Source organism: Nothobranchius furzeri, chromosome 6 (genome assembly GCF_043380555.1).
Source record: "Nothobranchius furzeri strain GRZ-AD chromosome 6, NfurGRZ-RIMD1, whole genome shotgun sequence".
NCBI classification, from domain to species: domain Eukaryota; kingdom Metazoa; phylum Chordata; class Actinopteri; order Cyprinodontiformes; family Nothobranchiidae; genus Nothobranchius; species Nothobranchius furzeri.
The window spans coordinates 5,309,333-5,453,511 of NC_091746.1; the positions used below are offsets into that span (position 1 = coordinate 5,309,333).

Sequence of the window (144,179 nt, forward strand, 5' to 3'; positions counted from 1 at the left end):
TGTTGGAGTTAAAGTGTCACTCTCAGCAGAAATGTCATTTACTGTTTTATGTCTTTATCGCCCACCTTCAGCGAAAGTGGATTTTTATGACCAATTCAAGGCACTTCTAAATTCTTGTGACATCAGTAATGAACTTATCCTAATGGGAGACTTAAATGTAAATTGGGATGACATAAGCGACAGAAAGAAATTAAAAGAAATCACAGATAATTTTGGTTTACAACAAATGATCAATGATTCCACTAGAATAACAAATCGCTCTAGAACTCTAATAGACCTGGTGTTCTCTAATAAACCGGATAGAATGATAAAAACATATAACTTTTTGACTGGCTTGTCGGACCACAATGCCATATTCTTCTCTAGAAAGCTAACTAAAAAACGACTGAGATGTTTCAGTAAAAGGACGAATATAAAACAAGCATTCATTCCCAAAAATCAAGAGCCACATTTAACAGCTGCTCTAAATAATTTGGACTGGAATAGCATACTAACATATGATGACACTAATAAATGTTGTGATCTAGTATACTCTGCTATTAAAGGGGTCTTGTCACAGTTTCAGAAAGAGTGCCTTTTAAAGAAACGAGTTTATTCATTGCCTTGGATTAATACTGAGTGTAAACAGCTTATGAGACTTAGAGATCGGTTACTCAAAAAATCGTTACAATCTGGATTACATACTGATCGATTACATTTTATATCTGCAAGGAATAAAGTCACACAAACCTTGAGAATGGCAAAAGCTAATTTTTTCATGACTGTAATTAATAATGCCAAAGGAAACTGTAAGCTAATCTGGGAAAATATTAACAAACTTCTTGGTAACAGTAAGCATAATGCAGAGAAGGACCTTGAACTTAAATTTGCCAGTGAACTAGTGTCAGAACCACTTAGCCTAGCTACTAAATTAAATGATTTCTTCCAAAGTACCATTAATGAAATTGCACAGTTGTTTTCTAATTCTGATGACCATCGACAAAATATTGGGAATATCGGCACCGAAGAGGAAGATTCTTTACCAGACTCAAAGTTCAATATTCAGAAAATTACGGAAAGTGAAGCAGAAAATATAATATCTAAATTAAGAAGTTCTAAAGCAAAGGATGACTTTGGATTTGACACAAATTTCTTAAAGCATTATAAATCTAGTCTTTTGGTGCCTGTGACCCATCTTATTAATTTATCAATCTCGCAGGCAGTCGTTCCTTTGAGTTGGAAGGTGGCGAAAGTAACACCAATTTATAAATCGGGTGATAAAATAGACCCTATTAATTATCGACCTATTAGTATACTGCCCATCTTTTCAAAGGTAGCAGAAAAGTGGGTTGCTAAATCTATCATTGAACATCTTAATGATTCCGATCCGGGTTTGCATCCTATGCAATTTGGATTTCGCACTCTTCATTCAACTGAAACGGCTGTCTGTGTTTTTGTTGAGAGAGTGAAATCTTATTTAGACAAGAGTCGTTGTGTTGCGGCAGTTTTTCTCGATTTCAAACGTGCATTTGACACTGTCAATCATCATACACTCTGGTCTAGACTGTCGACATTTAACTTTAGTAATCATACTGTTAAATGGATACAGTCTTATTTATCAGATAGAAAACAATGTGTGCAAATAAAGAATAGCAAGTCACCCTATCTTAACTGCATGCAAGGTGTTCCCCAGGGTTCAATTTTGGGTCCCCTGTTATTTTCACTTTATGTAAATGACTTGCCTAATGTATGTACAAATGTGGACACAATTATGTATGCTGATGATACAGTAATTTTTACGCAAGCCGAAACTCCGGATGATGCAGCCCATCAGCTTTCACTGGCATTACGTGATTTACAAAAATGGCTGAATGACTCATGCCTGTGCCTTAATTTTAACAAGACCGTATCAATGTTTTTCAGTAAACCTAAGACAACCGTAGCTGCAGGAAAAGTTTGCTTGGGTGCACATGAATTAATTAATGTTGAGGAGTTTAAGTATTTGGGAGTGCGATTAGACTCTAAATTAACTTTTAAAAAACATATTAGTAAAGTAGTGAAAACTGTTAATGTTAATATACGGAACTTTAGATATATCCGATCGTCATTAACACACACGGCAGCGATTACATTCCTGCATTCTATGATACTGGCTCATATTGAATATTGTATTACCAGTTGGTCCTATACGAGCTCGGCTGCTATTGGGCCAATTGAAGTATGCTACAAAAGAGCATTGAAAATATTAGATAAAAAACCTCTCTCATATCACCACTGTCAAATTTTAGATAAATACAAGTTTTTAAATTTTACTAATTTTAAATTATTTAAATCGGCCTGTTTAATATATAAAGTTATACATGGCCTGGCGCCACCACCAATGAGTGATTTTATTAAACAAAAGTCTAGCAGTGTTGTCGGGTCTCGACTGACTCGAGCCACTGCTAGAGGTGACTGTGAACTGACATTCAGGCGGACTACCTTTTCACAGACTGCTCTGTCATACCAGGGAGTGACATTCTGGAATAGTCTTCCACTATCTGTAAGGGAAAGTACCAGTCTAAACATCTTTAAGAGTCGCTTAAAACAGCGGCTGAGGGACACACAAATATGTGATCATGTCTAATATTTATATTTCATATTTGTCCGGGAAAAGAGTTGGTACAGTATTAAAAGGGAAACAACTGCTAGTTTAATGGGTGAATGTAATCTCACGACAGTCAGGGCATATGCACTATCGGGGTTTGTGCAATACAATTGATGTGTTTCCGTTATTGCTGTCTATGTTGTTCTCTGTGTCCACTTTCTTTGACATTTGTTTGTGTTTGTATAATGGGATGACAGTTTTTGTCTCTGTCACATGACTTGTAAATACTATCTCTGTATGTTTACACTACTTTGTGTCTAACATCAACCTGCCGGAGGGTCTGCAGATGGAAATTAGCCCAAGGCTATAATCTGGCATATTTACATTTATTGAAATGTTCATTAATATGTATTGACCCACTTCCTAAATAAATAAATAAATAAATAAATAAAAAATGGTTTTTAAATGGCACCCAGAATTATGTTGCACGAAGCACAATTTCACATCATTCTGGGTCCATTTGTGTGAAAACAAGGTCCAATCAGGCTGAAACGTTACAGGAAGGTAGAATCTATTGAGTTGTAAGTGATCTGAAGGTTTCATGATGATAGCACTTTCCTAAGGGGGTCAAACCATGTCCCAAAGGTCACCGGATCTGGTGTCAATTTAAAGAAGTAGTCCAGTTACACATTTGTGGGCTTATAACTTGGCTTCTGAATGTCCTAGCGAGATCAGGTTTGTTTTAGTGTACTCCAATCAACAGCCCCTACAACCACAAAAAGGAATGGAGCCATTAGCACTTATGGTTTGTAAATGGCACCCAGAATTATGTTGCACGAAGCACAATTTCACATCATTCTGGGTCCATTTGTGTGAAAACAAGGTCCAATCAGGCTGAAACGTTACAAGAAGGTAGAATATATTGAGTTGTAAGTGATCTGAACGTTACATGATGATCGCACATTCCTATAGGGGGTAAAACCATGTCCCAAAGGTCACCAGGCCTGGTGTCACTTTAAAGAAGTAGTCCAGTTACACATTTGTGGGCTTATAACTTGGCTTCTGCATGTCCTAGAGAGATCAGGTTTGTTTTAGTGTACTCTAATCAACAGCCCCTACAACCACAAAAAGGAATGGAGTCATTAGCACTTATGGTTTTTAAATGCCACCCAGATTTATGTTGCTTAAAGCACAATTTCACATCATTCTGGGTTCATTTGTGTGAAAACAAGGTCCAATCAGGCAGAAACGTTACAGGAAGGTAGAATCTATTGAGTTGTAAGTGATGTGAACGTTTCATGATGATAGCACTTTCCTAAGGGGGTCAAACCATGTCCCAAAGGTCACCGGATCTGGTGTCAATTTAAAGAAGCAGTCCAGTTACACCTTTGTAGGCTTATAACTTGGCTTCTGAATGTCCTAGAGAGATCAGGTTTGTTTTAGTGTACTCCAATCAACAGCCCCTACAACCACAAAAAGGAATGGAGTCATTAGCACTTATGGTTTTTAAATGGCACCCAGAATTATGTTGCACGAAACACAATTTTACATCATTCTGGGTTCATTTGTGTAAAAACAAGGTCCAATCAGGCTGAAACGTTACAAGAAGGTAGAATCTATTGAGTTGTAAGTGATCTGAACGTTTCATGATGATCGCACATTCCTATAGGGGGTCAAACCATGTCCCAAAGGTCACCAGGCCTGGTGTCACTTTAACGAAGTAGTCCAGGTATTCATTTGTGGGCTTATAACTTGGCTTCTGAATGTCCTAGAGAGATCAGGTTTGTTTTAGTGTACTCCAATCAACAGCCCCTACAACCACAAAAAGGAATGGAGTCATTAGCACTTATGGTTTGTAAATGGCACCCAGAATTATGTTGCACGAAGCACAATTTCACATCATTCTGGGTTCATTTGTGTGAAAACAAGGTCCAATCAGGCTGAAACGTTACAGGAAGGTAGAATCTATTGAGTTGTAAGTGATCTGAACGTTTCATGATGATAGTTCCTAAGGGGGTCAAACCATGTCCCAAACGTCACCGGATCTGGTGTCAATTTAAAGAAGTAGTCCAGTTACACATTTGTGGGCTTATAACTTGGCTTCTGAATGTCCTAGAGAGATCAGGTTTGTTTTAGTGTACTCCAATCAACAGCCCCTACAACCACAAAAAGGAATGGAGTCATTAGCACTTATGGTTTGTAAATGGCACCCAGAATTATGTTGCACGAAGCACAATTTCACATCATTCTGGGTCCATTTGTGTGAAAACAAGGTCCAATCAGGCTGAAACGTTACAAGAAGGTAGAATCTATTGAGTTGTAAGTGATCTGAACGTTTCATGATGATCACACATTCCTATAGGGGGTCAAACCATGTCCCAAAGGTCACCGGGCTTGGTGTCACTTTAAAGAAGTAGTCCAGTTACACCTTTGTGGGCTTATTACTTGGCTTCTGAATATCCTAGAGAGGTCGGGTTTGTTTTAGAGTACTCCAATTAACAGCCCCTACAACCACAAAAAGGAATGGAGCCATTAGCACTTATGGTTTTTAAATGGCACCCAGAATTATTTTGCACGAAGCACAATTTCACATCATTCTGGGTCCATTTGTGTGAAAACAAGGTCCAATCAGGCTGAAACGTTACAAGAAGGTAGAATATATTGAGTTGTAAGTGATCTGAACGTTACATGATGATCGCACATTCCTATAGGGGGTAAAACCATGTCCCAAAGGTCACCAGGCCTGGTGTCACTTTAAAGAAGTAGTCCAGTTACACATTTGTGGGCTTATAACTTGGCTTCTGCATGTCCTAGAGAGATCAGGTTTGTTTTAGTGTACCCTAATCAACAGCCCCTACAACCACAAAAAGGAATGGAGTCATTAGCACTTATGGTTTTTAAATGCCACCCAGAATTATGTTGCACAAAGCACAATTTCACATCATTCTGGGTTCATTTGTGTGAAAACAAGGTCCAATCAGGCAGAAACGTTACAGGAAGGTAGAATCTATTGAGTTGTAAGTGATCTGAACGTTTCATGATGATAGTTCCTAAGGGGGTCAAACCATGTCCCAAACGTCACCGGATCTGGTGTCAATTTAAAGAAGTAGTCCAGTTACACATTTGTGGGCTTATAACTTGGCTTCTGAATGTCCTAGAGAGATCAGGTTTGTTTTAGTGTACTCCAATCAACAGCCCCTACAACCACAAAAAGGAATGGAGTCATTAGCACTTATGGTTTGTAAATGGCACCCAGAATTATGTTGCACGAAGCACAATTTCACATCATTCTGGGTCCATTTGTGTGAAAACAAGGTCCAATCAGGCTGAAACGTTACAAGAAGGTAGAATCCATTGAGTTGTAAGTGATCTGAACGTTTCATGATGATCACACATTCCTATAGGGGGTCAAACCATGTCCCAAAGGTCACCGGGCTTGGTGTCACTTTAAAGAAGTAGTCCAGTTACACCTTTGTGGGCTTATTACTTGGCTTCTGAATATCCTAGAGAGGTCAGGTTTGTTTTAGAGTACTCCAATTAACAGCCCCTACAACCACAAAAAGGAATGGAGCCATTAGCACTTATGGTTTTTAAATGGCACCCAGAATTATGTTGCACGAAGCACAATTTCACATCATTCTGGGTCCATTTGTGTGAAAACAAGGTCCAATCAGGCTGAAACGTTACAAGAAGGAAGAATATATTGAGTTGTAAGTGATCTGAACGTTACATGATGATCGCACATTCCTATAGGGGGTAAAACCATGTCCCAAAGGTCACCAGGCCTGGTGTCACTTTAAAGAAGTAGTCCAGTTACACATTTTTGGGCTTATAACTTGGCTTCTGCATGTCCTAGAGAGATCAGGTTTGTTTTAGTGTACTCTAATCAACACCCCCTACAACCACAAAAAGGAATGGAGTCATTAGCACTTATGGTTTTTAAATGCCACCCAGAATTATGTTGCACAAAGCACAATTTCACATCATTCTGGGTTCATTTGTGTGAAAACAAGGTCCAATCAGGCAGAAACGTTACAGGAAGGTAGAATCTATTGAGTTGTAAGTGATCTGAACGTTTCATGATGATAGCACTTTCCTAAGGGGGTCAAACCATGTCCCAAAGGTCACCGGATCTGGTGTCAATTTAAAGAAGCAGTCCAGTTACACCTTTGTGGGCTTATAACTTGGCTTCTGAATGTCCTAGAGAGATCAGGTTTGTTTTAGTGTACTCCAATCAACAGCCCCTACAACCACAAAAAGGAATGGAGTCATTAGCGCTTATGGTTTGTAAATGGCACCCAGAATTATGTTGCACGAAGCACAATTTCACATCATTCTGGGTCCATTTGTGTGAAAACTAGGTCTAATCAGGCTGAAACGTTACAGGAAGGTAGAATCTATTGAGTTGTAAGTGATCTGAACGTTTCATGATGATCACACATTCCTATAGGGGGTCAAACCATGTCCCAAAGGTCACCGGGCTTGGTGTCACTTTAAAGAAGTAGTCCAGTTACACCTTTGTGGGCTTATAACTTGGCTTCAGAATATCCTAGAGAGGTCAGGTTTGTTTTAGAGTACTCCAATTAACAGCCCCTACAACCACAAAAAGGAATGGAGCCATTAGCACTTATGGTTTTTAAATGGCACCCAGAATTATGTTGCACGAAGCACAATTTCACATCATTCTGGGTCCATTTGTGTGAAAACAAGGTCCAATCAGGCTGAAACGTTACAGGAAGGTAGAATCTATTGAGTTGTAAGTGATCTGAAGGTTTCATGATGATAGCACTTTCCTAAGGGGGTCAAACCATGTCCCAAAGGTCACCGGATCTGGTGTCAATTTAAAGAAGTAGTCCAGTTACACATTTGTGGGCTTATAACTTGGCTTCTGAATGTCCTAGCAAGATCAGGTTTGTTTTAGTGTACTCCAATCAACAGCCCCTACAACCACAAAAAGGAATGGAGCCATTAGCACTTATGGTTTTTAAATGGCACCCAGAATTATGTTGCACGAAGCACAATTTCACATCATTCTGGGTCCATTTGTGTGAAAACAAGGTCCAATCAGGCTGAAACGTTACAACAAGGTAGAATCTATTGAGTTATAAGTGATCTGAACGTTTCATGATGATCGCACATTCCTATAGGGTGTAAAACCATGTCCCAAAGGTCAAAAGGCCTGGTGTCACTTTAAAGAAGTAGTCCAGTTACACATTTGTGGGCTTATAACTTGGCTTCTGAATGTCCTAGAGAGATCAGGTTTGTTTTAGTGTACTCCAATCAACAGCCCCTACAACCACAAAAAGGAATGGAGTCATTAGCACTTATGGTTTGTAAATTGCACCCAGAATTATGTTGCACTGAGCACAATTTCACATCATTCTGGGTCCATTTGTGTGAAAACAAGGTCCAATCAGGCTGAAACGTTACAAGAAGGTAGAATCTATTGAGTTGTAAGTGATCTGAATGTTTCATGATGATCGCACATTCCGATAAGGGGTCAAACCATGTCCCAAAGGTCACCGGATCTGGTGTCAATTTAAAGTAGTCCAGTTACACATTTGTGGGCTTATAACTTGGCTTCTGCATGTCCTAGAGAGATCAGGTTTGTTTTAGTGTACTCCAATCAACAGCCCCTACAACCACAAAAAGGAATGGAGTCATTAGCACTTATGGTTTGTAAATTGCACCCAGAATGATGTTGCACTAAGCACAATTTCACATCATTCTGGGTCCATTTGTGTGAAAACAAGGTCCAATCAGGCTGAAACGTTACAGGAAGGTAGAATCTATTGAGTTGTAAGTGATCTGAACGTTTCATGATGATCGCACATTCCTATAGGGGGTAAAACCATGTCCCAAAGGTCACCAGGCCTGGTGTCACTTAACAGAAGTAGTCCAGTTACACATTTGTGGGCTTATAACTTGGCTTCTGAATGTCCTAGAGAGATCAGGTTTGTTTTAGTGTACTCCAGTCAACAGCCCCTACAACCACAAAAAGGAATGGAGTCATTAGCACTTATGGTTTGTAAATTGCACCCAGAATGATGTTGCACTAAGCACAATTTCACATCATTCTGGGTCCATTTGTGTGAAAACAAGGTCCAATCAGGCTGAAACGTTACAAGAAGGTAGAATCTATTGAGTTGTAAGTGATCTGAATGTTTCATGATGATCGCACATTCCGATAAGGGGTCAAACCATGTCCCAAAGGTCACCGGATCTGGTGTCAATTTAAAGTAGTCCAGTTACACATTTGTGGGCTTATAACTTGGCTTCTGCATGTCCTAGAGAGATCAGGTTTGTTTTAGTGTACTCCAATCAACAGCCCCTACAACCACAAAAAGGAATGGAGTCATTAGCACTTATGGTTTTTAAATGGCACCCAGAATTGTGTTGCACGAAGCACAATTTCACATCATTCTGGGTTCATTTGTGTGAAAACAAGGTCCAATCAGGCAGAAACGTTACAGGAAGGTAGAATCTATTGGGTTGTAAGTGATCTGAACGTTTCATGATGATAGCACTTTCCTAAGGGGGTCAAACCATGTCCCAAAGGTCACCGGATCTGGTGTCAATTTAAAGAAGCAGTCCAGTTACACCTTTGTGGGCTTATAACTTGGCTTCTGAATGTCCTAGAGAGATCAGGTTTGTTTCAGTGTACTCCAATCAACAGCCCCTACAACCACAAAAAGGAATGGAGTCATTAGCACTTATGGTTTTTAAATGGCACCCAGAATTAAGTTGCACGAAGCACAATTTTACATCATTCTGGGTTCATTTGTGTAAAAACAAGGTCCAATCAGGCTGAAACGTTACAAGAAGGTAGAATCTATTGAGTAGTAAGTGATTATAACGTTTCATGATGATCGCACATTCCTATAGGGGGTCAAACCATGTCCCAAAGGTCACCAGGCCTGGTGTCACTTTAACGAAGTAGTCCAGGTATACATTTGTGGGCTTATAACTTGGCTTCTGAATGTCCTAGAGGGATCAGGTTTGTTTTAGTGTACTCCAATCAACAGCCCCTACAACCACAAAAAGGAATGGAGCCATTAGCACTTATGGTTTTTAAATGGCACCCAGAATTATGTTGCACGAAGCACAATTTCACATCATTCTGGGTCCATTTGTGTGAAAACAAGGTCCAATCAGGCTGAAACGTTACAAGAAGGTAGAATCTATTGAGTTGTAAGTGATCTGAACGTTTCATGATGATCGCACATTCCTATAGGGGGTCAAACCATGTCCCAAAGGTCACCAGGCCTGGTGTCACTTTAAAGAAGTAGTCCAGTTACACATTTGTGGGCTTATAACTTGGCTTCTGAATGTCCTAGAGAGATCAGGTTTGTTTTAGTGTACCCCAATCAACAGCCCCTACAACCACAAAAAGGAATGGAGTCATTAGCACTTATGGTTTGTAAATGGCACCCAGAATGATGTTGCACTAAGCACAATTTCACATCATTCTGGGTCCATTTGTGTGAAAACAAGGTCCAATCAGGCTGAAACGTTACAAGAAGGTAGAATCTATTGAGTTGTAAGTGATCTGACTGTTTCATGATGATCACACATTCCTATAAGGGGTCAAACCATGTCCCAAAGGTCACCGGATCTGGTGTCAATTTAAAGTAGTCCAGTTACACATTTGTGGGCTTATAACTTGGCTTCTGCATGTCCTAGAGAGATCAGGTTTGTTTTAGTGTACTCCAATCAACAGCCCCTACAACCACAAAAAGGAATGGAGTCATTAGCACTTATGGTTTTTAAATGCCACCCAGAATTATGTTGCACGAAGCACAATTTCACATCATTCTGGGTTAATTTGTGTGAAAACAAGGTCCAATAAGGCAGAAACGTTACAGGAAGGTAGAATCTATTGAGTTGTAAGTGATCTGAACGTTTCGTGATGATAGCACTTTCCTAAGGGGGTCAAACCATGTCCCAAAGGTCACCGGATCTGGTGTCAATTTAAAGAAGCAGTCCAGTTACACCTTTGTGGGCTTATAACTTGGCTTCTGAATGTCCTAGAGAGATCAGGTTTGTTTTAGTGTACTCCAATCAACAGCCCCTACAACCACAAAAAGGAATGGAGTCATTAGCACTTATGATTTGTAAATGGCACCCAGAATTATGTTGCACGAAGCACAATTTCACATCCTTCTGGGTCCATTTGTGTGAAAACAAGGTCCAATCAGGCTGAAACGTTACAGGAAGGTAGAATCTATTGAGTTGTAAGTGATCTGAACGTTTCATGATGATAGCACTTTCCTAAGGGGGTCAAACCATGTCCCAAACGTCACCGGATCTGGTGTCAATTTAAAGAAGTAGTCCAGTTACACATTTGTGGGCTTATAACTTGGCTTCTGAATGTCCTAGAGAGATCAGGTTTTTTTTAGTGTACTCCAATCAACAGCCCCTACAACCACAAAAAGGAATGGAGTCATTAGCACTTATGGTTTGTAAATGGCACCCAGAATTATGTTGCACGAAGCACAATTTCACATCATTCTGGGTCCATTTGTGTGAAAACAAGGTCCAATCAGGCTGAAACGTTACAAGAAGGTAGAATCTATTGAGTTGTAAGTGATCTGAACGTTTCATGATGATTACACATTCCTAAAGGGGGTCAAACCATGTCCCAAAGGTCACCGGGCTTGGTGTCACTTTAAAGAAGTAGTCCAGTTACACCTTTGTGGGCTTATTACTTGGCTTCTGAATATCCTAGAGAGGTCAGGTTTGTTTTAGAGTACTCCAATTAACAGCCCCTACAACCACAAAAAGGAATGGAGCCATTAGCACTTGTGGTTTTTAAATGGCACCCAGAATTATGTTGCACGAAGCACAATTTCACATCATTCTGGGTCCATTTGTGTGAAAACAAGGTCCAATCAGGCTGAAACGTTACAAGAAGGTAGAATCTATTGAGTTGTAAGTGATCTGAACGTTTCATGATGATCGCACATTCCTATAGGGGGTAAAACCATGTCCCAAAAGTCACCAGGCCTGGTGTCACTTTAAAGAAGTAGTCCAGTTACACATTTGTGGGCTTATAACTTGGCTTCTGAATGTCCTAGAGAGATCAGGTTTGTTTAAGTGTACTCCAATCAACAGCCCCTACAAACACAAAAAGGAATGGAGTCATTAGCACTTATGGTTTGTAAATGGCACCCAGAATTATGTTGCACGAAGCACAATTTCACATCATTCTGGGTCCATTTGTGTGAAAACAAGGTCCAATCAGGCTGAAACGTTACAGGAAGGTAGAATCTATTGAGTTGTAAGTGATCTGAACGTTTCATGATGATAGCACTGTCCTAAGGGGGTCAAACCATGTCCCAAACGTCACCGGATCCGGTGTCAATTTAAAGAAGTAGTCCAGTTACCGTAAATCCTCTAATACAGGCCCGGGCCTCTATTTGACTCAAGCTCATCAAGCTCCAGGCCTTTATTGGAAGGAGGGCCAGTATTAGAGGCAGGCCTCTATTTCCATTTGAGCAAAATGAACTAATGTTCATTGGAGTTTTTGACAATTAAAATTGCGCCCACATTTTCAAAGTTAAACACATTTCTTTTAACAACGGTAGTTTCTGCTTCAGCCATCTCCCCCCTCCCCCTGCGCAGCGGCCGCAAACTCACTGATGCGCCTGCAGCCTCTCGGAGTTCCTGCTGCTCTAAACATTAAAATAATTATTTCATTTTCTGTTCCTCACTTCTGATGACCTTCAATGGTGTCTGTTTGTTGCAACAGCAGGTACAAAAACTAACTTGTTTTTATTTTGACTATTTTTCTGTCCTGCCTGTTTATTATCTTCCTGCATCTCCTCTCAATCCTAAAGAAAAACTGCTACCTGGGTTCATATATATTCACCTCATGAGTTACCTTTGAACTGCAGTTCTAAAAGATCTACCGACCGCAAAAACAGCGGAGTGCTCGCTGTTTGTCGGCCGTATCAGTGATCAGTGCGTCGGAGGACAAGGTGATGCGCGCAGCGCCCCGCTCCACAGCATGCAGCAAACGCATCAGGCGCAAATAAAAGACAGAAAACATTAAAGGAAATGAACTGACATGAACGATCGCGTGTTAAATTAGTTTTTGAGGTGGCGACACCTGATTGTTACTGTGGCCGTGCTCAGGAGGCAGATCTACCGACCGCGAAAACAGCGGAGCGCTCCCTGCTTGCCGGCCGCATCAGGGACAAGTTGATGCGCCCCGCTCCACAGCAGCGATACACATCAGGCGCAAATAAAAGACAGAAAACATTAAAGGAAATGAACCGACATGAACGATCGCGTGTCAGTGCCTACGGTCTGGCACAGCGCGTTGCCCCCACCCCCACCCCCACCCCCTGAGCGCAGGAGCTTGTCACCTGCTGACAGCAGGCTGCTGTCTTTTCCGAGGGCTGCATCTTGCCGGTCATTATCACGTGACAGCGACTAGTCGACGACAGGCATAAAAAGTCACTATAGTGAAGTTGACTAGTTCATACACCCCCTACTGCTGCTCTCCAGAGTGTTCTGCAGCATAATCAGCACGTTCTCTTTGAACTTGATAGTGTAATGACCTGGCTGGGGTTGTAAGCCAGGTGCATTCTGGGTATTGTGTTATATGTGTTTCCTATCATTCTGCTAGTTCCTATGTGCTGATTTGCGTGTTGTGTGAGTGTTATGTAAGCCACAGGGAAGGTGATGTGTGTTCTGTGGAGCGGGTTGAATTAGCATGGTTAACTGACACCGTGACTCTGTGTGGTAGGAGCGTGATAGAGGATCGTGTCTGTAGCGTTACAAAGCGTTGAAGAAAAAGCTTAATAAAGGTCTGCGTGAACGTCTACTGCCTCCTGCTGGTTGATTTGGGGACTATAACCCTGCCACCGGGACGCTCATACTTGCTTGTTACTACATTCCACCCGGCCACAATAAGAGACCGGCCATTATTTACCTAAACTAACTCTGACACCGGCCACAATTGGAGACCCGGCCTTTAATTGAATACCGGCCTGTATTAGAGGATTTACGGTACACATTTGTGGGCTTATAACTTGGCTTCTGAATGTTCTAGAGAGATCAGGTTTGTTTTAGTGTACTCCAATCAACAGCCCCTACAACCACAAAAAGGAATGGAGTCATTAGCACTTATGGTTTGTAAATGGCACCCAGAATTATGTTGCACAAAGCACAATTTCACATCATTCTGGGTCCATTTGTGTGAAAACAAGGTCTAATCAGGCTGAAACGTTACAAGAAGGTAGAATCTATTGAGTTGTAAGTGATCTGAACGTTTCATGATGATCACACATTCCTATAGGGGGTCAAACCATGTCCCAAAGGTCACCGGGCTTGGTGTCACTTTAAAGAAGTAGTCCAGTTACTCCTTTGTGGGCTTATAACTTGGCTTCTGAATATCCTAGAGAGGTCAGGTTTGTTTTAGAGTACTCCAATTAACAGCCCCTACAACCACAAAAAGGAATGGAGCCATTAGCACTTATGGTTTTTAAATGGCACCCAGAATTATGTTGCACGAAGCACAATTTCACATCATTCTGGGTCCATTTGTGTGAAAACAAGGTCCAATCAGGCTGAAACGTTACAGGAAGGTAGAATCTATTGAGTTGTAAGTGATCTGAAGGTTTCATGATGATAGCACTTTCCTAAGGGGGTCAAACCATGTCCCAAAGGTCACCGGATCTGGTGTCAATTTAAAGAAGTAGTCCAGTTACACATTTGTGGGCTTATAACTTGGCTTCTGAATGTCCTAGAGAGATCAGGTTTGTTTTAGTGTACTCCAATCAACAGCCCCTACAACCACAAAAAGGAATGGAGCCATTAGCACTTATGGTTTGTAAATGGCACCCAGAATTATGTTGCACGAAGCACAATTTCACATCATTCTGGGTTCATTTGTGTGAAAACAAGGTCCAATCAGGCTGAAACGTTACAAGAAGGTAGAATCTATTGAGTTGTAAGTGATCTGAACGTTTCATGATGATCACACATTCCTATAGGGGGTCAAACCATGTCCCAAAGGTCACCGGGCTTGGTGTCACTTTAAAGAAGTAGTCCAGTTACACCTTTGTGGACTTATAACTTGGCTTCTGAATATCCTAGAGAGGTCAGGTTTGTTTTAGAGTACTCAAATTAACAGCCCCTACAACCACAAAAAGGAATGGAGCCATTAGAACTTATGGTTTTTAAATGGCACCCAGAATTATGTTGCACGAAGCACAATTTCACATCATTCTGGGTCCATTTGTGTGAAAACAAGGTCCAATCAGGCTGAAACGTTACAAGAAGGTAGAATATATTGAGTTCTAAGTGATCTGAACGTTTCATGATGATCGCACATTCCTATAGGGGGTAAAACCATGTCCCAAAGGTCACCAGGCCTGGTGTCACTTTAAAGAAGTAGTCCAGTTACACATTTGTGGGCTTATAACTTGGCTTCTGAATGTCCTAGAGAGATCAGGTTTGTTTTAGTGTACTCCAATCAACAGCCCCTACAACCACTAAAAGGAATGGAGTCATTAGCACTTATGGTTTGTAAATGGCACCCAGAATGATGTTGCACTAAGCACAATTTCACATCATTCTGGGTCCATTTGTGTGAAAACAAGGTCCAATCAGGCTGAAACGTTACAAGAAGGTAGAATCTATTGAGTTGTAAGTGATCTGAATGTTTCATGATGATCGCACATTCCTATAAGGGGTCAAACCATGTCCCAAAGGTCACCGGATCTGGTGTCAATTTAATGAAGTAGTCCAGTTACACCTTTGTGGGCTTATAACTTGGCTTCTGCATGTCCTAGAGTGATCAGGTTTGTTTTAGTGTACTCCAATCAACAGCCCCTACAACCCCAAAAAGGAATGGAGTCATTAGCACTTATGGTTTTTAAATGGCACCCAGAATTATGTTGCACGAAGCACAATTTCACATCATTCTGCGTTCATTTGTGTGAAAACAAGGTCCAATCAGGCAGAAACGTTACAGGAAGGTAGAATCTATTGAGTTGTAAGGGATCTGAACGTTTCATGATGATAGCACTTTCCTAAGGGGGTCAAACCATGTCCCAAAGGTCACCGGATCTGGTGTCAATTTAAAGAAGTAGTCCAGTTACACCTTTGTGGGCTTATAACTTTGCTTCTGAATGTCCTAGAGAGATCAGGTTTGTTTTAGTGTACTCCAATCAACAGCCCATACAACCACAAAAAGGAATGGTGTCATTAGCACTTATGGTTTTTAAATGGCACCCAGAATTATGTTGCACGATGCACAATTTCACATCATTCTGTTTTCATTTGTGTGAAAACAAGGTCCAATCAGGCAGAAACGTTACAGGAAGGTAGAATCTATTGAGTTGTAAGTGATCTGAACGTTTCATGATGATAGCACTTTCCTAAGGGGGTCAAACCATGTCCCAAAGGTCACCGGATCTGGTGTCAATTTAAAGAAGTAGTCCAGTTACACATTTGTGGGCTTATAACTTGGCTACTGAATATCCTAGAGAGGTCAGGTTTGTTTTAGAGTACTCCAAGTAACAGCCCCCATTACCACAAAAAGGAATGGAGTCATTAGCACTTATGGTTTTTAAATGGCACCCAGAATTATGTTGCACGAAGCACAATTTCACATCATTCTGGGTTCATTTGTGTGAAAACAAGGTCCAATCAGGCTGAAACGTTACAAGAAGGTAGAATCTATTGAGTTGTAAGTGATCTGAACGTTTCATGATGATCGCACATTCCTATAGGGGGTCAAACCATGTCCCAAAGGTCACCAGGCCTGGTGTCACTTTAAAGAAGTAGTCCAGTTACACATTTGTGGGCTTATAACTTGGCTTCTGAATGTCCTAGAGAGATCAGGTTTATTTTAGTGTACTCCAATTAACAGCCCCTACAACCACAAAAAGGGATGGAGCCATTAGCACTTATGGTTTTTAAATGGCACCCAGAATTATGTTGCACGAAGCACAATTTCACATCATTCTGGGTTCATTTGTGTGAAAACAAGGTCCAATCAGGCTGAAACGTTACAGGAAGGTAGAATCTACTGAGTTGTAAGTGATCTGAACGTTTCATGATGATCACACATTCCTAAGGGGGTCAAACCATGTCCCAAACGTCACCGGATCCGGTGTCAATTTAAAGAAGTAGTCCAGTTACACATTTGTGGGCTTATAACTTGGATTCTGAATGTCCTAGAGAGATCAGGTTTGTTTTAGTGTACTCCAATCAACAGCCCCTACAACCACAAAAAAGGAATGGAGTCATTAGCACTTATGGTTTGTAAATGGCACCCAGAATTATGTTGCACGAAGCACAATTTGACATCATTCTGGGTTCATTTGTGTGAAAACAAGGTCCAATCAGGCAGAAACGTTACAGGAAGGTAGAATCTATTGAGTTGTAAGTGATCTGAACGTTTCATGATGATAGCACTTTCCTAAGGGGGTCAAACCATGTCCCAAAGGTCACCGGATCTGGTGTCAATTTAAAGAAGCAGTCCAGTTACACCTTTGTGGGCTTATAACTTGGCTTCTGAATATCCTAGAGAGGTCAGGTTTGTTTTAGAGTACTCCAATTAACAGCCCCTACAACCACAAAAAGGAATGGAGCCATTAGCACTTATGGTTTTTAAATGGCACTCAGAATTATGTTGCACGAAGCACAATTTCACATCATTCTGGGTCCATTTGTGTGAAAACAAGGTCCAATCAGGCTGAAACGTTACAAGAAGGTAGAATCTATTGAGTTGTAAGTGATCTGAACGTTTCATGATGATCGCACATTCCTATAGGGGGTAAAACCATGTCCCAAAGGTCACCAGGCCTGGTGTCACTTTAAAGAAGTAGTCCAGTTACACATTTGTGGGCTTATAACTTGGCTTCTGAATGTCCTAGAGAGATCAGGTTTGTTTAAGTGTACTCCAATCAACAGCCCCTACAACCACAAAAAGGAATGGAGTCATTAGCACTTATGGTTTGTAAATGGCACCCAGAATTATGTTGCACGAAGCACAATTTCACATCATTCTGGGTTCATTTGTGTGAAAACAAGGTCCAATCAGGCTGAAACGTTACAAGAAGGTAGAATCTATTGAGTTGTAAGTGATCTGAACGTTTCATGATGATAGCACTTTCCTAAGGGGGTCAAACCATGTCCCAAAGGTCACCGGATCTGGTGTCAATTTAAAGAAGTAGTCCAGTTACACCTTTGTGGGCTTATAACTTTGCTTCTGAATGTCCTAGAGAGATCAGGTTTTTTTTAGTGTACTCCAATCAACAGCCCCTACAACCACAAAAAGGAATGGTGTCATTAGCACTTATGGTTTTTGAATGGCACCCAGAATTATGTTGCACGAAGCACAATTTCACATCATTCTGGGTTCATTTGTGTGAAAACAAGGTCCAATCAGGCAGAAACGTTACAGGAAGGTAGAATCTATTGAGTTGTACATGATCTGAACGTTTCATGATGATAGCACTTTCCTAAGGGGGTCAAACCATGTCCCAAAGGTCACCGGATCTGGTATCAATTTAAAAAAGTAGTCCAGTTACACCTTTGTGGACTTATAACTTGGCTTCTGAATATCCTAGAGAGGTTAGGTTTATTTTAGAGTACTCCAATTAACAGCCCCCATTACCACAAAAAGGAATGGAGTCATTAGCACTTATGGTTTTTAAAGGGCACCCAGAATTATGTTGCACGAAGCACAATTTCACATCATTCTGGGTTCATTTGTGTGAAAACAAGGTCCAATCAGGCTGAAACGTTACAAGAAGGTAGAATCTATTGAGTTGTAAGTGATCGGAACGTTTCATGATGATGGCACATTCCTATAGGGGGTCAAACCATGTCCCAAAGGTCACCGGGCTTGGTGTCACTTTAAATAAGTAGTCCAGTTACACCTTTGTGGGCTTATAACTTGGCTTCTGAATGTCCTAGAGAGATCAGGTTTATTTTAGTGTACTCCAATTAACAGCCCCTACAACCACAAAAAGGAATGGAGCCATTAGCACTTATGGATTTTAAATGGCACCCAGAATTATGTTGCACGAAGCACAATTTCACATCATTCTGGGTTCATTTGTGTGAAAACAAGGTCCAATCAGGCTGAAACGTTACAGGAAGGTAGAATCTATTGAGTTGTAAGTGATCTGAACGTTTCATGATGATCGCACATTCCTATAAGGGGTCAAACCATGTCCCAAAGGTCACCGGATCTGGTGTCAATTTAAAGAAGTAGTCCAGTTACACATTTGTGGGCTTATAACTTGGCTTCTGCATGTCCTAGAGAGATCAGGTTTGTTTTAGTGTACTCCAATCAACAGCCCCTACAACCACAAAAAGGAATGGAGTAATTAGCACTTATGGTTTTTAAATGGCACCCAGAATTATGTTGCACGAAGCACAATTTCACATCATTCTGGGTTCATTTGTGTGAAAACAAGGTCCAATCATGCTGAAACGTTACAAGAAGGTAGAATCCATTGAGTTGTAAGTGATCTGAACGTTTCATGATTATTGCACATTCCTATAGGGACTCAAACCATGTCCCATAGGTCGCCGGGCCTGGTGTCACTTTAAAGAAGTAGTCCAGTTACACCTTTGTTGGCTTATAACTTGGCTTCTGAATGTCCTAGAGAGATCAGGTTTGTTTTAGTGTACTCCAATCAACAGCCCCTACAACCACAAAAAGGAATGGAGTCATTAGCACTTATGGTTTGTAAATGGCACCCAGAATTATGTTGCACGAAGCACAATTTCACATCATTCTGGGTCCATTTGTGTGAAAACAAGGTCCAATCAGGCTGAAACGTTACAGGAAGGTAGAATCTATTGAGTTGTAAGTGATCTGAACGTTTCATGATGATAGCACTGTCCTAAGGGGGTCAAACCATGTCCCAAACGTCACCGGATCTGGTGTCAATTTAAAGAAGTAGTCCAGTTACACATTTGTGGGCTTATAACTTGGCTTCTGAATGTCCTAGAGAGATCAGGTTTGTTTTAGTGTACTCCAATCAACAGCCCCTACAACCACAAAAAGGAATGGAGTCATTAGCACTTATGGTTTGTAAATGGCACCCAGAATTATGTTGCACGAAGCACAATTTCACATCATTCTGGGTCCATTTGTGTGAAAACAAGGTCCAATCAGGCTGAAACGTTACAAGAAGGTAGAATCTATTGAGTTGTAAGTGATCTGAACGTTTCATGATGATTACACATTCCTATAGGGGGTCAAACCATGTCCCAAAGGTCACCGGGCTTCGTGTCACTTTAAAGAAGTAGTCCAGTTACACCTTTGTGGGCTTATAACTTGGCTTCTGAATATCCTAGAGAGGTCAGGTTTGTTTTAGTGTACTCCAATTAACAGCCCCTACAACCACAAAAAGGAATGGAGCCATTAGCACTTATGGATTTTAAATGGCACCCAGAATTATGTTGCACGAAGCACAATTTCACATCATTCTGGGTTCATTTGTGTGAAAACAAGGTCCAATCAGGCTGAAACGTTACAGGAAGGTAGAATCTATTGAGTTGTAAGTGATCTGAACGTTTCATGATGATCGCACATTCCTATAAGGGGTCAAACCATGTCCCAAAGGTCACCGGATCTGGTGTCAATTTAAAGAAGTAGTCCAGTTACACATTTGTGGGCTTATAACTTGGCTTCTGCATGTCCTAGAGAGATCAGGTTTGTTTTAGTGTACTCCAATCAACAGCCCCTACAACCACAAAAAGGAATGGAGTAATTAGCACTTATGGTTTTTAAATGGCACCCAGAATTATGTTGCACGAAGCACAATTTCACATCATTCTGGGTTCATTTGTGTGAAAACAAGGTCCAATCATGCTGAAACGTTACAAGAAGGTAGAATCTATTGAGTTGTAAGTAATCTGAACGTTTCATGATGATAGCACTTTCCTAAGGGGGTCAAACCATGTCCCAAAGGTCACCGGATCTGGTGTCAATTTAAAGAAGCAGTCCAGTTACAACTTTGTGGGCTTATAACTTGGCTTCTGAATGTACTAGAGAGATCAGGTTTGTTTTAGTGTACTCCAATCAACAGCCCCTACAACCACAAAAAGGAATGGAGTCATTAGCACTTATGGTTTGTAAATGGCACCCAGAATTATGTTGCACGAAGCACAATTTCACATCATTCTGGGTCCATTTGTGTGAAAACAAGGTCCAATCAGGCTGAAACGTTACAGGAAGGTAGAATCTATTGAGTTGTAAGTGATCTGAACGTTTCATGATGATAGCACTGTCCTAAGGGGGTCAAACCATGTCCCAAACGTCACCGGATCTGGTGTCAATTTAAAGAAGTAGTCCAGTTACACATTTGTGGGCTTATAACTTGGCTTCTGAATGTCCTAGAGAGATCATGTTTGTTTTAGTGTACTCCAATCAACAGCCCCTACAACCACAAACAGGAATGGAGTCATTAGCACTTATGGCTTGTAAATTGCACCCAGAATTATGTTGCACGAAGCACAATTTCACATCATTCTGGGTCCATTTGTGTGAAAACAAGGTCCAATCAGGCTGAAACGTTACAAGAAGGTAGAATCTATTGAGTTGTAAGTGATCTGAACGTTTCATGATGATCGCACATTCCTATAGGGGGTAAAACCATGTCCCAAAGGTCACCAGGCCTGGTGTCACTTTAAAGAAGTAGTCCAGTTACACATTTGTGGGCTTATAACTTTGCTTCTGAATGTCCTAGAGAGATCAGGTTTGTTTTAGTGTACTCCAATCAACAGCCCATACGACCACAAAAAGGAATGGTGTCATTAGCACTTATGGTTTTTAAATGGCACCCAGAATTATGTTGCACGAAGCACAATTTCACATCATTCTGGGTTCATTTGTGTGAAAACAAGGTCCAATCAGGCAGAAACGTTACAGGAAGGTAGAATCTATTGAGTTGTAAGTGATCTGAACGTTTCATGATGATAGCACTTTCCTAAGGGGGTCAAACCATGTCCCAAAGGTCACCGGATCTGGTGTCAATTTAAAGAAGTAGTCCAGTTACACCTTTGTGGGCTTATAACTTGGCTACTGAATATCCTAGAGAGATCAGGTTTGTTTTAGTGTACTCCAATCAACAGCCCATACGACCACAAAAAGGAATGGTGTCATTAGCACTTATGGTTTTTAAATGGCACCCAGAATTATGTTGCACGAAGCACAATTTCACATCATTCTGGGTTCATTTGTGTGAAAACAAGGTCCAATCAGGCTGAAACGTTACAAGAAGGTAGAATCTATTGAGTTGTAAGTGATCTGAACGTTTCATGATGATCGCACATTCCTATAGGGGGTCAAACCATGTCCCAAAGGTCACCAGGCCTGGTGTCACTTTAAAGAAGTAGTCCAGTTACACATTTGTGGGCTTATAACTTGGCTTCTGAATGTCCTAGAGAGATCAGGTTTATTTTAGTGTACTCCAATTAACAGCCCCTACAACCACAAAAAGGAATGGATCCATTAGCACTTATGGTTTTTAAATGGCACCCAGAATTATGTTGCACGAAGCACAATTTCACATCATTCTGGGTTCATTTGTGTGAAAACAAGGTCCAATCAGGCTGAAACGTTACAGGAAGGTAGAATCTACTGAGTTGTAAGTGATCTGAACGTTTCATGATGATCGCACATTCCTAAGGGGGTCAAACCATGTCCCAAACGTCACCGGATCTGGTGTCAATTTAAAGAAGTAGTCCAGTTACACATTTGTGGGCTTATAACTTGGCGTCTGAATGTCCTAGAGAGATCAGGTTTGTTTTAGTGTACTCCAATCAACAGCCCCTACAACCACAAAAAGGAATGGAGTCATTAGCACTTATGGTTTGTAAATGGCACCCAGAATTATGTTGCACGAAGCACAATTTGACATCATTCTGGGTTCATTTGTGTGAAAACAAGGTCCAATCAGGCAGAAACGTTACAGGAAGGTAGAATCTATTGAGTTGTAAGTGATCTGAACGTTTCATGATGATAGCACTTTCCTAAGGGGGTCAAACCATGTCCCAAAGGTCACCGGATCTGGTGTCAATTTAAAGAAGCAGTCCAGTTACACCTTTGTGGGCTTATAACTTGGCTTCTGAATGTACTAGAGAGATCAGGTTTGTTTTAGTGTACTCCAATCAACAGCCCCTACAACCACAAAAAGGAATGGAGTCATTAGCACTTATGGTTTGTAAATGGCACCCAGAATTATGTTGCACAAAGCACAATTTCACATCATTCTGGGTCCATTTGTGTGAAAACAAGGTCCAATCAGGCTGAAAAATTACAGGAAGGTAGAATCTATTTAGTTGTAAGTGATCTGAACGTTTTATGATGATAGCACTGTCCTAAGGGGGTCAAACCATGTCCCAAACGTCACCGGATCTGGTGTCAATTTAAAGAAGTAGTCCAGTTACACATTTGTGGGCTTATAACTTGGCTTCTGAATGTCCTAGAGAGATCAGGTTTGTTTTAGTGTACTCCAATCAACAGCCCCTACAACCACAAAAAGGAATGGAGTCATTAGCACTTATGGTTTGTAAATGGCACCCAGAATTATGTTGCACGAAGCACAATTTCACATCATTCTGGGTCCATTTGTGTGAAAACAAGGTCCAATCAGGCTGAAACGTTACAAGAAGGTAGAATCTATTGAGTTGTAAGTGATCTGAACAATTCATGATGATTACACATTCTTATAGGGGGTCAAACCATGTCCCAAAGGTCACCGGGCTTCGTGTCACTTTAAAGAAGTAGTCCAGTTACACCTTTGTGGGCTTATAACTTGGCTTCTGAATATCCTAGAGAGGTCAGGTTTGTTTTAGAGTACTCCAATTAACAGCCCCTACAACCACAAAAAGGAATGGAGCCATTAGCACTTATGGTTTTTAAATGGCACGCAGAATTATGTTGCACGAAGCACAATTTCACATCATTCTGGGTCCATTTGTGTGAAAACAAGGTCCAATCAGGCTGAAACGTTACAGGAAGGTAGAATCTATTGAGTTGTAAGTGATCTGAACGTTTCATGATGATAGCACTGTCCTAAGGGGGTCAAACCATGTCCCAAACGTCACCGGATCTGGTGTCAATTTAAAGAAGTAGTCCAGTTACACCTTTGTGGGCTTATAACTTGGCTTCTGAATATCCTAGAGAGGTCAGGTTTGTTTTAGAGTGCTCCAATTAACAGCCCCTACAACCACAAAAAGGAATGGAGCCATTAGCACTTATGGTTTTTAAATGGCACGCAGAATTATGTTGCACGAAGCACAATTTCACATCATTCTGGGTCCATTTGTGTGAAAACAAGGTCCAATCAGGCTGAAACGTTACAAGAAGGTAGAATCTATTGAGTTGTAAGTGATCTGAACGTTTCATGATGATCGCACATTCCTATAGGGGGTAAAACCATGTCCCAAAGGTCACCAGGCCTGGTGTCACTTTAAAGAAGTAGTCCAGTTACACATTTGTGGGCTTATAACTTTGCTTCTGAATGTCCTAGAGAGATCAGGTTTGTTTTAGTGTACTCCAATCAACAGCCCATACGACCACAAAAAGGAATGGTGTCATTAGCACTTATGGTTTTTAAATGGCACCCAGAATTATGTTGCACGAAGCACAATTTCACATCATTCTGGGTTCATTTGTGTGAAAACAAGGTCCAATCAGGCAGAAACGTTACAGGAAGGTAGAATCTATTGAGTTGTAAGTGATCTGAACGTTTCATGATGATAGCACTTTCCTAAGGGGGTCAAACCATGTCCCAAAGGTCACCGGATCTGGTGTGAATTTAAAGAAGTAGTCCAGTTACACCTTTGTGGGCTTATAACTTGGCTACTGAATATCCTAGAGAGGTAAGGTTTGTTTTAGAGTACTCCAAGTAACAGCCCCCATTACCCCAAAAAGGAATGGAGTCATTAGCACTTATGGTTTTTAAATGGCACCCAGAATTATGTTGCACGAAGCACAATTTCACATCATTCTGGGTTCATTTGTGTGAAAACAAGGTCCAATCAGGCTGAAACGTTACAAGAAGGTAGAATCTATTGAGTTGTAAGTGATCTGAACGTTTCATGATGATCGCACATTCCTATAGGGGGTCAAACCATGTCCCAAAGGTCACCAGGCCTGGTGTCACTTTAAAGAAGTAGTCCAGTTACACATTTGTGGGCTTATAACTTGGCTTCTGAATGTCCTAGAGAGATCAGGTTTATTTTAGTGTACTCCAATTAACAGCCCCTACAACCACAAAAAGGAATGGAGCCATTAGCACTTATGGTTTTTAAATGGCACCCAGAATTATGTTGCACGAAGCACAATTTCACATCATTCTGGGTTCATTTGTGTGAAAACAAGGTCCAATCAGGCTGAAATGTTACAGGAAGGTAGAATCTACTGAGTTGTAAGTGATCTGAACGTTTCATGATGATCGCACATTCCTAAGGGGGTCAAACCATGTCCCAAACGTCACCGGATCTGGTGTCAATTTAAAGAAGTAGTCCAGTTACACATTTGTGGGCTTATAACTTGGCGTCTGAATGTCCTAGAGAGATCAGGTTTGTTTTAGTGTACTCCAATCAACAGCCCCTACAACCACAAAAAGGAATGGAGTCATTAGCACTTATGGTTTGTAAATGGCACCCAGAATTATGTTGCACGAAGCACAATTTGACATCATTCTGGGTTCATTTGTGTGAAAACAAGGTCCAATCAGGCAGAAACGTTACAGGAAGGTAGAATCTATTGAGTTGTAAGTGATCTGAACGTTTCATGATGATAGCACTTTCCTAAGGGGGTCAAACCATGTCCCAAAGGTCACCGGATCTGGTGTCAATTTAAAGAAGCAGTCCAGTTACACCTTTGTGGGCTTATAACTTGGCTTCTGAATGTACTAGAGAGATCAGGTTTGTTTTAGTGTACTCCAATCAACAGCCCCTACAACCACAAAAAGGAATGGAGTCATTAGCACTTATGGTTTGTAAATGGCACCCAGAATTATGTTGCACAAAGCACAATTTCACATCATTCTGGGTCCATTTGTGTGAAAACAAGGTCCAATCAGGCTGAAACGTTACAGGAAGGTAGAATCTATTTAGTTGTAAGTGATCTGAACGTTTTATGATGATAGCACTGTCCTAAGGGGGTAAAACCATGTCCCAAACGTCACCGGATCTGGTGTCAATTTAAAGAAGTAGTCCAGTTACACATTTGTGGGCTTATAACTTGGCTTCTGAATGTCCTAGAGAGATCAGGTTTGTTTTAGTGTACTCCAATCAACAGCCCCTACAACCACAAAAAGGAATGGAGTCATTAGCACTTATGGTTTGTAAATGGCACCCAGAATTATGTTGCACGAAGCACAATTTCACATCATTCTGGGTCCATTTGTGTGAAAACAAGGTCCAATCAGGCTGAAACGTTACAAGAAGGTAGAATCTATTGAGTTGTAAGTGATCTGAACAATTCATGATGATTACACATTCCTATAGGGGGTCAAACCATGTCCCAAAGGTCACCGGGCTTCGTGTCACTTTAAAGAAGTAGTCCAGTTACACCTTTGTGGGCTTATAACTTGGCTTCTGAATATCCTAGAGAGGTCAGGTTTGTTTTAGAGTACTCCAATTAACAGCCCCTACAACCACAAAAAGGAATGGAGCCATTAGTACTTATGGTTTTTAAATGGCACGCAGAATTATGTTGCACGAAGCACAATTTCACATCATTCTGGGTCCATTTGTGTGAAAACAAGGTCCAATCAGGCTGAAACGTTACAAGAAGGTAGAATCTATTGAGTTGTAAGTGATCTGAACGTTTCATGATGATCGCACATTCCTATATGGGGTAAAACCATGTCCCAAAGGTCACCAGGCCTGGTGTCACTTTAAAGAAGTAGTCCAGTTACACATTTGTGGGCTTATAACTTGGCTTCTGAATGTCCTAGAGAGATCAGGTTTGTTTTAGTGTACTCCAATCAACAGCCCCTACAACCACAAAAAGGAATGGAGTCATTAGCACTTATGGTTTGTAAATGGCACCCAGAATTATGTTGCACAAAGCACAATTTCACATCATTCTGGGTCCATTTGTGTGAAAACAAGGTCCAATCAGGCTGAAACGTTACAGGAAGGTAGAATCTACTGAGTTGTAAGTGATCTGAACGTTTCATGATGATCGCACATTCCTAAGGGGGTCAAACCATGTCCCAAACGTCACCGGATCTGGTGTCAATTTAAAGAAGTAGTCCAGTTACACATTTGTGGGCTTATAACTTGGCGTCTGAATGTCCTAGAGAGATCAGGTTTGTTTTAGTGTACTCCAATCAACAGCCCCTACAACCACAAAAAGGAATGGAGTCATTAGCACTTATGGTTTGTAAATGGCACCCAGAATTATGTTGCACGAAGCACAATTTGACATCATTCTGGGTTCATTTGTTTGAAAACAAGGTCCAATCAGGCAGAACTGTTACAGGAAGGTAGAATCTATTGAGTTGTAAGTGATCTGAACGTTTCATGATGATAGCACTTTCCTAAGGGGGTCAAACCATGTCCCAAAGGTCACCGGATCTGGTGTCAATTACAAGAAGCAGTCCAGTTACACCTTTGTGGGCTTATAACTTGGCTTCTGAATGTACTAGAGAGATCAGGTTTGTTTTAGTGTACTCCAATCAACAGCCCCTACAACCACAAAAAGGAATGGAGTCATTAGCACTTATGGTTTGTAAATGGCACCCAGAATTATGTTGCACAAAGCACAATTTCACATCATTCTGGGTCCATTTGTGTGAAAACAAGGTCCAATCAGGCTGAAACGTTACAGGAAGGTAGAATCTATTTAGTTGTAAGTGATCTGAACGTTTCATGATGATAGCACTGTCCTAAGGGGGTCAAACCATGTCCCAAACGTCACCGGATCTGGTGTCAATTTAAAGAAGTAGTCCAGTTACACATTTGTGGGCTTATAACTTGGCTTCTGAATGTCCTAGAGAGATCAGGTTTGTTTTAGTGTACTCCAATCAACAGCCCCTACAACCACAAAAAGGAATGGAGTCATTAGCACTTATGGTTTGTAAATGGCACCCAGAATTATGTTGCACGAAGCACAATTTCACATCATTCTGGGTCCATTTGTGTGAAAACAAGGTCCAATCAGGCTGAAACGTTACAAGAAGGTAGAATCTATTGAGTTGTAAGTGATCTGAACGTTTCATGATGATTACACATTCCTATAGGGGGTCAAACCATGTCCCAAAGGTCACCGGGCTTCGTGTCACTTTAAAGAAGTAGTCCAGTTACACCTTTGTGGGCTTATAACTTGGCTTCTGAATATCCTAGAGAGGTCAGGTTTGTTTTAGAGTACTCCAATTAACAGCCCCTACAACCACAAAAAGGAATGGAGCCATTAGCACTTATGGTTTTTAAATGGCACGCAGAATTATGTTGCACGAAGCACAATTTCACATCATTCTGGGTCCATTTGTGTGAAAACAAGGTCCAATCAGGCTGAAACGTTACAAGAAGGTAGAATCTATTGAGTTGTAAGTGATCTGAACGTTTCATGATGATAGCACTTTCCTAAGGGGGTCAAACCATGTCCCAAAGGTCACCGGATCTGGTGTCAATTTAAAGAAGTAGTCCAGTTACACCTTTGTGGGCTTATAACTTTGCTTCTGAATGTCCTAGAGAGATCAGGTATTTTTTTGTGTACTCCAATCAACAGCCCCTACAACCACAAAAAGGAATGGTGTCATTAGCACTTATGGTTTTTGAATGGCATCCAGAATTATGTTGCACGAAGCACAATTTCACATCATTCTGGGTTCATTTGTGTGAAAACAAGGTCCAATCAGGCAGAAACGTTACAGGAAGGTAGAATCTATTGAGTTGTACGTGATCTGAACGTTTCATGATGATAGCACTTTTCTAAGGGGGTCAAACCATGTCCCAAAGGTCACCGGATCTGGTATCAATTTAAAGAAGTAGTCCAGTTACACCTTTGTGGACTTATAACTTGGCTTCTGAATATCCTAGAGAGGTCAGGTTTATTTTAGAGTACTCCAATTAACAGCCCCCATTACCACAAAAAGGAATGGAGTCATTAGCACTTATGGTTTTTAAATGGCACCCAGAATTATGTTGCACGAAGCACAATTTCACATCATTCTGGGTTCATTTGTGTGAAAACAAGGTCCAATCAGGCTGAAACGTTACAAGAAGGTAGAATCTATTGAGTTGTAAGTGATCTGAACGTTTCATGATGATCGCACATTCCTATATGGGGTAAAACCATGTCCCAAAGGTCACCAGGCCTGGTGTCACTTTAAAGAAGTAGTCCAGTTACACATTTGTGGGCTTATAACTTGGCTTCTGAATGTCCTAGAGAGATCAGGTTTGTTTTAGTGTACTCCAATCAACAGCCCCTACAACCACAAAAAGGAATGGAGTCATTAGCACTTATGGTTTGTAAATGGCACCCAGAATTATGTTGCACAAAGCACAATTTCACATCATTCTGGGTCCATTTGTGTGAAAACAAGTTCCAATCAGGCTGAAACGTTACAGGAAGGTAGAATCTACTGAGTTGTAAGTGATCTGAACGTTTCATGATGATCGCACATTCCTAAGGGGGTCAAACCATTTCCCAAACGTCACCGGATCTGGTGTCAATTTAAAGAAGTAGTCCAGTTACACATTTGTGGGCTTATAACTTGGCGTCTGAATGTCCTAGAGAGATCAGGTTTGTTTTAGTGTACTCCAATCAACAGCCCCTACAACCACAAAAAGGAATGGAGTCATTAGCACTTATGGTTTGTAAATGGCACCCAGAATTATGTTGCACGAAGCACAATTTGACATCATTCTGGGTTCATTTGTGTGAAAACAAGGTCCAATCAGGCAGAACTGTTACAGGAAGGTAGAATCTATTGAGTTGTAAGTGATCTGAACGTTTCATGATGATAGCACTTTCCTAAGGGGGTCAAACCATGTCCCAAAGGTCACCGGATCTGGTGTCAATTTAAAGAAGCAGTCCAGTTACACCTTTGTGGGCTTATAACTTGGCTTCTGAATGTACTAGAGAGATCAGGTTTGTTTTAGTGTACTCCAATCAACAGCCCCTACAACCACAAAAAGGAATGGAGTCATTAGCACTTATGGTTTGTAAATGGCACCCAGAATTATGTTGCACGAAGCACAATTTGACATCATTCTGGGTTCATTTGTGTGAAAACAAGGTCCAATCAGGCAGAACTGTTACAGGAAGGTAGAATCTATTGAGTTGTAAGTGATCTGAACGTTTCATGATGATAGCACTTTCCTAAGGGGGTCAAACCATGTCCCAAAGGTCACCGGATCTGGTGTCAATTTAAAGAAGCAGTCCAGTTACACCTTTGTGGGCTTATAACTTGGCTTCTGAATGTACTAGAGAGATCAGGTTTGTTTTAGTGTACTCCAATCAACAGCCCCTACAACCACAAAAAGGAATGGAGTCATTAGCACTTATGGTTTGTAAATGGCACCCAGAATTATGTTGCACGAAGCACAATTTGACATCATTCTGGGTTCATTTGTGTGAAAACAAGGTCCAATCAGGCAGAACTGTTACAGGAAGGTAGAATCTATTGAGTTGTAAGTGATCTGAACGTTTCATGATGATAGCACTTTCCTAAGGGGGTCAAACCATGTCCCAAAGGTCACCGGATCTGGTGTCAATTTAAAGAAGCAGTCCAGTTACACCTTTGTGGGCTTATAACTTGGCTTCTGAATGTACTAGAGAGATCAGGTTTGTTTTAGTGTACTCCAATCAACAGCCCCTACAACCACAAAAAGGAATGGAGTCATTAGCACTTATGGTTTTTAAATGGCACCCAGAATTATGTTGCACGAAGCACAATTTCACATCATTCTGGGTTCATTTGTGTGAAAACAAGGTCCAATCAGGCTGAAACGTTACAAGAAGGTAGAATCTATTGAGTTGTAAGTGATCTGAACGTTTCATGATGATCGCACATTCCTATATGGGGTAAAACCATGTCCCAAAGGTCACCAGGCCTGGTGTCACTTTAAAGAAGTAGTCCAGTTACACATTTGTGGGCTTATAACTTGGCTTCTGAATGTCCTAGAGAGATCAGGTTTGTTTTAGTGTACTCCAATCAACAGCCCCTACAACCACAAAAAGGAATGGAGTCATTAGCACTTATGGTTTGTAAATGGCACCCAGAATTATGTTGCACAAAGCACAATTTCACATCATTCTGGGTCCATTTGTGTGAAAACAAGGTCCAATCAGGCTGAAACGTTACAGGAAGGTAGAATCTACTGAGTTGTAAGTGATCTGAACGTTTCATGATGATCGCACATTCCTAAGGGGGTCAAACCATGTCCCAAACGTCACCGGATCTGGTGTCAATTTAAAGAAGTAGTCCAGTTACACATTTGTGGGCTTATAACTTGGCGTCTGAATGTCCTAGAGAGATCAGGTTTGTTTTAGTGTACTCCAATCAACAGCCCCTACAACCACAAAAAGGAATGGAGTCATTAGCACTTATGGTTTGTAAATGGCACCCAGAATTATGTTGCACGAAGCACAATTTGACATCATTCTGGGTTCATTTGTGTGAAAACAAGGTCCAATCAGGCAGAACTGTTACAGGAAGGTAGAATCTATTGAGTTGTAAGTGATCTGAACGTTTCATGATGATAGCACTTTCCTAAGGGGGTCAAACCATGTCCCAAAGGTCACCGGATCTGGTGTCAATTTAAAGAAGCAGTCCAGTTACACCTTTGTGGGCTTATAACTTGGCTTCTGAATGTACTAGAGAGATCAGGTTTGTTTTAGTGTACTCCAATCAACATCCCCTACAACCACAAAAAGGAATGGAGTCATTAGCACTTATGGTTTGTAAATGGCACCCAGAATTATGTTGCACGAAGCACAATTTCACATCATTCTGGGTCCATTTGTGTGAAAACAAGGTCCAATCAGGCTGAAACGTTACAGGAAGGTAGAATCTATTTAGTTGTAAGTGATCTGAACGTTTCATGATGATAGCACTGTCCTAAGGGGGTCAAACCATGTCCCAAACGTCACCGGATCTGGTGTCAATTTAAAGAAGTAGTCCAGTTACACATTTGTGGGCTTATAACTTGGCTTCTGAATGTCCTAGAGAGATCAGGTTTGTTTTAGTGTACTCCAATCAACAGCCCCTACAACCACAAAAAGGAATGGAGTCATTAGCACTTATGGTTTGTAAATGGCACCCAGAATTATGTTGCACGAAGCACAATTTCACATCATTCTGGGTCCATTTGTGTGAAAACAAGGTCCAATCAGGCTGAAACGTTACAAGAAGGTAGAATCTATTGAGTTGTAAGTGATCTGAACGTTTCATGATGATTACAAATTCCTATAGGGGGTCAAACCATGTCCCAAAGGTCACCGGGCTTCGTGTCACTTTAAAGAAGTAGTCCAGTTACACCTTTGTGGGCTTATAACTTGGCTTCTGAATATCCTAGAGAGGTCAGGTTTGTTTTAGAGTACTCCAATTAACAGCCCCTACAACCACAAAAAGGAATGGAGCCATTAGCACTTATGGTTTTTAAATGGCACGCAGAATTATGTTGCACGAAGCACAATTTCACATCATTCTGGGTCCATTTGTGTGAAAACAAGGTCCAATCAGGCTGAAACGTTACAAGAAGGTAGAATCTATTGAGTTGTAAGTGATCTGAACGTTTCATGATGATAGCACTTTCCTAAGGGGGTCAAACCATGTCCCAAAGGTCACCGGATCTGGTGTCAATTTAAAGAAGTAGTCCAGTTACACCTTTGTGGGCTTATAACTTTGCTTCTGAATGTCCTAGAGAGATCAGGTATTTTTTTGTGTACTCCAATCAACAGCCCCTACAACCACAAAAAGGAATGGTGTCATTAGCACTTATGGTTTTTGAATGGCATCCAGAATTATGTTGCACGAAGCACAATTTCACATCATTCTGGGTTCATTTGTGTGAAAACAAGGTCCAATCAGGCAGAAACGTTACAGGAAGGTAGAATCTATTGAGTTGTACGTGATCTGAACGTTTCATGATGATAGCACTTTCCTAAGGGGGTCAAACCATGTCCCAAAGGTCACCGGATCTGGTATCAATTTAAAGAAGTAGTCCAGTTACACCTTTGTGGACTTATAACTTGGCTTCTGAATATCCTAGAGAGGTCAGGTTTATTTTAGAGTACTCCAATTAACAGCCCCCATTACCACAAAAAGGAATGGAGTCATTAGCACTTATGGTTTTTAAATGGCACCCAGAATTATGTTGCACGAAGCACAATTTCACATCATTCTGGGTTCATTTGTGTGAAAACAAGGTCCAATCAGGCTGAAATGTTACAAGAAGGTAGAATCTATTGAGTTGTAAGTGATCTGAACGTTTCATGATGATCGCACATTCCTATAGGTGGTCAAACCATGTCCCAAAGGTCACCGGGCTTGGTGTCACTTTAAATAAGTAGTCCAGTTACACCTTTGTGGGCTTATAACTTGGCTTCTGAATGTCCTAGAGAGATCAGGTTTATTTTAGTGTACTCCAATTAACAGCCCCTACAACCACAAAAAGGAATGGAGCCATTAGCACTTATGGTTTTTAAATGGCACCCAGAATTATGTTGCACGAAGCACAATTTCACATCATTCTGGGTTCATTTGTGTGAAAACAAGGTCCAATCAGGCTGAAACGTTACAGGAAGGTAGAATCTATTGAGTTGTAAGTGATCTGAACGTTTCATGATGATCGCACATTCCTATAAGGGGTCAAACCATGTCCCAAAGGTCACCGGATCTGGTGTCAATTTAAAGAAGTAGTCCAGTTACACATTTGTGGGCTTATAACTTGGCTTCTGCATGTCCTAGAGAGATCAGGTTTGTTTTAGTGTACTCCAATCAACAGCCCCTACAACCACAAAAAGGAATGGAGTAATTAGCACTTATGGTTTTTAAATGGCACCCAGAATTATGTTGCACGAAGCACAATTTCACATCATTCTGGGTTCATTTGTGTGAAAACAAGGTCCAATCATGCTGAAACGTTACAAGAAGGTAGAATCCATTGAGTTGTAAGTGATCTGAACATTTCATGATTATCGCACATTCCTATAGGGGCTCAAACCATGTCCCATAGGTCGCCGGGCCTGGTGTCACTTTAAAGAAGTAGTCCAGTTACACCTTTGTTGGCTTATAACTTGGCTTCTGAATGTCCTAGAGAGATCAGGTTTGTTTTAATGTACTCCAATCAACAGCCCCTACAACCACAGAAAGGAATGGAGTCATTAGCACTTATGGTTTGTAAATGGCACCCAGAATTATGTTGCACGAAGCACAATTTCACATCATTCTGGGTCCATTTGTGTGAAAACAAGGTCCAATCAGGCTGAAACGTTACAAGAAGGTAGAATCTACTGAGTTGTAAGTGATCTGAACGTTTCATGATGATCGCACATTCCTATAGGGGGTCAAACCATGTCCCAAAGGTAACCAGGCCTGGTGTCAACTTTAAAGAAGTAGACCAGTTACACATTTGTGGGCTTATAACTTGGCTTCTGAATGTCCTAGAGAGATCAGGTTTGTTTTAGTGTACTCCAATCAACAGCCCCTACAACCACAAAAAGGAATGGAGTCATTAGCACTTATGGTTTTTGAATGGCACCCAGAATTATGTTGCACAAAGCACAATTTCACATCATTCTGGGTTCATTTGTGTGAAAACAAGGTCCAATCAGGCAGAAACGTTACAGGAAGGTAGAATCTATTGAGTTGTACGTGATCTGAACGTTTCATGATGATAGCACTTTCCTAAGGGGGTCAAACCATGTCCCAAAGGTCACCGGATCTGGTATCAATTTAAAGAAGTAGTCCAGTTACACCTTTGTGGATTTATAACTTGGCTTCTGAATATCCTAGAGAGGTCAGGTTTATTTTAGAGTACTCCAATTAACAGCCCCCATTACCACAAAAAGGAATGGAGTCATTAGCACTTATGGTTTTTAAATGGCACCCAGAATTATGTTGCACGAAGCACAATTTCACATCATTCTGGGTTCATTTGTGTGAAAACAAGGTCCAATCAGGCTGAAACGTTACAAGAAGGTAGAATCTATTGAGTTGTAAGTGATCTGAACGTTTCATGATGATCGCACATTCCTATAGGGGGTCAAACCATGTCCCAAAGGTCACCGGTCTTGGTGTCACTTTAAATAAGTAGTCCAGTTACACATTTGTGGGCTTATAACTTGGCTTCTGCATGTCCTAGAGAGATCAGGTTTGTTTTAGTGTACTCCAATCAACAGCCCCTACAACCACAAAAAGGAATGGAGTAATTAGCACTTATGGTTTTTAAATGGCACCCAGAATTATGTTGCACGAAGCACAATTTCACATCATTCTGGGTCCATTTGTTTGAAAACAAGGTCCAATCAGGCTGAAACATTACAAGAAGGTAGAATCTCTTGAGTTGTAAGTGATCTGAACGTTTCATGATGATCGCACATTCCTATAGGGGGTCAAACCATGTCCCAAAGGTCACCAGGCCTGGTGTCACTTTAAAGAAGTAGTCCAGTTACACCTTTGTTGGCTTATAACTTGGCTTCTGAATGTCCTAGAGAGATCAGGTTTGTTTTAATGTACTCCAATCAACAGCCCCTACAACCACAAAAAGGAATGGAGTCATTAGCACTTATGGTTTTTAAATGGCACCCAGAATTATGTTGCACGAAGCACAATTTCACATCATTCTGGGTTCATTTGTGTAAAAACAAGGTCCAATCAGGCTGAAACGTTACAAGAAGGTAGAATCTATTGAGTTGTAAGTGATCTGAACGTTTCATGATGATCGCACATTCCTATAGGGGGTCAAACCATGTCCCAAAGGTCAACAGGCCTGGTGTCACTTTAAAGAAGTAGTCCAGGTATACATTTGTGGGCTTATAACTTGGCTTCTGAATGTCCTAGAGAGATCAGGTTTGTTTTAGAGTACTCCAATCCACAGCCCGTACAACCACAAAAAGCAATGGAGTCATTAGCACTTATGGTTTGTAAATGGCACCCAGAATTATGTTGCACGAAGCACAATTTCACATCATTCTGGGTCCATTTGTGTGAAAACAAGGTCCAATCAGGCTGAAACGTTACAAGAAGGTAGAATCTATTGAGTTGTAAGTGATCTGAACGTTTCATGATGATCGCACATTCCTATAGGGGGTCAAACCATGTCCCAAAGGTCACCGGGCTTGGTGTCACTTTAAATAAGTAGTCCAGTTACACATTTGTGGGCTTATAACTTGGCTTCTGAATGTCCTAGAGAGATCAGGTTTATTTTAGTGTACTCCAATTAACAGCCCCTACAACCACAAAAAGGAATGGAGCCATTAGCACTTATGGTTTTTAAATGGCACCCAGAATTATGTTGCACGAAGCACAATTTCACATCATTCTGGGTTCATTTGTGTGAAAACAAGGTCCAATCAGGCTGAAACATTACAGGAAGGTAGAATCTATTGAGTTGTAAGTGATCTGAACGTTTCATGATGATCGCACATTCCTATAAGGGGTCAAACCATGTCCCAAAGGTCACCGGATCTGGTGTCAATTTAAAGAAGTAGTCCAGTTACACCTTTGTTGGCTTATAACTTGGCTTCTGAATGTCCTAGAGAGATCAGGTTTGTTTTAATGTACTCCAATCAACAGCCCCTACAACCACAAAAAGGAATGGAGTCATTAGCACTTATGGTTTGTAAATGGCACCCAGAATTATGTTGCACGAAGCACAATTTCACATCATTCTTGGTCCATTTGTGTGAAAACAAGGTCCAATCAGGCAGAAACGTTACAGGAAGGTAGAATCTATTGAGTTGTACGTGATCTGAATGTTTCATGATGATAGCACTTTCCTAAGGGGGTCAAACCATGTCCCAAAGGTCACCGGGCTTGGTGTCAATTTAAAGAAGTAGTCCAGTTACACCTTTGTGGACTTATAACTTGGCTTCTGAATATCCTAGAGAGGTCAGGTTTATTTTCGAGTACTCCAATTAACAGCCCCCATTACCACAAAAAGGAATGGAGTCATTAGCACTTATGGTTTTTAAATGGCACCCAGAATTATGTTGCACGAAGCACAATTTCACATCATTCTGTGTTCATTTGTGTGAAAACAAGGTCCAATCAGGCTGAAACGTTACAAGAAGGTAGAATCTATTGAGTTGTAAGTGATCTGAACGTTTCATGATGATCGCACATTCCTATAGGGGGTCAAACCATGTCCCAAAGGTCACCGGGCTTGGTGTCAATTTAAAGAAGCAGTCCAGTTACACCTTTGTGGGCTTATAACTTGGCTTCTGAATGTCCTAGAGAGATCAGGTTTGTTTCAGTGTACTCCAATCAACAGCCCCTACAACCACAAAAAGGAATGGAGTCATTAGCACTTATGGTTTTTAAATGGCACCCAGAATTAAGTTGCACGAAGCACAATTTTACATCATTCTGGGTTCATTTGTGTAAAAACAAGGTCCAATCAGGCTGAAACGTTACAAGAAGGTAGAATCTATTGAGTAGTAAGTGATTCTAACGTTTCATGATGATCGCACATTCCTATAGGGGGTCAAACCATGTCCCAAAGGTCACCAGGCCTGGTGTCACTTTAACGAAGTAGTCCAGGTATACATTTGTGGGCTTATAACTTGGCTTCTGAATGTCCTAGAGGGATCAGGTTTGTTTTAGTGTACTCCAATCAACAGCCCCTACAACCACAAAAAGGAATGGAGCCATTAGCACTTATGGTTTTTAAATGGCACCCAGAATTATGTTGCACGAAGCACAATTTCACATCATTCTGGGTCCATTTGTGTGAAAACAAGGTCCAATCAGGCTGAAACGTTACAAGAAGGTAGAATCTATTGAGTTGTAAGTGATCTGAACGTTTCATGATGATCGCACATTCCTATAGGGGGTAAAACCATGTCCCAAAGGTCACCAGGCCTGGTGTCACTTTAAAGAAGTAGTCCATTTACACATTTGTGGGCTTATAACTTGGCTTCTGAATGTCCTAAAGAGATCAGGTTTGTTTTAGTGTACCCCAATCAACCGCCCCTACAACCACAAAAAGGAATGGAGTCATTAGCACTTATGGTTTGTAAATGGCACCCAGAATGATGTTGCACTAAGCACAATTTCACATCATTCTGGGTCCATTTGTGTGAAAACAAGGTCCAATCAGGCTGAAACGTTACAAGAAGGTAGAATCTATTGAGTTGTAAGTGATCTGACTGTTTCATGATGATCACACATTCCTATAAGGGGTCAAACCATGTCCCAAAGGTCACCGGATCTGGTGTCAATTTAAAGTAGTCCAGTTACACCTTTGTGGGCTTATAACTTGGCTTCTGCATGTCCTAGAGAGATCAGGTTTGTTTTAGTGTACTCCAATCAACAGCCCCTACAACCACAAAAAGGAATGGAGTCATTAGCACTTATGGTTTTTAAATTCCACCCAGAATTATGTTGCACGAAGCACAATTTCACATCATTCTGGGTTAATTTGTGTGAAAACAAGGTCCAATCAGGCAGAAACGTTACAGTAAGGTAGAATCTATTGAGTTGTAAGTGATCTGAACGTTTTGTGATGATAGCACTTTCCTAAGGGGGTCAAACCATGTCCCAAAGGTCACCGGATCTGGTGTCAATTTAAAGAAGCAGTCCAGTTACACCTTTGTGGGCTTATAACTTGGCTTCTGAATGTCCTAGAGAGATCAGGTTTGTTTTAGTGTACTCCAATCAACAGCCCCTACAACCACAAAAAGGAATGGAGTCATTAGCACTTATGGTTTGTAAATGGCACCCAGAATTATGTTGCACGAAGCACAATTTCACATCATTCTGGGTCCATTTGTGTGAAAACAAGGTCCAATCAGGCTGAAACGTTACAGGAAGGTAGAATCTATTGAGTTGTAAGTGATCTGAACGTTTCATGATGATAGCACTTTCCTAAGGGGGTCAAACCATGTCCCAAACGTCACCGGATCTGGTGTCAATTTAAAGAAGTAGTCCAGTTACACATTTGTGGGCTTATAACTTGGCTTCTGAATGTCCTAGAGAGATCAGGTTTGTTTTAGTGTACTCCAATCAACAGCCCCTACAACCACAAAAAGGAATGGAGTCATTAGCACTTATGGTTTTTAAATGGCACCCAGAATTATGTTGCACGAAGCACAATTTCACATCATTCTGGGTCCATTTGTGTGAAAACAAGGTCCAATCAGGCTGAAACGTTACAAGAAGGTAGAATCTACTGAGTTGTAAGTGATCTGAACGTTTCATGATGATCGCACATTCCTATAGGGGGTCAAACCATGTCCCAAAGGTAACCAGGCCTGGTGTCAACTTTAAAGAAGTAGACCAGTTACACATTTGTGGGCTTATAACTTGGCTTCTGAATGTCCTAGAGAGATCAGGTTTGTTTTAGTGTACTCCAATCAACAGCCCCTACAACCACTAAAAGGAATGGAGTCATTAGCACTTATGGTTTTTAAATTGCACCCAGATTTATGTTGCACGAAGCACAATTTCACATCATTCTGGGTTCATTTGTGTGAAAACAAGGTCCAATCAGGCTGAAACGTTACAGGAAGGTAAAATTTATTGAGTTGTAAGTGACCTGAACGTTTCTTGATGATAGCACATTCCTTTAGGGGGTCAAACCATGTCCCAAAGGTCACCGGATCTGGTGTCAATTTAAAGAAGTAGTCCAGTTACACCTTTGTGGGCTTATAACTTGGCTTCTGAATATCCTAGAGAGGTCAGGTTTGTTTTATAGTACTCCATTTAACAGCCTCCATTACCACAAAAAGGATTGGAGTCATTAGCACTTATGGTTTTTAAATGGCACCCAGAATTATGTTGCACGAAGCACAATTTCACATCATTCTAGGTTCATTTGTGTGAAAACAAGGTCCAATCAGGCTGAAACGTTACAAGAAGGTAGAATCTATTGAGTTGTAAGTGATCTGAACGTTTCATGATGATCGCACATTCCTATAGGGGGTCAAACCATGTCCCAAAGGTCACCAGGCCTGGTGTCGTTTTAAAGAAGTAGTCCAGTTACACCTTTGTGGGCTTATAACTTGGCTTTTGAATGTCCTAGAGAGATCAAGTTTGTTTTAATGTACTCCAATCAACAGCCCCTACAACCACAAAAAGGAATGGAGTCATTAGCACTTATGGTTTGTAAATGGCACCCAGAATTATGTTGCACGAAGCACAATTTCACATCATTCTGGGTCCATTTGTTTGAAAACAAGGTCCAATCAGGCTGAAACATTACAAGAAGGTAGAATCTCTTGAGTTGTAAGTGATCTGAACGTTTCATGATGATCGCACATTCCTATAGGGGGTCAAACCATGTCCCAAAGGTCACCAGGCCTGGTGTCACTTTAAAGAAGTAGTCCAGTTACACCTTTGTTGGCTTATAACTTGGCTTCTGAATGTCCTAGAGAGATCAGGTTTGTTTTAATGTACTCCAATCAACAGCCCCTACAACCACAAAAAGGAATGGAGTCATTAGCACTTATGGTTTTTAAATGGCACCCAGAATTATGTTGCACGAAGCACAATTTCACATCATTCTGGGTTCATTTGTGTAAAAACAAGGTCCAATCAGGCTGAAACGTTACAAGAAGGTAGAATCTATTGAGTTGTAAGTGATCTGAACGTTTCATGATGATCGCACATTCCTATAGGGGGTCAAACCATGTCCCAAAGGTCAACAGGCCTGGTGTCACTTTAAAGAAGTAGTCCAGGTATACATTTGTGGGCTTATAACTTGGCTTCTGAATGTCCTAGAGAGATCAGGTTTGTTTTAGAGTACTCCAATCCACAGCCCGTACAACCACAAAAAGCAATGGAGTCATTAGCACTTATGGTTTGTAAATGGCACCCAGAATTATGTTGCACGAAGCACAATTTCACATCATTCTGGGTCCATTTGTGTGAAAACAAGGTCCAATCAGGCTGAAACGTTACAAGAAGGTAGAATCTATTGAGTTGTAAGTGATCTGAACGTTTCATGATGATCGCACATTCCTATAGGGGGTCAAACCATGTCCCAAAGGTCACCGGGCTTGGTGTCACTTTAAATAAGTAGTCCAGTTACACATTTGTGGGCTTATAACTTGGCTTCTGAATGTCCTAGAGAGATCAGGTTTATTTTAGTGTACTCCAATTAACAGCCCCTACAACCACAAAAAGGAATGGAGCCATTAGCACTTATGGTTTTTAAATGGCACCCAGAATTATGTTGCACGAAGCACAATTTCACATCATTCTGGGTTCATTTGTGTGAAAACAAGGTCCAATCAGGCTGAAACATTACAGGAAGGTAGAATCTATTGAGTTGTAAGTGATCTGAACGTTTCATGATGATCGCACATTCCTATAAGGGGTCAAACCATGTCCCAAAGGTCACCGGATCTGGTGTCAATTTAAAGAAGTAGTCCAGTTACACCTTTGTTGGCTTATAACTTGGCTTCTGAATGTCCTAGAGAGATCAGGTTTGTTTTAATGTACTCCAATCAACAGCCCCTACAACCACAAAAAGGAATGGAGTCATTAGCACTTATGGTTTGTAAATGGCACCCAGAATTATGTTGCACGAAGCACAATTTCACATCATTCTTGGTCCATTTGTGTGAAAACAAGGTCCAATCAGGCAGAAACGTTACAGGAAGGTAGAATCTATTGAGTTGTACGTGATCTGAATGTTTCATGATGATAGCACTTTCCTAAGGGGGTCAAACCATGTCCCAAAGGTCACCGGGCTTGGTGTCAATTTAAAGAAGTAGTCCAGTTACACCTTTGTGGACTTATAACTTGGCTTCTGAATATCCTAGAGAGGTCAGGTTTATTTTCGAGTACTCCAATTAACAGCCCCCATTACCACAAAAAGGAATGGAGTCATTAGCACTTATGGTTTTTAAATGGCACCCAGAATTATGTTGCACGAAGCACAATTTCACATCATTCTGTGTTCATTTGTGTGAAAACAAGGTCCAATCAGGCTGAAACGTTACAAGAAGGTAGAATCTATTGAGTTGTAAGTGATCTGAACGTTTCATGATGATCGCACATTCCTATAGGGGGTCAAACCATGTCCCAAAGGTCACCGGGCTTGGTGTCAATTTAAAGAAGCAGTCCAGTTACACCTTTGTGGGCTTATAACTTGGCTTCTGAATGTCCTAGAGAGATCAGGTTTGTTTCAGTGTACTCCAATCAACAGCCCCTACAACCACAAAAAGGAATGGAGTCATTAGCACTTATGGTTTTTAAATGGCACCCAGAATTAAGTTGCACGAAGCACAATTTTACATCATTCTGGGTTCATTTGTGTAAAAACAAGGTCCAATCAGGCTGAAACGTTACAAGAAGGTAGAATCTATTGAGTAGTAAGTGATTCTAACGTTTCATGATGATCGCACATTCCTATAGGGGGTCAAACCATGTCCCAAAGGTCACCAGGCCTGGTGTCACTTTAACGAAGTAGTCCAGGTATACATTTGTGGGCTTATAACTTGGCTTCTGAATGTCCTAGAGGGATCAGGTTTGTTTTAGTGTACTCCAATCAACAGCCCCTACAACCACAAAAAGGAATGGAGCCATTAGCACTTATGGTTTTTAAATGGCACCCAGAATTATGTTGCACGAAGCACAATTTCACATCATTCTGGGTCCATTTGTGTGAAAACAAGGTCCAATCAGGCTGAAACGTTACAAGAAGGTAGAATCTATTGAGTTGTAAGTGATCTGAACGTTTCATGATGATCGCACATTCCTATAGGGGGTAAAACCATGTCCCAAAGGTCACCAGGCCTGGTGTCACTTTAAAGAAGTAGTCCATTTACACATTTGTGGGCTTATAACTTGGCTTCTGAATGTCCTAAAGAGATCAGGTTTGTTTTAGTGTACCCCAATCAACCGCCCCTACAACCACAAAAAGGAATGGAGTCATTAGCACTTATGGTTTGTAAATGGCACCCAGAATGATGTTGCACTAAGCACAATTTCACATCATTCTGGGTCCATTTGTGTGAAAACAAGGTCCAATCAGGCTGAAACGTTACAAGAAGGTAGAATCTATTGAGTTGTAAGTGATCTGACTGTTTCATGATGATCACACATTCCTATAAGGGGTCAAACCATGTCCCAAAGGTCACCGGATCTGGTGTCAATTTAAAGTAGTCCAGTTACACCTTTGTGGGCTTATAACTTGGCTTCTGCATGTCCTAGAGAGATCAGGTTTGTTTTAGTGTACTCCAATCAACAGCCCCTACAACCACAAAAAGGAATGGAGTCATTAGCACTTATGGTTTTTAAATTCCACCCAGAATTATGTTGCACGAAGCACAATTTCACATCATTCTGGGTTAATTTGTGTGAAAACAAGGTCCAATCAGGCAGAAACGTTACAGTAAGGTAGAATCTATTGAGTTGTAAGTGATCTGAACGTTTTGTGATGATAGCACTTTCCTAAGGGGGTCAAACCATGTCCCAAAGGTCACCGGATCTGGTGTCAATTTAAAGAAGCAGTCCAGTTACACCTTTGTGGGCTTATAACTTGGCTTCTGAATGTCCTAGAGAGATCAGGTTTGTTTTAGTGTACTCCAATCAACAGCCCCTACAACCACAAAAAGGAATGGAGTCATTAGCACTTATGGTTTGTAAATGGCACCCAGAATTATGTTGCACGAAGCACAATTTCACATCATTCTGGGTCCATTTGTGTGAAAACAAGGTCCAATCAGGCTGAAACGTTACAGGAAGGTAGAATCTATTGAGTTGTAAGTGATCTGAACGTTTCATGATGATAGCACTTTCCTAAGGGGGTCAAACCATGTCCCAAACGTCACCGGATCTGGTGTCAATTTAAAGAAGTAGTCCAGTTACACATTTGTGGGCTTATAACTTGGCTTCTGAATGTCCTAGAGAGATCAGGTTTGTTTTAGTGTACTCCAATCAACAGCCCCTACAACCACAAAAAGGAATGGAGTCATTAGCACTTATGGTTTGTAAATGGCACCCAGAATTATGTTGCACGAAGCACAATTTCACATCATTCTGGGTCCATTTGTGTGAAAACAAGGTCCAATCAGGCTGAAACGTTACAAGAAGGTAGAATCTATTGAGTTGTAAGTGATCTGAACGTTTCATGATGATCACACATTCCTAAAGGGGGTCAAACCATGTCCCAAAGGTCACCGGGCTTGGTGTCACTTTAAAGAAGTAGTCCAGTTACACCTTTGTGGGCTTATTACTTGGCTTCTGAATATCCTAGAGAGGTCAGGTTTGTTTTAGAGTACTCCAATCAACAGCCCCTACAACCACAAAAAGGAATGGACTCATTAGCACTTATGGTTTGTAAATGGCACACAGAATTATGTTGCACGAAGCACAATTTCACATCATTCTGGGTCCATTTGTGTGAAAACAAGGTCCAATCAGGCTGAAACGTTACAAGAAGGTAGAATCTATTGAGTTGTAAGTGATCTGAATGTTTCATGATGATCGCACATTCCTATAAGGGGTCAAACCACGTCCCAAAGGTCACCGGATCTGGTGTCAATTTAAAGAAGTAGTCCAGTTACACATTTGTGGGCTTATAACTTGGCTTCTGAATGTCCTAGAGAGATCAGGTTTATTTTACTGTACTCCAATTAACAGCCCCTACAACCACAAAAAGGAATGGAGCCATTAGCACTTATGGTTTTTAAATGGCACCCAGAATTATGTTGCACGAAGCACAATTTCACATCATTCTGGGTTCATTTGTGTGAAAACAAGGTCCAATCAGGCTGAAACGTTACAGGAAGGTAGAATCTATTGAGTTGTAAGTGATCTGAACGTTTCATGATGATAGCACTTTCCTAAGGGGGTCAAACCATGTCCCAAACGTCACCGGATCCGGTGTCAATTTAAAGAAGTAGTCCAGTTACACATTTGTGGGCTTATAACTTGGCTTCTGAATGTTCTAGAGAGATCAGGTTTGTTTTAGTGTACTCCAATCAACAGCCCCTACAACCACAAAAAGGAATGGAGTCATTAGCACTTATGGTTTGTAAATGGCACCCAGAATTATGTTGCACAAAGCACAATTTCACATCATTCTGGGTCCATTTGTGTGAAAACAAGGTCCAATCAGGCTGAAACGTTACAAGAAGGTAGAATCTATTGAGTTGTAAGTGATCTGAACGTTTCATGATGATCACACATTCCTATAGGGGGTCAAACCATGTCCCAAAGGTCACCGGGCTTGGTGTCACTTTAAAGAAGTAGTCCAGTTACACCTTTGTGGGCTTATAACTTGGCTTCTGAATATCCTAGAGAGGTCAGGTTTGTTTTAGAGTACTCCAACTAACAGCCCCTACAACCACAAAAAGGAATGGAGCCATTAGCACTTATGGTTTTTAAATGGCACCCAGAATTATGTTGCACGAAGCACAATTTCACATCATTCTGGGTCCATTTGTGTGAAAACAAGGTCCAATAAGGCTGAAACGTTACAGGAAGGTAGAATCTATTGAGTTGTAAGTGATCTGAAGGTTTCATGATGATAGCACTTTCCTAAGGGGGTCAAACCATGTCCCAAAGGTCACCGGATCTGGTGTCAATTTAAAGAAGTAGTCCAGTTACACATTTGTGGGCTTATAACTTGGCTTCTGAATGTCCTAGAGAGATCAGGTTTGTTTTAGTGTACTCCAATCAACAGCCCCTACAACCACAAAAAGGAATGGAGCCATTAGCACTTATGGTTTGTAAATGGCACCCACAATTATGTTGCACGAAGCACAATTTCACATCATTCTGGGTTCATTTGTGTGAAAACAAGGTCCAATCAGGCTGAAACGTTACAAGAAGGTAGAATCTATTGAGTTGTAAGTGATCTGAACGTTTCATGATGATCACTAATTCCTATAGGGGGTCAAACCATGTCCCAAAGGTCACCGGGCTTGGTGTCACTTTAAAGAAGTAGTCCAGTTACACCTTTGTGGGCTTATAACTTGGCTTCTGAATATCCTAGAGAGGTCAGGTTTGTTTTAGAGTACTCCAATTAACAGCCCCTACAACCACAAAAAGGAATGGAGCCATTAGCACTTATGGTTTTTAAATGGCACCCAGAATTATGTTGCACGAAGCACAATTTCACATCATTCTGGGTCCATTTGTGTGAAAACAAGGTCCAATCAGGCTGAAACGTTACAAGAAGGTAGAATATATTGAGTTGTAAGTGATCTGAACGTTTCATGATGATCGCACATTCCTATAGGGGGTAAAACCATGTCCCAAAGGTCACCAGGCCTGGTGTCACTTTAAAGAAGTAGTCCAGTTACACATTTGTGGGCTTATAACTTGGCTTCTGAATGTCCTAGAGAGATCAGGTTTGTTTTAGTGTACTCCAATCAACAGCCCCTACAACCACAAAAAGGAATGGAGTCATTAGCACTTATGGTTTGTAAATGGCACCCAGAATGATGTTGCACGAAGCACAATTTCACATCATTCTGGGTCCATTTGTGTGAAAACAAGGTCCAATCAGGCTGAAACGTTACAAGAAGGTAGAATCTATTGAGTTGTAAGTGATCTGAATGTTTCATGATGATCGCACATTCCTATAAGGGGTCAAACCATGTCCCAAAGGTCACCGGATCTGGTGTCAATTTAAAGAAGTAGTCCAGTTACACCTTTGTGGGCTTATAACTTGGCTTCTGCATGTCCTAGAGTGATCAGGTTTGTTTTAGTGTACTCCAATCAACAGCCCCTACAACCACAAAAAGGAATGGAGTCATTAGCACTTATGGTTTTTAAATGGCACCCAGAATTATGTTGCACGAAGCACAATTTCACATCATTCTGCGTTCATTTGTGTGAAAACAAGGTCCAATCAGGCAGAAACGTTACAGGAAGGTAGAATCTATTGAGTTGTAAGGGATCTGAACGTTTCATGATGATAGCACTTTCCTAAGGGGGTCAAACCATGTCCCAAAGGTCACCGGATCTGGTGTCAATTTAAAGAAGTAGTCTAGTTACACCTTTGTGGGCTTATAACTTTGCTTCTGAATGTCCTAGAGAGATCAGGTTTGTTTTAGTGTACTCCAATCAACAGCCCATACAACCACAAAAAGGAATGGTGTCATTAGCACTTATGGTTTTTAAATGGCACCCAGAATTATGTTGCACGAAGCACAATTTCACATCATTCTGTGTTCATTTGTGTGAAAACAAGGTCCAATCAGGCAGAAACGTTACAGGAAGGTAGAATCTATTGAGTTGTAAGTGATCTGAACGTTTCATGATGATAGCACTTTCCTAAGGGGGTCAAACCATGTCCCAAAGGTCACCGGATCTGGTGTCAATTTAAAGAAGTAGTCCAGTTACACCTTTGTGGGCTTATAACTTGGCTACTGAATATCCTAGAGAGGTCAGGTTTGTTTTAGAGTACTCCAATCAACAGCCCCTACAACCACAAAAAGGAATGGAGTCATTAGCACTTATGGTTTTTAAATGCCACCCAGAATTATGTTGCACGAAGCACAATTTCACATCATTCTGGGTTCATTTGTGTGAAAACAAGGTCCAATCAGGCAGAAACGTTACAGGAAGGTAGAATCTATTGAGTTGTAAGTGATCTGAACGTTTCATGATGATAGCACTTTCCTAAGGGGGTCAAACCATGTCCCAAATGTCACCGGATCTGGTGTCAATTTAAAGAAGTAGTCCAGTTACACCTTTGTGGGCTTATAACTTGGCTACTGAATATCCTAGAGAGGTCAGGTTTGTTTTAGAGTACTCCAAGTAACAGCCCCCATTACCACAAAAAGGAATGGAGTCATTAGCACTTATGGTTTTTAAATGGCACCCAGAATTATGTTGCACGAAGCACAATTTCACATCATTCTGGGTTCATTTGTGTGAAAACAAGGTCCAATCAGGCTGAAACGTTACAAGAAGGTAGAATCTATTGAGTTGTAAGTGATCTGAACGTTTCATGATGATCGCACATTCCTATAGGGGGTCAAACCATGTCCCAAAGGTCACCAGGCCTGGTGTCACTTTAAAGAAGTAGTCCAGTTACACATTTGTGGGCTTATAACTTGGCTTCTGAATGTCCTAGAGAGATCAGGTTTATTTTAGTGTACTCCAATTAACAGCCCCTACAACCACAAAAAGGGATGGAGCCTTTAGCACTTATGGTTTTTAAATGGCACCCAGAATTATGTTGCACGAAGCACAATTTCACATCATTCTGGGTCCATTTGTGTGAAAACAAGGTCCAATCAGGCTGAAACGTTACAAGAAGGTAGAATCTATTGAGTTGTAAGTGATCTGAACGTTTCGTGATGATAGCACTTTCCTAAGGGGGTCAAACCATGTCCCAAAGGTCACCGGATCTGGTGTCAATTTAAAGAAGCAGTCCAGTTACACCTTTGTGGGCTTATAACTTGGCTTCTGAATGTCCTAGAGAGATCAGGTTTGTTCTAGTGTACTCCAATCAACAGCCCCTACAACCACAAAAAGGAATGGAGTCATTAGCACTTATGGTTTGTAAATGGCACCCAGAATTATGTTGCACGAAGCACAATTTCACATCATTCTGGGTCCATTTGTGTGAAAACAAGGTCCAATCAGGCTGAAACGTTACAGGAAGGTAGAATCTATTGAGTTGTAAGTGATCTGAACGTTTCATGATGATAGCACTTTCCTAAGGGGGTCAAACCATGTCCCAAACGTCACCGGATCTGGTGTCAATTTAAAGAAGTAGTCCAGTTACACATTTGTGGGCTTATAACTTGGCTTCTGAATGTCCTAGAGAGATCAGGTTTGTTTTAGTGTACTCCAATCAACAGCCCCTACAACCACAAAAAGGAATGGAGTCATTAGCACTTATGGTTTGTAAATGGCACCCAGAATTATGTTGCACGAAGCACAATTTCACATCATTCTGGGTCCATTTGTGTGAAAACAAGGTCCAATCAGGCTGAAACGTTACAAGAAGGTAGAATCTATTGAGTTGTAAGTGATCTGAACGTTTCATGATGATCACACATTCCTAAAGGGGGTCAAACCATGTCCCAAAGGTCACCGGGCTTGGTGTCACTTTAAAGAAGTAGTCCAGTTACACCTTTGTGGGCTTATTACTTGGCTTCTGAATATCCTAGAGAGGTCAGGTTTGTTTTAGAGTACTCCAATTAACAGCCCCTACAACCACAAAAAGGAATGGAGCCATTAGCACTTGTGGTTTTTAAATGGCACCCAGAATTATGTTGCACGAAGCACAATTTCACATCATTCTGGGTCCATTTGTGTGAAAACAAGGTCCAATAAGGCTGAAACGTTACAAGAAGGTAGAATCTATTGAGTTGTAAGTGATCTGAACGTTTCATGATGATCGCACATTCCTATAGGGGGTAAAACCATGTCCCAAAAGTCACCAGGCCTGGTGTCACTTTAAAGAAGTAGTCCAGTTACACATTTGTGGGCTTATAACTTGGCTTCTGAATGTCCTAGAGAGATCAGGTTTGTTTAAGTGTACTCCAATCAACAGCCCCTACAACCACAAAAAGGAATGGAGTCATTAGCACTTATGGTTTGTAAATGGCACCCAGAATTATGTTGCACAAAGCACAATTTCACATCATTCTGGGTCCATTTGTGTGAAAACAAGGTCCAATCAGGCTGAAACGTTACAAGAAGGTAGAATCTATTGAGTTGTAAGTGATCTGAATGTTTCATGATGATCGCACATTCCTATAAGGGGTCAAACCACGTCCCAAAGGTCACCGGATCTGGTGTCAATTTAAAGAAGTAGTCCAGTTACACATCTGTGGGCTTATAACTTGGCTTCTGAATGTCCTAGAGAGATCAGGTTTATTTTAGTGTACCCCAATTAACAGCCCCTACAACCACAAAAAGGAATGGAGCCATTAGCACTTATGGTTTTTAAATGGCACCCAGAATTATGTTGCACGAAGCACAATTTCACATCATTCTGGGTTCATTTGTGTGAAAACAAGGTCCAATCAGGCTGAAACGTTACAGGAAGGTAGAATCTATTGAGTTGTAAGTGATCTGAACGTTTCATGATGATAGCACTTTCCTAAGGGGGTCAAACCATGTCCCAAACGTCACCGGATCCGGTGTCAATTTAAAGAAGTAGTCCAGTTACACATTTGTGGGCTTATAACTTGGCTTCTGAATGTTCTAGAGAGATCAGGTTTGTTTTAGTGTACTCCAATCAACAGCCCCTACAACCACAAAAAGGAATGGAGTCATTAGCACTTATGGTTTGTAAATGGCACCCAGAATTATGTTGCACAAAGCACAATTTCACATCATTCTGGGTCCATTTGTGTGAAAACAAGGTCCAATCAGGCTGAAACGTTACAAGAAGGTAGAATCTATTGAGTTGTAAGTGATCTGAACATTTCATGATGATCACACATTCCTATAGGGGGTCAAACCATGTCCCAAAGGTCACCGGGCTTGGTGTCACTTTAAAGAAGTAGTCCAGTTACACCTTTGTGGGCTTATAACTTGGCTTCTGAATATCCTAGAGAGGTCAGGTTTGTTTTAGAGTACTCCAACTAACAGCCCCTACAACCACAAAAAGGAATGGAGCCATTAGCACTTATGGTTTTTAAATGGCACCCAGAATTATGTTTCACGAAGCACAATTTCACATCATTCTGGGTCCATTTGTGTGAAAACAAGGTCCAATCAGGCTGAAACGTTACAGGAAGGTAGAATCTATTGAGTTATAAGTGATCTGAAGGTTTCATGATGATAGCACTTTCCTAAGGGGGTCAAACCATGTCCCAAAGGTCACCGGATCTGGTGTCAATTTAAAGAAGTAGTCCAGTTACACATTTGTGGGCTTATAACTTGGCTTCTGAATGTCCTAGAGAGATCAGGTTTGTTTTAGTGTACTCCAATCAACAGCCCCTACAACCACAAAAAGGAATGGAGCCATTAGCACTTATGGTTTGTAAATGGCACCCAGAATTATGTTGCACGAAGCACAATTTGACATCATTCTGGGTTCATTTGTGTGAAAACAAGGTCCAATCAGGCTGAAACGTTACAAGAAGGTAGAATCTATTGAGTTGTAAGTGATCTGAACGTTTCATGATGATCACACATTCCTATAGGGGGTCAAACCATGTCCCAAAGGTCACCGGGCTTGGTGTCACTTTAAAGAAGTAGTCCAGTTACACCTTTGTGGGCTTATAACTTGGCTTCTGAATATCCTAGAGAGGTCAGGTTTGTTTTAGAGTACTCCAATTAACAGCCCCTACAACCACAAAAAGGAATGGAGCCATTAGCACTTATGGTTTTTAAATGGCACCCAGAATTATGTTGCACGAAGCACAATTTCACATCATTCTGGGTCCATTTGTGTGAAAACAAGGTCCAATCAGGCTGAAACGTTACAAGAAGGTAGAATATATTGAGTTGTAAGTGATCTGAACGTTTCATGATGATCGCACATTCCTATAGGGGGTAAAACCATGTCCCAAAGGTCACCAGGCCTGGTGTCACTTTAAAGAAGTAGTCCAGTTACACATTTGTGGGCTTATAACTTGGCTTCTGAATGTCCTAGAGAGATCAGGTTTGTTTTAGTGTACTCCAATCAACAGCCCCTACAACCACAAAAAGGAATGGAGTCATTAGCACTTATGGTTTGTAAATGGCACCCAGAATGATGTTGCACTAAGCACAATTTCACATCATTCTGGGTCCATTTGTGTGAAAACAAGGTCCAATCAGGCTGAAACGTTACAAGAAGGTAGAATCTATTGAGTTGTAAGTGATCTGAATGTTTCATGATGATCGCACATTCCTATAAGGGGTCAAACCATGTCCCAAAGGTCACCGGATCTGGTGTCAATTTAAAGAAGTAGTCCAGTTACACCTTTGTGGGCTTATAACTTGGCTTCTGCATGTCCTAGAGTGATCAGGTTTGTTTTAGTGTACTCCAATCAACAGCCCCTACAACCACAAAAAGGAATGGAGTCATTAGCACTTATGGTTTTTAAATGGCACCCAGAATTATGTTGCACGAAGCACAATTTCACATCATTCTGCGTTCATTTGTGTGAAAACAAGGTCCAATCAGGCAGAAACGTTACAGGAAGGTAGAATCTATTGAGTTGTAAGGGATCTGAACGTTTCATGATGATAGCACTTTCCTAAGGGGGTCAAACCATGTCCCAAAGGTCACCGGATCTGGTGTCAATTTAAAGAAGTAGTCTAGTTACACCTTTGTGGGCTTATAACTTTGCTTCTGAATGTCCTAGAGAGATCAGGTTTGTTTTAGTGTACTCCAATCAACAGCCCATACAACCACAAAAAGGAATGGTGTCATTAGCACTTATGGTTTTTAAATGGCACCCAGAATTATGTTGCACGAAGCACAATTTCACATCATTCTGTGTTCATTTGTGTGAAAACAAGGTCCAATCAGGCAGAAACGTTACAGGAAGGTAGAATCTATTGAGTTGTAAGTGATCTGAACGTTTCATGATGATAGCACTTTCCTAAGGGGGTCAAACCATGTCCCAAAGGTCACCGGATCTGGTGTCAATTTAAAGAAGTAGTCCAGTTACACATTTGTGGGCTTATAACTTGGCTTCTGAATGTCCTAGAGAGATCAGGTTTGTTTTAGTGTACTCCAATCAACAGCCCCTACAACCACAAAAAGGAATGGAGTCATTAGCACTTATGGTTTGTAAATGGCACCCAGAATTATGTTGCACGAAGCACAATTTCACATCATTCTGGGTCCATTTGTGTGAAAACAAGGTCCAATCAGGCTGAAACGTTACAAGAAGGTAGAATCTATTGAGTTGTAAGTGATCTGAACGTTTCATGATGATCACACATTCCTAAAGGGGGTCAAACCATGTCCCAAAGGTCACCGGGCTTGGTGTCACTTTAAAGAAGTAGTCCAGTTACACCTTTGTTGGCTTATTACTTGGCTTCTAAATATCCTAGAGAGGTCAGGTTTGTTTTAGAGTACTCCAATTAACAGCCCCTACAACCACAAAAAGGAATGGAGCCATTAGCACTTGTGGTTTTTAAATGGCACCCAGAATTATGTTGCACGAAGCACAATTTCACATCATTCTGGGTCCATTTGTGTGAAAACAAGGTCCAATCAGGCTGAAACGTTACAAGAAGGTAGAATCTATTGAGTTGTAAGTGATCTGAACGTTTCATGATGATCGCACATTCCTATAGGGGGTAAAACCATGTCCCAAAAGTCACCAGGCCTGGTGTCACTTTAAAGAAGTAGTCCAGTTACACATTTGTGGGCTTATAACTTGGCTTCTGAATGTCCTAGAGAGATCAGGTTTGTTTAAGTGTACTCCAATCAACAGCCCCTACAACCACAAAAAGGAATGGAGTCATTAGCACTTATGGTTTGTAAATGGCACCCAGAATTATGTTGCACGAAGCACAATTTCACATCATTCTGGGTCCATTTGTGTGAAAACAAGGTCCAATCAGGCTGAAACGTTACAAGAAGGTAGAATCTATTGAGTTGTAAGTGATCTGAATGTTTCATGATGATCGCACATTCCTATAAGGGGTCAAACCACGTCCCAAAGGTCACCGGATCTGGTGTCAATTTAAAGAAGTAGTCCAGTTACACACTTGTGGGCTTATAACTTGGCTTCTGAATGTCCTAGAGAGATCAGGTTTATTTTAGTGTACCCCAATTAACAGCCCCTACAACCACAAAAAGGAATGGAGCCATTAGCACTTATGGTTTTTAAATGGCACCCAGAATTATGTTGCACGAAGCACAATTTCACATCATTCTGGGTTCATTTGTGTGAAAACAAGGTCCAATCAGGCTGATACGTTACAGGAAGGTAGAATCTATTGAGTTGTAAGTGATCTGAACGTTTCATGATGATAGCACTTTCCTAAGGGGGTCAAACCATGTCCCAAACGTCACCGGATCCGGTGTCAATTTAAAAAAGTAGTCCAGTTACACATTTGTGGGCTTATAACTTGGCTTCTGAATGTTCTAGAGAGATCAGGTTTGTTTTAGTGTACTCCAATCAACAGCCCCTACAACCACAAAAAGGAATGGAGTCATTAGCACTTATGGTTTGTAAATGGCACCCAGAATTATGTTGCACAAAGCACAATTTCACATCATTCTGGGTCCATTTGTGTGAAAACAAGGTCCAATCAGGCTGAAACGTTACAAGAAGGTAGAATCTATTGAGTTGTAAGTGATCTGAACGTTTCATGATGATCACACATTCCTATAGGGGGTCAAACCATGTCCCAAAGGTCACCGGGCTTGGTGTCACTTTAAAGAAGTAGTCCAGTTACACCTTTGTGGGCTTATAACTTGGCTTCTGAATATCCTAGAGAGGTCAGGTTTGTTTTAGAGTACTCCAACTAACAGTCCCTACAACCACAAAAAGGAATGGAGCCATTAGCACTTATGGTTTTTAAATGGCACCCAGAATTATGTTGCACGAAGCACAATTTCACATCATTCTGGGTCCATTTGTGTGAAAACAAGGTCCAATCAGGCTGAAACGTTACAGGAAGGTAGAATCTATTGAGTTGTAAGTGATCTGAAGGTTTCATGATGATAGCACTTTCCTAAGGGGGTCAAACCATGTCCCAAAGGTCACCGGATCTGGTGTCAATTTAAAGAAGTAGTCAAGTTACACATTTGTGGGCTTATAACTTGGCTTCTGAATGTCCTAGAGAGATCAGGTTTGTTTTAGTGTACTCCAATCAACAGCCCCTACAACCACAAAAAGGAATGGAGCCATTAGCACTTATGGTTTGTAAATGGCACCCAGAATTATGTTGCACGAAGCACAATTTCACATCATTCTGGGTTCATTTGTGTGAAAACAAGGTCCAATCAGGCTGAAACGTTACAAGAAGGTAGAATCTATTGAGTTGTAAGTGATCTGAACGTTTCATGATGATCACACATTCCTATAGGGGGTCAAACCATGTCCCAAAGGTCACCGGGCTTGGTGTCACTTTAAAGAAGTAGTCCAGTTACACCTTTGTGGGCTTATAACTTGGCTTCTGAATATCCTAGAGAGGTCAGGTTTGTTTTAGAGTACTCCAATTAACAGCCCCTACAACCACAAAAAGGAATGGAGCCATTAGCACTTATGGTTTTTAAATGGCACCCAGAATTATGTTGCACGAAGCACAATTTCACATCATTCTGGGTCCATTTGTGTGAAAACAAGGTCCAATCAGGCTGAAACGTTACAAGAAGGTAGAATATATTGAGTTGTAAGTGATCTGAACGTTTCATGATGATCGCACATTCCTATAGGGGGTAAAACCATGTCCCAAAGGTCACCAGGCCTGGTGTCACTTTAAAGAAGTAGTCCAGTTACACATTTGTGGGCTTATAACTTGGCTTCTGAATGTCCTAGAGAGATCAGGTTTGTTTTAGTGTACTCCAATCAACAGCCCCTACAACCACAAAAAGGAATGGAGTCATTAGCACTTATGGTTTTTAAATGCCACCCAGAATTATGTTGCACAAAGCACTATTTCACATCATTCTGGGTCCATTTGTGTGAAAACAAGGTCCAATCAGGCAGAAACGTTACAGGAAGGTAGAATCTATTGAGTTGTAAGTGATCTGAACGTTTCATGATGATAGCACTTTCCTAAGGGGGTCAAACCATGTCCCAAATGTCACCGGATCTGGTGTCAATTTAAAGAAGTAGTCCAGTTACACCTTTGTGGGCTTATAACTTGGCTACTGAATATCCTAGAGAGGTCAGGTTTGTTTTAGAGTACTCCAAGTAACAGCCCCCATTACCACAAAAAGGAATGGAGTCATTAGCACTTATGGTTTTTAAATGGCACCCAGAATTATGTTGCACGAAGCACAATTTCACATCATTCTGGGTTCATTTGTGTGAAAACAAGGTCCAATCAGGCTGAAACGTTACAAGAAGGTAGAATCTATTGAGTTGTAAGTGATCTGAACGTTTCATGATGATCGCACATTCCTATAGGGGGTCAAACCATGTCCCAAAGGTCACCAGGCCTGGTGTCACTTTAAAGAAGTAGTCCAGTTACACATTTGTGGGCTTATAACTTGGCTTCTGAATGTCCTAGAGAGATCAGGTTTATTTTAGTGTACTCCAATCAACAGCCCCTACAACCACAAAAAGGAATGGAGTCATTAGCACTTATGGTTTGTAAATGGCACCCAGAATTATGTTGCACGAAGCACAATGTGACATCATTCTGGGTTCATTTGTGTGAAAACAAGGTCCAATCAGGCAGAAACGTTACAGGAAGGTAGAATCTATTGAGTTGTAAGTGATCTGAACGTTTCATGATGATAGCACTTTCCTAAGGGGGACAAACCATGTCCCAAAGGTCACCGGATCTGGTGTCAATTTAAAGAAGCAGTCCAGTTACACCTTTGTGGGCTTATAACTTGGCATCTGAATGTACTAGAGAGATCAGGTTTGTTTTAGTGTACTCCAATCAACGGCCCCTACAACCACAAAAAGGAATGGAGTCATTAGCACTTATGGTTTGTAAATGGCACCCAGAATTATGTTGCACGAAGCACAATTTCACATCATTCTGGGTCCATTTGTGTGAAAACAAGGTCCAATCAGGCTGAAACGTTACAGGAAGGTAGAATCTATTGAGTTGTAAGTGATCTGAACGTTTCATGATGATAGCACTGTCCTAAGGGGGTCAAACCATGTCCCAAACGTCACCGGATCTGGTGTCAATTTAAAGAAGTAGTCCAGTTACACATTTGTGGGCTTATAACTTGGCTTCTGAATGTCCTAGAGAGATCAGGTTTGTTTTAGTGTACTCCAATCAACAGCCCCTACAACCACAAAAAAGAATGGAGTCATTAGCACTTATGGTTTGTAAATGGCACCCAGAATTATGTTGCACGAAGCACAATTTGACATCATTCTGGGTTCATTTGTGTGAAAACAAGGTCCAATCAGGCAGAAACGTTACAGGAAGGTAGAATCTATTGAGTTGTAAGTGATCTGAACGTTTCATGATGATAGCACTTTCCTAAGGGGGACAAACCATGTCCCAAAGGTCACCGGATCTGGTGTCAATTTAAAGAAGCAGTCCAGTTACACCTTTGTGGGCTTATAACTTGGCTTCTGAATGTACTAGAGAGATCAGGTTTGTTTTAGTGTACTCCAATCAACGGCCCCTACAACCACAAAAAGGAATGGAGTCATTAGCACTTATGGTTTGTAAATGGCACCCAGAATTATGTTGCACGAAGCACAATTTCACATCATTCTGGGTCCATTTGTGTGAAAACAAGGTCCAATCAGGCTGAAACGTTACAGGAAGGTAGAATCTATTGAGTTGTAAGTGATCTGAACGTTTCATGATGATAGCACTGTCCTAAGGGGGTCAAACCATGTCCCAAACGTCACCGGATCTGGTGTCAATTTAAAGAAGTAGTCCAGTTACACATTTGTGGGCTTATAACTTGGCTTCTGAATGTCCTAGAGAGATCAGGTTTGTTTTAGTGTACTCCAATCAACAGCCCCTACAACCACAAAAAGGAATGGAGTCATTAGCACTTATGGTTTGTAAATGGCACCCAGAATTATGTTGCACGAAGCACAATTTCACATCATTCTGGGTCCATTTGTGTGAAAACAAGGTCCAATCAGGCTGAAACGTTACAAGAAGGTAGAATCTATTGAGTTGTAAGTGATCTGAACGTTTCATGATGATTACACATTCCTATAGGGGGTCAAACCATGTCCCAAAGGTCACCGGGCTTCGTGTCAGTTTAAAGAAGTAGTCCAGTTACACCTTTGTGGGCTTATAACTTGGCTTCTGAATATCCTAGAGAGGTCAGGTTTGTTTTAGAGTACTCCAATTAACAGCCCCTACAACCACAAAAAGGAATGGAGCCATTAGCACTTATGGTTTTTAAATGGCACGCAGAATTATGTTGCACGAAGCACAATTTCACATCATTCTGGGTCCATTTGTGTGAAAACAAGGTCCAATCAGGCTGAAACGTTACAAGAAGGTAGAATCTATTGAGTTGTAAGTGATCTGAACGTTTCATGATGATCGCACATTCCTATAGGGGGTAAAACCATGTCCCAAAGGTCACCAGGCCTGGTGTCACTTTAAAGAAGTAGTCCAGTTACACATTTGTGGGCTTATAACTTGGCTTCTGAATGTCCTAGAGAGATCAGGTTTGTTTAAGTGTACTCCAATCAACAGCCCCTACAACCACAAAAAGGAATGGAGTCATTAGCACTTATGGTTTGTAAATGGCACCCAGAATTATGTTGCACGAAGCACAATTTCACATCATTCTGGGTCCATTTGTGTGAAAACAAGGTCCAATCAGGCTGAAACGTTACAAGAAGGTAGAATCTATTGAGTTGTAAGTGATCTGAATGTTTCATGATGATCGCACATTCCTATAAGGGGTCAAACCATGTCCCAAAGGTCACCAGATCTGGTGTCAATTTAAAGAAGTAGTCCAGTTACACATTTGTGGGCTTATAACTTGGCTTCTGCATGTCCTAGAGAGATCAGGTTTGTTTTAGTGTACTCCAATCAACAGCCCCTACAATCACAAAAAGGAATGGAGTCATTAGCACTTATGGTTTGTAAATGGCACCCAGAATTATGTTGCACGAAGCACAATTTCACATCATTCTGGGTTCATTTGTGTGAAAACAAGGTCCAATCAGGCTGAAACGTTACAAGAAGGTAGAATCTATTGAGTTGTAAGTGATCTGAACGTTTCATGATGATAGCACTTTCCTAAGGGGGTCAAACCATGTCCCAAAGGTCACCGGATCTGGTGTCAATTTAAAGAAGTAGTCCAGTTACACATTTGTGGGCTTATAACTTGGCTTCTGAATGTCCTAGAGAGATCAGGTTTGTTTTAGTGTACTCCAATCAACAGCCCCTACAACCACAAAAAGGAATGGAGCCATTAGCACTTATGGTTTGTAAATGGCACCCAGAATTATGTTGCACGAAGCACAATTTCACATCATTCTGGGTTCATTTGTGTGAAAACAAGGTCCAATCAGGCTGAAACGTTACAAGAAGGTAGAATCTATTGAGCTGTAAGTGATCTGAACGTTTCATGATGATCACACATTCCTATAGGGGGTCAAACCATGTCCCAAAGGTCACCGGGCTTGGTGTCAATTTAAAGAAGTAGTCCAGTTACACATTTGTGGGCTTATAACTTGGCTTCTGAATATCCTAGAGAGGTCAGGTTTGTTTTAGAGTACTCCAATTAACAGCCCCTACAACCACAAAAAGGAATGGAGCCATTAGCACTTATGGTTTTTAAATGGCACCCAGAATTATGTTGCACGAAGCACAATTTCACATCATTCTGGGTCCATTTGTGTGAAAACAAGGTCCAATCAGGCTGAAACGTTACAAGAAGGTAGAATATATTGAGTTGTAAGTGATCTGAACGTTTCATGATGATCGCACATTCCTATAGGGGGTAAAACCATGTCCCAAAGGTCACCAGGCCTGGTGTCACTTTAAAGAAGTAGTCCAGTTACACATTTGTGGGCTTATAACTTGGCTTCTGAATGTCCTAGAGAGATCAGGTTTGTTTTAGTGTACTCCAATCAACAGCCCCTACAACCACAAAAAGGAATGGAGTCATTAGCACTTATGGTTTGTAAATGGCACCCAGAATGATGTTGCACTAAGCACAATTTCACATCATTCTGGGTCCATTTGTGTGAAAACAAGGTCCAATCAGGCTGAAACGTTACAAGAAGGTAGAATCTATTGAGTTGTAAGTGATCTGAATGTTTCATGATGATCGCACATTCCTATAAGGGGTCAAACCATGTCCCAAAGGTCACCGGATCTGGTGTCAATTTAAAGAAGTAGTCCAGTTACACCTTTGTGGGCTTATAACTTGGCTTCTGCATGTCCTAGAGTGATCAGGTTTGTTTTAGTGTACTCCAATCAACAGCCCCTACAACCACAAAAAGGAATGGAGTCATTAGCACTTATGGTTTTTAAATGGCACCCAGAATTATGTTGCACGAAGCACAATTTCACATCATTCTGGGTTCATTTGTGTGAAAACAAGGTCCAATCAGGCTGAAACGTTACAAGAAGGTAGAATCTATTGAGTTGTAAGTGATCTGAACGTTTCATGATGATAGCACTTTCCTAAGGGGGACAAACCATGTCCCAAAGGTCACCGGATCTGGTGTCAATTTAAAGAAGCAGTCCAGTTACACCTTTGTGGGCTTATAACTTGGCTTCTGAATGTACTAGAGAGATCAGGTTTGTTTTAGTGTAGTCCAATCAACGGCCCCTACAACCACAAAAAGGAATGGAGTCATCAGCACTTATGGTTTGTAAATGGCACCCAGAATTATGTTGCACGAAGCACAATTTCACATCATTCTGGGTCCATTTGTGTGAAAACAAGGTCCAATCAGGCTGAAACGTTACAAGAAGGTAGAATCTATTGAGTTGTAAGTGATCTGAACGTTTCATGATGATCACACATTCCTATAGGGGGTAAAACCATGTCCCAAAGGTCACCAGGCCTGGTGTCACTTTAAAGAAGTAGTCCAGTTACACATTTGTGGGCTTATAACTTGGCTTCTGAATGTCCTAGAGAGATCAGGTTTGTTTTAGTGTACTCCAATCAACAGCCCCTACAACCACAAAAAGGAATGGAGTCATTAGCACTTATGGTTTGTAAATGGCACCCAGAATGATGTTGCACTAAGCACAATTTCACATCATTCTGGGTCCATTTGTGTGAAAACAAGGTCCAATCAGGCTGAAACGTTACAAGAAGGTAGAATCTATTGAGTTGTAAGTGATCTGAATGTTTCATGATGATCGCACATTCCTATAAGGGGTCAAACCATGTCCCAAAGGTCACCGGATCTGGTGTCAATTTAAAGAAGTAGTCCAGTTACACCTTTGTGGGCTTATAACTTGGCTTCTGCATGTCCTAGAGTGATCAGGTTTGTTTTAGTGTACTCCAATCAACAGCCCCTACAACCACAAAAAGGAATGGAGTCATTAGCACTTATGGTTTTTAAATGGCACCCAGAATTATGTTGCACGAAGCACAATTTCACATCATTCTGGGTTCATTTGTGTGAAAACAAGGTCCAATCAGGCTGAAACGTCACAAGAAGGTAGAATCTATTGAGTTGTAAGTGATCTGAACGTTTCATGATGATCGCACATTCCTATAGGGGGTCAAACCATGTCCCAAAGGTCACCAGGCCTGGTGTCACTTTAAAGAAGTAGTCCAGTTACACATTTGTGGGCTTATAACTTGGCTTCTGAATGTCCTAGAGAGATCAGGTTTGTTTTAGTGTACTCCAATTAACAGCCCCTACAACCACAAAAAGGGATGGAGCCATTAGCACTTATGGTTTTTAAATGGCACCCAGAATTATGTTGCACGAAGCACAATTTCACATCATTCTGGGTTCATTTGTGTGAAAACAAGGTCCAATCAGGCTGAAACGTTACAGGAAGGTAGAATCTACTGAGTTGTAAGTGATCTGAACGTTTCATGATGATCGCACATTCCTAAGGGGGTCAAACCATGTCCCAAAGGTCACCGGATCCGGTGTCAATTTAAAGAAGTAGTCCAGTTACACATTTGTGGGCTTATAACTTGGCTTCTGAATGTCCTAGAGAGATCAGGTTTGTTTTAGTGTACTCCAATCAACAGCCCCTACAACCACAAAAAGGAATGGAGTCATTAGCACTTATGGTTTGTAAATGGCACCCAGAATTATGTTGCACGAAGCACAATTTGACATCATTCTGGGTTCATTTGTGTGAAAACAAGGTCCAATCAGGCAGAAACGTTACAGGAAGGTAGAATCTATTGAGTTGTAAGTGATCTGAACGTTTCATGATGATAGCACTTTCCTAAGGGGGACAAACCATGTCCCAAAGGTCACCGGATCTGGTGTCAATTTAAAGAAGCAGTCCAGTTACACCTTTGTGGGCTTATAACTTGGCTTCTGAATGTACTAGAGAGATCAGGTTTGTTTTAGTGTAGTCCAATCAACGGCCCCTACAACCACAAAAAGGAATGGAGTCATCAGCACTTATGGTTTGTAAATGGCACCCAGAATTATGTTGCACGAAGCACAATTTCACATCATTCTGGGTCCATTTGTGTGAAAACAAGGTCCAATCAGGCTGAAACGTTACAGGAAGGTAGAATCTATTGAGTTGTAAGTGATCTGAACGTTTCATGATGATAGCACTGTCCTAAGGGGGTCAAACCATGTCCCAAACGTCACCGGATCTGGTGTCAATTTAAAGAAGTAGTCCAGTTACACATTTGTGGGCTTATAACTTGGCTTCTGAATGTCCTAGAGAGATCAGGTTTGTTTTAGTGTACTCCAATCAACAGCCCCTACAACCACAAAAAGGAATGGAGTCATTAGCACTTATGGTTTGTAAATGGCACCCAGAATTATGTTGCACGAAGCACAATTTCACATCATTCTGGGTCCATTTGTGTGAAAACAAGGTCCAATCAGGCTGAAACGTTACAAGAAGGTAGAATCTATTGAGTTGTAAGTGATCTGAACGTTTCATGATGATTACACATTCCTATAGGGGGTCAAACCATGTCCCAAAGGTCACCGGGCTTCGTGTCACTTTAAATAAGTAGTCCAGTTACACCTTTGTGGGCTTATAACTTGGCTTCTGAATATCCTAGAGAGGTCAGGTTTGTTTTAGAGTACTCCAATTAACAGCCCCTACAACCACAAAAAGGAATGGAGCCATTAGCACTTATGGTTTTTAAATGGCACGCAGAATTATGTTGCACGAAGCACAATTTCACATCATTCTGGGTCCATTTGTGTGAAAACAAGGTCCAATCAGGCTGAAACGTTACAAGAAGGTAGAATCTATTGAGTTGTAAGTGATCTGAACGTTTCATGATGATCGCACATTCCTATAGGGGGTAAAACCATGTCCCAAAGGTCACCAGGCCTGGTGTCACTTTTCACATTATTCTGGGTCCATTTGTGTGAAAACAAGGTCCAATCAGGCAGAAACGTTACAAGAAGGTTGAATCTATTGAGTTGTAAGTGATCTGAACGTTTCATGATGATCGCACATTCCTATAGGGGGTCAAACCATGTCCCAAAGGTCACCGGATCTGGTGTCAATTTAAAGAAGTAGTCCAGTTACACATTTGTGGGCTTATAACTTGGCTTCTGAATGTCCTAGAGAGATCAGGTTTGTTTTAGTGTACTCCAATCAACAGCCCCTACAACCACAAAAAAGAATGGAGTCATTAGCACTTATGGTTTTTAAATGGCACCCAGAATTATGTTGCACGAAGCACAATTTCACATCATTCTGGGTCCATTTGTGTGAAAACAAGGTCCAGTCAGGCTGAAACGTTACAGGAAGGTAGAATCTATTGAGTTGTAAGTGATCTGAACGTTTCATGATGATAGCACTTTCCTAAGGGGGTCAAACCATGTCCCAAAAGTCACCGAATCTGGTATCAATTTAAAGAAGTAGTCCAGTTACACATTTGTGGGCGTATAACTTGGCTTCTGAATGTCCTAGAGAGATCAGGTTTGTTTTAGTGTACTCCAATCAACAGCCCCTACAACCACAAAAAGGAATGGAGTCATTAGCACTTATGGTTTGTAAATGGCACCCAGAATTATGTTGCACAAAGCACTATTTCACATCATTCTGGGTCCATTTGTGTGAAAACAAGGTCCAATCAGGCTGAAACGTTACAAGAAGGTAGAATCTATTGAGTTGTAAGTGATCTGAACATTTCATGATGATCACACATTCCTATAGGGGGTCAAACCATGTCCCAAAGGTCACCGGGCCTGGTGTCACTTTAAAGAAGTAGTCCAGTTACACATTTGTGGGCTTATAACTTGGCTTCTGAATATCCTAGAGAGGTCAAGTTTGTTTTAGAGTACTCCAATTAACAGCCCCCATTACCCCAAAAAGGAATGGAGTCATTAGAACTTATGGTTTTTAAATGGCACCCAGAATTATGTTGCACGAAGCACAATTTCACATCATTCTGGGTTCATTTTTGTGAAAACAAGGTCCAATCAGGCAGAAACGTTACAGGAAGGTAGAATCTATTGAGTTGTAAGTGATCTGAACGTTTCATGATGATAGCACTTTCCTAAGGGGGTCAAACCATGTCCCAAAGGTCACCGGATCTGGTGTCAATTTAAAGAAGTAGTCCAGTTACACATTTGTGGGCTTATAACTTGGCTTCTGAATGTCCTAGAGAGATCAGGTTTGTTTTAGTGTACTCCAATCAACAGCCCCTACAACCACAAAAAGGAATGGAGTCATTAGCACTTATGGTTTTTAAATGACACCCAGAATTATGTTGCACGAAGCACAATGTCACATCATTCTGGGTCCATTTGTGTGAAAACAAGGTCCAGTCAGGCTGAAACGTTACAGGAAGGTAGAATCTATTGAGTTGTAAGTGATATGAACGTTTCATGATGATAGCACTTTCCTAAGGGGGTCAAACCATGTCCCAAACGTCACCGAATCTGGTGTCAATTTAAAGAAGTAGTCCAGTTACACATTTGTGGGCTTATAACTTGGCTTCTGAATGTCCTAGAGAGATCAGGTTTGTTTTAGTGTACTCCAATCAACAGCCCCTACAACCACAAAAAGGAATGGAGTCATTAGCACTTATGGTTTGTAAATGGCACCCAGAATTATGTTGCACAAAGCACTATTTCACATCATTCTGGGTCCATTTGTGTGAAAACAAGGTCCAATTAGGCTGAAACGTTACAAGAAGGTAGAATCTATTGAGTTGTAAGTGATCTGAACGTTTCATGATGATCTCACATTCCTATAGGGGGTCAAACCATGTCCCAAAGGTCACCGAATCTGGTGTCAATTTAAAGAAGTAGTCCAGTTACACATTTGTGGGCTTATAACTTGGCTTCTGAATGTCCTAGAGAGATCAGGTTTGTTTTAGTGTTCTCCAATCAACAGCCCCTACAACCACAAAAAGGAATGGAGTCATTAGCACTTATGGTTTGTAAATGGCACCCAGAATTATGTTGCACAAAGCACTATTTCACATCATTCTGGGTCCATTTGTGTGAAAACAAGGTCCAATCAGGCTGAAACGTTACAAGAAGGTAGAATCTATTGAGATGTAAGTGATCTGAACGTTTCATGATGATCGCACATTCCTATAGGGGGTCAAACCATGTCCCAAAGGTCACCGGGCCTGGTGTCACTTTAAAGAAGTAGTCCAGTTACACCTTTGTGGGCTTATAACTTGGCTTCTGAAAATCCTAGAGAGGTCAGGTTTGTTTTAGAGTACTCCATTTAACAGCCCCCATTACCACAAAAAGGAATGGAGTCATTAGCACATATGGTTTTTAAATGGCACCCAGAATTATGTTGCACGAAGCACAATTTCACATCATTCTGGGTTCATTTGTGTGAAAACAAGGTCCAATCAGGCTGAAACGTTACAAGAAGGTAGAATCTATTGAGTTGTAAGTGATCTGAACGTTTCATGATGATCGCACATTCCTATAGGGGGTCAAACCATGTCCCAAAGGTCACCAGGCCTGGTGTCACTTTAAAGAAGTAGTCCAGTTACACATTTGTGGGCTTATAACTTGGCTTCTGAATATCCTAGAGAGGTCAGGTTTGTTTTAGAGGACTCCAATTAACAGCCCCCATTACCCCAAAAAGGAATGGAGTCATTAGCACTTATGGTTTTTAAATGGCAACCAGAATTATGTTGCACGAAGCACAATTTCACATCATTCTGGGTTCATCTGTGTGAAAACAAGGTCCAATCAGGCAGAAACGTTACAGGAAGGTAGAATCTATTTAGTTGTAAGTGATCTGAATGTTTCATGATGATAGCACTTTCCTAAGGGGGTCAAACCATGTCCCAAAGGTCACCGGATCCGGTGTCAATTTAAAGAAGTAGTCCAGTTACACATTTGTGGGCTTATAACTTGGCTTCTGAATCAACTAGAGAGATCAGATTTGTTTTAGTGTTCTCCAATCAACAGCCCCTACAACCACAAAAAGGAATGGAGTCATTAGCACTTATGGTTTGTAAATGGCACCCAGAATTATGTTGCACAAAGCACAATTTCACATCATTCTGGGTCCATTTGTGTGAAAACAAGGTCCAACCAGGCTGAAACGTTACAAGAAGGTAGAATCTATTGAGTTGTAAGTGATCTGAACGTTTCATGATGATCGCACATTCCTATAGGGGGTCAAACCATGTCCCAAAGGCCACCAGGCCTGGTGTCACTTTAAAGAAGTAGTCCATTTACACATTTGTGGGCTTATAACTTGGCTTCTGAATATCCTAGAGAGGTAAGGTTTGTTTTAGAGTACTCCAATTAACAGCCCCCATTACCCCAAAAAGGAATGGAGTCATTAGCACTTATGGTTTTTAAATGGCACCCAGAATTATGTTGCACGAAGCACAGTTTCACATCATTCTGGGTTCATTTGTGTGAAAACAAGGTCCAATCAGGCTGAAACGTTACAGGAAGGTAGAATCTATTGAGTTGTAAGTGATCTGAACGTTTCATGTTGATAGCACTTTCCTAAGGGGGTCAAACCATGTCCCAAAGGTCAACGGGCGTGGTGTCACTTTAAAGAAGTAGTCCAGTTACACATTTGTGGGCTTATAACTTGGCTTCTGAATATCCTAGAGAGGTCAGGTTTGTTTTAGAGTACTCCAATTAACAGCCCCCATTACCCCAAAAAAGAATGGAGTCATTAGAACTTATGGTTTTTAAATGGCACCCAGAATTATGTTGCACGAAGCACAATTTCACATCATTCTGGGTTCATTTGTGTGAATACAAGGTCCAATAAGGCAGAAACGTTACAGGAAGGTAGAATCTATTGAGTTGTAAGTGATCTGAACGTTTCATGATGATAGCACTATCCTAAGGGGGTCAAACCATGTCCCAAAGGTCACCGGATCTGGTGTCAATTTAAAGAAGTAGTCCAGTTACACATTTGTGGGCTTATAACTTGGCTTCTGAATGTCCTAGAGAGATCAGGTTTGTTTTAGTGTACTCCAATCAACAGCCCCTACAACCACAAAAAGGAATGGAGTCATTAGCACTTATGGTTTTTAAATGGCACCCAGAATTATGTTGTACGAAGCACAATTTCACATCATTCTGGGTTCTTGTGAAAACAAGGTCCAATCAGGCTGAAACGCTACAGAAAGGTAGAATATATTGAGTTGTAAGTGATCTGAACGTTTCATGATGATAGCACTTTCCTAAGGGGGTCAAACCATGTCCCAAAGGTCACCGGATCTTTTGTCAATTTAAAGAAGTAGTCCACTTACACCTTTGTGGGCTTATAACTTGGCTTCTGAATATCCTAGAGAGGTCAGGTTTGTTTTAGAGTACTCCAATTAACAGCCCCCATTACCACAAAAAGGAATGGAGTCATTAGCACTTATGGTTTTTAAATGGCACCCAGAATTATGTTGCACGAAGCACAATTTCACATCATTCTGGGTTCATTTGTGTGAAAACAAGGTCCAATCAGGCTGAAACGTTACAAGAAGGTAGAATCTATTGAGTTGTAAGTGATCTGAACGTTTCATGATGATCGCACATTCCTATAGGGGGTCAAACCATGTTCCAAAGGTCACCGGGCCTGGTGTCACTTTAAAGAAGTAGTCCAATTACACCGTTGTGGGCTTATAACTTGGCCTCTGAATGTCCTAGAGAGATCAGGTTTGTTTTAATGTACTCCAATCAATAGTCCCTACAACCACAAAAAGGAATGGAGTCATTAGCACTTATGGTTTGTAAATGGCACCCAGAATTATGTTGCACAAAGCACAATTTCACATCATTCTGGGTCCATTTGTGTGAAAACAAGGTCCAATCAGGCTGAAACGTTACAAGAAGGTAGAATCTATTGAGTTGTAAGTGATCTGAACATTTCATGATGATCGCACATTCCTATAGGGGGTAAAACCATGTCCCAAAGGTCACCAGGCCTGGTGTCACTTTAAAGAAGTAGTCCAGTTACACATTTGTGGGCTCATAACTTGGCTTCTGAATCAACTAGAGAGATCAGATTTGTTTTGGTGTACTCCAATCAACAGCCCCTACAACCACAAAAAGGAATGGAGTCATTAGCACTTATGGTTTGTAAATGGCACCCAGAATTATGTTGCACGAATCACAATTTCACATCATTCTGGGTCCATTTGTGTGAAAACAAGGTCCAATCAGGCTGAAACGTTACAAGAAGGTAGAATCTATTGAGTTGTAAGTGATCTAAACGTTTCATGATGATCGCACATTCCTATAGGGGGTCAAACCATGTCCCAAAGGTCACCAGGCCTGGGGTCACTTTAAAGAAGTAGTCCAGTTACACATTTGTGGGCTTATAACTTGGCTTCTGAATATCCTAGAGAGGTAAGGTTTGTTTTAGAGTACTCCAATTAACAGCCCCCATTACCCCAAAAAGGAATGGAGTCATTAGCACTTATGGTTTTTAAATGGCACCCAGAATTATGTTGCACGAAGCACAATTTCACATCATTCTGGGTTCATTTGTGTGAAAACAAGGTCCAATCAGGCTGAAACGTTACAGGAAGGTAGAATCTATTGAGATGTAAGTGATCTGAACGTTTCATGATGATCGCACATTCCTATAGGGGGTCAAACCATGTCCCACAGGTCACCAGGCCTGGTGTCACTTTAAAGAAGTAGTCCAGTTACACATTTGTGGGCTTATAACTTGGCTTCTGAATATCCTAGAGAGGTCAGGTTTGTTTTAGAGGACTCCAATTAACAGCCCCCATTACCCCAAAAAGGAATGGAGTCATTAGCACTTATGGTTTTTTAATGGCACCCAGAATTATGTTGCACGAAGCACAATTTCACATCATTCTGGGTTCATCTGTGTGAAAACAAGGTCCAATCAGGCAGAAACGTTACAGGAAGGTAGAATCTATTTAGTTGTAAGTGATCTGAATGTTTCATGATGATAGCACTTTCCTAAGGGGGTCAAACCATGTCCCAAAGGTCACCGGATCCGGTGTCAATTTAAAGAAGTAGTCCAGTTACACATTTGTGGGCTTATAACTTGGCTTCTGAATCAACTAGAGAGATCAGATTTGTTTTAGTGTTCTCCAATCAACAGCCCCTACAACCACAAAAAGGAATGGAGTCATTAGCACTTATGGTTTGTAAATGGCACCCAGAATTATGTTGCACGAAGCACAATTTCACATCATTCTGGGTCCATTTGTGTGAAAACAAGGTCCAACCAGGCTGAAACGTTACAAGAAGGTAGAATCTATTGAGTTGTAAGTGATCTGAACGTTTCATGATGATCGCACATTCCTATAGGGGGTCAAACCATGTCCCAAAGGTCACCAGGCCTGGTGTCACTTTAAAGAAGTAGTCCAGTTACACATTTGTGGGCTTATAACTTGGCTTCTGAATATCCTAGAGAGGTAAGGTTTGTTTTAGAGTACTCCAATTAACAGCCCCCATTACCCCAAAAAGGAATGGAGTCATTAGCACTTATGGTTTTTAAATGGCACCCAGAATTATGTTGCACGAAGCACAGTTTCACATCATTCTGGGTTCATTTGTGTGAAAACAAGGTCCAATCAGGCTGAAACGTTACAGGAAGGTAGAATCTATTGAGTTGTAAGTGATCTGAACGTTTCATGATGATAGCACTTTCCTAAGGGGGTCAAACCATGTCCCAAAGGTCAACGGGCCTGGTGTCACTTTAAAGAAGTAGTCCAGTTACACATTTGTGGGCTTATAACTTGGCTTCTGAATATCCTAGAGAGGTCAGGTTTGTTTTAGAGTACTCCAATTAACAGCCCCCATTACCACAAAAAGGAATGGAGTCATTAGAACTTATGGTTTTTAAATGGCACCCAGAATTATGTTGCACGAAGCACAATTTCACATCATTCTGGGTTCATTTGTGTGAATACAAGGTCCAATAAGGCAGAAACGTTACAGGAAGGTAGAATCTATTGAGTTGTAAGTGATCTGAACGTTTCATGATGATAGCACTATCCTAAGGGGGTCAAACCATGTCCCAAAGGTCACCGGATCTGGTGTCAATTTAAAGAAGTAGTCCAGTTACACATTTGTGGGCTTATAACTTGGCTTCTGAATGTCCTAGAGAGATCAGGTTTGTTTTAGTGTACTCCAATCAACAGCCCCTACAACCACAAAAAGGAATGGAGTCATTAGCACTTATGGTTTTTAAATGGCACCCAGAATTATGTTGTACGAAGCACAATTTCACATCATTCTGGGTTCTTGTGAAAACAAGGTCCAATCAGGCTGAAACGCTACAGAAAGGTAGAATATATTGAGTTGTAAGTGATCTGAACGTTTCATGATGATAGCACTTTCCTAAGGGGGTCAAACCATGTCCCAAAGGTCACCGGATCTTTTGTCAATTTAAAGAAGTAGTCCACTTACACCTTTGTGGGCTTATAACTTGGCTTCTGAATATCCTAGAGAGGTCAGGTTTGTTTTAGAGTACTCCAATTAACAGCCCCCATTACCACAAAAAGGAATGGAGTCATTAGCACTTATGGTTTTTAAATGGCACCCAGAATTATGTTGCACGAAGCACAATTTCACATCATTCTGGGTTCATTTGTGTGAAAACAAGGTCCAATCAGGCTGAAACGTTACAAGAAGGTAGAATCTATTGAGTTGTAAGTGATCTGAACGTTTCATGATGATCGCACATTCCTATAGGGGGTCAAACCATGTTCCAAAGGTCACCGGGCCTGGTGTCACTTTAAAGAAGTAGTCCAATTACACCGTTGTGGGCTTATAACTTGGCCTCTGAATGTCCTAGAGAGATCAGGTTTGTTTTAATGTACTCCAATCAATAGTCCCTACAACCACAAAAAGGAATGGAGTCATTAGCACTTATGGTTTGTAAATGGCACCCAGAATTATGTTGCACGAAGCACAATTTCACATCATTCTGGGTCCATTTGTGTGAAAACAAGGTCCAATCAGGCTGAAACGTTACAAGAAGGTAGAATCTATTGAGTTGTAAGTGATCTGAATGTTTCATGATGATCGCACATTCCTATAGGGGGTAAAACCATGTCCCAAAGGTCACCAGGCCTGGTGTCACTTTAAAGAAGTAGTCCAGTTACACATTTGTGGGCTTATAACTTGGCTTCTGAATCAACTAGAGAGATCAGATTTGTTTTGGTGTACTCCAATCAACAGCCCCTACAACCACAAAAAGGAATGGAGTCATTAGCACTTATGGTTTGTAAATGGCACCCAGAATTATGTTGCACGAATCACAATTTCACATCATTCTGGGTCCATTTGTGTGAAAACAAGGTCCAATCAGGCTGAAACGTTACAAGAAGGTAGAATCTATTGAGTTGTAAGTGATCTAAACGTTTCATGATGATCGCACATTCCTATAGGGGGTCAAACCATGTCCCAAAGGTCACCAGGCCTGGGGTCACTTTAAAGAAGTAGTCCAGTTACACATTTGTGGGCTTATAACTTGGCTTCTGAATATCCTAGAGAGGTAAGGTTTGTTTTAGAGTACTCCAATTAACAGCCCCCATTACCCCAAAAAGGAATGGAGTCATTAGCACTTATGGTTTTTAAATGGCACCCAGAATTATGTTGCACGAAGCACAATTTCACATCATTCTGGGTTCATTTGTGTGAAAACAAGGTCCAATCAGGCTGAAACGTTACAGGAAGGTAGAATCTATTGAGTTGTAAGTGATCTGAACGTTTCATGATGATAGCACTTTCCTAAGGGGGTCAAACCATGTCCCAAAGGTCACCGGATCTGGTGTCAATTTAAAGTAGTCCAGTAACACATTTGTGGGCTTATAACTTGGCTTCTGAATATCCTAGAGAGGTCAGGTTTGTTTTAGAGTACTCCAATTAACAGCCCCCATTACCACAAAAAGGAATGGAGTCATTAGCACTTATGGTTTTTAAATGGCACCCAGAATTATGTTGCACGAAGCACAATTTCACGTCATTCTGGGTTCATTTGTGTGAAAACAAGGTGCAATCAGGCTGAAACGTTACAAAAAGGTAGAATCTATTGAGTTTTAAGTGATCTGAACGTTTCATGATGATCGCACATTCCTATAGGGGGTCAAACCATGTCCCAAAGGTCACCAGGCCTGGTGTCACTTTAAAGAAGTAGTCCAGTTACACATTTGTGGGCTTATAACTTGGCCTCTGAATGTCCTAGAGAGATCAGATTTGTTTTAATGTACTCCAATCAACAGCCCCTACAACCACAAAAAGGAATGGAGTCATTAGCACTTATGGTTTGTAAATGGCACCCAGAATTATGTTGCACGAAGCACAATTTCACATCATTCTGGGTCCATTTGTGTGAAAACAAGGTCCAATCAGGCTGAAACGTTACAAGAAGGTAGAATCTATTGAGTTGTAAGTGATCTGAACGTTTCATGATGATCGCACATTCCTATAGGGGGTAAAAACATGTCCCAAAGGTCACCAGGCCTGGTGTCACTTTAAAGAAGTAGTCCAGTTACGCATTTGTGGGCTTATAACTTGGCTTCTGAATGTCCTAGAGAGATCAGGTTTTTTTTAGCGTACTCCAATCAACAGCCCCTACAACCACAAAAAGGAATGGAGTCATTAGCACTTATGGTTTGTAAATGGCACCCAGAATTATGTTGCACGAAGCACAATTTCACATCATTCTGGGTCCATTTGTGTGAAAACAAGGTCCAATCAGGCTGAAACGTTACAGAAAGGTAGAATCTATTGAGTTGTAAGTGATCTGAACGTTTCATGATGATAGCACTTTCCTAAGGGGGTCAAACCATGTCCCAAAGGTCACCGGATCTGGTGTCAATTTAAAGAAGTAGTCCAGTTACACCTTTGTGGGCTTATAACTTGGCTTCTGAATATCCTAGAGAGGTCAGGTTTGTTTTAGAGTACTCCAATTAACAGCCCCCATTACCACAAAAAGGAATGGAGTCATTAGCACTTATGGTTTTTAAATGGCACCCAGAATTATGTTGCACTAAGCACAATTTCACATCATTCTGGGTTCATTTGTGTGAAAACAAGGTCCAATCAGGCTGAAACGTTACAAGAAGGTAGAATCTATTGAGTTGTAAGTGATCTGAACGTTTCATGATGATCGCACATTCCTATAGGGGGTCAAACCATGTCCCAAAGGTCACCGGGCCTGGTGTCACTTTAAAGAAGTAGTCCAGTTACACCTTTGTGGGCTTATAACTTGGCCTCTGAATGTCCTAGAGAGATCAGGTTTGTTTTAATGTACTCCCATCATTAGCCCCTACAACCACAAAAAGGAATGGAGTCATTAGCACTTAAGGTTTGTAAATGGCACCCAGAATTATGTTGCACGAAGCACAATTTCACATCATTCTGGGTCCATTTGTGTGAAAACAAGGTCCAATCAGGCTGAAACGTTACAAGAAGGTAGAATCTATTGAGTTGTAAGTGATCTGAACGTGTCATGATGATCGCACATTCCTATAGGGGGTCAAACCATGTCCCAAAGGTCACCAGGCCTGGTGTCACTTTAAAGAAGTAGTCCAGTTACACATTTGTGGGCTTATAACTTGGCTTCTGAATATCCTAGAGAGGTAAGGTTTGTTTTAGAGTACTCCAATTAACAGCCAGCATTTCCCCAAAAAGGAATGGAGTCATTAGCACTTATGGTTTTTAAATGGCACCCAGAATTATGTTGCACGAAGCACAGTTTCACATCAATCTGGGTTCATTTGTGTGAAAACAAGGTCCAATCAGGCAGAAACGTTACAGGAAGGTAGAATCTATTGAGTTGTAAGTGATCTGAACGTTTCATGATGATAGCACTTTCCTAAGGTGGTCAAACCATGTCCCAAAGGTCACCGGATCTGGTGTCAATTTAAAGTAGTCCAGTAACACATTTGTGTGCTTATAACTTGGCCTCTGAATGTCCTAGAGAGATCAGATTTGTTTTAATGTACTCCAATCAACAGCCCCTACAACCAAAAAAAGGAATGGAGTCATTAGCACTTATGGTTTGTAAATTGCACCCAGAATTATGTTGCACGAAGCACAATTTCACATCATTCTGGGTCCATTTGTGTGAAAACAATGTCCAATCAGGCTGAAACGTTACAAGAAGGTAGAATCTATTGAGTTGTAAGAGATCTGAACGTTTCATGATGATCGCACATTCCTATAGGGGGTAAAACCATGTCCCAAAGGTCACCAGGCCTGGTGTCACTTTAAAGAAGTAGTCCAGTTACACATTTGTGGGCTTATAACTTGGCTTCTGAATGTCCTAGAGAGATCAGGTTTTTTAAGTGTACTCCAATCAACAGCCCCTACAACCACAAAAAGGAATGGAGTCATTAGCACTTATGGTTTGTAAATGGCACCCAGAATTATGTTGTACGAAGCACAATTTCACATCATTCTGGGTCCATTTGTGTGAAAACAAGGTCCAATAAGGCTGAAACGTTACAAGAAGGTAGAATCTATTGAGTTGTAAGTGATCTGAACGTTTCATGATGATCGCACATTCCTATAGGGGGTCAAACCATGTCCCAAAGGTCACCGGGCCTGGTGTCACTTTAAAGAAGTAGTCCAGTTACACATTTGTGGGCTTATAACTTGGCTTCTGAATATCCTAGAGAGGTCAGGTTTGTTTTAGAGTACTCCAATTAACAGCCCCCATTACCCCAAAAAGGAATGGAGTCATTAGAACTTATGGTTTTTAAATGGCACCCAGAATTATGTTGCACGAAGCACAATTTCACATCATTCTGGGTTCATTTGTGTGAATACAAGGTCCAATCAGGCAGAAACGTTACAGGAAGGTAGAATCTATTGAGTGGTAAGTGATCTGAACGTTTCATGATGATAGCCCTTTCCTAAGGGGGTCAAACCATGTCCCAAAGGTCACCGGATCTGGTGTCAATTTAAAGAAGTAGTCCAGTTACACATTTGTGGGCTTATAACTTGGCTTCTGAATGTCCTAGAGAGATCAGGCTTGTTTTAGTGTACTCCAATCAACAGCCCCTACAACCTCAAAAAGGAATGGAGTCATTACCACTTATGGTTTTTAAATGGCACCCAGAATTATGTTGCACGAAGCACAATTTCACATCATTCTGGGTTCATTTGTGTGAAAACAAGGTCCAATCAGGCTGAAACGTTACAGAAAGGTAGAATCTATTGAGTTGTAAGTGATCTGAACGTTTCTTGATGATAGCACTTTCCTAAGGGGGTCAAACCATGTCCCAAAGGTCACCGGATCTGGTGTCAATTTAAAGAAGTAGTCCACAGACACCTTTGTGGGCTTATAACTTGGCTTCTGAATATCCTAGAGAGGTCAGGTTTGTTTTAGAGTACTCCAATTAACCGCCCCCATTACCACAAAAAGGAATGGAGTCATTAGCACTTATGGTTTTTAAATGGCACCCAGAATTATGTTGCACGAAGAACAATTTCACATCATTCTGGGGTCATTTGTGTGAAAACAAGGTCCAATCAGGCTGAAACGTTACAAGAAGGTAGAATCTATTGAGTTGTAAGTGATCTGAACGTTTCATGATGATCGCACATTCCTATAGGGGGTCAAACCATGTCCCAAAGGTCACCGGGCCTGGTGTCACTTTAAAGAAGTAGTCCAGTTACACCTTTGTGGGCTTATAACTTGGCTTCTGAATGTCCTAGAGAGATCAGGTTTGTTTTAATTAACTCCAATCAACATTCCCTACAACCACAAAAAGGAATGGAGTCATTAGCACTTATGGTTTGTAAATGGCACCCAGAATTATGTTGCACGAAGCACAATTTCACATCATTCTGGGTTCATTTGTGTGAAAACAAGGTCCAATCAGGCTGAAACGTTACAAGAAGGTAGAATCTATTGAGTTGTAAGTGATCTGAACGTTTCATGATGATCGCACATTCCTATAGGGGGTAAAACCATGTCCCAAAGGTCACCAGGCCTGGTGTCACTTTAAAGAAGTAGTCCAGTTACACATTTGTGGGCTTATAACTTGGCTTCTGAATCAACTAGAGAGATCAGATTTGTTTTAGTGTACTCCAATCAACAGCCCCTACAACCACAAAAAGGAATGGAGTCATTAGCACTTATGGTTTGTAAATGGCACCCAGAATTATGTTGCACGAAGCACAATTTCACATCATTCTGGGTCCATTTGTGTGAAAACAAGGTCCAATCAGGCTGAAACGTTACACGAAGGTAGAATCTATTGAGTTGTAAGTGATCTGAACGTTTCATGATGATCGCACATTCCTATAGGGGGTCAAACCATGTCCCAAAGGTCACCAGGCATTGGTGTCACTTTAAAGAAGTAGTCCAGTTACACATTTGTGGGCTTATAACTTGGCTTCTGAATATCCTAGAGAGGTAAGGTTTGTTTTAGAGTACTCCAATTAACAGCCAGCATTTCCCCAAAAAGGAATGGAGTCATTAGCACTTATGGTTTTTAAATGGCACCCAGAATTATGTTGCACGAAGCACAGTTTCACATCATTCTGGGTTCATTTGTGTGAAAACAAGGTCCAATCAGGCAACAACGTTACAGGAAGGTAGAATCTATTGAGTTGTAAGTGATCTGAACGTTTCATGATGATAGCACTTTCCTAAGGGGGTCAAACCATGTCCCAAAGGTCACCGGATCTGGTGTCAATTTAAAGTAGTCCAGGAACACATTTGTGGGCTTATAACTTGGCCTCTGAATGTCCTAGAGAGATCAGATTTGTTTTAATGTACTCCAATCAACAGCCCCTACAACCACAAAAAGGAATGGAGTCATTAGCACTTATGGTTTGTAAATGGCACCCAGAATTATGTTGCACGAAGCACAATTTCACATCATTCTGGGTCCATTTGTGTGAAAACATGGTCCAATCAGGCTGAAACGCTACAAGAAGGTAGAATCTCTTGCGTTGTAAGTGATCTGAACGTTTCATGATGATAGCACTGTCCTAAGGGGGTCAAACCATGTCCCAAACGTCACCGGATCTGGTGTCAATTTAAAGAAGTAGTCCAGTTACACATTTGTGGGCTTATAACTTGGCTTCTGAATGTCCTAGAGAGATCAGGTTTGTTTTAGTGTACTCCAATCAACAGCCCCTACAACCACAAAAAGGAATGGAGCCATTAGCACTTATGGTTTGTAAATGGCACCCACAATTATGTTGCACGAAGCACAATTTCACATCATTCTGGGTTCATTTGTGTGAAAACAAGGTCCAATCAGGCTGAAACGTTACAAGAAGGTAGAATCTATTGAGTTGTAAGAGATCTGAACGTTTCATGATGATCGCACATTCCTATAGGGGGTAAAACCATGTCCCAAAGGTCACCAGGCCTGGTGTCACTTTAAAGAAGTAGTCCAGTTACACATTTGTGGGCTTATAACTTGGCTTCTGAATGTCCTAGAGAGATCAGGTTTTTTAAGTGTACTCCAATCAACAGCCCCTACAACCACAAAAAGGAATGGAGTCATTAGCACTTATGGTTTGTAAATGGCACCCAGAATTATGTTGTACGAAGCACAATTTCACATCATTCTGGGTCCATTTGTGTGAAAACAAGGTCCAATAAGGCTGAAACGTTACAAGAAGGTAGAATCTATTGAGTTGTAAGTGATCTGAACGTTTCATGATGATCGCACATTCCTATAGGGGGTCAAACCATGTCCCAAAGGTCACCGGGCCTGGTGTCACTTTAAAGAAGTAGTCCAGTTACACATTTGTGGGCTTATAACTTGGCTTCTGAATATCCTAGAGAGGTCAGGTTTGTTTTAGAGTACTCCAATTAACAGCCCCCATTACCCCAAAAAGGAATGGAGTCATTAGAACTTATGGTTTTTAAATGGCACCCAGAATTATGTTGCACGAAGCACAATTTCACATCATTCTGGGTTCATTTGTGTGAATACAAGGTCCAATCAGGCAGAAACGTTACAGGAAGGTAGAATCTATTGAGTGGTAAGTGATCTGAACGTTTCATGATGATAGCCCTTTCCTAAGGGGGTCAAACCATGTCCCAAAGGTCACCGGATCTGGTGTCAATTTAAAGAAGTAGTCCAGTTACACATTTGTGGGCTTATAACTTGGCTTCTGAATGTCCTAGAGAGATCAGGCTTGTTTTAGTGTACTCCAATCAACAGCCCCTACAACCTCAAAAAGGAATGGAGTCATTAGCACTTATGGTTTTTAAATGGCACCCAGAATTATGTTGCACGAAGCACAATTTCACATCATTCTGGGTTCATTTGTGTGAAAACAAGGTCCAATCAGGCTGAAACGTTACAGAAAGGTAGAATCTATTGAGTTGTAAGTGATCTGAACGTTTCTTGATGATAGCACTTTCCTAAGGGGGTCAAACCATGTCCCAAAGGTCACCGGATCTGGTGTCAATTTAAAGAAGTAGTCCACAGACACCTTTGTGGGCTTATAACTTGGCTTCTGAATATCCTAGAGAGGTCAGGTTTGTTTTAGAGTACTCCAATTAACCGCCCCCATTACCACAAAAAGGAATGGAGTCATTAGCACTTATGGTTTTTAAATGGCACCCAGAATTATGTTGCACGAAGAACAATTTCACATCATTCTGGGTTCATTTGTGTGAAAACAAGGTCCAATCAGGCTGAAACGTTACAAGAAGGTAGAATCTATTGAGTTGTAAGTGATCTGAACGTTTCATGATGATCGCACATTCCTATAGGGGGTCAAACCATGTCCCAAAGGTCACCGGGCCTGGTGTCACTTTAAAGAAGTAGTCCAGTTACACCTTTGTGGGCTTATAACTTGGCTTCTGAATGTCCTAGAGAGATCAGGTTTGTTTTAATTAACTCCAATCAACATTCCCTACAACCACAAAAAGGAATGGAGTCATTAGCACTTATGGTTTGTAAATGGCACCCAGAATTATGTTGCACGAAGCACAATTTCACATCATTCTGGGTTCATTTGTGTGAAAACAAGGTCCAATCAGGCTGAAACGTTACAAGAAGGTAGAATCTATTGAGTTGTAAGTGATCTGAACGTTTCATGATGATCGCACATTCCTATAGGGGGTAAAACCATGTCCCAAAGGTCACCAGGCCTGGTGTCACTTTAAAGAAGTAGTCCAGTTACACATTTGTGGGCTTATAACTTGGCTTCTGAATCAACTAGAGAGATCAGATTTGTTTTAGTGTACTCCAATCAACAGCCCCTACAACCACAAAAAGGAATGGAGTCATTAGCACTTATGGTTTGTAAATGGCACCCAGAATTATGTTGCACGAAGCACAATTTCACATCATTCTGGGTCCATTTGTGTGAAAACAAGGTCCAATCAGGCTGAAACGTTACACGAAGGTAGAATCTATTGAGTTGTAAGTGATCTGAACGTTTCATGATGATCGCACATTCCTATAGGGGGTCAAACCATGTCCCAAAGGTCACCAGGCCTGGTGTCACTTTAAAGAAGTAGTCCAGTTACACATTTGTGGGCTTATAACTTGGCTTCTGAATATCCTAGAGAGGTAAGGTTTGTTTTAGAGTACTCCAATTAACAGCCAGCATTTCCCCAAAAAGGAATGGAGTCATTAGCACTTATGGTTTTTAAATGGCACCCAGAATTATGTTGCACGAAGCACAGTTTCACATCATTCTGGGTTCATTTGTGTGAAAACAAGGTCCAATCAGGCAACAACGTTACAGGAAGGTAGAATCTATTGAGTTGTAAGTGATCTGAACGTTTCATGATGATAGCACTTTCCTAAGGGGGTCAAACCATGTCCCAAAGGTCACCGGATCTGGTGTCAATTTAAAGTAGTCCAGGAACACATTTGTGGGCTTATAACTTGGCCTCTGAATGTCCTAGAGAGATCAGATTTGTTTTAATGTACTCCAATCAACAGCCCCTACAACCACAAAAAGGAATGGAGTCATTAGCACTTATGGTTTGTAAATGGCACCCAGAATTATGTTGCACGAAGCACAATTTCACATCATTCTGGGTCCATTTGTGTGAAAACAAGGTCCAATCAGGCTGAAACGTTACAAGAAGGTAGAATCTATTGAGTTGTAAGTGATCTGAACGTTTCATGATGATCGCACAATCCTATAGGGGGTCAAACCATGTCCCAAAGGTCACCGGGCCTGGTGTCACTTTAAAGAAGTAGTCCAGTTACACATTTGTGGGCTTATAACTTGGCTTCTGAATATCCTAGAGAGGTCAGGTTTGTTTTACAGTACTCCAATTAACAGCCCCCATTACCCCAAAAAGGAATGGAGTCATTAGAACTTATGGTTTTTAAATGGCACCCAGAATTATGTTGCACGAAGCACAATTTCACATCATTCTGGGTTCATTTGAGTGAAAACAAGGTCCAATCAGGCAGAAACGTTACAGCAAGGTAGAATCTATTGAGTTGTAAGTGATCTGAACGTTTCATGATGATAGCACTTTCCTAAGGTGGTCAAACCATGTCCCAAAGGTCACCGGAATTGGTGTCAATTTAAAGAAGTAGTCCAGTTACACATTTGTGGGCTTATAACTTGGCTTCTGAATGTCCTAGAGAGATCAGGTTTGTTTTAGTGTACTCCAATCAACAGCCCCTACAACCACAAAAAGGAATGGAGTCATTAGCACCTATGGTTTTTAAATGGCACCCAGAATTATGTTGCACGAAGCACAATTTCACATCATTCTGGGTCCATTTGTGTGAAAACAAGGTCCAGTCAGGCTGAAACGTTACAGGAAGGTAGAATCTATTGAGTTGTAAGTGATCTGAACGTTTCATGATGATAGCACTTTCCTAAGGGGGTCAAACCATGTCCCAAACGTCACCGAATCTGGTGTCAATTTAAAGAAGTAGTCCAGTTACACATTTGTGGGCTTATAACTTGGCTTCTGAATGTCCTAGAGAGATCAGGTTTGTTTTAGTGTACTCCAATCAACAGCCCCTACAACCACAAAAAGGAATGGAGTCATTAGCACTTATGGTTTGTAAATGGCACCCAGAATTATGTTGCACGAAGCACAATTTCAGATCATTCTGGGTTCATTTGAGTGAAAACAAGGTCCAATCAGGCTGAAACGTTACAAGAAGGTAGAATCTATTGAGTTGTAAGTGATCTGAACGTTTCATGATGATCGCACATTCCTATAGGGGGTCAAACCATGTCCCAAAGGTCACCGGATCTGGTGTCAATTTAAAGAAGTAGTCCAGTTACACATTTGTGGGCTTATAACTTGGCTTCTGAATGTCCTAGAGAGATTAGGTTTGTTTTAGTGTACTCCAATCAACAGCCCCTACAACCACAAAAAGGAATGGAGTCATTAGCACTTAAGGTTTGTAAATGGCACCCAGAATTATGTTGCACGAAGCACAATTTCTCATCATTCTGGGTCCATTTGTGTGAAAACAAGGTCCAATCAGGCTGAAACGTTACAAGAAGGTAGAATCTATTGAGTTGTAAGTGATCTGAACATTTCATGATGATCGCACATTCCTATAGGGGGTAAAACCATGTCCCAGAGGTCACCAGGCCTGGTGTCACTTTAAAGAAGTAGTCCAGTTACACATTTGTGGGCTTATAACTTGGCTTCTGAATGTCCTAGAGAGATCAGGTTTGTTTTAGTGTACTCCAATCAACAGCCCCTACAACCACAAAAAGGAATGGAGTCATTAGCACTTATGGTTTTTAAATGGCACCCAGAATTATGTTGCACGAAGCACAATTTCAGATCATTCTGGGTTCATTTGTGTGAAAACAAGGTCCAATCAGGCTGAAACGTTACAAGAAGGTAGAATCTATTGAGTTGTAAGTGATCTGAACGTTTCATGATGATCGCACATTCCTATAGGGGGTCAAACCATGTCCCAAAGGTCACCGGGCCTGGTGTCACTTTAAAGAAGTAGTCCAGTTACACATTAGTGGGCTTATAACTTGGCTTCTGAATGTCCTAGAGAGATCAGGTTTGTTTTATTGTACTCCAATCAACAGCCCCTACAACCACAAAAAGGAATGGAGTCATTAGCACTTATGGTTTTTAAATGGCACCCAGAATTATGTTGCACGAAGCACAATTTCAGATCATTCTGGGTTCATTTGTGTGAAAACAAGGTCCAATCAGGCTGAAACGTTACAAGAAGGTAGAATCTATTGAGTTGTAAGTGATCTGAACGTTTCATGATGATCGCACATTCCTATAGGGGGTCAAACCATGTCCCAAAGGTCACCGGGCCTGGCGTCACTTTAAAGAAGTAGTCCAGTTACACCTTTGTGGGCTTATAACTTGGCCTCTGAATGTACTAGAGTGATCAGGTTTGTTTTAATGTACTCCAGTCAACAGCCCCTACAACCACAAAAAGGAATGGAGTCATTAGCATTTATGGTTTGTAAATTGCACCCAGAATTATGTTGCACGAAGCACAATTTCACATCATTCTGGGTCCATTTGTGTGAAAACAAGGTCCAGTCAGGCTGAAACGTTACAAGAAGGTAGAATCTATTGAGTTGTAAGTGATCTGAACGTTTCATGATGATCGCACATTCCTATAGGGGGAAAAACCATGTCCCAAAGGTCACCAGGCCTGGTGTCACTTTAAAGAAGTAGTCCAGTTACACATTTGTGGGCTTATAACTTGGCTTCTGAATGTCCTAGAGAGATCAGGTTTCTTTTAGTGTACTCTAATCAACAGCCCCTACAACCACAAAAAGGAATGGCGTCATTAGCACTTATGGTTTGTAAATGGCACCCAGAATTATGTTGCACGAAGCACAATTTCACATCATTCTGGGTCCATTTGTGTGAAAACAAGGTCCAATCAGGCTGAAACGTTACAAGAAGGTAGAATCTATTGAGTTGTAAGTGATCTGAACATTTTATGATGATCGCACATTCCTATAGGGGGTAAAACCATGTCCCAAAGGTCACCAGGCCTGGTGTCACTTTAAAGAAGTAGTCCAGTTACACATTTGTGGGCTTATAACTTGGCTTCTGAATGTCCTAGAGAGATCAGGTTTGTTTTAGTGTACTCCAATCAACAGACCCTACAACCACAAAAAGGAATGGAGTCATTAGCACTTATGTTTTTTAAATGGCACCCAGAATTATGTTGCACGAAGCACAATTTCAGATCATTCTGGGTTCATTTGAGTGAAAACAAGGTCCAATCAGGCTGAAACGTTACAAGAAGGTAGAATCTATTGAGTTGTAAGTGATCTGAACGTTTCATGATGATCGCACATTCCTATAGGGGGTCAAACCATGTCCCAAAGGTCACCGGATCTGGTGTCAATTTAAAGAAGTAGTCCAGTTACACATTTGTGGGCTTATAACTTGGCTTCTGAATGTCCTAGAGAGATTAGGTTTGTTTTAGTGTACTCCAATCAACAGCCCCTACAACCACAAAAAGGAATGGAGTCATTAGCACTTAAGGTTTGTAAATGGCACCCAGAATTATGTTGCACGAAGCACAATTTCTCATCATTCTGGGTCCATTTGTGTGAAAACAAGGTCCAATCAGGCTGAAACGTTACAAGAAGGTAGAATCTATTGAGTTGTAAGTGATCTGAACATTTCATGATGATCGCACATTCCTATAGGGGGTAAAACCATGTCCCAGAGGTCACCAGGCCTGGTGTCACTTTAAAGAAGTAGTCCAGTTACACATTTGTGGGCTTATAACTTGGCTTCTGAATGTCCTAGAGAGATCAGGTTTGTTTTAGTGTACTCCAATCAACAGCCCCTACAACCACAAAAAGGAATGGAGTCATTAGCACTTATGGTTTTTAAATGGCACCCAGAATTATGTTGCACGAAGCACAATTTCAGATCATTCTGGGTTCATTTGTGTGAAAACAAGGCCCAATCAGGCTGAAACGTTACAAGAAGGTAGAATCTATTGAGTTGTAAGTGATCTGAACGTTTCATGATGATCGCACATTCCTATAGGGGGTCAAACCATGTCCCAAAAGTCACCGGGCCTGGTGTCACTTTAAAGAAGTAGTCCAGTTACACCTTTGTGGGCTTATAACTTGGCTTCTGAATATCCTAGAGAGGTCAGGTTTGTTTTAGAGTACTCCAATTAACAGCCCCCATTACCACAACAAGGAATGCAGTCATTAGCACTTATGGTTTTTAAATGGCACCCAGAATGATGTTGCACGAAGCACAATTTCACATCATTCTGGGTTCATTTGTGTGAAAACAAGGTCCAATCAGGCTGAAACGTTACAAGAAGGCAGAATCTATTGAGTTGTAAGTGATCTGAACGTTTCATGATGATCGCACATTCCTATAGGGGGTCAAACCATGTCCCAAAGGTCACCGGGCCTGGCGTCACTTTAAAGAAGTAGTCCAGTTACACCTTTGTGGGCTTATAACTTGGCCTCTGAATGTACTAGAGAGATCAGGTTTGTTTTAATGTACTCCAATCAACAGCCCCTACAACCACAAAAAGTAATGGAGTCATTAGCACTTATGGTTTGTAAATGGCACCCAGAATTATGTTGCACGAAGCACAATTTCACATCATTCTGGGTCCATTTGTGTGAAAACAAGGTCCAGTCAGGCTGAAACGTTACAAGAAGGTAGAATCTATTGAGTTGTAAGTGATCTGAACGTTTCATCATGATCTCACATTCCTATAGGGGGTAAAACCATGTCCCAAAGGTCACCAGGCCTGGTGTCACTTTAAAGAAGTAGTCCAGTTACACATTTGTGGGCTTATAACTTGGCTTCTGCATGTCCTAGAGAGATCAGGTTTGTTTTAGTGTACTCCAATCAACAGCCCCTACAACCACAAAAAGAAATGGCGTAATTAGCACTTATGGTTTGTAAATGGCACCCAGAATTATGTTGCACGAAGCACAATTTCACATCATTCTGGGTCCATTTGTGTGAAAACAAGGTCCAATCAGGCTGAAACGTTACAAGAAGGTAGAATCTATTGAGTTGTAAGTGATCTGAACATTTCATGATGATCGCACATTCCTATAGGGGGTAAAACCATGTCCCAAAGGTCACCAGGCCTGGTGTCACTTTAAAGAAGAAGTCCAGTTACACATTTGTGGGCTTATAACTTGGCTTCTGAATATCCTAGAGAGGTCAGGTTTGTTTTAGAGTACTCCAATTAACAGCCCCCATTACCACAAAAAGGAATGGAGTCATTAGCACTTATGCTTTTTAAATGGCACCCAGAATTATGTTGCACGAAGCATAATTTCATATCATTCTGGGTTCATTTGTGTGAAAACAAGGTCCAATCAGGCTGAAACGTTACAAGAAGGTAGAATCTATTGAGTTGTAAGTGATTTGAACGTTTCATGATGATCGCACATTCCTATAGGGGGTCAAACCATGTCCCAAAGGTCACCGGGCCTGGTGTAGTTTTAAAGAAGTAGTCCAGTTACACCTTTGTGGGCTTATAACTTGGCCTCTGAATGTCCTAGAGAGATCAGGTTTGTTTTAATGTACTCCAATCAACAACCCCTACAACCACAAAAAGGAATGGAGTCATTAGCACTTATGGTTTGTAAATGGTACCAAGAATTATGTTGCACGAAGCACAATTTCACATCATTCTGGGTCCATTTGTGTGAAAACAAGGTCCAATCAGGCTGAAACGTTACAAGAAGGTAGAATCTATTGAGTTGAAAGTGATCTGAACGTTTCATGATGATCGCACATTCCCATAGGGGGTAAAACCATGTCCCAAAGGTCACCAGGCCTGGTGTCACTTTAAAGAAGTAGTCCAGTTACACATTTGTGGGCTTATAACTTGGCTTCTGAATGTCCTAGAGAGATCAGGTTTGTTTTAGTGTACTCCAGTCAACAGCCCCTACAACCACAAAAAGGAATGGAGTCATTAGCACTTATGGTTTTTAAATGGCACCCAGAATTATGTTGCACGAAGCACAATTTCACATCATTCTGGGTTCATTTGTGTGAAAACAAGGTCCAATAAGGCTGAAACGTTACAAGAAGGTAGAATCTATTGAGTTGTAAGTGATCTGAACGTTTCATGATGATCGCACATTCCTATAGGGGGTCAAACCATGTCCCAAAGGTTACCGGGCCTGGTGTAGCTTTAAAGAAGTAGTCCAGTTACACCTTTGTGGGCTTTTAACTTGGCTTCTGAATATCCTAGAGAGATCAGGTTTGTTTTAATGTACTCCAATCAACAGCCCCTACAACCACAAAAAGGAATGGAGTCATTAGCACTTATGGTTTGTAAATGGTACCCAGAATTATGTTGCACGAAGCACAATTTCACATCATTCTGGGTCCATTTGTGTGAAAACAAGGTCCAATCAGGCTGAAACGTTACAAGAAGGTAGAATCTATTGAGTTGAAAGTGATCTGAACGTTTCATGATGATCGCACATTCCTATAGGGGGTCAAACCATGTCCCAAAGGTTACCGGGCCTGGTGTCACTTTAAAGAAGTAGTCCAGTTACACTTTTGTGGGCTTATAACTTGGCTTCTGAATATCCTAGAGAGGTCAGGTTTGTTTTAGAGAACTCCAATTAACAGCCCCCATTACCACAAAAAGGAATGGAGTCATTAGCACTTATGGTTTTTAAATGGCACCCAGAATTATGTTGCACGAAGCACAATTTCACATCATTCTGGGTTCATTTGTGTGAAAACAAGGTCCAGTCAGGCTGAAATGTTACAAGAAGGTAGAATCTATTGAGTTGTAAGTGATCTGAACGTTTCATGATGATCGCACATTCCTATAGGGGGGTCAAACCATGTCCCAAAGGTCACCGGGCCTGGTGTCACTTTAAAGAAGTAGTCCAGTTACACCTTTGTGGGCTTATAACTTGGCCTCTGAATGTCCTAGAGAGATCAGGTTTGTTTTAATGTACTCCAATCAACAGCCCCTACAACCACAAAAAGGAATGGAGTCATTAGCACTTATGGTTTTTAAATGGCACCCAGAATTATGTTGCACGAAGCACAATTTCACATCATTCTGGGTCCATTTGTGTGAAAACAAGGTCCAATCAGGCTGAAACGTTACAAGAAGGTAGAATCTATTGAGTTGTAAGTGATCTGAATGTTTCATGATGATCGCACATTCCTATAGGGGGTGAAACTATGTCCCAAAGGTCACCGGGCCTGGTGTCACTTTAAAGTAGTCCAGTTACACATTTGTGGGCTTATAACTTGGCTTCTGAATATCCTAGAGAGGTCAGGTTTGTTTTAGAGTACTCCAATTAACAGCCCCCATTACCCCAAAAAGGAATGGAGTCATTAGCACTTATGGTTTTTAAATGGCACCAAGAATTATGTTGCACGAATCATAATTTCACATCATTCTGGGTTCATTTGTGTGAAAACAAGGTCCAATCAGGCAGAAACGTTACAGGAAGGTAGAATCTATTGAGTTGTAAGTGATCTGAACGTTTCATGATGATCGCACATTCCTATAGGGGGTCAAACCATGTCCCAAAGGTCACCGGGCCTGGCGTCACTTTAAAGAAGTAGTCCAGTTACACCTTTGTGGGCTTATAACTTGGCTTCTGAATATCCTAGAGAGGTCAGGTTTGTTTTATAGTACTCCAATTAACAGCCCCTACAACCACAAAAAGGAATGGAGTCATTAGCACTTATGGTTTGTAAATGGCACCCAGAATTATGTTGCACGAAGCACAATTTCACATCATTCTGGGTCCATTTGTGTGAAAACAAGGTCCAGTCAGGCTGAAACGTTACAAGAAGGTAGAATCTATTGAGTTGTAAGTGATCTGAACGTTTCATGTTGATCGCACATTCCTATAGGGGGTAAAACCATGTCCCAAAGGTCACCAGGCCTGGTGTCACTTTAAAGAAGTAGTCCAGTTACACATTTGTGGGCTTATAACTTGGCTTCTGAATGTCCTAGAGAGATCAGGTTTGTTTTAGTGTACTCCAATCAACAGCCCCTACAACCACAAAAAGGAATGGAGTCATTAGCATTTATGGTTTTTAAATGGCACCCAGAATTATGTTGCACGAAGCACAATTTCAGATCATTCTGGGTTCATTTGTGTGAAAACAAGGTCCAATCAGGCTGAAACGTTACAAGAAGGTAGAATCTATTGAGTTGTAAGTGATCTGAACGTTTCATGATGATCGCACATTCCTATAGGTGGTCAAACCATGTCCCAAAGGTCACCGGGCCTGGTGTCACTTTAAAGAAGTAGTCCAGTTACACATTAGTGGGCTTATAACTTGGCTTCTGAATGTCCTAGAGAGATCAGGTTTGTTTTATTGTACTCCAATCAACAGCCCCTACAACCACAAAAAGGAATGGAGTCATTAGCACTTATGGTTTTTAAATGGCATCCAGAATTATGGTGCACGAAGCACAATTTCACATCATTCTGGGTTCATTTGTGTGAAAACAAGGTCCAATCAGGCTGAAACGTTACAAGAAGGTAGAATCTATTGAGTTGTAAGTGATCTGAACGTTTCATGATGATCGCACATTCCTATAGGGTGTCAAACCATGTCCCAAAGGTCACCGGGCCTGGTGTCACTTTAAAGAAGTAGTCCAGTTACACCTTTGTGGGCTTATAACTTGGCTTCTGAATATCCTAGAGAGGTCAGGTTTGTTTTAGAGTACTCCAATTAACAGCCCCCATTACCACAAAAAGGAATGCAGTCATTAGCACTTATGGTTTTTAAATGGCACCAAGAATTATGTTGCACGAAGCACAATTTCACATCATTCTGGGTCCATTTGTGTGAAAACAAGGTCCAATCAGGCTGAAACGTTACAAGAAGGTAGAATCTATTGAGTTGTAAGTGATCTGAACATTTCATGATGATCGCACATTCCTATAGGGGGTAAAACCATGTCCCAAAGGTCACCAGGCCTGGTGTCACTTTAAAGAAGTAGTCCAGTTACACATTTGTGGGCTTATAAATTGGCTTCATAATGTCCTAGAGAGATCAGGTTTGTTTTAGTGTACTCCAATCAACAGCCCCTACAACCACAAAAAGGAATGGAGTCATTAGCACTTATGGTTTTTAAATGGCACCCAGAAATATGTTGCACGAAGCACAATTTCAGATCATTCTGGGTTCATTTGTGTGAAAACAAGGTCCAATCAGGCTGAAACGTTACAAGAAGGTAGAATCTATTGAGTTGTAAGTGATATGAACGTTTCATGATGATCGCACATTCCTATAGGGGGTCAAACCATGTCCCAAAGGTCACCGGGCCTGGTGTCACTTTAAAGAAGTAGTCCAGTTACACATTAGTGGGCTTATAACTTGGCTTCTGAATTTCCTAGAGAGATCAGGTTTGTTTTAGTGTACTCCAATCAACAGCCCCTACAACCACAAAAAGGATTGGAGTCATTAGCACTTATGGTTTTTAAATGGCACCCAGAATTATGTTGCACGAAGCACAATTTCAGATCATTCTGGGTTCATTTGTGTGAAAACAAGGTCCAATCAGGCTGAAACGTTACAAGAAGGTAGAATCTATTGAGTTGTAAGTGATCTGAACGTTTCATGATGATCGCACATTCCTATAGAGGGTCAAACCATGTCCCAAAGGTCACCGGGCCTGGTGTCACTTTAAAGAAGTAGTCCAGTTACACATTAGTGGGCTTATAACTTGGCTTCTGAATGTCCTAGAGAGATCAGGTTTGTTTTAGTGTACTCCAATCAACAGCCCCTACAACCACAAAAATGAATGGAGTCATTAACACTTATGGTTTTTAAATGGCACCCAGAATTATGTTGCACGAAGCACAATTTCACATCATTCTGGGTTCATTTGTGTGAAAACAAGGTCCAATCAGGCTGAAACGTTACAAGAAGGTAGAATCTATTGAGTTGTAAGTGATCTGAACGTTTCATGATGATCGCACATTCCTATAGGGGGTCAAACCATGTCCCAAAGGTCACCGGGCCTGGTGTCACTTTAAAGAAGTAGTCCAGTTACACCTTTGTGGGCTTATAACTTGGCTTCTGAATATCCTAGAGAGGTCAGGTTTGTTTTAGAGTACTCCAATTAACAGCCCCCATTACCACAAAAAGGAATGCAGTCATTAGCACTTATGGTTTTTAAATGGCACCCAGAATTATGTTGCACGAAGCACAATTTCACATCATTCTGGGTTCATTTGTGTGAAAACAAGGTCCAATCAGGCTGAAACGTTACAAGAAGGCAGAATGTGTTGAGTTGTAAGTGATCTGAACGTTTCATGATGATCGCACATTCCTATAGGGGGTCAAACCATGTCCCAAAGGTCACCGGGCCTGACGTCACTTTAAAGAAGTAGTCCAGTTACACCTTTGCGGGCTTATAACTTGGCCTCTGAATGTACTAGAGAGATCAGGTTTGTTTTAATGTACTCCAATCAACAGCCCCTACAACCACAAAAAGGAATGGAGTCATTAGCACTTATGGTTTGTAAATGGCACCCAGAATTATGTTGCACGAAGCACAATTTCACATCATTCTGGGTCCATTTGTGTGAAAACAAGGTCCAGTCAGGCTGAAACGTTACAAGAAGGTAGAATCTATTGAGTTGTAAGTGATCTGAACGTTTCATCATGATCGCACATTCCTATAGGGGGTAAAACCATGTCCCAAAGGTCACCAGGCCTGGTGTCACTTTAAAGAAGTAGTCCAGTTACACATTTGTGGGCTTATAACTTGGCTTCTGCATGTCCTAGAGAGATCAGGTTTGTTTTAGTGTACTCCAATAAACAGCCCCTACAACCACAAAAAGGAATGGCGTCATTAGCACTTATGGTTTGTAAATGGCACCCAGAATTATGTTGCACGAAGCACAATTTCACATCATTCTGGGTCCATTTGTGTGAAAACAAGGTCCAATCAGGCTGAAACGTTACAAGAAGGTAGAATCTATTGAGTTGTAAGTGATCTGAACGTTTCATGATGATCGCACATTCCTATAGGGGGTCAAACCATGTCCCAAAGGTCACCGGGCCTGGTGTCACTTTAAAGAAGTAGTCCAGTTACACCTTTGTGGGCTTATAACTTGGCTTCTGAATATCCTAGAGAGGTCAGGTTTGTTTTAGAGTACTCCAATTAACAGCCCCCATTACCACAAAAAGGAATGCAGTCATTAGCACTTATGGTTTTTAAATGGCACCCAGAATTATGTTGCACGAAGCACAATTTCACATCATTCTGGGTTCATTTGTGTGAAAACAAGGTCCAATCAGGCTGAAACGTTACAAGAAGGCAGAATGTGTTGAGTTGTAAGTGATCTGAACGTTTCATGATGATCGCACATTCCTATAGGGGGTCAAACCATGTCCCAAAGGTCACCGGGCCTGGCGTCACTTTAAAGAAGTAGTCCAGTTACACATTTGTGGGCTTATAACTTGGCTTCTGCATGTCCTAGAGAGATCAGGTTTGTTTTAGTGTACTCCAATAAACAGCCCCTACAACCACAAAAAGGAATGGCGTCATTAGCACTTATGGTTTGTAAATGGCACCCAGAATTATGTTGCACGAAGCACAATTTCACATCATTCTGGGTCCATTTGTGTGAAAACAAGGTCCAATCAGGCTGAAACGTTACAAGAAGGTAGAATCTATTGAGTTGTAAGTGATCTGAACATTTCATGATGATCGCACATTCCTATAGGGGGTAAAACCATGTCCCAAAGGTCACCAGGCCTGGTGTCACTTTAAAGAAGTAGTCCAGTTACACATTTGTGGGCTTATAACTTGGCTTCTGAATGTCCTAGAGAGATCAGGTTTGTTTTAGTGTACTCCAATCAACAGTTCCGACAACCACAAAAAGGAATGGAGTCATTAGCACTTATGGTTTTTAAATGGCACCCAGAATTATGTTGCACGAAGCACAATTTCAGAACATTCTGGGTTCATTTGTGTGAAAACAAGGTCCAATCAGGCTGAAACGTTACAAGAAGGTAGAATCTATTGAGTTGTAAGTGACCTGAACGTTTCATGATGATCGCACATTCCTATAGTGGGTCAAACCATGTCCCAAAGGTCACCGGGCCTGGTGTCACTTTAAAGAAGTAGTCCAGTTACACCTTTGTGGGCTTATAACTTGGCTTCTGAATATCCTAGAGAGGTCAGGTTTGTTTTAGAGTACTCCAATTAACAGCCCCCATTACCACAAAAAGGAATGGAGTCATTAGCACTTATGCTTTTTAAATGGCACCCAGAATTATGTTGCACGAAGCACAATTTCATATCATTCTGGGTTCATTTGTGTGAAAACAAGGTCCAATCAGGCTGAAACGTTACAAGAAGGTAGAATCTATTGAGTTGTAAGTGATCTGAACGTTTCATGATGATCGCACATTCCTAGAGGGGGTCAAACCATGTCCCAAAGGTCACCGGGCCTGGTGTAGTTTTAAAGAAGTAGTCCAGTTACACCTTTGTGGGCTTATAACTTGGCCTCTGAATGTCCTAGAGAGATCAGGTTTGTTTTAATGTACTCCAATCAACAGCCCCTACAACCACAAAATGGAATGGAGTCATTAGCACTTATGGTTTGTAAATGGTACCCAGAATTATGTTGCACGAAGCACAATTTCACATCATTCTGGGTTCATTTGTGTGAAAACAAGGTCCAATCAGGCTGAAACGTTACAAGAAGGCAGAATGTATTGAGTTGTAAGTGATCTGAACGTTTCATGATGATCGCACATTCCTATAGGGGGTAAAACCATGTCCCAAAGGTCACCGGGCCTGGCGTCACTTTAAAGAAGTAGTCCAGTTACACCTTTGTGGGCTTATAACTTGGCCTCTGAATGTACTAGAGAGATCGGGTTTGTTTTAATGTACTCCAATCAACAGCCCCTACAACCACAAAAAGGAATGGAGTCATTAGCACTTATGGTTTGTAAATAGCACCCAGAATTATGTTGCACGAAGCACAATTTCACATCATTCTGGGTCCATTTGTGTGAAAACAAGGTCCAGTCAGGCTGAAACGTTACAAGAAGGGAGAATCTATTGAGTTGTAAGTGATCTGAACGTTTCATGATGATCGCACATTCCTATAGGGGGTCAAACCATGTCCCAAAGGTCACCAGGCATTGGTGTCACTTTAAAGAAGTAGTCCAGTTACACATTTGTGGGCTTATAACTTGGCTTCTGAATATCCTAGAGAGGTAAGGTTTGTTTTAGAGTACTCCAATCAACAGCCCCCATTACCCCAAAAAGGAATGGAGTCATTAGCACTTATGGTTTTTAAATAGCACCCAGAATTATGTTGCACGAAGCACAGTTTCACATCATTCTGGGTTCATTTGTGTGAAAACAAGGTCCAATCAGGCAACAACGTTACAGGAAGGTAGAATCTATTGAGTTGTAAGTGATCTGAACGTTTCATGATGATAGCACTTTCCTAAGGGGGTCAAACCATGTCCCAAAGGTCACCGGATCTGGTGTCAATTTAAAGTAGTCCAGGAACACATTTGTGGGCTTATAACTTGGCCTCTGAATGTCCTAGAGAGATCAGATTTGTTTTAATGTACTCCAATCAACAGCCCCTACAACCACAAAAAGGAATGGAGTCATTAGCACTTATGGTTTGTAAATGGCACCCAGAATTATGTTGCACGAAGCACAATTTCACATCATTGTAACGTGAGGAAATATGAGTTTTCTGTCACAATGGTGGTGTTGGACTCAGCTGGGTCATAGCTGGGTCGCTGAGAACTTTCACCCACAGATTAAGACCTGAACGCCAGCGAGTCTGGGAGGAAACCATAACATCTGCCACCTGCAGTCTACCAGAAGATGTGTTTACATGAGTTGTACCCAGACCAAGTCAAAACATAAAGTTTAAACTTCTTTTTCTTGATTTTAATGTTAAAATATCCATTATCATTTTGCTCATCATAAATGTGTTTAATCAAATGAATGACTAGTATGCTTTGGGGTAATTATAATGGATTAATGAATCCACACTTAAGTAGATAATGTTGAATGTGTGGTACTGACCTTCACACTCAAGCACAAACATTCACACACATCCACACACACCTGCTCACAGTAAACTCCAGACACATTTGATGACGCACGTTTGCTTTGAGAAGAGAAAGGTTTTTGGTAAGTTTTCAGTCTTTTGATAGCAGTTCGTGTTGGACAACGAGAGAGAACAGACCTGAAAACCAAAGGGGGGGCAGAGCCTGTTGGCTCGTTCTTCCCCCCTTTCACGCTGTTTCTGCCAAGCCAGGCAGAATAGCTGAATCGCGACTTCTAACGAAGACTCATTACCGAGTCTTTTGATTTCTGAGTGAATTAACTTAAGAAAGCGCATCGATAAAACGCTCTACCATCCACGTGTACCGAGGGCAACTCAGGACCGGTTCCGTTCGACACCTATGTCTCCTGTCAGCCGCCGGTGTCATCTGGATGAACCACAACATCCTCCACGGCCCGGATCCGAAAGAGGGTCCACAAGAGTTCGGTGAGACAGAGCACGGTTTTAGCGTTTGATGCAGTTCTCTGATAAGACCTAAGTTTATCCAAACCATCACTTATCTCAGACACCTGTTTCTTCTTGAAGCAAAATCAGACTCACACACGCATTCATGTCACAACATTCTCAATCTTCATAAATTCACCAGAAGGTCTATTTGAGCAAGAACAGCATATAAACTGTTAAAAGATTGTCCCACAAAGTTGCCAATGTGATTGTTATTTCCTGTTTGTCAATTTTCAAAATCATTAGTTTAATTTGAAGAATTAAAACTTTTAATCCTTCAAACTTGTTTCCTCATTGAACTGAAACACAGACACTCAGATATTATCGGCAGTTTATGGATGAAAACAACCTTTGAGTCTTCTGAACAATATAAAATTTGGTTATTGATTTATTAAAATTAATATTCCGAATTAATACGTAGCATGGTTTCTCTTTCATAAAAGAGCATAAATCCATAACGCTACATTTAATGGCGAGCGTATCCAGTCTTCTATATCTGCGATATGTCTGATTTCTTACATCTAAAAGCTACAAACAACGCTTTTCTCTGTGTTTCACTTTGATGTCTTATTTTGAACTTAACCGGAAATTGTTCCGCTCACTAAATTCTCCGAACCTCAGAACCGAGACTACATTCTCGGACACCTTTCGTCTCAGTGTGTTGACACTGTGGGCGAGTTATTGTGGAAAATATCTCCATTGCATGGGCGACTTATAGAAACGGAATCTGAACGGAATGCCCGTAGGCACCTACTGTTGCTTGATTGCACGGTAAACGTCGTAAGCCGGGTTATGGCCGTCACGCGTTACTGCATTCAGATTGCGTACGCTTTTTAAAGTCCGTATTACAAGCGGGGCGAGATGCCTACTTGTTAATCGGGAAAGTTTGAGTCTGGTCGCTACAGACAAAGAACGCTAGACCTGGCCGGAGAGCTAAGCTAGCACCACAGTTAGACAAAAAGGGAACGCGTCCCGTTAGATTGTCATACCATTTCTGACACAGTCAGTCTGTGTCCTCACAAAACCCGCATTGGCGGTGGTTCTTGTAAATCGCTACGGTGTGTAGAATCTACATTTTGCTACGTTTGTCCGTCTGATAGTATCTCGGCAGCGTAGGGGTTATTATTTTTTTTTGTTATTTTTATTTTGGACCGGTGATCGGGTCGGCTTTCACAGCCTCCGTTGCTCGGTTCCATGCCTTTTTCTTCCATCTTGTGAAGTTGTGTGTATTCATTTCTCTATCAACAATTCCTTGTTTTACCCTGTGTCATAAAGTTAAGTAGGCTACGGACAGTCCTTGTTTGTGTGAGACATATTAAGGAATCTGCCCGGAGTTTTACGTCGGCTCAGAAGGTAAAAACGCGAGTTGCTCTGAACTTAATGGGAGATGGACGAGACACGACAAAATCTTTCTTGCACTGTTACACCTGGTGTAAGGTTCTCTGACGTTCTGCTTCCAGAACATGCCATGACGCAGGAGACTGTTCACCGGCCGAGCATCGCTGGTCCCTCCGCCCGCCCGAACGGGCCCGTTTTAGGCGGGTGCCACCGGTCGGGAGCAGTGGGGACTAGTGGCTGCGGTTCGGTGCCAGCTGCACTGGGTCGGAGGTGGTTCTGGTCTGCAATTCATGACGTGAATTCAAACAACATGCTGTTTGCGGTCACAACACTTTTTCTTTACTTTTATTTCTTCCAGGGGGTCAAAAACCCACCATCAACATCAAGGTTTGAAATAAACAACACTTTCTCTGCTGCTTTTAAGATGAATAAATCTCTTGAGCCTATGGTTAACCTCTCTGACAAACAGGTTGTGCTTAACCCTTTGTTTCCTAATGCTTCTCCTCTGTCATCCATGTTAAAGGCTGACCATCTCTCCAGCATGGGTGTGAAATCTTCAGGCTGTGACCCACCGCTTCAGTCAGAGGTCTGTTTTACTCGTCAGTCCGCCTCATGCACAAACCAGCTTCTTTATCGGGGCGTGATGGAAAAGTCAGCCGCCGTGAAACACTTGTGGTCTCCGGACGGAGCTACCATGCCATTTAAGGGGTTTGTGCCCGGACATCTTGACCTTTATGTGAATGACCTTGTCACTTTTCAGTTTGTGACCTCTGCTAATACGGTGGCCAATTCTTTTCTCCTTTCACAGGGGTGTGACTTAGTCTCGGGCCTCTGTGCTCTCTTTCCTGTGATTTCTCTTACAGGTGACCACGACGACACAGAAAACCCTGCGGTTTCCAGCAGTCCTGTGGTCAGTGGCGATATTAAAGGTGGCTCGGTGGTTGCTGCGCACACCTCTCTCACGGGCTCGGGAAGGCAACCCGGCCCGGGAGGTGTAGGTGCGTGCAGTGATGCTCTGCTCGGGGCCCCTCCTGACAAAGGGGGGGTGCTGAGTGGCTCTGAGTTTTCCGTTGCGGACTTCAACCGGTTCGGGGGAACGCCTCCTCCGAGCGGGCGGGTCATTGCAGAAATCGACACTGACCTTCCACCAATTCGGCTGACAACATTGACCTCCGACCCGGAGTTAGGTGCTGCACCTTCTACGGGGCGGAGTTCTAGTCAGTCTGTAGATACTCTGGTTAAACCGGGTTTTTCTGATTCTGTGTGGGAACCTCCATCATTCTTGGGTATAAAGTATTCTTGGCTTCAGTTTTCAGGACAGACCATGTTCCCAAAGCTAGCATCATGTCTGTATCTGATTCTAAACATGGCTAGGTTGGCTTTGACACCCGTGACACAACCATCCTTGGATCACTCCTTTTCAGAACCTCCAAGTCCAACACCTCCAGGTCTTTGGACATCTGAACACCTACTCTTTCAGCACGATTCAGGTGACAATGTGCATCTTCTTGGTAATAGAGCTTTTAAGAGCTTAAGAACTGTTCTTTGTTATGCTTCTCCTGTCTCACAGACACGGCATACGTTTGAGAAACAAAAGGGGGGTGGGGAGCCTCCTCCCGCTTTGCGAGCATCATTTTCGCATTTCCAGTTCACTACTATTTCTGATCACAACAAAGTCGCCTCCGTTAAGCTGCAACACAACTTTGAGCAGGTAAAATCAGGTTCTGATCTAACAGCTAAACCATCAGCTTCGCTCCAGTTCCAAACGGAACCCTCAGGTAAATTCAAACAAGTTTCCCTGTGGGTTCGTAACACAAGATACAAACAGTTTGATAACCAAATCGCTTATGAGCCTGCTCCCACAGATACGTCCAAACTCGTGTCTCTGTGGGTCCGCAATACCAGATTCAAAACTCTATTCTGACCGACTCTATTCTGACCGGATTCTTTTCCACTGACTGGTGGACCGTTACAAATTCTCTCGTTTGCGGGATGAATTTTTAACAAATGTGATATCCTTTGGGTTTTTTTTTCAGGTTACCTGCCTCCAGCCAGGGTCCTGTTACTAACTCACATCTTTAGGGATTACTAACCTACTGATTTACATTTTTAGAACTGATTTACATCTCTATCTTTTTATTAGTGCTTTGTGTAGCATGATTATATTTGATTACAAAGTTAATTTTATTTTGTTACTATTTCCCTTAAAGGGCCACAAGCCAATTTGCCCTTCATTTTCATGATTATTTCCTTTATATATATGCCTTTAATTAATGCAGCCTGCTGAGTTGCACATATCAGTTAGGATTTACTTTCTTTTATTTGTGTTTTCCCTGCATCACGTTTTTACATGACACGTAGAACAGGGTGCAGTACATTTCTTCTTTAGATAATTCACAAAAGGCACCCACATTTTCCCAGAGGCACCCATAGATAGGTTTTGATTGAGTTCTTTGTTTTGCATCAAATGCTATCTATCGTGTGGGCTGTCTCACTTTGTCTCCTTCTCCGAGCTCGTATGGACTACATCCCATCAGAGGGGTCGTCTTCACCAGCCTTCAACTGGTTTCCTGTCGCATGGGGCTTCGGTCGTGGTTCGAGATGGGTCGAGGTCTGCGCTGGACTTCGCCTGGACTACGCCTGGGGAATACATCACCTGCCCAGCTCCGTGTGGTACACGAGCTGCTTATCCTTTGCATACCTTTGCATTATTGCTGATGAAAATTAACTGCTATTGAAATAGCTCTGCTTTCAAGATTCCCTAAGTGGATTACTTTACAATGATTGCAACAGTTTTGGCCTTAATCATCTGATCAGGATAGACTCCCTTCTACACGAGACCTGTGGTGACGCTTCATCGTTCCTGCCTTCATCTGGGATGTCTACCTTCACGAGTACATCACGTTATTGTGGTTGTGACGTCAGGTGGCCTCTGCTTGACCTCCATGTCGTCACAAAAGGGGGGAATGTAACGTGAGGAAATATGAGTTTTCTGTCACAATGGTGGTGTTGGACTCAGCTGGGTCATAGCTGGGTCGCTGAGAACTTTCACCCACAGATTAAGACCTGAACGCCAGCGAGTCTGGGAGGAAACCATAACATCTGCCACCTGCAGTCTACCAGAAGATGTGTTTACATGAGTTGTACCCAGACCAAGTCAAAACATAAAGTTTAAACTTCTTTTTCTTGATTTTAATGTTAAAATAACCATTATCATTTTGCTCATTATAAATGTGTTTAATCAAATGAATGACTAGTATGCTTTGGGGTAATTATAATGGATTAATGAATCCACACTTAAGTAGATAATGTTGAATGTGTGGTACTGACCTTCACACTCAAGCACAAACATTCACACACATCCACACACACCTGCTCACAGTAAACTCCAGACACATTTGATGACGCACGTTTGCTTTGAGAAGAGAAAGGTTTTTGGTAAGTTTTCAGTCTTTTGATAGCAGTTCGTGTTGGACAACGAGAGAGAACAGACCTGAAAACCAAAGGGGGGGCAGAGCCTGTTGGCTCGTTCTTCCCCCCTTTCACGCTGTTTCTGCCAAGCCAGGCAGAATAGCTGAATCGCGACTTCTAGCGAAGACTCATTACCGAGTCTTTTGATTTCTGAGTGAATTAACTTAAGAAAGCGCATCGATAAAACGCTCTACCATCCACGTGTACCGAGGGCAACTCTGGACCGGTTCCGTTCGACACCTATGTCTCCTGTCAGCCGCCGGTGTCATCTGGATGAACCACAACATCCTCCACGGCCCGGATCCGAAAGAGGGTCCACAAGAGTTCGGTGAGACAGAGCACGGTTTTAGCGTTTGATGCAGTTCTCTGATAAGACCTAAGTTTATCCAAACCATCACTTCACTCAGACACCTGTTTCTTCTTGAAGCAAAATCAGACTCACACACGCATTCATGTCACAACATTCTCAATCTTCATAAATTCACCAGAAGGTCTATTTGAGCAAGAACAGCATATAAACTGTTAAAAGATTGTCCCACAAAGTTGCCAATGTGATTGTTATTTCCTGTTTGTCAATTTTCAAAATCATTAGTTTAATTTGAAGAATTAAAACTTTTAATCCTTCAAACTTGTTTCCTCATTGAACTGAAACACAGACACTCAGATATTATCGGCAGTTTATGGATGAAAACAACCTTTGAGTCTTCTGAACAATATAAAATTTGGTTATTGATTTATTAAAATTAATATTCCGAATTAATACGTAGCATGGTTTCTCTTTCATAAAAGAGCATAAATCCATAACGCTACATCATTCTGGGTCCATTTGTGTGAAAACAAGGTCCAATCAGGCTGAAACGTTACAAGAAGGTAGAATCTATTGAGTTGTAAGTGATCTGAACGTTTCATGATGATCGCACAATCCTATAGGGGGTCAAACCATGTCCCAAAGGTCACCGGAGTGGTGTCAATTTAAAGAAGTAGTCCAGTTACACATTTGTGGGCTTATAACTTGGCTTCTGAATGTCCTAGAGAGATCAGGTTTGTTTTAGTGTACTCCAATCAACAGCCCCTACAACCACAAAAAGGAATGGAGTCATTAGCACCTATGGTTTTTAAATGGCACCCAGAATTATGTTGCACGAAGCACAATTTCACATCATTCTGGGTCCATTTGTGTGAAAACAAGGTCCAGTCAGGCTGAAACGTTACAGGAAGGTAGAATCTATTGAGTTGTAAGTGATCTGAACGTTTCATGATGATAGCACTTTACTAAGGGGGTCAAACCATGTCCCAAACGTCACCGAATCTGGTGTCAATTTAAAGAAGATGTCCAGTTACACATTTGTGGGCTTATAACTTGGCTTCTGAATGTCCTAGAGAGATCAGGTTTGTTTTAGTGTACTCCAATCAACAGCCCCTACAACCACAAAAAGGAATGGAGTCATTAGCACTTATGGTTTGTAAATGGCACCCAGAATTATGTTGCACAAAGCACTATTTCACATCATTCTGGGTCCATTTGTGTGAAAACAAGGTCCAATCAGGCTGAAACGTTACAAGAAGGTAGAATCTATTGAGTTGTAAGTGATCTGAACGTTTCATGATGATCGCACATTCCTATAGGGGGTCAAACCATGTCCCAAAGGTCACCGGGCCTGGTGTCACTTTAAAGAAGTAGTCCAGTTACACCTTTGTGGGCTTATAAGTTGGCTTCTGAATATCCTAGAGAGGTCAGGTTTGTTTTAGTGTACTCCAATTAACAGCCCCCATTACCACAAAAAGGAATGGAGTCATTAGCACTTATGGTTTTTAAATGGCACCCAGAATTATGTTGCACGAAGCACAATTTCACATCATTCTGGGTTCATTTGTGTGAAAACAAGGTCCAATCAGGCTGAAACGTTACAAGAAGGTAGAATCTATTGAGTTGTAAGTGATCTGAACGTTTCATGATGATCGCACATTCCTATAGGGTGTAAAACCATGTCCCAAAGGTCACCAGGCCTGGTGTCACTTTAAAGAAGTAGTCCAGTTACGCATTTGTGGGCTTATAACTTGGCTTCTGAATATCCTACAGAGGTCAGGTTTGTTTTAGAGTACTCCAATTAACAGCCCCCATTACCCCAAAAAGGAATGGAGTCATTAGAACTTATGGTTTTTAAATGGCACCCAGAATTATGTTGCACAAAGCACAATTTCACATCATTCTGGGTTCATTTGTGTGAAAACAAGGTCCAATCAGGCAGAAACGTTACAGAAGGTAGAATCTATTGAGTTGTAAGTGATCTGAACGTTTCATGATGATAGCACTTTCCTAAGGGGGTCAAACCATGTCCCAAAGGTCACCGGATCTGGTGTCAATTTAAAGAAGTAGTCCACTTACACCTTTGTGGGCTTATAACTTGGCTTCTGAATATCCTAGAGAGGTCAGGTTTGTTTTAGAGTACTCCAATTAACAGCCCCCATTACCACAAAAAGGAATGCAGTCATTAGCACTTATGGTTTTTAAATGGCACCCAGAATTATGTTGCACGAAGCACAATTTCACATCATTCTGGGTTCATTTGTGTGAAAACAAGGTCCAATCAGGCTGAAACGTTACAAGAAGGAAGAATCTATTGAGTTGTAAGTGATCTGAACGTTTCATGATGATCGCACATTCATATAGGGGGTCAAACCATGTCCCAAAGGTCACCGGGCCTGGCGTCACTTTAAAGAAGTAGTCCAGTTACACCTTTGTGGGCTTATAACTTGGCCTCTGAATGTACTAGAGTGATCAGGTTTGTTTTAATGTACTCCAGTCAAAAGCCCCTACAACCACAAAAAGGAATGGAGTCATTAGCACTTATGGTTTGTAAATTGCACCCAGAATTATGTTGCACGAAGCACAATTTCACATCATTCTGGGTCCATTTGTGTGAAAACAAGGTCCAGTCAGGCTGAAACGTTACAAGAAGGTAGAATCTATTGAGTTGTAAGTGATCTGAACGTTTCATGATGATCGCACATTCCTATAGGGGGTAAAACCATGTCCCAAAGGTCACCAGGCCTGGTGTCACTTTAAAGAAGTAGTCCAGTTACACATTTGTGGGCTTATAACATGGCTTCTGAATGTCCTAGAGAGATCAGGTTTCTTTTAGTGTACTCCAATCAACAGCCCCTACAACCACAAAAAGGAATGGCGTCATTAGCACTTATGGTTTGTAAATGGCACCCAGAATTATGTTGCACGAAGCACAATTTCACATCATTCTGGGTCCATTTGTGTGAAAACAAGGTCCAATCAGGCTGAAACGTTACAAGAAGGTAGAATCTATTGAGTTGTAAGTGATCTGAACATTTTATGATGATCGCACATTCCTATAGGGGGTAAAACCATGTCCCAAAGGTCACCAGGCCTGGTGTCACTTTAAAGAAGTAGTCCAGTTACACATTTGTGGGCTTATAACTTGGCTTCTGAATGTCCTAGAGAGATCAGGTTTGTTTTAGTGTACTCCAATCAACAGACCCTACAACCACAAAAAGGAATGGAGTCATTAGCACTTATGTTTTTTAAATGGCACCCAGAATTATGTTGCACGAAGCACAATTTCAGATCATTCTGGGTTCATTTGAGTGAAAACAAGGTCCAATCAGGCTGAAACGTTACAAGAAGGTAGAATCTATTGAGTTGTAAGTGATCTGAACGTTTCATGATGATCGCACATTCCTATAGGGGGTCAAACCATGTCCCAAAGGTCACCGGATCTGGTGTCAATTTAAAGAAGTAGTCCAGTTACACATTTGTGGGCTTATAACTTGGCTTCTGAATGTCCTAGAGAGATTAGGTTTCTTTTAGTGTACTCCAATCAACAGCCCCTACAACCACAAAAAGGAATGGAGTCATTAGCACTTAAGGTTTGTAAATGGCACCCAGAATTATGTTGCACGAAGCACAATTTCAGATCATTCTGGGTTCATTTGTGTGAAAACAAGGTCCAATCAGGCTGAAACGTTACAAGAAGGTAGAATCTATTGAGTTGTAAGTGATCTGAACGTTTCATGATGATCGCACATTCCTATAGGGGGACAAACCATGTCCCAAAAGTCACCGGGCCTGGTGTCACTTTAAAGAAGTAGTCCAGTTACACCTTTGTGGGCTTATAACTTGGCTTCTGAATATCCTAGAGAGGTCAGGTTTGTTTTAGAGTACTCCAATTAACAGCCCCCATTACCACAACAAGGAATGCAGTCATTAGCACTTATGGTTTTTAAATGGCACCCAGAATGATGTTGCACGAAGCACAATTTCACATCATTCTGGGTTCATTTGTGTGAAAACAAGGTCCAATCAGGCTGAAACGTTACAAGAAGGCAGAATCTATTGAGTTGTAAGTGATCTGAACGTTTCATGATGATCGCACATTCCTATAGGGGGTCAAACCATGTCCCAAAGGTCACCGGGCCTGGCGTCACTTTAAAGAAGTAGTCCAGTTACACCTTTGTGGGCTTATAACTTGGCTTCTGAATATCCTAGAGAGGTCAGGTTTGTTTTAGAGTACTCCAATTAACAGCCCCCATTACCACAAAAAGGAATGGAGTCATTAGCACTTATGCTTTTTAAATGGCACCCAGAATTATGTTGCACGAAGCATAATTTCATATCATTCTGGGTTCATTTGTGTGAAAACAAGGTCCAATCAGGCTGAAACGTTACAAGAAGGTAGAATCTATTGAGTTGTAAGTGATTTGAACGTTTCATGATGATCGCACATTCCTATAGGGGGTCAAACCATGTCCCAAAGGTCACCGGGCCTGGTGTAGTTTTAAAGAAGTAGTCCAGTTACACCTTTGTGGGCTTATAACTTGGCCTCTGAATGTCCTAGAGAGATCAGGTTTGTTTTAATGTACTCCAATCAACAACCCCTACAACCACAAAAAGGAATGGAGTCATTAGCACTTATGGTTTGTAAATGGTACCAAGAATTATGTTGCACGAAGCACAATTTCACATCATTCTGGGTCCATTTGTGTGAAAACAAGGTCCAATCAGGCTGAAACGTTACAAGAAGGTAGAATCTATTGAGTTGAAAGTGATCTGAACGTTTCATGATGATCGCACATTCCCATAGGGGGTAAAACCATGTCCCAAAGGTCACCAGGCCTGGTGTCACTTTAAAGAAGTAGTCCAGTTACACATTTGTGGGCTTATAACTTGGCTTCTGAATGTCCTAGAGAGATCAGGTTTGTTTTAGTGTACTCCAATCAACAGCCCCTACAACCACAAAAAGGAATGGAGTCATTAGCACTTATGGTTTTTAAATGGCACCCAGAATTATGTTGCACAAAGCACAATTTCACATCATTCTGGGTTCATTTGTGTGAAAACAAGGTCCAATAAGGCTGAAACGTTACAAAAAGGTAGAATCTATTGAGTTGTAAGTGATCTGAACGTTTCATGATGATCGCACATTCCTATAGGGGGTCAAACCATGTCCCAAAGGTTACCGGGCCTGGTGTAGCTTTAAAGAAGTAGTCCAGTTACACCTTTGTGGGCTTTTAACTTGGCTTCTGAATATCCTAGAGAGATCAGGTTTGTTTTAATGTACTCCAATCAACAGCCCCTACAACCACAAAAAGGAATGGAGTCATTAGCACTTATGGTTTGTAAATGGTACCCAGAATTATGTTGCACGAAGCACAATTTCACATCATTCTGGGTCCATTTGTGTGAAAACAAGGTCCAATCAGGCTGAAACGTTACAAGAAGGTAGAATCTATTGAGTTGAAAGTGATCTGAACGTTTCATGATGATCGCACATTCCTATAGGGGGTAAAACCATGTCCCAAAGGTCACCAGGCCTGGTGTCACTTTAAAGAAGTAGTCCAGTTACACATTTGTGGGCTTATAACTTGGCTTCTGAATGTCCTAGAGAGATAAGGTTTGTTTTAGTGTACTCCAATCAACAGCCCCTACAACCACAAAAAGGAATGGAGTCATTAGCACTTATGGTTTTTAAATGGCACCCAGAATTATGTTGCACGAAGCACAATTTAACATCATTCTGGGATCATTTGTGTGAAAACAAGGTCCAATAAGGCTGAAACGTTACAAGAAGGTAGAATCTATTGAGTTGTAAGTGATCTGAACGTTTCATGATGATCGCACATTCCTATAGGGGGTCAAACCATGTCCCAAAGGTTACCGGGCCTGGTGACACTTTAAAGAAGTAGTCCAGTTACACTTTTGTGGGCTTATAACTTGGCTTCTGAATATCCTAGAGAGATCAGGTTTGTTGTAGTGTACTCCAATCAACAGACCCTACAACCACAAAAAGGAATGGAGTCATTAGCACTTATGTTTTTTAAATGGCACCCAGAATTATGTTGCACGAAGCACAATTTCAGATCATTCTGGGTTCATTTGAGTGAAAACAAGGTCCAATCAGGCTGAAACGTTACAAGAAGGTAGAATCTATTGAGTTGTAAGTGATCTGAACGTTTCATGATGATCGCACATTCCTATAGGGGGTCAAACCATGTCCCAAAGGTCACCGGATCTGGTGTCAATTTAAAGAAGTAGTCCAGTTACACATTTGTGGGCTTATAACTTGGCTTCTGAATGTCCTAGAGAGATTAGGTTTCTTTTAGTGTACTCCAATCAACAGCCCCTACAACCACAAAAAGGAATGGAGTCATTAGCACTTAAGGTTTGTAAATGGCACCCAGAATTATGTTGCACGAAGCACAATTTCAGATCATTCTGGGTTCATTTGTGTGAAAACAAGGTCCAATCAGGCTGAAACGTTACAAGAAGGTAGAATCTATTGAGTTGTAAGTGATCTGAACGTTTCATGATGATCGCACATTCCTATAGGGGGACAAACCATGTCCCAAAAGTCACCGGGCCTGGTGTCACTTTAAAGAAGTAGTCCAGTTACACCTTTGTGGGCTTATAACTTGGCTTCTGAATATCCTAGAGAGGTCAGGTTTGTTTTAGAGTACTCCAATTAACAGCCCCCATTACCACAACAAGGAATGCAGTCATTAGCACTTATGGTTTTTAAATGGCACCCAGAATGATGTTGCACGAAGCACAATTTCACATCATTCTGGGTTCATTTGTGTGAAAACAAGGTCCAATCAGGCTGAAACGTTACAAGAAGGCAGAATCTATTGAGTTGTAAGTGATCTGAACGTTTCATGATGATCGCACATTCCTATAGGGGGTCAAACCATGTCCCAAAGGTCACCGGGCCTGGCGTCACTTTAAAGAAGTAGTCCAGTTACACCTTTGTGGGCTTATAACTTGGCCTCTGAATGTACTAGAGAGATCAGGTTTGTTTTAATGTACTCCAATCAACAGCCCCTACAACCACAAAAAGGAATGGCGTCATTAGCACTTATGGTTTGTAAATGGCACCCAGAATTATGTTGCACGAAGCACAATTTCACATCATTCTGGGTCCATTTGTGTGAAAACAAGGTCCAATCAGGCTGAAACGTTACAAGAAGGTAGAATCTATTGAGTTGTAAGTGATCTGAACATTTCATGATGATCGCACATTCCTATAGGGGGTAAAACCATGTCCCAAAGGTCACCAGGCCTGGTGTCACTTTAAAGAAGTAGTCCAGTTACACATTTGTGGGCTTATAACTTGGCTTCTGAATATCCTAGAGAGGTCAGGTTTGTTTTAGAGTACTCCAATTAACAGCCCCCATTACCACAAAAAGGAATGGAGTCATTAGCACTTATGCTTTTTAAATGGCACCCAGAATTATGTTGCACGAAGCATAATTTCATATCATTCTGGGTTCATTTGTGTGAAAACAAGGTCCAATCAGGCTGAAACGTTACAAGAAGGTAGAATCTATTGAGTTGTAAGTGATTTGAACGTTTCATGATGATCGCACATTCCTATAGGGGGTCAAACCATGTCCCAAAGGTCACCGGGCCTGGTGTAGTTTTAAAGAAGTAGTCCAGTTACACCTTTGTGGGCTTATAACTTGGCCTCTGAATGTCCTAGAGAGATCAGGTTTGTTTTAATGTACTCCAATCAACAACCCCTACAACCACAAAAAGGAATGGAGTCATTAGCACTTATGGTTTGTAAATGGTACCAAGAATTATGTTGCACGAAGCACAATTTCACATCATTCTGGGTCCATTTGTGTGAAAACAAGGTCCAATCAGGCTGAAACGTTACAAGAAGGTAGAATCTATTGAGTTGAAAGTGATCTGAACGTTTCATGATGATCGCACATTCCCATAGGGGGTAAAACCATGTCCCAAAGGTCACCAGGCCTGGTGTCACTTTAAAGAAGTAGTCCAGTTACACATTTGTGGGCTTATAACTTGGCTTCTGAATGTCCTAGAGAGATCAGGTTTCTTTTAGTGTACTCCAATCAACAGCCCCTACAACCACAAAAAGGAATGGAGTCATTAGCACTTATGGTTTTTAAATGGCACCCAGAATTATGTTGCACGAAGCACAATTTCACATCATTCTGGGTTCATTTGTGTGAAAACAAGGTCCAATAAGGCTGAAACGTTACAAAAAGGTAGAATCTATTGAGTTGTAAGTGATCTGAACGTTTCATGATGATCGCACATTCCTATAGGGGGTCAAACCATGTCCCAAAGGTTACCGGGCCTGGTGTAGCTTTAAAGAAGTAGTCCAGTTACACCTTTGTGGGCTTTTAACTTGGCTTCTGAATATCCTAGAGAGATCAGGTTTGTTTTAATGTACTCCAATCAACAGCCCCTACAACCACAAAAAGGAATGGAGTCATTAGCACTTATGGTTTGTAAATGGTACCCAGAATTATGTTGCACGAAGCACAATTTCACATCATTCTGGGTCCATTTGTGTGAAAACAAGGTCCAATCAGGCTGAAACGTTACAAGAAGGTAGAATCTATTGAGTTGAAAGTGATCTGAACGTTTCATGATGATCGCACATTCCTATAGGGGGTAAAACCATGTCCCAAAGGTCACCAGGCCTGGTGTCACTTTAAAGAAGTAGTCCAGTTACACATTTGTGGGCTTATAACTTGGCTTCTGAATGTCCTAGAGAGATCAGGTTTGTTTTAGTGTACTCCAATCAACAGCCCCTACAACCACAAAAAGGAATGGAGTCATTAGCACTTATGGTTTTTAAATGGCACCCAGAATTATGTTGCACGAAGCACAATTTAACATCATTCTGGGATCATTTGTGTGAAAACAAGGTCCAATAAGGTTGAAACGTTACAAGAAGGTAGAATCTATTGAGTTGTAAGTGATCTGAACGTTTCATGATGATCGCACATTCCTATAGGGGGTCAAACCATGTCCCAAAGGTTACCGGGCCTGGTGTCACTTTAAAGAAGTAGTCCAGTTACACTTTTGTGGGCTTATAACTTGGCTTCTGAATATCCTAGAGAGGTCAGGTTTGTTTTTGAGAACTCCAATTAACAGCCCCCATTACCACAAAAAGGAATGGAGTCATTAGCACTTATGGTTTTTAAATGGCACCCAGAATTATGTTGCACGAAGCACAATTTCACATCATTCTGGGTTCATTTGTGTGAAAACAAGGTCCAATCAGGCTGAAATGTTACAAGAAGGTAGAATCTATTGAGTTGTAAGTGATCTGAACGTTTCATGATGATCGCACATTCCTATAGGGGGGTCAAACCATGTCCCAAAGGTCACCGGGCCTGGTGTCACTTTAAAGAAGTAGTCCAGTTACACCTTTGTGGGCTTATAACTTGGCCTCTGAATGTCCTAGAGAGATCAGGTTTGTTTTAATGTACTCCAATCAACAGCCCCTACAACCACAAAAAGGAATGGAGTCATTAGCACTTATGGTTTTTAAATGGCACCCAGAATTATGTTGCACGAAGCACAATTTCACATCATTCTGGGTCCATTTGTGTGAAAACAAGGTCCAATCAGGCTGAAACGTTACAAGAAGGTAGAATCTATTGAGTTGTAAGTGATCTGAATGTTTCATGATGATCGCACATTCCTATAGGGGGTCAAACTATGTCCCAAAGGTCACCGGGCCTGGTGTCACTTTAAAGTAGTCCAGTTACACATTTGTGGGTTTATAACTTGGCTTCTGAATATCCTAGAGAGGTCAGGTTTGTTTTAGAGTACTCCAATTAACAGCCCCCATTACCCCAAAAAGGAATGGAGTCATTAGCACTTATGGTTTTTAAATGGCACCAAGAATTATGTTGCACGAATCATAATTTCACATCATTCTGGGTTCATTTGTGTGAAAACAAGGTCCAATCAGGCAGAAACGTTACAGGAAGGTAGAATCTATTGAGTTGTAAGTGATCTGAACGTTTCATGATGATCGCACATTCCTATAGGGGGTCAAACCATGTCCCAAAGGTCACCGGGCCTGGCGTCACTTTAAAGAAGTAGTCCAGTTACACCTTTGTGGGCTTATAACTTGGCTTCTGAATATCCTAGAGAGGTCAGGTTTGTTTTAGAGTACTCCAATTAACAGCCCCTACAACCACAAAAAGGAATGGAGTCATTAGCACTTATGGTTTGTAAATTGCACCCAGAATTATGTTGCACGAAGCACAATTTCACATCATTCTGGGTCCATTTGTGTGAAAACAAGGTCCAGTCAGGCTGAAACGTTACAAGAAGGTAGAATCTATTGAGTTGTAAGTGATCTGAACGTTTCATGTTGATCGCACATTCCTATAGGGGGTAAAACCATGTCCCAAAGGTCACCAGGCCTGGTGTCACTTTAAAGAAGTAGTCCAGTTACACATTTGTGGGCTTATAACTTGGCTTCTGAATGTCCTAGAGAGATCAGGTTTGTTTTAGTGTACTCCAATCAACAGCCCCTACAACCACAAAAAGGAATGGAGTCATTAGCATTTATGGTTTTTAAATGGCACCCAGAATTATGTTGCACGAAGCACAATTTCAGATCATTCTGGGTTCATTTGTGTGAAAACAAGGTCCAATCAGGCTGAAACGTTACAAGAAGGTAGAATCTATTGAGTTGTAAGTGATCTGAACGTTTCATGATGATCGCACATTCCTATAGGGGGTCAAACCATGTCCCAAAGGTCACCGGGCCTGGTGTCACTTTAAAGAAGTAGTCCAGTTACACATTAGTGGGCTTATAACTTGGCTTCTGAATGTCCTAGAGAGATCAGGTTTGTTTTATTGTACTCCAATCAACAGCCCCTACAACCACAAAAAGGAATGGAGTCATTAGCACTTATGGTTTTTAAATGGCACCCAGAATTATGGTGCACGAAGCACAATTTCACATCATTCTGGGTTCATTTGTGTGAAAACAAGGTCCAATCAGGCTGAAACGTTACAAGAAGGTAGAATCTATTGAGTTGTAAGTGATCTGAACGTTTCATGATGATCGCACAATCCTATAGGGTGTCAAACCATGTCCCAAAGGTCACCGGGCCTGGTGTCACTTTAAAGAAGTAGTCCAGTTACACCTTTGTGGGCTTATAACTTGGCTTCTGAATATCCTAGAGAGGTCAGGTTTGTTTTAGAGTACTCCAATTAACAGCCCCCATTACCACAAAAAGGAATGCAGTCATTAGCACTTATGGTTTTTAAATGGCACCAAGAATTATGTTGCACGAAGCACAATTTCACATCATTCTGGGTCCATTTGTGTGAAAACAAGGTCCAATCAGGCTGAAACGTTACAAGAAGGTAGAATCTATTGAGTTGTAAGTGATCTGAACATTTCATGATGATCGCACATTCCTATAGGGGGTAAAACCATGTCCCAAAGGTCACCAGGCCTGGTGTCACTTTAAAGAAGTAGTCCAGTTACACATTTGTGGGCTTATAAATTGGCTTCATAATGTCCTAGAGAGATCAGGTTTGTTTTAGTGTACTCCAATCAACAGCCCCTACAACCACAAAAAGGAATGGAGTCATTAGCACTTATGGTTTTTAAATGGCACCCAGAAATATGTTGCACGAAGCACAATTTCATATCATTCTGGGTTCATTTGTGTGAAAACAAGGTCCAATCAGGCTGAAACGTTACAAGAAGGTAGAATCTATTGAGTTGTAAGTGATATGAACGTTTCATGATGATCGCACATTCCTATAGGGGGTCAAACCATGTCCCAAAGGTCACCGGGCCTGGTGTCACTTTAAAGAAGTAGTCCAGTTACACATTAGTGGGCTTATAACTTGGCTTCTGAATGTCCTAGAGAGATCAGGTTTGTTTTAGTGTACTCCAATCAACAGCCCCTACAACCACAAAAAGGATTGGAGTCATTAGCACTTATGGTTTTTAAATGGCACCCAGAATTATGTTGCACGAAGCACAATTTCAGATCATTCTGGGTTCATTTGTGTGAAAACAAGGTCCAATCAGGCTGAAACGTTACAAGAAGGTAGAATCTATTGAGTTGTAAGTGATCTGAACGTTTCATGATGATCGCACATTCCTATAGAGGGTCAAACCATGTCCCAAAGGTCACCGGGCCTGGTGTCACTTTAAAGAAGTAGTCCAGTTACACATTAGTGGGCTTATAACTTGGCTTCTGAATGTCCTAGAGAGATCAGGTTTGTTTTAGTGTACTCCAATCAACAGCCCCTACAACCACAAAAATGAATGGAGTCATTAGCACTTATGGTTTTTAAATGGCACCCAGAAATATGTTGCACGAAGCACAATTTCATATCATTCTGGGTTCATTTGTGTGAAAACAAGGTCCAATCAGGCTGAAACGTTACAAGAAGGTAGAATCTATTGAGTTGTAAGTGATCTGAACGTTTCATGATGATCGCACATTCCTATAGGGGGTAAAACCATGTCCCAAAGGTCACCAGGCCTGGTGTCACTTTAAAGAAGTAGTCCAGTTACACATTTGTGGGCTTATAACTTGGCTTCTGAATGTCCTAGAGAGATCAGGTTTGTTTTAGTGTACTCCAATCAACAGTTCCGACAACCACAAAAAGGAATGGAGTCATTAGCACTTATGGTTTTTAAATGGCACCCAGAATTATGTTGCACGAAGCACAATTTCAGAACATTCTGGGTTCATTTGTGTGAAAACAAGGTCCAATCAGGCTGAAACGTTACAAGAAGGTAGAATCTATTGAGTTGTAAGTGATCTGAACGTTTCATGATGATCGCACATTCCTATAGTGGGTCAAACCATGTCCCAACGGTCACCGGGCCTGGTGTCACTTTAAAGAAGTAGTCCAGTTACACCTTTGTGGGCTTATAACTTGGCTTCTGAATATCCTAGAGAGGTCAGGTTTGTTTTAGAGTACTCCAATTAACAGCCCCCATTACCACAAAAAGGAATGGAGTCATTAGCACTTATGCTTTTTAAATGGCACCCAGAATTATGTTGCACGAAGCACAATTTCATATCATTCTGGGTTCATTTGTGTGAAAACAAGGTCCAATCAGGCTGAATCGTTACAAGAAGGTAGAATCTATTGAGTTGTAAGTGATCTGAACGTTTCATGATGATCGCACATTCCTAGAGGGGGTCAAACCATGTCCCAAAGGTCACCGGGCCTGGTGTAGTTTTAAAGAAGTAGTCCAGTTACACCTTTGTGGGCTTATAACTTGGCCTCTGAATGTCCTAGAGAGATCAGGTTTGTTTTAATGTACTCCAATCAACAGCCCCTACAACCACAAAAAGGAATGGAGTCATTAGCACTTATGGTTTGTAAATGGTACCCAGAATTATGTTGCACGAAGCACAATTTCACATCATTCTGGGTTCATTTGTGTGAAAACAAGGTCCAATCAGGCTGAAACGTTACAAGAAGGCAGAATGTATTGAGTTGTAAGTGATCTGAACGTTTCATGATGATCGCACATTCCTATAGGGGGTAAAACCATGTCCCAAAGGTCACCGGGCCTGGCGTCACTTTAAAGAAGTAGTCCAGTTACACCTTTGTGGGCTTATAACTTGGCCTCTGAATGTACTAGAGAGATCGGGTTTGTTTTAATGTACTCCAATCAACAGCCCCTACAACCACAAAAAGGAATGGAGTCATTAGCACTTATGGTTTGTAAATGGCACCCAGAATTATGTTGCACGAAGCACAATTTCACATCATTCTGGGTCCATTTGTGTGAAAACAAGGTCCAGTCAGGCTGAAACGTTACAAGAAGGGAGAATCTATTGAGTTGTAGGTGATCTGAACGTTTCATCATGATCGCACATTCCTATAGGGGGTAAAACCATGTCCCAAAGGTCACCAGGCCTGGTGTCACTTTAAAGAAGTAGTCCAGTTACACATTTGTGGGCTTATAACTTTGCTTCTGCATGTCCTAGAGAGATCAGGTTTATTTTAGTGTACTCCAATCAACAGCCCCTACAACCACAAAAAGGAATGGCGTCATTAGCACTTATGGTTTGTAAATGGCACCCAAAATTATGTTGCACGAAGCACAATTTCACATCATTCTGTGTCCATTTGTGTGAAAACAAGGTCCAATCAGGCTGAAACGTTACAAGAAGGTAGAATCTATTGAGTTGTAAGTGATCTGAACATTTCATGATGATCGCACATTCCTATAGGGGGTAAAACCATGTCCCAAATGTCACCAGGCCTGGTGTCACTTTAAAGAAGTAGTCCAGTTACACATTTGTGGGCTTATAAATTGGCTTCTGAATGTCCTAGAGAGATCAGGTGTGTTTTAGTGTACTCCAATCAACAGCCCCTACAACCACAAAAAGGAATGGAGTCATTAGCACTTATGGTTTTTAAATGGCACCCAGAAATATGTTGCACGAAGCACAATTTCAGATCATTCTGGGTTCATTTGTGTGAAAACAAGGTCCAATCAGGCTGAAACGTTACAAGAAGGTAGAATCTATTGAGTTGTAAGTGATATGAACGTTTCATGATGATCGCACATTCCTATAGGGGGTCAAACCATGTCCCAAAGGTCACCGGGCCTGGTGTCACTTTAAAGAAGTAGTCCAGTTACACATTAGTGGGCTTATAACTTGGCTTCTGAATGTCCTAGAGAGATCAGGTTTGTTTTAGTGTACTCCAATCAACAGCCCCTACAACCACAAAAAGGAATGGAGTCATTAACACTTATGGTTTTTAAATGGCACCCAGAATTATGTTGCACGAAGCACAATTTCACATCATTCTGGGTTCATTTGTGTGAAAACAAGGTCCAATCAGGCTGAAACGTTACAAGAAGGTAGAATCTATTGAGTTTTAAGTGATCTGAACGTTTCATGATGATCGCACATTCCTATAGGGGGTCAAACCATGTCCCAAAGGTCACCGGGCCTGGTGTCACTTTAAAGAAGTAGTCCAGTTACACCTTTGTGGGCTTATAACTTGGCTTCTGAATATCCTAGAGAGGTCAGGTTTGTTTTAGAGTACTCCAATTAACAGCCCCCATTACCACAAAAAGGAATGCAGTCATTAGCACTTATGGTTTTTAAATGGCACCCAGAATTATGTTGCACGAAGCACAATTTCACATCATTCTGGGTTCATTTGTGTGAAAACAAGGTCCAATCAGGCTGAAACGTTACAAGAAGGCAGAATGTATTGAGTTGTAAGTGATCTGAACGTTTCATGATGATCGCACATTCCTATAGGGGGTAAAACCATGTCCCAAAGGTCACCGGGCCTGGCGTCACTTTAAAGAAGTAGTCCAGTTACACCTTTGTGGGCTTATAACTTGGCCTCTGAATGTACTAGAGAGATCGGGTTTGTTTTAATGTACTCCAATCAACAGCCCCTACAACCACAAAAAGGAATGGAGTCATTAGCACTTATGGTTTGTAAATGGCACCCAGAATTATGTTGCACGAAGCACAATTTCACATCATTCTGGGTCCATTTGTGTGAAAACAAGGTCCAGTCAGGCTGAAACGTTACAAGAAGGGAGAATCTATTGAGTTGTAGGTGATCTGAACGTTTCATCATGATCGCACATTCCTATAGGGGGTAAAACCATGTCCCAAAGGTCACCAGGCCTGGTGTCACTTTAAAGAAGTAGTCCAGTTACACATTTGTGGGCTTATAACTTTGCTTCTGAATGTCCTAGAGAGATCAGGTTTGTTTTAGTGTACTCCAATCAACAGCCCCTACAACCACAAAAAGGAATGGCGTCATTAGCACTTATGGTTTGTAAATGGCACCCAGAATTATGTTGCACGAAGCACAATTTCAGATCATTCTGGGTTCATTTGTGTGAAAACAAGGTTCAATCAGGCTGAAACGTTACAAGAAGGTAGAATCTATTGAGTTGTAAGTGATATGAAAGTTTGATGATGATCGCACATTCCTATAGGGGGTCAAACCATGTCCCAAAGGTCACCGGGCCTGGTGTCACTTTAAAGAAGTAGTCCAGTTACACATTAGTGGGCTTATAACTTGGCTTCTGAATGTCCTAGAGAGATCAGGTTTGTTTTAGTGTACTCCAATCAACAGCCCCTACAACCACAAAAAGGAATGGAGTCATTAACACTTATGGTTTTTAAATGGCACCCAGAATTATGTTGCACGAAGCACAATTTCACATCATTCTGGGTTCATTTGTGTGAAAACAAGGTCCAATCAGGCTGAAACGTTACAAGAAGGTAGAATCTATTGAGTTGTAAGTGATCTGAACGTTTCATGATGATCGCACATTCCTATAGGGGGTCAAACCATGTCCCAAAGGTCACCGGGCCTGGTGTCACTTTAAAGAAGTAGTCCAGTTACACCTTTGTGGGCTTATAACTTGGCTTCTGAATATCCTAGAGAGGTCAGGTTTGTTTTAGAGTACTCCAATTAACAGCCCCCATTACCACAAAAAGGAATGCAGTCATTAGCACTTATGGTTTTTAAATGGCACCCAGATTTATGTTGCACGAAGCACAATTTCACATCATTCTGGGTTCATTTGTGTGAAAACAAGGTCCAATCAGGCTGAAACGTTACAAGAAGGCAGAATGTGTTGAGTTGTAAGTGATCTGAACGTTTCATGATGATCGCACATTCCTATAGGGGGTCAAACCATGTCCCAAAGGTCACCGGGCTTGGCGTCACTTTAAAGAAGTAGTCCAGTTACACCTTTGCGGGCTTATAACTTGGCCTCTGAATGTACTAGAGAGATCAGGTTTGTTTTAATGTACTCCAATCAACAGCCCCTACAACCACAAAAAGGAATGGAGTCATTAGCACTTATGGTTTGTAAATGGCACCCAGAATTATGTTGCACGAAGCACAATTTCACATCATTCTGGGTCCATTTGTGTGAAAACAAGGTCCAGTCAGGCTGAAACGTTACAAGAAGGTAGAATCTATTGAGTTGTAAGTGATCTGAACGTTTCATCATGATCGCACATTCCTATAGGGGGTAAAACCATGTCCCAAAGGTCACCAGGCCTAGTGTCACTTTAAAGAAGTAGTCCAGTTACACATTTGTGGGCTTATAACTTGGCTTCTGAATGTCCTAGAGAGATCAGGTTTGTTTTAGTGTACTCCAATCAACAGTTCCGACAACCACAAAAAGGAATGGAGTCATTAGCACTTATGGTTTTTAAATGGCACCCAGAATTATGTTGCACGAAGCACAATTTCAGAACATTCTGGGTTCATTTGTGTGAAAACAAGGTCCAATCAGGCTGAAACGTTACAAGAAGGTAGAATCTATTGAGTTGTAAGTGATCTGAACGTTTCATGATGATCGCACATTCCTAGAGGGGGTCAAACCATATCCCAAAGGTCACCGGGCCTGGTGTAGTTTTAAAGAAGTAGTCCAGTTACACCTTTGTGGGCTTATAACTTGGCCTCTGAATGTCCTAGAGAGATCAGGTTTGTTTTAATGTACTCCAATCAACAGCCCCTACAACCACAAAAAGGAATGGAGTCATTAGCACTTATGGTTTGTAAATGGTACCCAGAATTATGTTGCACGAAGCACAATTTCACATCATTCTGGGTTCATTTGTGTGAAAACAAGGTCCAATCAGGCTGAAACGTTACAAGAAGGCAGAATGTATTGAGTTGAAAGTGATCTGAACGTTTCATGATGATCGCACATTCCTATAGGGGGTAAAACCATGTCCCAAAGGTCACCGGGCCTGGCGTCACTTTAAAGAAGTAGTCCAGTTACACCTTTGTGGGCTTATAACTTGGCCTCTGAATGTACTAGAGAGATCGGGTTTGTTTTAATGTACTCCAATCAACAGCCCCTACAACCACAAAAAGGAATGGAGTCATTAGCACTTATGGTTTGTAAATGGCACCCAGAATTATGTTGCACGAAGCACAATTTCACATCATTCTGGGTCCATTTGTGTGAAAACAAGGTCCAGTCAGGCTGAAACGTTACAAGAAGGGAGAATCTATTGAGTTGTAGGTGATCTGAACGTTTCATCATGATCGCACATTCCTATAGGGGGTAAAACCATGTCCCAAAGGTCACCAGGCCTGGTGTCACTTTAAAGAAGTAGTCCAGTTACACATTTGTGGGCTTATAACTTTGCTTCTGCATGTCCTAGAGAGATCAGGTTTATTTTAGTGTACTCCAATCAACAGCCCCTACAACCACAAAAAGGAATGGCGTCATTAGCACTTATGGTTTGTAAATGGCACCCAGAATTATGTTGCACGAAGCACAATTTCACATCATTCCGTGTCCATTTGTGTGAAAACAAGGTCCAATCAGGCTGAAACGTTACAAGAAGGTAGAATCTATTGAGTTGTAAGTGATCTGAACATTTCATGATGATCGCACATTCCTATAGGGGGTAAAACCATGTCCCAAAGGTCACCAGGCCTGGTGTCACTTTAAAGAAGTAGTCCAGTTACACATTTGTGGGCTTATAAATTGGCTTCTGAATGTCCTAGAGAGATCAGGTTTGTTTTAGTGTACTCCAATCAACAGCCCCTACAACCACAAAAAGGAATGGAGTCATTAGCACTTATGGTTTTTAAATGGCACCCAGAAATATGTTGCACGAAGCACAATTTCAGATCATTCTGGGTTCATTTGTGTGAAAACAAGGTCCAATCAGGCTGAAACGTTACAAGAAGGTAGAATCTATTGAGTTGTAAGTGATATGAACGTTTCATGATGATCGCACATTCCTATAGGGGGTCAAACCATGTCCCAAAGGTCACCGGGCCTGGTGTCACTTTAAAGAAGTAGTCCAGTTACACATTAGTGGGCTTATAACTTGGCTTCTGAATGTCCTAGAGAGATCAGGTTTGTTTTAGTGTACTCCAATCAACAGCCCCTACAACCACAAAAAGGAATGGAGTCATTAACACTTATGGTTTTTAAATGGCACCCAGAATTATGTTGCACGAAGCACAATTTCACATCATTCTGGGTTCATTTGTGTGAAAACAAGGTCCAATCAGGCTGAAACGTTACAAGAAGGTAGAATCTATTGAGTTTTAAGTGATCTGAACGTTTCATGATGATCGCACATTCCTATAGGGGGTAAAACCATGTCCCAAAGGTCACCGGGCCTGGTGTCACTTTAAAGAAGTAGTCCAGTTACACCTTTGTGGGCTTATAACTTGGCTTCTGAATATCCTAGAGAGGTCAGGTTTGTTTTAGAGTACTCCAATTAACAGCCCCCATTACCACAAAAAGGAATGCAGTCATTAGCACTTATGGTTTTTAAATGGCACCCAGAATTATGTTGCACGAAGCACAATTTCACATCATTCTGGGTTCATTTGTGTGAAAACAAGGTCCAATCAGGCTGAAACGTTACAAGAAGGCAGAATGTATTGAGTTGTAAGTGATCTGAACGTTTCATGATGATCGCACATTCCTATAGGGGGTAAAACCATGTCCCAAAGGTCACCGGGCCTGGCGTCACTTTAAAGAAGTAGTCCAGTTACACCTTTGTGGGCTTATAACTTGGCCTCTGAATGTACTAGAGAGATCGGGTTTGTTTTAATGTACTCCAATCAACAGCCCCTACAACCACAAAAAGGAATGGAGTCATTAGCACTTATGGTTTGTAAATGGCACCCAGAATTATGTTGCACGAAGCACAATTTCACATCATTCTGGGTCCATTTGTGTGAAAACAAGGTCCAGTCAGGCTGAAACGTTACAAGAAGGGAGAATCTATTGAGTTGTAGGTGATCTGAACGTTTCATCATGATCGCACATTCCTATAGGGGGTAAAACCATGTCCCAAAGGTCACCAGGCCTGGTGTCACTTTAAAGAAGTAGTCCAGTTACACATTTGTGGGCTTATAACTTTGCTTCTGAATGTCCTAGAGAGATCAGGTTTGTTTTAGTGTACTCCAATCAACAGCCCCTACAACCACAAAAAGGAATGGCGTCATTAGCACTTATGGTTTGTAAATGGCACCCAGAATTATGTTGCACGAAGCACAATTTCAGATCATTCTGGGTTCATTTGTGTGAAAACAAGGTTCAATCAGGCTGAAACGTTACAAGAAGGTAGAATCTATTGAGTTGTAAGTGATATGAAAGTTTGATGATGATCGCACATTCCTATAGGGGGTCAAACCATGTCCCAAAGGTCACCGGGCCTGGTGTCACTTTAAAGAAGTAGTCCAGTTACACATTAGTGGGCTTATAACTTGGCTTCTGAATGTCCTAGAGAGATCAGGTTTGTTTTAGTGTACTCCAATCAACAGCCCCTACAACCACAAAAAGGAATGGAGTCATTAACACTTATGGTTTTTAAATGGCACCCAGAATTATGTTGCACGAAGCACAATTTCACATCATTCTGGGTTCATTTGTGTGAAAACAAGGTCCAATCAGGCTGAAACGTTACAAGAAGGTAGAATCTATTGAGTTGTAAGTGATCTGAACGTTTCATGATGATCGCACATTCCTATAGGGGGTCAAACCATGTCCCAAAGGTCACCGGGCCTGGTGTCACTTTAAAGAAGTAGTCCAGTTACACCTTTGTGGGCTTATAACTTGGCTTCTGAATATCCTAGAGAGGTCAGGTTTGTTTTAGAGTACTCCAATTAACAGCCCCCATTACCACAAAAAGGAATGGAGTCATTAGCACTTATGCTTTTTAAATGGCACCCAGAATTATGTTGCACGAAGCACAATTTCATATCATTCTGGGTTCATTTGTGTGAAAACAAGGTCCAATCAGGCTGAATCGTTACAAGAAGGTAGAATCTATTGAGTTGTAAGTGATCTGAACGTTTCATGATGATCGCACATTCCTAGAGGGGGTCAAACCATGTCCCAAAGGTCACCGGGCCTGGTGTAGTTTTAAAGAAGTAGTCCAGTTACACCTTTGTGGGCTTATAACTTGGCCTCTGAATGTCCTAGAGAGATCAGGTTTGTTTTAATGTACTCCAATCAACAGCCCCTACAACCACAAAAAGGAATGGAGTCATTGGCACTTATGGTTTGTAAATGGTACCCAGAATTATGTTGCACGAAGCACAATTTCACATCATTCTGGGTTCATTTGTGTGAAAACAAGGTCCAATCAGGCTGAAACGTTACAAGAAGGCAGAATGTATTGAGTTGTAAGTGATCTGAACGTTTCATGATGATCGCACATTCCTATAGGGGGTAAAACCATGTCCCAAAGGTCACCGGGCCTGGCGTCACTTTAAAGAAGTAGTCCAGTTACACCTTTGTGGGCTTATAACTTGGCCTCTGAATGTACTAGAGAGATCGGGTTTGTTTTAATGTACTCCAATCAACAGCCCCTACAACCACAAAAAGGAATGGAGTCATTAGCACTTATGGTTTGTAAATGGCACCCAGAATTATGTTGCACGAAGCACAATTTCACATCATTCTGGGTCCATTTGTGTGAAAACAAGGTCCAGTCAGGCTGAAACGTTACAAGAAGGGAGAATCTATTGAGTTGTAGGTGATCTGAACGTTTCATCATGATCGCACATTCCTATAGGGGGTAAAACCATGTCCCAAAGGTCACCAGGCCTGGTGTCACTTTAAAGAAGTAGTCCAGTTACACATTTGTGGGCTTATAACTTTGCTTCTGCATGTCCTAGAGAGATCAGGTTTATTTTAGTGTACTCCAATCAACAGCCCCTACAACCACAAAAAGGAATGGCGTCATTAGCACTTATGGTTTGTAAATGGCACCCAGAATTATGTTGCACGAAGCACAATTTCACATCATTCTGTGTCCATTTGTGTGAAAACAAGGTCCAATCAGGCTGAAACGTTACAAGAAGGTAGAATCTATTGAGTTGTAAGTGATCTGAACATTTCATGATGATCGCACATTCCTATAGGGGGTAAAACCATGTCCCAAAGGTCACCAGGCCTGGTGTCACTTTAAAGAAGTAGTCCAGTTACACATTTGTGGGCTTATAAATTGGCTTCTGAATGTCCTAGAGAGATCAGGTTTGTTTTAGTGTACTCCAATCAACAGCCCCTACAACCACAAAAAGGAATGGAGTCATTAGCACTTATGGTTTTTAAATGGCACCCAGAAATATGTTGCACGAAGCACAATTTCAGATCATTCTGGGTTCATTTGTGTGAAAACAAGGTCCAATCAGGCTGAAACGTTACAAGAAGGTAGAATCTATTGAGTTGTAAGTGATATGAACGTTTCATGATGATCGCACATTCCTATAGGGGGTCAAACCATGTCCCAAAGGTCACCGGGCCTGGTGTCACTTTAAAGAAGTAGTCCAGTTACACATTAGTGGGCTTATAACTTGGCTTCTGAATGTCCTAGAGAGATCAGGTTTGTTTTAGTGTACTCCAATCAACAGCCCCTACAACCACAAAAAGGAATGGAGTCATTAACACTTATGGTTTTTAAATGGCACCCAGAATTATGTTGCACGAAGCACAATTTCACATCATTCTGGGTTCATTTGTGTGAAAACAAGGTCCAATCAGGCTGAAACGTTACAAGAAGGTAGAATCTATTGAGTTTTAAGTGATCTGAACGTTTCATGATGATCGCACATTCCTATAGGGGGTCAAACCATGTCCCAAAGGTCACCGGGCCTGGTGTCACTTTAAAGAAGTAGTCCAGTTACACCTTTGTGGGCTTATAACTTGGCTTCTGAATATCCTAGAGAGGTCAGGTTTGTTTTAGAGTACTCCAATTAACAGCCCCCATTACCACAAAAAGGAATGCAGTCATTAGCACTTATGGTTTTTAAATGGCACCCAGAATTATGTTGCACGAAGCACAATTTCACATCATTCTGGGTTCATTTGTGTGAAAACAAGGTCCAATCAGGCTGAAACGTTACAAGAAGGCAGAATGTATTGAGTTGTAAGTGATCTGAACGTTTCATGATGATCGCACATTCCTATAGGGGGTAAAACCATGTCCCAAAGGTCACCGGGCCTGGCGTCACTTTAAAGAAGTAGTCCAGTTACACCTTTGTGGGCTTATAACTTGGCCTCTGAATGTACTAGAGAGATCGGGTTTGTTTTAATGTACTCCAATCAACAGCCCCTACAACCACAAAAAGGAATGGAGTCATTAGCACTTATGGTTTGTAAATGGCACCCAGAATTATGTTGCACGAAGCAAAATTTCACATCATTCTGGGTCCATTTGTGTGAAAACAAGGTCCAGTCAGGCTGAAACGTTACAAGAAGGGAGAATCTATTGAGTTGTAGGTGATCTGAACGTTTCATCATGATCGCACATTCCTATAGGGGGTAAAACCATGTCCCAAAGGTCACCAGGCCTGGTGTCACTTTAAAGAAGTAGTCCAGTTACACATTTGTGGGCTTATAACTTTGCTTCTGAATGTCCTAGAGAGATCAGGTTTGTTTTAGTGTACTCCAATCAACAGCCCTTACAACCACAAAAAGGAATGGCGTCATTAGCACTTATGGTTTGTAAATGGCACCCAGAATTATGTTGCACGAAGCACAATTTCAGATCATTCTGGGTTCATTTGTGTGAAAACAAGGTTCAATCAGGCTGAAACGTTACAAGAAGGTAGAATCTATTGAGTTGTAAGTGATATGAAAGTTTGATGATGATCGCACATTCCTATAGGGGGTCAAACCATGTCCCAAAGGTCACCGGGCCTGGTGTCACTTTAAAGAAGTAGTCCAGTTACACATTAGTGGGCTTATAACTTGGCTTCTGAATGTCCTAGAGAGATCAGGTTTGTTTTAGTGTACTCCAATCAACAGCCCCTACAACCACAAAAAGGAATGGAGTCATTAACACTTATGGTTTTTAAATGGCACCCAGAATTATGTTGCACGAAGCACAATTTCACATCATTCTGGGTTCATTTGTGTGAAAACAAGGTCCAATCAGGCTGAAACGTTACAAGAAGGTAGAATCTATTGAGTTGTAAGTGATCTGAACGTTTCATGATGATCGCACATTCCTATAGGGGGTCAAACCATGTCCCAAAGGTCACCGGGCCTGGTGTCACTTTAAAGAAGTAGTCCAGTTACACCTTTGTGGGCTTATAACTTGGCTTCTGAATATCCTAGAGAGGTCAGGTTTGTTTTAGAGTACTCCAATTAACAGCCCCCATTACCACAAAAAGGAATGCAGTCATTAGCACTTATGGTTTTTAAATGGCACCCAGAATTATGTTGCACGAAGCACAATTTCACATCATTCTGGGTTCATTTGTGTGAAAACAAGGTCCAATCAGGCTGAAACGTTACAAGAAGGCAGAATGTGTTGAGTTGTAAGTGATCTGAACGTTTCATGATGATCGCACATTCCTATAGGGGGTCAAACCATGTCCCAAAGGTCACCGGGCCTGGCGTCACTTTAAAGAAGTAGTCCAGTTACACCTTTGTGGGCTTATAACTTGGCCTCTGAATGTACTAGAGAGATCAGGTTTGTTTTAATGTACTCCAATCAACAGCCCCTACAACCACAAAAAGGAATGGAGTCATTAGCACTTATGGTTTGTAAATGGCCCCCCGAATTATGTTGCACGAAGCACAATTTCACATCATTCTGGGTCCATTTGTGTGAAAACAAGGTCCAGTCAGGCTGAAACGTTACAAGAAGGTAGAATCTATTGAGTTGTAAGTGATCTGAACGTTTCATCATGATCGCACATTCCTATAGGGGGTAAAACCATGTCCCAAAGGTCACCAGGCCTGGTGTCACTTTAAAGAAGTAGTCCAGTTACACATTTGTGGGCTTATAACTTGGCTTCTGCATGTCCTAGAGAGATCAGGTTTGTTTTAGTGTACTCCAATAAACAGCCCCTACAACCACAAAAAGGAATGGCGTCATTAGCACTTATGGTTTGTAAATGGCACCCAGAATTTTGTTGCACGAAGCACAATTTCACATCATTCTGGGTCCATTTGTGTGAAAACAAGGTCCAATCAGTCTGAAACGTTACAAGAAGGTAGAATCTATTGAGTTGTAAGTGATCTGAACATTTCATGATGATCGCACATTCCTATAGGGGGTAAAACCATGTCCCAAAGGTCACCAGGCCTGGTGTCACTTTAAAGAAGTAGTCCAGTTACACATTTGTGGGCTTATAACTTGGCTTCTGAATGTCCTAGAGAGATCAGGTTTGTTTTAGTGTACTCCAATCAACAGTTCCGACAACCACAAAAAGGAATGGAGTCATTAGCAGTTATGGTTTTTAAATGGCACCCAGAATTATGTTGCACGAAGCACAATTTCAGATCATTCTGGGTTCATTTGTGTGAAAACAAGGTCCAATCAGGCTGAAACGTTACAAGAAGGTAGAATCTATTGAGTTGTAAGTGATCTGAACGTTTCATGATGATCGCACATTCCTATAGGGGGTCAAACCATGTCCGAAAGGTCACCGGGCCTGGTGTCACTTTAAAGAAGTAGTCCAGTTACACCTTTGTGGGCTTATAACTTGGCTTCTGAATATCCTAGAGAGGTCAGGTTTTTTTTTAGAGTACTCCAATTAACAGCCCCCATTACCACAAAAAGGAATGGAGTCATTAGCACTTATGCTTTTTAAATGGCACCCAGTATTATGTTGCACGAAGCACAATTTCATATCATTCTGGGTTCATTTGTGTGAAAACAAGGTCCAATCAGGCTGAAACGTTACAAGAAGGTAGAATCTATTGAGTTGTAAGTGATCTGAACGTTTCATGATGATCGCACATTCCTAGAGGGGGTCAAACCATGTCCCAAAGGTCACCGGGCCTGGTGTAGTTTTAAAGAAGTAGTCCAGTTACACCTTTGTGGGCTTATAACTTGGCCTCTGAATGTCCTAGAGAGATCAGGTTTGTTTTAATGTACTCCAATCAACAGCCCCTACAACCACAAAAAGGAATGGAGTCATTAGCACTTATGGTTTGTAAATGATACCCAGAATGATGTTGCACGAAGCACAATTTCACATCATTCTGGGTTCATTTGTGTGAAAACAAGGTCCAGTCAGGCTGAAACGTTACAAGAAGGGAGAATCTATTGAGTTGTAGGTGATCTGAACGTTTCATCATGATCGCACATTCCTATAGGGGGTAAAACAATGTCCCAAAGGTCACCAGGCCTGGTGTCACTTTAAAGAAGTAGTCCAGTTACACATTTGTGGGCTTATAACTTTGCTTCTGCATGTCCTAGAGAGATCAGGTTTGTTTTAGTGTACTCCAATCAACAGCCCCTACAACCACAAAAAGGAATGGCGTCATTAGCACTTATGGTTTGTAAATGGCACCCAGAATTATGTTGCACGAAGCACAATTTCACATCATTCTGGGTCCATTTGTGTGAAAACAAGGTCCAATCAGGCTGAAACGTTACAAGAAGGTAGAATCTATTGAGTTGTAAGTGATCTGAACATTTCATGATGATCGCACATTCCTATAGGGGGTAAAAACATGTCCCAAAGGTCACCAGGCCTGGTGTCACTTTAAAGAAGTAGTCCAGTTACACATTTGTGGGCTTATAACTTGGCTTCTGAATGTCCTAGAGAGATCAGGTTTGTTTTAGTGTACTCCAATCAACAGTTCCTACAACCACAAAAAGGAATGGAGTCATTAGCACTTATGGTTTTTAATTGGCACCCAGAATTATGTTGCACGAAGCACAATTTCCGATCATTCTGGGTTCATTTGTGTGAAAACAAGGTCCAATCAGGCTGAAACGTTACAAGAAGGTAGAATCTATTGAGTTGTAAGTGATCTGAACGTTACATGATGATCGCACATTCCTATAGGGGGTCAAACCATGTCCCAAAGGTTACCGGGCCTGGTGTCACTTTAAAGAAGTAGTCCAGTTACACCTTTGTGGGCTTATAACTTGGCTTCTGAATATCCTAGAGAGGTCAGGTTTGTTTTAGAGAACTCCAATTAACATCCCCCATTACCACAAAAAGGAATGGAGTCATTAGCACTTATGGTTTTTAAATGGCACCCAGAATTATGTTGCACGAAGCACAATTTCACATCATTCTGGGTTCATTTGTGTGAAAACAAGGTCCAATCAGGCTGAAACGTTACAAGAAGGTAGAATCTATTGAGTTGTAAGTGATCTGAACGTTTCATGATGATCGCTCATTCCTATAGTGGGGTCAAACCATGTCCCAAAGGTCACCTGGCCTGGTGTCACTTTAAAGAAGTAGTCCAGTTACACCTTTGTGGGCTTTTAACCTGGCCTCTGAATGTCCTAGAGAGATCAGGTTTGTTTTAATGTACTCCAATCAACAGCCCCTACAACCACAAAAAGGAATGGAGTCATTAGCACTTATGGTTTTTAAATGGCACCCAGAATTATGTTGCACGAAGCACAATTTCACATCATTCTGGGTCCATTTGTGTGAAAACAAGGTCCAATCAGGCTGAAACGTTACAAGAAGGTAGAATCTATTGAGTTGTAAGTGATCTGAACGTTTCATGATGATCGCACATTCCTATAGGGGGTCAAACCATGTCCCAAAGGTCACCGGGCCTGGCGTCACTTTAAAGAAGTAGTCCAGTTACACCTTTGTGGGCTTATAACTTGGCCTCTGAATGTACTAGAGAGATCAGGTTTGTTTTAATGTACTCCAATCAACAGCCCCTACAACCACAAAAAGGAATGGAGTCATTAGCACTTATGGTTTGTAAATGGCACCCAGAATTATGTTGCACGAAGCACAATTTCACATCATTCTGGGTCCATTTGTGTGAAAACAAGGTCCAGTCAGGCTGAAACGTTACAAGAAGGGAGAATCTATTGAGTTGTAGGTGATCTGAACGTTTCATCATGATCGCACATTCCTATAGGGGGTAAAACCATGTCCCAAAGGTCACCAGGCCTGGTGTCACTTTAAAGAAGTAGTCCAGTTACACATTTGTGGGCTTATAACTTTGCTTCTGCATGTCCTAGAGAGATCAGGTTTTTTTAGTGTACTCCAATCAACAGCCCCTACAACCACAAAAAGGAATGGCGTCATTAGCACTTATGGTTTGTAAATGGCACCCAGAATTATGTTACACGAAGCACAATTTCACATCATTCTGGGTCCATTTGTGTGAAAACAAGGTCCAATCAGGCTGAAACGTTACAAGAAGGTAGAATCTATTGAGTTGTAATTGATCTGAACATTTCATGATGATCGCACATTCCTATAGGGGGTCAAACCATGTCCCAAAGGTCACCGGGCCTGGTGTCACTTTAAAGAAGTAGTCCAGTTACACATTAGTGGGCTTATAACTTGGCTTCTGAATGTCCTAGAGAGATCAGGTTTGTTTTAGTGTACTCCAATCAACAGCCCCTACAACCACAAAAAGGAATGGAGTCATTAACACTTATGGTTTTTAAATGGCACCCAGAATTATGTTGCACGAAGCACAATTTCACATCATTCTGGGTTCATTTGTGTGAAAACAAGGTCCAATCAGGCTGAAACGTTACAAGAAGGTAGAATCTATTGAGTTGTAAGTGATCTGAACGTTTCATGATGATCGCACATTCCTATAGGGGGTCAAACCATGTCCCAAAGGTCACCGGGCCTGGTGTCACTTTAAAGAAGTAGTCCAGTTACACCTTTGTGGGCTTATAACTTGGCTTCTGAATATCCTAGAGAGGTCAGGCTTGTTTTAGAGTACTCCAATTAACAGCCCCCATTACCACAAAAAGGAATGGAGTCATTAGCACTTATGCTTTTTAAATGGCACCCAGAATTATGTTGCACGAAGCACAATTTCATATCATTCTGGGTTCATTTGTGTGAAAACAAGGTCCAATCAGGCTGAATCGTTACAAGAAGGTAGAATCTATTGAGTTGTAAGTGATCTGAACGTTTCATGATGATCGCACATTCCTAGAGGGGGTCAAACCATGTCCCAAAGGTCACCGGGCCTGGTGTAGTTTTAAAGAAGTAGTCCAGTTACACCTTTGTGGGCTTATAACTTGGCCTCTGAATGTCCTAGAGAGATCAGGTTTGTTTTAATGTACTCCAATCAACAGCCCCTACAACCACAAAAAGGAATGGAGTCATTAGCACTTATGGTTTGTAAATGGTACCCAGAATTATGTTGCACGAAGCACAATTTCACATCATTCTGGGTTCATTTGTGTGAAAACAAGGTCCAATCAGGCTGAAACGTTACAAGAAGGCAGAATGTATTGAGTTGTAAGTGATCTGAACGTTTCATGATGATCGCACATTCCTATAGGGGGTAAAACCATGTCCCAAAGGTCACCGGGCCTGGCGTCACTTTAAAGAAGTAGTCCAGTTACACCTTTGTGGGCTTATAACTTGGCCTCTGAATGTACTAGAGAGATCGGGTTTGTTTTAATGTACTCCAATCAACAGCCCCTACAACCACAAAAAGTAATGGAGTCATTAGCACTTATGGTTTGTAAATGGCACCCAGAATTATGTTGCACGAAGCACAATTTCACATCATTCTGGGTCCATTTGTGTGAAAACAAGGTCCAGTCAGGCTGAAACGTTACAAGAAGGGAGAATCTATTGAGTTGTAGGTGATCTGAACGTTTCATCATGATCGCACATTCCTATAGGGGGTAAAACCATGTCCCAAAGGTCACCAGGCCTGGTGTCACTTTAAAGAAGTAGTCCAGTTACACATTTGTGGGCTTATAACTTTGCTTCTGCATGTCCTAGAGAGATCAGGTTTATTTTAGTGTACTCCAATCAACAGCCCCTACAACCACAAAAAGGAATGGCGTCATTAGCACTTATGGTTTGTAAATGGCACCCAGAATTATGTTGCACGAAGCACAATTTCACATCATTCTGTGTCCATTTGTGTGAAAACAAGGTCCAATCAGGCTGAAACGTTACAAGAAGGTAGAATCTATTGAGTTGTAAGTGATCTGAACATTTCATGATGATCGAACATTCCTATAGGGGGTAAAACCATGTCCCAAAGGTCACCAGGCCTGGTGTCACTTTAAAGAAGTAGTCCAGTTACACATTTGTGGGCTTATAAATTGGCTTCTGAATGTCCTAGAGAGATCAGGTTTGTTTTAGTGTACTCCAATCAACAGCCCCTACAACCACAAAAAGGAATGGAGTCATTAGCACTTATGGTTTTTAAATGGCACCCAGAAATATGTTGCACGAAGCACAATTTCAGATCATTCTGGGTTCATTTGTGTGAAAACAAGGTCCAATCAGGCTGAAACGTTACAAGAAGGTAGAATCTATTGAGTTGTAAGTGATATGAACGTTTCATGATGATCGCACATTCCTATAGGGGGTCAAACCATGTCCCAAAGGTCACCGGGCCTGGTGTCACTTTAAAGAAGTAGTCCAGTTACACATTAGTGGGCTTATAACTTGGCTTCTGAATGTCCTAGAGAGATCAGGTTTGTTTTAGAGTACTCCAATCAACAGCCCCCATTACCACAAAAAGGAATGCAGTCATTAGCACTTATGGTTTTTAAATGGCACCCAGAATTATGTTGCACGAAGCACAATTTCACATCATTCTGGGTTCATTTGTGTGAAAACAAGGTCCAATCAGGCTGAAACGTTACAAGAAGGCAGAATGTATTGAGTTGTAAGTGATCTGAACGTTTCATGATGATCGCACATTCCTATAGGGGGTAAAACCATGTCCCAAAGGTCACCGGGCCTGGCGTCACTTTAAAGAAGTAGTCCAGTTACACCTTTGTGGGCTTATAACTTGGCCTCTGAATGTACTAGAGAGATCGGGTTTGTTTTAATGTACTCCAATCAACAGCCCCTACAACCACAAAAAGGAATGGAGTCATTAGCACTTATGGTTTGTAAATGGCACCCAGAATTATGTTGCACGAAGCACAATTTCACATCATTCTGGGTCCATTTGTGTGAAAACAAGGTCCAGTCAGGCTGAAACGTTACAAGAAGGGAGAATCTATTGAGTTGTAGGTGATCTGAACGTTTCATCATGATCGCAAATTCCTATAGGGGGTAAAACCATGTCCCAAAGGTCACCAGGCCTGGTGTCACTTTAAAGAAGTAGTCCAGTTACACATTTGTGGGCTTATAACTTTGCTTCTGAATGTCCTAGAGAGATCAGGTTTGTTTTAGTGTACTCCAATCAACAGCCCTTACAACCACAAAAAGGAATGGCGTCATTAGCACTTATGGTTTGTAAATGGCACCCAGAATTATGTTGCACGAAGCACAATTTCAGATCATTCTGGGTTCATTTGTGTGAAAACAAGGTTCAATCAGGCTGAAACGTTACAAGAAGGTAGAATCTATTGAGTTGTAAGTGATATGAAAGTTTGATGATGATCGCACATTCCTATAGGGGGTCAAACCATGTCCCAAAGGTCACCGGGCCTGGTGTCACTTTAAAGAAGTAGTCCAGTTACACATTAGTGGGCTTATAACTTGGCTTCTGAATGTCCTAGAGAGATCAGGTTTGTTTTAGTGTACTCCAATCAACAGCCCCTACAACCACAAAAAGGAATGGAGTCATTAACACTTATGGTTTTTAAATGGCACCCAGAATTATGTTGCACGAAGCACAATTTCACATCATTCTGGGTTCATTTGTGTGAAAACAAGGTCCAATCAGGCTGAAACGTTACAAGAAGGTAGAATCTATTGAGTTGTAAGTGATCTGAACGTTTCATGATGATCGCACATTCCTATAGGGGGTCAAACCATGTCCCAAAGGTCACCGGGCCTGGTGTCACTTTAAAGAAGTAGTCCAGTTACACCTTTGTGGGCTTATAACTTGGCTTCTGAATATCCTAGAGAGGTCAGGTTTGTTTTAGAGTACTCCAATTAACAGCCCCCATTACCACAAAAAGGAATGCAGTCATTAGCACTTATGGTTTTTAAATGGCACCCAGAATTATGTTGCACGAAGCACAAATTCACATCATTCTGGGTTCATTTGTGTGAAAACAAGGTCCAATCAGGCTGAAACGTTACAAGAAGGCAGAATGTGTTGAGTTGTAAGTGATCTGAACGTTTCATGATGATCGCACATTCCTATAGGGGGTCAAACCATGTCCCAAAGGTCACCGGGCCTGGCGTCACTTTAAAGAAGTAGTCCAGTTACACCTTTGTGGGCTCATAACTTGGCCTCTGAATGTACTAGAGAGATCAGGTTTGTTTTAATGTACTCCAATCAACAGCCCCTACAACCACAAAAAGGAATGGAGTCATTAGCACTTATGGTTTGTAAATGGCCCCCCGAATTATGTTGCACGAAGCACAATTTCACATCATTCTGGGTCCATTTGTGTGAAAACAAGGTCCAGTCAGGCTGAAACGTTACAAGAAGGTAGAATCTATTGAGTTGTAAGTGATCTGAACGTTTCATCATGATCGCACATTCCTATAGGGGGTAAAACCATGTCCCAAAGGTCACCAGGCCTGGTGTCACTTTAAAGAAGTAGTCCAGTTACACATTTGTGGGCTTATAACTTGGCTTCTGCATGTCCTAGAGAGATCAGGTTTGTTTTAGTGTACTCCAATAAACAGCCCCTACAACCACAAAAAGGAATGGCGTCATTAGCACTTATGGTTTGTAAATGGCACCCAGAATTTTGTTGCACGAAGCACAATTTCACATCATTCTGGGTCCATTTGTGTGAAAACAAGGTCCAATCAGTCTGAAACGTTACAAGAAGGTAGAATCTATTGAGTTGTAAGTGATCTGAACATTTCATGATGATCGCACATTCCTATAGGGGGTAAAACCATGTCCCAAAGGTCACCAGGCCTGGTGTCACTTAAAGAAGTAGTCCAGTTACACATTTGTGGGCTTATAACTTGGCTTCTGAATGTCCTAGAGAGATCAGGTTTGTTTTAGTGTACTCCAATCAACAGTTCCGACAACCACAAAAAGGAATGGAGTCATTAGCACTTATGGTTTTTAAATGGCACCCAGAATTATGTTGCACGAAGCACAATTTCAGATCATTCTGGGTTCATTTGTGTGAAAACAAGGTCCAATCAGGCTGAAACGTTACAAGAAGGTAGAATCTATTGAGTTGTAAGTGATCTGAACGTTTCATGATGATCGCACATTCCTATAGGGGGTCAAACCATGTCCGAAAGGTCACCGGGCCTGGTGTCACTTTAAAGAAGTAGTCCAGTTACACCTTTGTGGGCTTATAACTTGGCTTCTGAATATCCTAGAGAGGTCAGGTTTTTTTTTAGAGTACTCCAATTAACAGCCCCCATTACCACAAAAAGGAATGGAGTCATTAGCACTTATGCTTTTTAAATGGCACCCAGAATTATGTTGCACGAAGCACAATTTCATATCATTCTGGGTTCATTTGTGTGAAAACAAGGTCCAATCAGGCTGAAACGTTACAAGAAGGTAGAATCTATTGAGTTGTAAGTGATCTGAACGTTTCATGATGATCGCACATTCCTAGAGGGGGTCAAACCATGTCCCAAAGGTCACCGGGCCTGGTGTAGCTTTAAAGAAGTAGTCCAGTTACACCTTTGTGGGCTTATAACTTGGCCTCTGAATGTCCTAGAGAGATCAGGTTTGTTTTAATGTACTCCAATCAACAGCCCCTACAACCACAAAAAGGAATGGAGTCATTAGCACTTATGGTTTGTAAATGATACCCAGAATGATGTTGCACGAAGCACAATTTCACATCATTCTGGGTTCATTTGTGTGAAAACAAGGTCCAATCAGGCTGAAACATTACAAGAAGGCAGAATGTATTGAGTTGTAAGTGATCTGAACGTTTCATGATGATCGCACATTCCTATAGGGGGTCAAACCATGTCCCAAAGGTCACCGGGCCTGGTGTCACTTTAAAGAAGTAGTCCAGTTACACATTTGTGGGATTATAACTTGGCTTCTGAATGTCCTAGAGAGATCAGGTTTGTTTCAATGTACTCCAATCAACAGCCCCTACAACCACAAAAAGGAATGGAGTCATTAGCACTTATGGTTTGTAAATGGCACCCAGAATTATGTTGCACGAAGCACAATTTCACATCATTCTGGGTCCATTTGTGTGAAAACAAGGTCCAGTCAGGCTGAAACGTTACAAGAAGGGAGAATCTATTGAGTTGTAGGTGATCTGAACGTTTCATCATGATCGCACATTCCTATAGGGGGTCAAACCATGTCCCAAAGGTCACCGGGCCTGGTGTCACTTTAAAGAAGTAGTCCAGTTACACATTTGTGGGCTTATAACTTTGCTTCTGCATGTCCTAGAGAGATCAGGTTTGTTTTAGTGTACTCCAATCAACAGCCCCTACAACCACAAAAAGGAATGGCGTCATTAGCACTTATGGTTTGTAAATGGCACCCAGAATTATGTTGCACGAAGCACAATTTCACATCATTCTGGGTCCATTTGTGTGAAAACAAGGTCCAATCAGGCTGAAACGTTACAAGAAGGTAGAATCTATTGAGTTGTAAGTGATCTGAACATTTCATGATGATCGCACATTCCTATAGGGGTTAAAAACATGTCCCAAAGGTCACCAGGCCTGGTGTCACTTTAAAGAAGTAGTCCAGTTACACATTTGTGGGCTTATAACTTGGCTTCTGAATGTCCTAGAGAGATCAGGTTTGTTTTAGTGTACTCCAATCAACAGTTCCTACAACCACAAAAAGGAATGGAGTCATTAGCACTTATGGTTTTTAATTGGCACCCAGAATTATGTTGCACGAAGCACAATTTCCGATCATTCTGGGTTCATTTGTGTGAAAACAAGGTCCAATCAGGCTGAAACGTTACAAGAAGGTAGAATCTATTGAGTTGTAAGTGATCTGAACGTTACATGATGATCGCACATTCCTATAGGGGGTCAAACCATGTCCCAAAGGTTACCGGGCCTGGTGTCACTTTAAAGAAGTAGTCCAGTTACACCTTTGTGGGCTTATAACTTGGCTTCTGAATATCCTAGAGAGGTCAGGTTTGTTTTAGAGAACTCCAATTAACATCCCCCATTACCACAAAAAGGAATGGAGTCATTAGCACTTATGGTTTTTAAATGGCACCCAGAATTATGTTGCACGAAGCACAATTTCACATCATTCTGGGTTCATTTGTGTGAAAACAAGGTCCAATCAGGCTGAAACGTTACAAGAAGGTAGAATCTATTGAGTTGTAAGTGATCTGAACGTTTCATGATGATCGCTCATTCCTATAGTGGGGTCAAACCATGTCCCAAAGGTCACCTGGCCTGGTGTCACTTTAAAGAAGTAGTCCAGTTACACCTTTGTGGGCTTTTAACCTGGCCTCTGAATGTCCTAGAGAGATCAGGTTTGTTTTAATGTACTCCAATCAACAGCCCCTACAACCACAAAAAGGAATGGAGTCATTAGCACTTATGGTTTTTAAATGGCACCCAGAATTATGTTGCACGAAGCACAATTTCACATCATTCTGGGTCCATTTGTGTGAAAACAAGGTCCAATCAGGCTGAAACGTTACAAGAAGGTAGAATCTATTGAGTTGTAAGTGATCTGAACGTTTCATGATGATCGCACATTCCTATAGGGGGTCAAACCATGTCCCAAAGGTCACCGGGCCTGGCGTCACTTTAAAGAAGTAGTCCAGTTACACCTTTGTGGGCTTATAACTTGGCCTCTGAATGTACTAGAGAGATCAGGTTTGTTTTAATGTACTCCAATCAACAGCCCCTACAACCACAAAAAGGAATGGAGTCATTAGCACTTATGGTTTGTAAATGGCACCCAGAATTATGTTGCACGAAGCACAATTTCACATCATTCTGGGTCCATTTGTGTGAAAACAAGGTCCAGTCAGGCTGAAACGTTACAAGAAGGGAGAATCTATTGAGTTGTAGGTGATCTGAACGTTTCATCATGATCGCACATTCCTATAGGGGGTAAAACCATGTCCCAAAGGTCACCAGGCCTGGTGTCACTTTAAAGAAGTAGTCCAGTTACACATTTGTGGGCTTATAACTTTGCTTCTGCATGTCCTAGAGAGATCAGGTTTTTTTAGTGTACTCCAATCAACAGCCCCTACAACCACAAAAAGGAATGGCGTCATTAGCACTTATGGTTTGTAAATGGCACCCAGAATTATGTTACACGAAGCACAATTTCACATCATTCTGGGTCCATTTGTGTGAAAACAAGGTCCAATCAGGCTGAAACGTTACAAGAAGGTAGAATCTATTGAGTTGTAATTGATCTGAACATTTCATGATGATCGCACATTCCTATAGGGGGTAAAACCATTTCCCAAAGGTCACCAGGCCTGGTGTCACTTTAAAGAAGTAGTCCAGTTACACATTTGTGGGCTTATAACTTGGCTTCTGAATGTCCTAGAGAGATCAGGTTTGTTTTAGTGTACTCCAATCAACAGTTCCTACAACCACAAAAAGGAATGGAGTCATTAGCACTTATGGTTTTTAATTGGCACCCAGAATTATGTTGCACGAAGCACAATTTCAGATCATTCTGGGTTCATTTGTGTGAAAACAAGGTCCAATCAGGCTGAAACGTTACAAGAAGGTAGAATCTATTGAGTTGTAAGTGATCTGAACGTTTCATGATGATCGCACATTCCTATAGGGGGTCAAACCATGTCCCAAAGGTCACCGGGCCTGGTGTCACTTTAAAGAAGTAGTCCAGTTACACCTTTGTGGGCTTATAACTTGGCTTCTGAATATCCTAGAGAGGTCAGGTTTGTTTTAGAGTACTCCAATTAACAGCCCCCATTACCACAAAAAGGAATGGAGTCATTAGCACTTATGCTTTTTAAATGGCACCCAGAATTATGTTGCACGAAGCACAATTTCATATCATTCTGGGTTCATTTGTGTGAAAACAAGGTCCAATCAGGCTGAAACGTTACAAGAAGGTAGAATCTATTGAGTTGTAAGCGATCTGAACGTTTCATGATGATCGCACATTCCTATAGGGGGTCAAACCATGTCCCAAAGGTCACCAGGCCTGGTGTAGTTTTAAAGAAGTAGTCCAGTTACACCTTTGTGGGCTTATAACTTGGCCTCTGAATGTCCTAGAGAGATCAGGTTTGTTTTAATGTACTCCAATCAACAGCCCCTACAACCACAAAAAGGAATGGAGTCATTAGCACTTATGGTTTGTAAATGGTACCCAGAATTATGTTGCACGAAGCACAATTTCACATCATTCTGGGTCCATTTGTGTGAAAACAAGGTCCAATCAGGCTGAAACGTTACAAGAAGGTAGAATCTATTGAGTTGTAAGTGATCTGAACGTTTCATGATGATCGCACATTCCTATAGGGGGTAAAACCATGTCCCAAAGGTCACCAGGCCTGGTGTCACTTTAAAGAAGTAGTCCAGTTACACATTTGTGGGCTTATAACTTGGCTTCTGAATGTCCTAGAGAGATCAGGTTTGTTTTAGTGTACTCCAATCAACAGCCCCTACAACCACAAAAAGGAATGGAGTCATTAGCACTTATGGTTTTTAAAAGGCACCCAGAATTATGTTGCACGAAGCACATTTTCACATCATTCTGGGTCCATTTGTGTGAAAACAAGGTCCAATCAGGCTGAAACGTTACAAGAAGGTAGAATCTATTGAGTTGTAAGTGATCTGAACGTTTCATGATGATCACACATTCCTATAGGGGGTCAAACCATGTCCCAAAGGTCAGCGGGCTTGGTGTCACTTTAAAGAAGTAGTCCAGTTACACCTTTGTGGGCTTATAACTTGGCCTCTGAATGTACTAGAGAGATCAGGTTTGTTTTAATGTACTAGAATCTACAGCCCCTACAACCACAAAAAGGAATGGAGTCATTAGCACTTATGGTTTGTAAATGGCACCCAGAATTATGTTGCACGAAGCACAATTTCACATCATTCTGGGTCCATTTGTGTGAAAACAAGGTCCAGTCAGGCTGAAACGTTACAAGAAGGGAGAATCTATTGAGTTGTAGGTGATCTGAACGTTTCATCATGATCGCACATTCCTATAGGGGGTAAAACCATGTCCCAAAGGTCACCAGGCCTGGTGTCACTTTAAAGAAGTAGTCCAGTTACACATTTGTGGGCTTATAACTTTGCTTCTGCATGTCCTAGAGAGATCAGGTTTGTTTTAGTGTACTCCAATCAACAGCCCCTACAACCACAAAAAGGAATGGCGTCATTAGCACTTATGGTTTGTAAATGGCACCCAGAATTATGTTGCACGAAGCACAATTTCACATCATTCTGGGTCCATTTGTGTGAAAACAAGGTCCAATCAGGCTGAAACGTTACAAGAAGGTAGAATCTATTGAGTTATAAGTGATCTGAACATTTCATGATGATCGCACATTCCTATAGGGGGTAAAACCATGTCCCAAAGGTCACCAGGCCTGGTGTCACTTTAAAGAAGTAGTCCAGTTACACATTTGTGGGATTATAACTTGGCTTCTGAATGTCCTAGAGAGATCAGGTTTGTTTTAGTGTACTCCAATCAACAGTTCCTACAACCACAAAAAGGAATGGAGTCATTAGCACTTATGGTTTTTAATTGGCACCCAGAATTATGTTGCACGAAGCACAATTTCCGATCATTCTGGGTTCATTTGTGTGAAAACAAGGTCCAATCAGGCTGAAACGTTACAAGAAGGTAGAATCTATTGAGTTGTAAGTGATCTGAACGTTACATGATGATCGCACATTCCTATAGGGGGTCAAACCATGTCCCAAAGGTTACCGGGCCTGGTGTCACTTTAAAGAAGTAGTCCAGTTACACCTTTGTGGGCTTATAACTTGGCTTCTGAATATCCTAGAGAGGTCAGGTTTGTTTTAGAGAACTCCAATTAACATCCCCCATTACCACAAAAAGGAATGGAGTCATTAGCACTTATAGTTTTTAAATGGCACCCAGAATTATGTTGCACGAAGCACAATTTCACATCATTCTGGGTTCATTTGTGTGAAAACAAGGTCCAATCAGGCTGAAACGTTACAAGAAGGTAGAATCTATTGAGTTGTAAGTGATCTGAACGTTTCATGATGATCGCTCATTCCTATAGGGGGGGCAAACCATGTCCCAAAGGTCACCTGGCCTGGTGTCACTTTAAAGAAGTAGTCCAGTTACACCTTTGTGGGCTTTTAACCTGGCCTCTGAATGTCCTAGAGAGATCAGGTTTGTTTTAATGTACTCCAATCAACAGCCCCTACAACCACAAAAAGGAATGGAGTCATTAGCACTTATGGTTTTTAAATGGCACCCAGAATTATGTTGCACGAAGCACAATTTCACATCATTCTGGGTCCATTTGTGTGAAAACAAGGTCCAATCAGGCTGAAACGTTACAAGAAGGTAGAATCTATTGAGTTGTAAGTGATCTGAACGTTTCATGATGATCGCACATTCCTATAGGGGGTCAAACCATGTCCCAAAGGTCACCGGGCCTGGCGTCACTTTAAAGAAGTAGTCCAGTTACACCTTTGTGGGCTTATAACTTGGCCTCTGAATGTACTAGAGAGATCAGGTTTGTTTTAATGTACTCCAATCAACAGCCCCTACAACCACAAAAAGGAATGGAGTCATTAGCACTTATGGTTTTGTTGTAGGGGCTGTTGATTGGAGTATACTAAAACAAACCTGATCTCTGTAGGACATTCAGAAGCCAAGTTATAAGCCCACAAATGTGTAACTGGACTACTTCTTTAGACACCAGATCCGGTGACCTTTGGGACATGGTTTGACCCCCTTAGGAAAGTGCTATCATCATGAAACGTTCAGATCACTTACAACTCAATAGATTCTACCTTCCTGTAACGTTTCAGCCTGATTGGACCTTGTTTTCACACAAATGAACCCAGAATGATGTGAAATTGTGCTTCGTGCAACATAATTCTGGGTGCCATTTAAAAACCATAAGTGCTAATGTCTCCATTCCTTTTTGTGGTTCTAGGGGCTGTTGATTGGAGAACACTAAAACAAACCTGATCGCTCTAGGACATTCAGAAGCCAAGTTATAAGCCCACAAATGTGTAACTGGACTACTTCTTTAAATTGACACCAGATCCGGTGACCTTTGAGACATGGTTTGACCCCCTTAGGAAAGTGCTATCATCATGAAACCTTCAGATCACTTACAACTCAATAGATTCTACCTTCCTGTAACGTTTCAGCCTGATTGGACCTTGTTTTCACACAAATGAACCCAGAATGATGTGAAATTGTGCTTCGTGCAACATAATTCTGGGTGCCATTTAAAAACCATAAGTACTAATGACTCCATTCCTATTTGTGGTTGTAGGGGCTGTTGATTGGAGTACACTAAAACAAACCTAACCTCTCTAGGACATTCAGAAGCCAAGTTATAAGCCCACAAAGGTGTAACTGGACTACTTCTTTAAAGTGACACCAGGCCCGGTGACCTTTGGGACATGGTTTTACCCCATATAGGAATGTGCGATCATCTTGAAACGTTCAGATCACTTACAACTCAATAGATTCTACCTTCTTGTAGCGTTTCAGCCTGATTGGACCTTGTTTTCACACAAATGGACCCAGAATGATGTGAAATTGTGCTTCGTGCAACAAAATTCTGGGTGCCATTTACAAACCATAAGTGCTAATGACTCCATTCCTTTTTGTGGTTGTAGGGGCTGTTGATTGGAGTACACTAAAACAAACCTGATCTCTCTAGGACATTCAGAAGCCAAGTTATAAGCCCATAATTGTGTAACTGGACTACTTCTTTAAATTGACACCAGATCCGGTGACCTTTGGGACATGGTGTGACCCCCTTAGGAAAATGCTATCATCATGAAACGTTCAGATCACTTTCAACTCAATAGATTCTACCTTCCTGTAACGTTTCAGCCTGATTGGACCTTGTTTTCACACAAATGGACCCAGAATGATGTGAAATTGTGCTTCGTGCAACATAATTCTGGGTGCCAATTACAAACCATAAGTGCTAATGACTCCATTCCTTTTTGTGGTTGTAGGGGCTGTTGATTGGAGTACACTAAAACAACCCTGACCTCTCTAGGACATTCAGAAGCCAAGTTATAAGCCCACAAATGTGTAACTGGACTACTTCTTTAAAGTGACACCAGATCCGGTGACCTTTGGGACATGGTTTGACCCCCTTAGGAAAGTGCGATCATCATGAAACGTTCAGATCACTTACAACTCAATAGATTCTACCTTCCTGTATTGTTTCAGCCTGATTGGACCTTGTTTTCACACAAATGAACCCAGAATGATGTGAAATTGTGCTTCGTGCAACATAATTCTGGGTGCCATTTAAAAACCATGAGTGCTAATGTCTACATTCCTGTTTGTGGTTGTAGGGGCTGTTGATTGGAGTACACTAAAGCAAACCTGATCGCTCTAGGACATTCAGAAGCCAAGTTATAAGCCCACAAATGTGTAACTGGACTACTTCTTTAAATTGACACCAGATCCGGTGACCTTTGGGACATTGTTTGACCCCCTTAGGAAAGTGCTATCATCATGAAACGTTCGAATCCCTTACAACTCAATAGATTCTACCTTCCTGTAACGTTTCAGCCTGATTGGACCTTGTTTTCACACAAATGAACCCAGAATGATGTGAAAGTGTGCTTCGTGCAACATAATTCTGGGTGCCATTTAAAAACCATAAGTGCTAATGACTCCATTCCTTTTTGTGGTTGTAGGGGCTGTTGATTGGAGTATACTAAAACAAACCTGATCTCTGTAGGACATTCAGAAGCCAAGTTATAAGCCCACAAATGTGTAACTGGACTACTTCTTTAGACACCAGATCCGGTGACCTTTGGGACATGGTTTGACCCCCTTAGGAAAGTACTATCATCATGAAACGTTCAGATCACTTACAACTCAATAGATTCTACCTTCCTGTAACGTTTCAGCCTGATTGGACCTTGTTTTCACACAAATGAACCCAGAATGATGTGAAATTGTGCTTCATGCAACATAATTCTGGGTGCCATTTAAAAACCATAAGTGCTAATGTCTCCATTCCTTTTTGTGGTTCTAGGGGCTGTTGATTGGAGAACACTAAAACAAACCTGATCGCTCTAGGACATTCAGAAGCCAAGTTATAAGCCCACAAATGTGTAACTGGACTACTTCTTTAAATTGACACCAGATCCGGTGACCTTTGAGACATTGTTTGACCCCCTTAGGAAAGTGCTATCATCATGAAACCTTCAGATCACTTACAACTCAATAGATTCTACCTTCATGTAACGTTTCAGCCTGATTGGACCTTGTTTTCACACAAATGGACCCAGAATGATGTGAAATTGTGCTTCGTGCAACATAATTCTGGGTGCCAATTACAAACCATAAGTGCTAATGACTCCATTCCTTTTTGTGGTTGTAGGGGCTGTTGATTGGAGTACACTAAAACAACCCTGACCTCTCTAGGACATTCAGAAGCCAAGTTATAAGCCCACAAATGTGTAACTGGACTATTTCTTTAAAGTGACACCAGATCCGGTGACCTTTGGGACATGGTTTGACCCCCTTAGGAAAGTGCGATCATCATGAAACGTTCATATCACTTACAACTCAATAGATTCTACCTTCCTGTATTGTTTCAGCCTGATTGGACCTTGTTTTCACACAAATGAACCCAGAATGATGTGAAATTGTGCTTCGTGCAACATAATTCTGGGTGCCATTTAAAAACCATAAGTGCTAATGTCTACATTCCTGTTTGTGGTTGTAGGGGCTGTTGATTGGAGTACACTAAAGCAAACCTGATCGCTCTAGGACATTCAGAAGCCAAGTTATAAGCCCACAAATGTGTAACTGGACTACTTCTTTAAATTGACACCAGATCCGGTGACCTTTGGGACATTGTTTGACCCCCTTAGGAAAGTGCTATCATCATGAAACGTTCAAATCCCTTACAACTCAATAGATTCTACCTTCCTGTAACGTTTCAGCCTGATTGGACCTTGTTTTCACACAAATGAACCCAGAATGATGTGAAATTGTGCTTCGTGCAACATAATTCTGGGTGCCATTTAAAAACCATAAGTGCTAATGACTCCATTCCTTTTTGTGGTTGTAGGGGCTGTTGATTGGAGTATACTAAAACAAACCTGATCTCTGTAGGACATTCAGAAGCCAAGTTATAAGCCCACAAATGTGTAACTGGACTACTTCTTTAGACACCAGATCCGGTGACCTTTGGGACATGGTTTGACCCCCTTAGGAAAGTACTATCATCATGAAACGTTCAGATCACTTACAACTCAATAGATTCTACCTTCCTGTAACGTTTCAGCCTGATTGGACCTTGTTTTCACACAAATGAACCCAGAATGATGTGAAATTGTGCTTCGTGCAACATAATTCTGGGTGCCATTTAAAAACCATAAGTGCTAATGTCTCCATTCCTTTTTGTGGTTCTAGGGGCTGTTGATTGGAGAACACTAAAACAAACCTGATCGCTCTAGGACATTCAGAAGCCAAGTTATAAGCCCACAAATGTGTAACTGGACTACTTCTTTAAATTGACACCAGATCCGGTGACCTTTGAGACATTGTTTGACCCCCTTAGGAAAGTGCTATCATCATGAAACCTTCAGATCACTTACAACTCAATAGATTCTACCTTCATGTAACGTTTCAGCCTGATTGGACCTTGTTTTCACACAAATGAACCCAGAATGATGTGAAATTGTGCTTCGTGCAACATAATTCTGGGTGCCATTTACAAACCATAAATGCTAATGACTCAATTCCTTCTTGTGGTTGTAGGGGCTGTTGATTGGAGTACATTAAAACAAACCTGATCTCTCTAGGACATTCAGAAGCCAAGTTATAAGCCCACAAATGTGTAACTAGACTACTTCTTTAAATTGACACCAGATCCGGTGACCTTTGGGACATGGTTTGACCCCCTTAGGAAAGTGCTATCATCATGAAACGTTCAGATCACGTACAACTCAATAGATTCTACCTTCTTGTAACGTATCAGCCTGATTGGACCTTGTTTTCAAACAAATGGACCCAGAATGATGTGAAATTGTGCTTCGTGCAACATAATTCTGGGTGCCATTTAAAAACCATAAGTGCTAATGACTCCATTCATTTTTGTGGTTGTAGGGGCTGTTGATTGGAGTATACTAAAACAAACCTGATCTCTCTAGGACATTCAGAAGCCAAGTTATAAGCCCACAAAGGTGTAACTGGACTACTTCTTTAAAGTGACACTTGGCCCGGTGACCTTTGGGACATGGTTTGACCCCCTATAGGAATGTGCGATCATCTTGAAGCGTTCAGATCACTTACAACTCAATAGATTCTACCTTCTTGTAGCGTTTCAGCCGGATTGGACCTTGTTTTCACACAAATTGACCCAGAATGATGTGAAATTGTGCTTCGTGCAACATAATTCTGGGTGCCACTTACAAACCATAAGTGCTAATGACTCCATTCCTTTTTGTGGTTGTAGGGGCTGTTGATTGGAGTACATTAAAACAAACCTGATTTCTCTAGGACATTCATAAGCCAAGTTATAAGCCCACAAATGTGTAACTGGACTACTTCTTTAAATTGACACCAGATCCAGTGACCTTTGGGACATGGTTTGACCCCCTTAGGAAAGTGCTATCATCATGAAACGTTCAGATCAGTTACAACTCAATAGATTCTACCTTCTTGTAACGTTTCAGCCTGATTGGACCTTGTTTTCACACAAATGAACCCAGAATGATGTGAAATTGTGCTTCGTGCAACATAATTCTGGGTGCCAATTACAAACCATAAGTGCTAATGACTCCATTCCTTTTTGTGGTTGTAGGGGCTGTTGATTGGAGTACACTAAAACAACCCTGACCTCTCTAGGACATTCAGAAGCCAAGTTATAAGC

The 144,179-nt window shown here is 41.3% G+C and overlaps 1 protein-coding gene across 1 annotated transcript; it reads left to right on the plus strand.

The window, feature by feature from the left end:
* The first annotated feature begins 95,401 nt into the window (after nucleotides 1-95,401).
* Nucleotides 95,402-97,251, plus strand: LOC139070231 (uncharacterized). Its single transcript, XM_070551950.1, has 2 exons — nucleotides 95,402-97,060; nucleotides 97,141-97,251. The coding sequence occupies exons 1-2, from the start codon at nucleotides 95,620-95,622 to the stop codon at nucleotides 97,155-97,157; spliced, it is 1,458 nt and encodes a 485-aa protein (XP_070408051.1). The 5' UTR covers nucleotides 95,402-95,619; the 3' UTR covers nucleotides 97,158-97,251.
* Nucleotides 97,252-144,179: the final 46,928 nt, after the last annotated feature.

Bases quoted from the DNA above. Each gene is read 5' to 3' on its own strand.
- LOC139070231 (XM_070551950.1), top strand. From the start codon at position 95,620: ATGGACGAGACACGACAAAATCTTTCTTGCACTGTTACACCTGGTGTA.